Source organism: Hevea brasiliensis, chromosome 4, assembly GCF_030052815.1.
Source record: "Hevea brasiliensis isolate MT/VB/25A 57/8 chromosome 4, ASM3005281v1, whole genome shotgun sequence".
In the NCBI taxonomy this organism is placed as follows: Eukaryota; Viridiplantae; Streptophyta; class Magnoliopsida; order Malpighiales; family Euphorbiaceae; genus Hevea; species Hevea brasiliensis.
Window position 1 is genome coordinate 29204551 of NC_079496.1, and position 144179 is coordinate 29348729.

Here is a 144179-nt window from a genome sequence, read left to right on the forward strand (position 1 = left end):
CATAAAATAATTTTTGGGACTCCAGAGAAGAGTCATTGAGGTTTCTATGGCATTAGAATGCCAAGAAAATGCTTAGAAAAATTTTTTAATCGGTACAGACAATTTTAGTCTGTTAAGCCAAACGGAGGGCATTTTGGTCATTTTGCCTTCAGAGGTGATTTTTGGCCGACTTGTCTAGTTAAGTAAATCATTATTATGATCTAAAATATGAATAAATATTACTAAAAATTAAATTGAAAATGAGTAGAAAAGAAAAGAAAAAGAAAATTAAAGAAAATACCTAAAAATGAAATCATATAATGCCATTAAAAACCTATCCACCAATCACAATTAAGCACCACTTAATTAACTAATAAAAGAGTATAAATGAGACCAAAAATTGAAAAAAATATTATGCTCCTTTCATCCTCAAAGTTGCCGCACCACCATGGAAGAGTTCCTCTTCCATTTTTCAAGCTTTCAAGATTGAATTCTCACCCTTCCTCACCCTAAAAGCCCTCACCACCTTTACTAAAAATTACACCCACACCAAGGAGAAGTGTTTGGCTACCAAAAAATTTGAAGAAAGTGAAAAGAATTATAAGGTTTTAACAAACCGACAGAGTGGTTAAAGAGGTTAGTACACTAACTATAACCTTTATCTTTCCTAAGCATGAAAAGCATGCTTGATTAAGTTGAAATGGCATGAAAGGAAAGAAAACTTGGAATATATTGAAGTTTCAATTTGTGGCAGCCCTAGGAAGTAAATGAATTTGATGGTTTTGATGATTTTGTTTTAGTTAGTAAAGTTGATTAATGAAGTTTAAGGCATTAGAAATCAAATTGCATGGATGTATGATTGAGATTGAAATTATAAGTTAGGGTTTTGACCTAAGTTAGTTTTTGTATTATTGCTTGGAATTTGATGGGTTGAGATGATTTAATGACCATTAGAAGTGCCAAATATGTCAAATGAAGTTTGTGGAGTTGGGAGAATTGAATTTGGGAGTATTGATTCTTATGCAGGAAATTCAGACCTTTGAGTCCAATGTATTTTTTGAGCTATAACTGGAGTTGTATAGGTTCAATTGGTGCAAGGCCAATTGGACATAAAACTAGACATATAGTGGTATAACTTTGGTGAGGAAACCCTACCCAGAAAACCAAACTAAGTTGACCTAAAAATTACCCTAATCTGGGTGACCAACATGTTGTCCCTGGAAAATAACCAAATGAACAATATTTATTAAAATAGTCATAACTCAGTGTAGAAAAGTTCAATTGATCTGAGATTTTACCAGTTGAAAGCTGAGACATAGCCTTACAACGTTCATGAAGAATACAAACTCAAATTCTGAACCTAACCAATTCAAATTGCTAGTCCAAATTAGGATACCAAATCTAGCAGAACCAAATTGCCCAGAAATTCTGGGTACAGGTCAATCTGGCCAGTTATGGTAAAATGACCATAATTTGAGTTACAAAACTCCAAATGGAGTAATTCAAAAAAAGAAATGTAACTAGACACAATAAGGAATAACTTTCATGAAGACAATTTTGTCAAATTTATACTGTACAAATGACTAATGGAATAGTAAACCTAGGGTAGGAAATCTAAAAATTTTGAATAACATAAGATGAGATTTGAAATGGTATTGGAAATCAATACCAACAAAAATAAAATGCAAAATGTGGTATCTTGGATAACTTAGATTCAATAAATTATTATGTATTAAAAAGTCAATAATTTGAGTGAATAGTAGTACAAAGACATAAAATGTAAGAACTAAATTGGTAGAGGAAATTAAGGTATGAAATTTGGAATCCATGAAATATTCATGGATTACTTGGAATAGAAATAGTAATTTACCTAAATGACTTAATGAACATTTAAGTTATGTGAATATTTAATTAAGGTTTGTATTCCTATTACTAGTAGGTCTAATAAAACATGAGTGATACCTCTTGAATATGAAATGAAATTAACCTAGATGGATTGTTGAGACTTAATACTTCCAACACCAATGGAGTTTATAATATATTAGCAATACAACTTGAAGTATGAAATGTACTTTACATGAATAGATTGTTGAATGAATAAATGTGATAAAAGTGTCATTTGGGATTTAGGTTCCCATAAAGAGAGAAAGGAAAGATGTTTTGAATATGAATGGTACATGAGATTAAATGAATGTGAATTGTAATTAGTATGAATATTACGATGATTGCATAAATTACCTAGAAATGTGAATTTGGAAATTATGTTTCCATTATAAACAGAATTAGAATGCTATAAAAATAAAAACAAAAAATATGAAGAAATAATGAAACATATAAACTCTTAATGGTATTATGTGCCCATGTATTGCCGAGACACATGTATCAGATAAGATAGATTGGCATGCCAATAGGGTATTATTTTAGCAGTACTGCGAAAGACTTTATGCCTGTATTCATGGCTTTATGCCTGCATTCATGGCTTTATGCTAATATTCATGACTTTATGCCCGCATTCATGGCTTTATGCTCAATGGTATGACGGCTCAAGGCACCATGGTGTCCAGTGCCAACGACCTGTTATCCAGTTTAGTCAGCCTGTCATAGGTTACCTGGGCAGAGAAAAATATTTATTGAAATAAATTAAGAATATTAACAATTAAAAATATTAGAAATTAAATAAAATAAATGAGTAAGATGACATAAAATAAATTAAAATAGTTATTTAGTAGAAAGAATCGAAATGAACTGGACCGATATTAAAATTTACTTATTATGAGATATTCTAAGACAACCTAGCAAGTATTGAGAAATTACTAAAAGAGATCCTAGAGAGCAACATAAATGACGAAAAATATACGGTATGGCAAATTTCATATGAACCCAGTAAAATTCTTGAGTATAGAAAGTATGCTCCAATTATTTTTATTTATATACATTATTTCTTGTTATATTATTGCACCCCTAAGCGGTAATACTTAACGTGATGGATTTGTTTCCTCATGCAGGTACTGAAGTTAAAATCTAGCGAATACTAAATAGAGATTTTGGAGTTTGATCTGCAGAGTGTTTAAGGTTATCACCTCCTCAACAATGCATGTAGATAGGGCCCATATAGATCATATTATATATTTTGTACATTATAATTTGTTATTATTTGTAATGTAAACTATGAATCACATGTTGAAATATAGATTATGGAACTGCAATTAATTTGTAAATCATTTAAATTATGAAATTATGTAATTATTTTGCAAATTAAGGAAATTTGAAAATTTTACTTATGCAATTTGAGAATGTTTACATATGAATTGAGTATGAATAGATTTGTACAAATGAGTATGTGAATTACAAGAATTGAATGTGAGATGAATATGATGAGCATGAATGATATTTTTATTGTAAAATATTATTGAAAATTTCAAGCAGGTGAATAGTGAAATACGTCAACTGATGATAAAATAGGGAAAAATCTGCTGGTTTCTCCATAGAAAAATAATTGATATTAAATTAAACGAATTCAAAATTACCAAAATAATAAAGTAAGATAGGATAGGGTACTCTGGCACCGAATGTAGCACACTTTGTTCGGCTACACTATAGTCGGGTGAGGAGTGTTACATCTAGTCTATCATTTTCTCCAGTATGTCAAGCAAAACCTTATTGGATGCTTCTGTTTTCCCACTAGCTTGGGCACAGTATGGAGTTGAGGTAAGCAGCTTTATCCCATTAACTTGTATAATGTCCCTTATATCTTGACCAATAACATTGTTCCTTGGTCAATTACAATGGTTTGGATTCCAAATCTATGGATGATGTGTTTTTTAATGAACTCAATCACATCACCTTATTTTACCTTTTTTGTTGGTACTGCCTCCACCCACTTAGTGAAGTAATCTGGAGCAATAATAATGAAAGTGTGGCCCAATGAAGATGGTGGATGAATTTTACCTATGAGTTTGATAGCCTAACCTTTGAATGGCCATGGCTTCAGGATAGGGTGCATCTCCTCTGCTGGTATTCTCTTTACTGCATCATGTCTTTAACATTACTGATAGCTCTTGGCGTAAGTTATGTAATCCTTAAGGATCTTCGGCCAGTAATAGCCATGTCTCCTAATGAGCCATCTCATCTTGATACCTGCCTGGTGTGCTCTACAGATCCCTTCATGCACTTACTGCATAACTCTCATGGCCTCAGGAGAACCAAGGCACCTGACCAGCATGCCATCAAAGCTCTTCCAGAAAAGCTCACCTTCAAGCTGCAAGTAGTTTATGGCTTAGACTTCGATGTGATTAGGTACTTTAATTGATGGAGATTCCAGGTACCTCTTTAGCAAGTTTCTCCAGTCATCTATAACAACCAAGTTAGTATTAAATAAATCAATGGGTATACCTCATGGTTATTCTTTCTCACCAAAATAATCCTATGCGTAAACTCCTGGGACATCCTCAAACCAGAAGCCAGTTAAGCCAACTCATCATGCGTGGAAGAAACTTTCTTAAAGCAGTATAGAATTTGTAAAATAGTAACAAAATACAGAGCAAGGGCGAAGCTACCATAACTATATTCTCCAATAAGCTGTTTAATGACTAGCTGTGAGTCACCCATGATGTGTACTTCTTCTGTTCCTAATTCTTTAAGAATCTCTAAGTCAATGATCAATGCTTTATACTTGGCCTAGTTATTGGTATAGTAAAAATCCAGACTAAAGGAAAGAGTGGTCCTGGTACCAACAGGTGAAATAATAATGATCGTCGCTCCTGTTGAGGTCTCTGTATTGGAACTATCAAACCATAGGGACTAGGGTTCCTTCTCAGTATTATAGATATTTAGTCCTTGCTCCACTAGGTCAGTTATCTACAGGCACAAGTGATTGATCAAGAATCTTCATGTACCTATCCTTTCACAGCTTTCTAAGGAAAATAAATCAAGGTAAATTCTAATAAAGCTAATAACCACTTTCCAATTGTTCTAGTAATCAGTGGTCTAAATAACAAGTATTTCATTAAATATGTCTGAGGGACTACATATACCCTAGAACCTATCAAGTAATGTCTTAACTTCATATAGAAAAAATATAAAGCTAAGCAAAGTTTCTCAACTAGAGAATACCTAGTCTCTGTATCTATTAAGTTTTGGCTCAGGTAATATACTGCCTGCTCATATCCCATTTAGTTATCTTATGCTAGTAGATAGCCAACTAAATCAAAGGTGGCAGATATATAAAGCATTAGACCTTAGAGGAATAAGTATCGACTACCTAGTGAGATACTCCTTGATTCTGTCAAAGGCTTGCTAGTGCTTGTCTTCCCATCTAAACTCATTCTCTTGCCTAAGTCTCAGTAAGTTACAAAATTCTTTTGCTTTACCTGCAAGATGAGATATAAATCTTCTTAAGTAATTTACCTACCTCAGGAACCTCAGTAGCTATTTCTTAGTCTAGGGCAGCTTTGCTTCCTGTATGTCTTTGATTTTGTTTTGATCCATTTCTATTCCTCTTTAATGTACTAGGAAACCTAAGAAGTTTTCGACTTTGACACCAAAGGCACATTTGAGAGGATTAACCTTCAGTTGATGTTGCTTCATTCTCTGGAAGCTCTTCCTCATGCTCCACATGTTCATCAAACTTGTTGGACTTCACCACTATATCATCAATATAGACCTCCATGATATGCCCCAATATGTCATGAAATATTGCATTCATGGCCTTATAGTAAGTTGCACCTGTGTTCCTCAAGCTAAAAGGTCTGACCAGCCATTCAAATGTCCCAATGAAACCTAAACACCTAAAGGCAATCTTTAATAGATCTTCTAGAGCAATGAATATTTAATTGTAACCTAAGAAGCTATTAAGAAAGGACAGTAGTTCATTCTTAGCTACAGCATTGATGAGCATATCTGCAATCGACATCACATATATGCCATTTGGCATTGCAACATTCAGGTTCCTAAATTTGATACAAACTCGTAACTTCCCATTTTTCTTAACCATAGGTACAATGCTAGATAGCCATTAATTGTATCTAATTGGTTTGATGAATCCTACTTTTAAAAGCTTTTCTATCTCTTCTTTAACCTTCAGGATTACCTCCCTTAACATTCTCTTAGGTTCTTGGCAGTGAGCTTTATATTCAGGTTTGATTGGTGACCTATGCTCCACCAAGCTCCTCTAAAGACCTAGTGCCTCATGGAAATCACAAGCAAAACAATCTTTGTATTCAGGAAGCAAAGAGATTATTTTTTTTATCTTAAGTCTTTCTTTAATAAAGAACTAATATAAGTTACCCATGGTTCCTTAGGTGAGCTGAGGTTTACTTCCTCCAGTAGATCCTGCACACCAGTTTATATGTTATCAAGCTTTGTGGGTGCTGGGTCCAAGTTCTAATGTAACGCCCTCATTTTAGGTAGTCCATACATTATACTGTTCTGGTGACTAATATCTGTCTGGACAGCAAATTATCTGGAACTGTATTTAAACTAGAGTGAGCAGTCATAAATAACTCAAATAATGACAAGAAAAATTAAGAAAAAATTTAAGTAATGAAATGCACTAAGGTTAAATGAGTCATAGCTCCGGCGATGGGTAACCCTAATGGGAAGTGGCTATGAAGATAGTTGCTGACCCTAGACCCCTGAGAAACCCTGTGAAATAATTTTTGGAACTCCAGAAAAGAATTATTGAGGTCTAGATGACAATAGAATGCTAAGAATATACTAAGAAAATTTTTAATATCGGTACAGACAATTTTAACTCGATAAGTTAAACGAAGGGCATTTTGGTCATTTCACCTTTAGAGATGATTTTTAAACAACTTGTCCATTTAAGTAAGTGAGGTTTATGTCATAAAATATGAATAAATATTAATATAAATTTAAATGGAAACAGGAATAAGAAAAGAAAGAAAGAGAAAATAAAAATCAAATAATGACATAAGCATGATGTCATTAAAAACTTTCCCACCAATCACAATTAGACAAACCCATTATAAGAGATAAAATAGAGATAAAAAAAACTAAAAATCAGCTTCTTCTTCTTCCTTCCCTTTGTTGGATGAAAATCCCTCTCTCTCCTCCATGGTTTCTCCTTCATCAAACCTTGCATAACCTTGGTTTCTCACCATAAAACCCCTTGCTTCTTTCACTAAAATTTATCCTTGCACATTGAGCAAACTAGAGGCAGCAAAAAGAAGTGGAAATAAAGAGGTTTTTCTAGCTTGGGATTGGCTCACATAAAGGTTAGTGCTAAATCCTTTCCCTCTCTCTCTATATTCTTGGTTAGGATTAAGAATTGAGTTAGAAATTGAAGGAATTGAACAAAAATATGCATGTTAGGACAGTCTTTAATTTTTTACAGCCATGAATGTGCTAGGGATTTGATGATTTTAATTGAATTAAAGCGGTTTATTGGTTACCCTTGATGAGAATACAAGGATGAGAACTTTGTTTTTTCATGTATGGTGCAAAATGGAAAAATTGGGAATTAAGGTTTGAGCAAAAATTAGGGTTTTGCCAATTTGATGGTGAATTGATGTTCTAATGGACAATTAGTGACCATTTGGCATGGTTTGACCATAAAATGAAGTTTTTTGTGGCATTGAATTATGAATTGGGGTGCTGCCCTTTTATGCCAGAAATTATGGACTTGAGTCCAGTGGGTTTGGGCAGCCATAACATGTCTTGTGTAGCTTCAATTGGTGTAAGGAAAATTGGAGGTGAAATTAGGGACATAATGCCACATTTTTTATGAAGAGACCTTGCCCAAAAAACTAAGTTAATGTGACCTAAAATTTGCCTAAATCCAGGTATCATAATTATGGACCTGGAAAATGACCAAATGAATAGTGCTTGTTCAAATGGCCATAACTTTGTGTAGAGAGGTTCAAATAACTTGATTCTTAAACCCATAGAAAGCTTAGATAATGTAAAATAACTTTCATGAAGAATAGAAATAAAAATTCTGACCATAACCTATTTGAATTACTAGCCAAAGTTAGGACACCAAAACTGCCAGAACCAAATATGCCCAGAAAATTTGGGAATAAATCAATCCGACCAGTTATGGTAAAAATGCCATAACTTAAGCTAAAAGACTCCAAATGGAGTGATTCGAAAAGAGAATTAAAGAATACACATTAAGGAATAACTTTGTTGAAGAAAGTTTAGCCAAAATTTTCACTGTAGATTGGTCCAATGGAACAATAAACCTAAGTGACTAAATCTGAATTTTGGAATTACTTCCAATGAACTTTGAATTGAAATTGGCAACTAATGCCAACAAATGTAAAATCCAAAATGTGGTATTTTGGTGGAATTAGAACTTGCATACCTATTAATTATGAAAAAGTCAACTTTTTTGCATTAATAGTAAGATGAATAGTAACCACCAAACTTCAAATGCAAAGAATTAACCAATTAACTTTGTTAACATGCCCTAGTATGCCTAGCATGATTGGTTTGGATAGGTTGTCATGCCACTGGGGTTCCGATAGCAGTACTGCATATGGCTTCATGCCATTTTGTGGTTTATGGCATATAGTACCATTTTGTGATATTATGGCTTTTGGCCATTTTGATACTTTTGATACACTTGGCCTTGTGCCTGATGATTATCATGGCTTGTTATCCGTTCTATTGTACACCTGGCAGACACTATGTGACCAATGGTGTAACAGCCTGAGGTACTTGGTACCTAGTGCCAGTTTACCTGTTTATCTAGTTCAGTCAATTGGTATAGGTTACTTGGGCAACCAAAATAAGTCTTAATATCTTATAACCAAGTAATGAACCTAAAAAAAATACTAAATTAATAATATTATGAATATTTACCCAAAAATTTAGTTTGCATAAAATAGTATCATAATTTTCACATATTTAATTATTTTGTTTATTTTTATTTTATATTGGCACCTCTAAGCTATATTACTTAGCGCATTGGTTTTGCCACGCGTAGGTACTGGAGATACAGATAGAGAGCTAAACAGACCTCAGACTGGGTGAGAGTCCAGATCTGCATTGAGTCTAGTGTCACCTTCACTACAGTGCACTTTGGTAGGACCACTAGGCTTCATCAAATATTTTGCATTTTGTATTTTGTAGCTAGACTATCATTTTGTCTTGTAATTTATGAATCTATGTAATTATTGTAATCTATGTAAATTAATGAAATTGAATATTTTGTTATGAATGAGAACATTATTTTTATTTGTTATGTATGAATGAAAATTGTGAATTTAAGATAAATGATATGAAATATTGGGATTATGAAAAATTTTTGCCTTTGAGATTATATTATTGAAAATTTTAACAGGTGGAAAATCGTCAAAATTACTAATAAATTAGGGAAAATTCTATCAGTTTCTCTGATAAAATAATTAGATTTAAATTAGATAAAATAAAATGTGATAATTAGGAATGTAATAAGATAAGTTAAGGCATTTCGGCACTGAGTGTAATACACTTTGCTTGGCTACACTGTAGACGGGTAAGGGGTGTCACATTTAGTGGTATCAGAGCACGGTTTAGGTGTTTCTGGGTTTAGATAGAGTTTATACTATGCATTGCATTTGTAAGTGTTGAAGTGACACTAATGCAGATATGTTTGTTTTTTATTATTTTGGATAGGATATGGACCCGATATCGTAGAGAGCCATTGAAGAAGAGGTGGAAAGTCATGCTCCACCCATGGCTGAAATTGGAGGCAAGGGAGAACCCGCTCCACCAGCACAAGTGGCACCTGCACAGCCTCAGCAGGCTCTATTTCAGTAAATGACCGAATTAAAGCAGATGACTGGGGCTATACCACAACCATCGCCATAACCTCCACCACCACCACAGAAATCCCATATAGAGAAGTTAAGAAAATATGGGGCTGTGGACTTTTTGGGAAAGAAGGAAGATGATCCTCCAACAGCCGAAAACTGGCTAGACAGAATAGAATGGGTACTGAGACAATTTCACTGCACCCCAGAGCAAAACCTAGAGGGTGTTGTGTCCCTACTTCAGGATAATGCTTATCAGTAGTGGGACACAGTATCTAGCGAGGTGCAACTAGATCAGATCATATGGGAATTCTTCCTCACAGATTTTAGAAAAAAGTATGTTAGTAATGTGTATTTGGAAGAGAAGAAAAGAATTCATCAATCTAAGGCAAACACAACTATCAGTGGAAGAGTATGAAAGAGAATTTGTGAGACTAAGCAGGTATGGAAGCAAAATAGTACCCACAGAGGCTGAGAGGTGCAGAAGATTCAAAGAAGGGTTAAATGATAACATCAAATTGCTTATTATTGCATTGAGGATCACTGACTTTGCTCAGTTGGTTGAAGCGGCATTGAAAGTTGAAAGGGTCAGAATAAATGAGCAGAGCAGAAGAGATGGACAATAGAAGAGAGGTCCGGGTTAGACTAGTTCATCCTCTACACTTAGTAAGAAGTTCATAGGTCCTCCTGCTCAGGGTTTTAGTCTGACACTAGGTCAGGGCCAGTCCCATAGGCCCAAATCTCAGTTCACACAAAAGAGAGGCCAGTCAACACCATCAATGGGCAGCTCTCCAGGGACGATGTATAGGGAACCAGCCCCAGCAGTCCCTTCGGCCTGTCCACACTACCATAAGTGGCACGAGGGTGAATGTTAGCGAGTGATTGGGGGTTGTTTCCAGTATGGGTCTACTGAACACCAGATCAGAGATTGCCCAAGGAGGACTGCTACAGCTGCTCTAGTACAAGCAGACAGACCTACCCCTGCAGCTCAAAGGGGTAGAAGGCCGATTAAATCTGAGGCAGTTGGAACTTTACAGAGGCCAACATTAGAGTCAGCTAAGAGGCCAGAGGCCAAGGCACCAGCAAGGGTGTATGCTATGAGGGCTCAGGAGGAGCAATATGCTCCAGATGTCATCAAGGGTATGTTCTCTATATATGACATACCTGTGCATGCATTGGTGGATCCAGGATCTACACATTCATACATTTGTATTGAGTTACCCGTGGATAGGGGAATTCAAGTAGAGGAAAATGACCAAGATATTTTAGTCACTAACCCACTAGGCCACAGTGTCATGGTAAATAGAGTGTGTAAAGGTTACCCGTTGAGGATTCAGGGGTATGAGTTCTCGGTAGACCTAATTAAATTTCCCTTCCACGAGTTTGATGTTATCCTTGGAATGGATTGGCTATCACATCATCAAGCAATTGTTAATTCTAGATTGAAGAGGATTACATTGAAAACTCTTGAGAATGATGAGATAACAGTTGTGGGGGAAAGGACAGATTTTTTTTCTAATGTCATCTCAGCCACTGCTGCAAGGAAATTGATGATAAAAGGCTGTGAAGCCTATTTGTAACACGTGGTTGATACTAGGAAGGCTAAGCTTGACTTGTGTGACATACCTACTATAAGTGATTTCCCCGATGTCTTCCCTAAAGAATTACCTGATTTTCCACCAGAAAGGGAAGTAGAATTTTCTATTGAGGTTATGCTAAATATAGCACCAATATCAATTGCTCCTTATAGGATGGCACCCACTGAATTGAAGGAGCTGAAAATCTAGTTGCAGGAGTTACTGGATAAGGGGTTCATACGCCCCAATGTGTCTCCGTGGGGAGCTCCGGTACTGTTTATGAAAAAGAAGGATGAGACTTTGAGATTATGCATTGGCTATCGGCAGCTAAATAAAGTAACTGTGAAAAACAAGTATCCATTGCCGAGAATTGATGTTCTGTTTGATCAATTGAAGGGAGCAGGCATATTTTCTAAAATTGATATCAGATTAGGGTATCATCAGCTGAGCGTAAGGGATGCAGATGTGCCTAAGACTGCATTCAGGACCCGGTATGGGCACTATAAATTTCTGGTGATGCCGTTTGGTTTGACAAATGCATCAGCAGTGTTCATGGACCTTATGAACCGTATCTTCCATCCATACCTAGATTGATTTGTAGTGGTCTTCATTGATGATATACTGGTATATTCCAAGAACAAAGAGGAGCATGATGAGCATTTGAGAATTGTTTTGCAGACATTGAGAGAAAAGAAACTGTATGCTAAGCTGTCCAAGTGTGACTTCTGGTTGAATGAGATTGCCTTTCTTGGACACATAGTATCAGTTGATGGGATTAGAGTGGATCCAAAGAAGATTGAAACAGTGATGGAGTGGAAGCCTCTTAGAAATGCAACTGAAGTCAGAAGTTTCTTGGGGCTAGCTGGGTATTACAGAAGGTTTGTGAAGGGATTTTTCTAATAGTTGCTCCACTGACTAAGTTGCTACACAAGAATGTAAAATTTGATTGGAATGACAAGTGTCAAGCCAGTTTTGAGAGGTTGAAGGCTATGTTGATAGAATCACCAGTGTTAAGACAGCCAGTGTCTAGGAAGGACTTCGTGATCTACAGTGATGCCTCCCATAATAGGTTAGGGTGTGTTCTGATGTAAGAGGAGAAAGTGGTCGCCTATGCTTCCAGGCAGCTAAGGTCACATGTGAAGAACTACCTTACCCATGATCTGGAGTTAGCAGCAATCATCTTCACACTGAAGATATGGAGGCACTACTTGTATAGTGAAAAGTGCTACATATACACATACCACAAAAGTCTAAAATACTTACCAACCCAGAAGGAGCTCAACCTTAGACAGAGTGTAACACCCTCCCTGTAGAAATTTCATATATTCTACTGTTTCGGTGGTCGGTGTCGGTCTGGACAGTTAGAACATCCGGAAAAATATTTAAACTAAAGTGAGGAACCATAATTAACTCAAATATTAATAAGAAAAATTTAGGAAAAATTTTAGAAATAAAATACAATCAACTTAAATGAGCCGGTGCCCTAGCGATGGGTAACCTAGTGGGAAGTTGCGGTTCTCGCAACTAGGAGCCCTAGACCCAGGGAAAAATTCATAAAATAATTTTTAAGACTCCAGAGAAGGGTTATTGAGGTTTCTATGGCATTAGAATGCCAAGGAAATGCTTAGAAAAATTTTTCAATTGGTACAGACAATTTTGGCTCAATAAGCCAAATGGAGGGCATTTTGGTCATTTCGTCTTCAGAGATGATTTTTGGCCGACTTGTCCAGTTAAGTAAATAATTATTATGACATAAAATATGAATAAATATTGCTAAAAATTAAATTGAAAATGAGTAGAGAAGAAAGGAAAAGAAAATGAAAGAATATGCCAATTTTGACATCATATGATGTCATTAAACCCTTCTCCACCAATCACATTTAACCAAGCCACTTAAAACAAATAAAAAGAGGTAAAAGGAGGTAAAAAATAAACAAAAGCCATATGCTTTCTTCCTCAAGAAAAACCAGGCATCACCCTTCCCACCCCAACCACCATGAAAGCTTAAGGTGAGCTTGAAATCACCCTCCAAACCACCTCAAAAACCTAGCCTCCCTTCACAAAAACTCATCCTTACACCTAGAACAAGCCTTGGATAGCAAAAAGAAAGGAAGAAAGTGAAGTTGTGAAGCTTTGGAAACTGCCTAAGTCAAGGTTAGTGTTAAATTCTTCTAAAAATTTTGTGTATGGCTGCCATTGAACATGATTTTGGTGTTGTAAACCATGGATTGTATGTGTATGAAAATTTTAGTTGTTGGAGTTAGGGTTTGAGCATGAAATTGAGACTTTGATCATATAATGATGAAAGTAAGTTTTAATGGTCAATTAGTGACCATTTGGTTATTGGTAAACAAGAAATGAAGTGTGTTTAGTGATGGGATTTAGGTTTAGTGTGGCTGCCCTAGGTGACCTGCAGAATTGGACATGAGTCCAGCAGGTTTGGGCAGCCATAACTTGAATTGTAAAGATTCAATTGGTGTTTGGCCAATTGGACATGAAACTAGACACAAAATGGCACAACGTTGGTGAAGAAACCATGCCTATAAGACCAAACCAAGTGGACCAAAAGCTTGCTTCAATCCGGGTGACCTGTAGTCTGTTTCTGCAGAATGACCAAATGAACAGTATTTGGTCATTTGGCCATAACTCAGTGTAGAAAGGTCCAATTGACCTGAAATTTTACCCACAACAAGCTGAGATATAGACCAAAAACTTTCATGAAGAAACCTAACCCAAATTATGACCAAAACCTATCCAACAAGTGAGTTGAAGTCACTATTCACGACACTATAGATATGGTCAGTCCAGAAAAATTTTAGTCCGGCCAGTTGTGGTTTTTGGACCATAACTTGATCTAAAAAACTCCAAATGGAGTGATTCAAAGAAGGAAATTCAACTAGACAAAATAAGGAACAACTTTCATGTTGATCATTTTGCCAAATTCCCACTACAAAATTGGCCAATGGAATAGTAAAAACAAAGCATAAAAAACTGAAAATTCTGCCCAACTAACATTAAGCTTAGAAATTGTATTGGCAACCAATACCAACAAATTTTGAATGCAAAATGTGGTATGTTGATGAGATTAAAACCATTGTACCTATTGCCTATGCAAAAGTCAACATTTTTGTTGACTAATGAATGGAATAGTAACACTAAAACTTAAATTTCAAAAATTGTGAAACTTAAAAGTGTGAAATGCCCTACTATACCTAACAAGATTGGTTTGGATAGCTTGGCGTGCCAATAGGGTTCAGTTAGCAGTACTACACATGGCATTATTCCATTCTATGATTTCATGGCTTTTAGCCATTCTGACATTGTGTTGAGACTTGGACCTGTGCCTAATGTTATTACAGCTTATTAGCTGTTCTGTTGCACACCGGGAGATACATATATGACCGATGGTGTGACGGCCTGAGGTACTTGATACCCAAAGGCCGCTTACTCGCTTATCCATCCGATTGTCAAAGATAGGTTACTTGGGTAACCAAAAATGAAAGTGGATAAATTTAATGAAATAATGAATATAATAAGTACAAAATAAATAAGTTTACAAATACTCAACGAAAATTTATTTGCAATGAGACATCAATACATTCACTGCATATTTACTTTCTGTTATTTCTTTTTATTTTATTATTGGCACCACTAAGCATTATTGCTTAACGCGTTGCTTTTGCCATGCGTAGGTTCTGGAGATACTAACCGAGAGCCCAGTTGTCACACCCTACCCCTCTGTAAGGCATAACATGATCCCGTAGTATACCTAATGAATTACCAACTCCGTCTACTGATAACCCATTAAATACACTACAAGGGATTTTAAAAACTTTTCTTACTTCTTTTACAGTGGTGAGCACTATTTACAGGTGTTAAAGACTTTGGTGAACTGAAGTGAAATAACTAACTCATTTGATTTATTTGGAATTTCTGTAAAAATTTTGGCAGAGTGCCATCTGTATTTTGGACAAAACAGTTCTTCAGAAAGCCTGTAAAAAGCACTTCAATAATTTTCCAAATCTCAACTTCAATACATTTCTCAACACAACAATTTATCAACTCAATTCCATAGAAATTTTTCAAAGTCTGAGATAAGGAAATATAATACAGCTTTTACAATCCAAAACAACTCATAATTATTTTACAACTTCAAGGTACCATTTAATTTACAACTGCTCAAAACCAAAAACAATATGTACATACAGTGTCATACATTACAGTATAAAATGCAAAATACTGGTATACTCATAATACTGTAATCCTCATTGGATGTATATGCAGCCTAGTCTGCCGCTCTGTCTCTCTACCGCGATAAAGAATAAAGCTATCACGAGACAATGTCTCAGTGGTGCACAACATTACCCAAATACAATTTCAAATCACAATTCATAAGTCATGTAAATAGTGGATACTTAAAATCATAGTTAAATTCAAGACAATAAATGTCAACAAGAATTTAAACTCCATTTGTCAATATCACAATAATTTTCAATAAGTCAGATCATGGTTGAATTCAATAGATGATATGTCAACAAGAGTTTAAATCAATTTCACAATCTCACAATACATAATAACGCAATTTAGTCGAATAATTTAAGAATACAGTGTTGCCAATTCATTCACAACTTAAGCCATGACACAAATTTCCGCTCAATGCCGTGTTGTACACCACGACAAAGCAATCACAACCTCACTAATCGAAATCAATGAGGAAGGGGAGCTAGCTATATAATGAGTACTCATCCGATCACCTCAACTGGTAAACCAGAGAGGGAAAAATAAACGATCACGACTCCATAAATGGAGAAGGAAATAAACGATCACAACTCCATAAATGGAGAAGGAATGATACGATACTGTCATGCTAAGTGTGAACACAAAATCAATTCCAAACATTTTATTCAAATGATTCGTGAGAATCCAATAAATTTCCAAACTCATAGTTTCATTCATAAAATGGCAACCCAATTCATAATTAACTTCAATTTCCACAAAAACCATTTACAGTGCTTTTCAATCAATAAGTTTCCATCAATATCATTCAAACAATTTTTCACAGTTTCAAACCATTCACAATGTTTTTCAATCAATAAGTGTCCACCAAACACATTTCCACAATTTAAAACAATGATATGCAAATAGTCAATATTTATTTCCAATGAAAATAATTCAAAAGAAACAGTTGTTGTGCACAAACACAATTTAAAACAATAATATACAAATATTCAATATTTATTTCAATTGAAAAATTCAAAAGCAATAGCCGTTGTGCACAAACACAATTTAAAACAATAATGTACAATAGTCGTAATTTATTTCAATTGAAAAATTCAAAAGAAATAGCCGTTGTGCACAAACACAATTTAAAACAATAATATACAAATATTTAATATTTATTTCAATTGAAAAATTCAAAAGCAATAGCCATTGTGCACAAACCTCTGATATTTGTCTCCTGGTCTTGACTCAGTATTTCTTTCCCTTTTGCTGAGTCCTTGCTAACTGAGAAACACAATTTGAAGTGTTTCAGTGCTAAATTAAACTGTCTCTATCGATGGTGTTTGGTAAATAATGCACTGAACTCAATTATTCACTTAATCACCTAATATACCAACCCTCATTGCGTTTTAGGTAAATTAGGTCTTAGTGTCGTTAATATGTCACATTCGATAGGGTTTTAGGTTTGGTGCGTTTTACCAAAGTCATTTCCTTGCTTAGTGCATTTTAATGTAAATTGCTGGATTCCGGGACACTGGTTTGACCTAGCCGGACGGTCTAGTTCTCTCGGTTTTCAGGCTTCGGTCAAAACTACAAACTTGTAGATCTAGGTCTTATTGCACGCGGTGCAAAATTTCAGGTCAATCCGAGTTAAGTAGACCAAGTTATGGTCATTACACTATTGCTGGTCAAATGGTATCAATTTAGGTCAGTTTTTTGGTCAATTTAGTCAACTCTGGTTCGGCCAGTTTTTGGACCCGAACTTGTGCAAGCTTTTTGACTTGCTTATGGTCATTTATGGGCTTTGGTGTCTTCATAAGACTTGTAGGTATGGGTCTTAACTATTCTTGGTTAAAATTTCAGGTCAATTGGACCTGTTTTGAGTGAGTTATGGCCTAAACACTCACTGCTGCCCAAATGGTCAGTTTTTAGGTCTCAAGTGTACCTAATCCGAATTGGTCATGTTCTTAGGTCACCTTGCAAGCAGAATTTTGGTATGGTTTCTCAATGAAAGTTGGCACATTTTGTGCCTAGTTTCACCTCAAATTGGTCTCATACCAATTGAGGTTACACATTTAAGGTTATAGGCTAAAATGTACACTGCCCTCACTATGCCTTTCACACCCCACTTCAAACACACATTTAACTTGCAAAGTTTACTTCCATACCCTACCAATCTGTTTTGGTACATTACCAAAAGCATTATCTACTTTACATTAACATTATTTTGGGCAGATTACCATTACCCTCAACACACCAAATATCATTCACAATTACAATTTCTAATTACCATTACAAACACACCTAACCATTACAAATTTTACATACACTTTACAATATCAATCTACATACATCTCATCAACCTTCTAGGTCAATATTCTGCCCACACTTCCTTCAATATATACCATTACTCAAGTGTCCCCAAGCTGCCGCAAACCATTCTTCAACATCAAAGTGCCATCCAATTTACCAATTCCCATCCAAGTGCAAAAATTACCATATAAACATGAAATAATTCACTAGGTTACTAATTCATCATGATCAACACCATTTCTCATCAATTATATGCACAAATATCTCATCAAAAACGTGACTCATGGCTGTCCAAAATGAAAACAACAATAACCTTTCAAACTCAAAATTTTCCTTCACCAAACCAACACCCATAACATGAACATAAACTTTAACAAAGAAATTCTCAAAAATGCAAACTTACCTTTAATTGTAACTTGCTAAACCTTCACCAAACTTCTCAAAATTGGTATCAATGTCTTCCTTGTGATGTGTAGACCATTTTTCATAAAGCTACTTAAGGGATTGGAGTTGAAATGGAGGGTGTTAAGTGAGCTTGAAGAAAATGGCCATGGAGTTTTCCTTTTCCTTCAATTCACGGCAATGTTGAATTCATGTGGAGAAGATGGAGTTTCAGCTGCATATTAAGTGTACACATGTCCCACTATGTGTTTAATTAATTCCCTTAGTGGTCCACTAAAAAATTAAATCATATTATAAGTTAAACTTTCACTTAATCCCACATTAACCCATAATTTTAGCTATTTACTTTAGGTACCACCAAATTAATTTTTCATTTCATTTTCTAAGTGTAATATTATTTATTTTTAATGGACATTTAGGTCAAAAGATACTTCAGGATGTCAAATGACCATAATGACCCTGTTCGATTCGTTCGATTTTTCTGAATATCTGGGTTTTGTCTGTTTTTCGATTTCTCACTTTTCTTTGTACTAATTATTTAATTTTTCTTTGATCTTTCTAATGATATTTATTCTTCAATAAGGTTCTATTTAAGTCCTAAAAATATTTTCCAGGGTTCCCCGCAGTTCAGGGCTAGTCAACGGTCCACGCCGTGACTTCCTGTCTGATCACCCATCGCTAGGTTTCCGGCTTAACTTGATCACATTTCTTTGCTATTGTTTTTCCTTTGTTTTTCTCGTATTTTCTTTTCTTGTATTTCATTATTTATGTCTCCTCTCTCATATTGAAGTGTAGTTCTAAGCATCCTAGCTGTACGGACAACACTGGTCACCGGTACAGCAGAACGCACTACCGAACTTAGGGGTGTTACAATTCTCCCCCCCCTTAAATAAATTTCGTCTCGAAATTTTACCCAATAGCCATCTTACAATAGTCATACGTTTATTTTCTCCTTTCTATGTGGTCGTAAGACTTTTAACAATCTAATACAATGTTTAATTTGCTTGGATAACCCCAATCTCCTCTTACTATTATGTTGTCTAATATTTCAGCTCACGTTCCTTCTTGAATGGCCCTTGAGGTCATGTTAGAATCATTCATCAGGCATTGGTCCTCTGACCATTCTAGTCCATAGTCTTCCTCACATTCGGAATATTTCTTTGTTATATATGAATCAACTGTTCAAATCTCTACTTCCATAACTCTTTTTATCTGTCAATATTCTATAACTTACTTCCTTTTGTACTGAACTATAACCTTTCGACATTCTAATTTTTGAGTTTTTAGATCCCTAAGTAGGATTTTCAACTTATTTCTAAAATTAAATTCTGTCCTGGCATAACTATACAAAAGCAGATCTGGTTGGCAACTATTCTCATCTAGGTGTACTATCGGGTAGTACATAGCTCTACACAATAATCTAAAGTTAGTACTGTAATCTACAGCTTATTCAATAGATCAAACTTTCCTATCTTTCATCCTTTTCAAATTCACTGATATCCGAACTTCTTCTGATTACAATATCTATTAACAATTACTACAGTAACATCTCTGCCTTCATCTAGAGCAATTCTATTTCTGTAACTTACTTTTACGTTCTCTTGCCTTACATTAAGTAGGCTCGCCGATTAGCTTTATAATTTTATGGTGTGTCAGCAAATACTTTTCGCCGATAAACTCTTCCAAAACTAATTTCACTTGTTATCACAATCCTTATCCTAAAGGACTAGTCACTAATGCATCAAAATTTATTTCCCTGACCTCCTGTCCTAGCGGACTTGTTACTAGCACCTTAAAGTCCATTTTTGTACATGGAGCAGCAATGCAATCAATGATGCTAGCACACACATAAGAATGGGTAGAACCCAGATCAAATAGCACAAACACATCCTGGTTAAAAGTTGAGAAGGTACCAGCCACGACATCAGATGTCTCGGCCACCTCTCTCTGTCTCATGGCATAGACTCTGACTGGAGCACTATCTTGCTCTGAATGTTTCATTGTGCCTTGGCTGCCTGCTGGGCTACCTCTACCCCTGCCTCTACCTCTGCTAGGTGGTTGTGAACTGCAATGTGGCTCAATCGACCCTTCTGCAGTAGTAGGAGGTGGTCCAACTCTGCGACTACTGGTGCAGTCCTTGGCAAAGTGTCCCATGCCTCCACAGTTATAACAGGCTCCAATAGCCTTATAGCATATCCCACCATGATATCTTCCACAATTTCCACATTGGCGGGAATGGTAGGAACCTCCGGTACTATGCTGACCAGATAAGGGAGGTTTATGTCCTGAATGTCCTCCCCTACCAGACTTCTTGCCACCTCTGTTGTGTCCCTCATAGTTCTTCCTCTTTCCAGTAGGACCACTAGAACTCTGTTCTACTGACTTTCCCTCTTCATCTGTCTTCTCTGATCTCTTTTCTCAGAGCGATCTCAAACTCAACTCTTTCCAACTCTAGGGCTTGAGAAACAAGTTCAGAGAAGTTAGTATGTTTGAAGCCGAGCACTTGTACTCTGATACTGGGCTTCAAGCCAGTTTCAAACCTCTTGCATCTTTCCCTGCTGGTAGAGAGTAGACTCACTGCATAATGGCTAAGGCGAGAAAATTCTCTTTCATACTCAGCCACCGACCGCCCTGCTTCGGACTTAGGAACTCTTGCACTTCCGGTCTACATAAGCATCGTGATATATTTGTCTGAATTCCCGAGGAAGTCATTCCATGTTAGCACCGCAGTGCTCTACTGCATCGTGGGGAATGGTTTTCCACCAGTCATAAGCATCCCCCTGTAGTAAAGACACTGAGTATTCAAATCTGAGCTCTTCGGTGCAATGCAATTTCTTGAATACCCTATCCATCCTCTCTAACCATTGTTCAGCTTCTAGAGGATCTACTGTCCCCTTAAACTCTGTAGCCCCATACTTCATCAATTTGTCATACTGCCTCGTAGGAGACTGTGGTTGTACCACTGGTGTCTGTATTGGGACTTGAGTAGGCACATTACCAGCCATTTGTTGGAACATTGCAGCCATCTCACGAGCAACCGAAAGCAGAAATCGCAGATCACAGGGCCGTGTCACAACCACTAACATTTTGTAGGCCTGGGGCATCCCCTTACACCTCAGCCTTAATAGACTGATCGACTGAACGATCACCCTCTTCCATATTCAATGCGAGGATCTTAGCTTTCCTGAACAATAACATAAGGATATTTACTCTCGTTAGTGCATATTTATACTGTAAGGTACTGTATGTATCAACAATGATATTGAGCAGTTGTACTATGAAGAAAGAACATTCAAATAACAAGTGAAAACAGAATTTAAAAACTATGCTCTGATACCACTAAAACATGTCACACCCTACCCCTCTGTAAGGCATAACATGATCCCGTAGTATACCTAATGAATTACCAACTCGTTCATCGATAACCCATTAAATACACTACAAGGGATTTTAAAAACTTTTCTTACTTCTTTTACAAGGTGAGCACTATTTACAGTGTTAAAGACTTTGGTGAATCAAGTGAAATAACTAACTCATTTGATTTATTTGGAATTTCAGAAAATTTTGGCAGAGTGCCATCCGTATTTTGGACAAAACAGCTTCTTGAAAAACGTAAAAAGCACTTCAATAATTTTCCAAATCTCAACTTCAATATACTTCTCAACACAACAATTTATCAACTCAATTTCATAGAAATTTTTTTCAAAGTCTGAGATAAGGAAATATAATACAGCTTTTACAATCCAAAACAACTCATAATTATTCTACAACTTCAAGGTACCATTTAATTTACAACTGCTCAAAACCAAAACAATATGTACATAAAGGTCATACATTACAAGATAAAATGCAAAATACCGTATACTCATAATACCTGTAATCCTCATTGGATGTATATGCACCTAGTCTCACGCCTGTCTGCTCTCTACCGCGACAAAGAATAAAGCTATCACGAGACAATGTCTCGATGGTGCACAACATTACCCAAATACAATTTCAAATCACAATTCATAAGTCATGTAAATAGTGGATACTTAAAATCATAGTTAAATTCAAGACAATAAATGTCAACAAGAATTTAAACTCCATTTGTCAATATCACAATAATTTTCAATAAGTCGATCATGGTTGAATTCAATAGACAAGATATGTCAACAAGAGTTTAAATCAATTTCACAATCTCACAATACATAATAACGCAATTTAGTCGAATAATTTAAGAATACAAGGTTGCCAATTCATTCACAACTTAAGCCATGACACAAATTTCGATCAATGCCGTGTTGTACACCACGACAAAGCAATCACAACCTCACTAATCGAAATCAATGAGGAAGGGGAGCTAGCTATATAATGAGTACTCATCCGATCACCTCAACTGGTAAACCAGAGAGGGAAAAATAAACGATCACGACTCCATAAATGGAGAAGGAAATAAACGATCACAACCCCATAAATGGAGAAGGAATGATACGATACTGTCATGCTAAGTGTGAACACAAAATCAATTCCAAACATTTTATTCAAATGATTCGTGAGAATCCAATAAATTTCCAAACTCATAGTTTCATTCATAAAATGGCAACCCAATTCATAATTAACTTCAATTTCCACAAAAACCATTTACAGTGCTTTTCAATCAATAAGTTTCCATCAATATCATTCAAACAATTTTTCACAGTTTCAAACCATTCACAATGTTTTTCAATCAATAAGTGTCCACCAAACATATTTCCACAATTTAAAACAATGATATTCAAATAGTCAATATTTTATTTCCATTGAAAATAATTCAAAAGAAACAGTTGTTGTGCACAAACACAATTTAAAACAATAATATACAAATATTCAATATTTATTTCAATTGAAAAATTCAAAAGCAATAGCCGTTGTGCACAAACACAATTTAAAACAATAATGTACAATAGTCGTAATTTATTTCAATTGAAAAATTCAAAAGAAATAGCCGTTGTGCACAAACACAATTTAAAACAATAATATACAAATATTCAATATTTATTTCAATTGAAAAATTCAAAAGCAATAGCCGTTGTGCACAAACCTCTGATATTTGTCTCCTGGTCTTGACTCAGTATTTCTTTCCCTTTTGCTGAGTCCTTGCTAACTGAGAAACACAATTTGAAGTGTTTCAGTGCTAAATTAAACTGTCTCTATCGATGGTGTTTGGTAAATAATGCACTGAACTCAATTATTCACTTAATCACCTAATATACCAACCCTCATTGCGTTTTAGGTAAATTAGGTCTTAGTGTCGTTAATATGTCACATTCGATAGGGTTTTAGGTTTGGTACGTTTTACCAAAGTCATTTCCTTGCTTAGTGCATTTTAATGTAAATTGCTGGATTCCGGGACACTGGTTTGACCTAGCCGGACGGTCTAGTTCTCTCGGTTTTCGGGCTTCGGTCAAAACTACAAACTTGTAGATCTAGGTCTTATTGCACGCGGTGCAAAATTTCAGGTCAATCCGAGTTAAGTAGACCAAGTTATGGTCATTACACTATTGCTGGTCAAATGGTATCAATTTAGGTCAGTTTTTTGGTCAATTTAGTCAACTCTGGTTCGGCCAGTTTTTGGACCCGAACTTGTGCAAGCTTTTTGACTTGCTTATGGTCATTTCTGGGCTTTGGTGTCTTCATAAGACTTGTAGGTATGGGTCTTAACTATTCTTGGTTAAAATTTCAGGTCAATTGGACCTGTTTTGAGTGAGTTATGGCCTAAACACTCACTGCTGCCCAAATGGTCAGTTTTTAGGTCTCAAGTGTACCTAATCCGAATTGGTCATTTTCTTAGGTCACCTTGCAAGCAGAATTTTGGTATGGTTTCTCAATGAAAGTTGGCACATTTTGTGCCTAGTTTCACCTCAAATTGGTCTCATACCAATTGAGGTTACACATTTAAGGTTATAGGCTAAAATGTACACTGCCCTCACTATGCCTTTCACACCCCACTTCAAACACACATTTAACTTGCAAAGTTTACTTCCATACCCTACCAATCTGTTTTGGTACATTACCAAAAGCATTATCTACTTTACATTAACATTATTTTGGGCAGATTACCATTACCCTCAACACACCAAATATCATTCACAATTACAATTTCTAATTACCATTACAAACACACCTAACCATTACAAATTTTACATACACTTTACAATATCAATCTACATACATCTCATCAACCTTCTAGGTCAATATTCTGCCCACACTTCCTTCAATATATACCATTACTCAAGTGTCCCCAAGCTGCCGCAAACCATTCTTCAACATCAAAGTGCCATCCAATTTACCAATTCCCATCCAAGTGCATAAATCACCATATAAACATGAAATAATTCACTAGGTTACTAATTCATCATGATCAACACCATTTCTCATCAATTATATGCACAAATATCTCATCAAAAACGTGACTCATGGCTGTCCAAAATGAAAACAACAATAACCTTTCAAACTCAAAATTTTCCTTCACCAAACCAACACCCATAACATGAACATAAACTTTAACAAAGAAATTCTCAAAAATGCAAACTTACCTTTAATTGTAACTTGCTAAACTTTCACCAAACTTCTCAAAATTGGTATCAATGTCTTCCTTGTGATGTGTAGACCATTTTTCATAAAGCTACTTAAGGGATTGGAGTTGAAATGGAGGGTGTTAAGTGAGCTTGAAGAAAATGGCCATGGAGTTTTCCTTTTCCTTCAATTCACGGCAATGTTGAATTCATGTGGAGAAGATGGAGTTTCAGCTGCATATTAAGTGTACACATGTCCCACTATGTGTTTAATTAATTCCCTTAGTGGTCCACTAAAAAATTAAATCATATTATAAGTTAAACTTTCACTTAATCCCACATTAACCCATGATTTTAGCTATTTACTTTAGGTACCACCAAATTAATTTTTCATTTCATTTTCTAAGTGTAATATTATTTATTTTTAATGGACATTTAGGTCAAAAGATACTTCAGGATGTCAAATGACCATAATGCCCCTGTTCGGGTTACGTTCCCGATTTTTCGGTAATACCGGGTTTTGTCTGTTTTTCGATTTCTCACTTTTCTTTGTACTAATTATTTAATTTTTCTTTGATCTTTCTAATGATATTTATTCTTCAATAAGGTTCTATTTAAGTCCTAAAAATATTTTCCAGGGTTCCCCGCAGTTCAGGGCTAGTCAACGGTCCACGCCGTGACTTCCCGGTGCGGTCACCCATCGCTAGGTTTCCCGGCTCGCTTAACTTGATCACATTTCTTTGCTATTGTTTTTCCTTTGTTTTTCTTGTATTTTCTTTTCTTGTATTTCATTATTTATGTCTCCTCTCTCATATTGAAGTGTAGTTCTAAGCATCCTAGCTGTACGGACAACACTGGTCACCGGTACAGCAGAACGCACTACCGAACTTAGGGGTGTTACACCAGTAGACCACAGACTGGGTGAGACCTCTTGCAGCTCTGCATAGTGTCCGTGTCACCTCACCATCTTCAGTGCATTGGTAGGACACTAGGTTTCATTTTGGTATTTTGTAACTAACTTTTATTTTCTCTTGTGTAATTCAAACTTATGTAATGTATTTTGATGTTAATGTAAATAAATGGAAATTGTGTTTATGAATAGAAAATTGAGTATTTATTTATTGCTTATGTATGAATACCATGAGAAATGAATGATTGAGAAATGGAAATGTTGTTGAAAAATATTGAGATTTTGATGATTATTGGAGTTTGAGAATGATTGGAAATGATTAGTGCAAGTGTTTTTCACAGGTTCCGAAGAACTGTTTTCTTCATTTTTAGCCGGTACTCTGCCGGATTTTCTATAAAATTTTCGGAACCTCAAATAAATTATAATTTCAATAAATGACTTGAATTGTATTTCACAAATTATATTCAAAACTATGATAAAAATAAATTAAGGAAGAATAAAAATGGTTGAGATAAAATAGATTGTTCCGGTACACTGTGTGACATATTTTACTCGGATATACTGTAGACAGGTAAAGGGTGTCACACAGAGGCAGTGGATTGAGTTCCTGAAGGACTATGATTGTGTGATAGACTACCATCCTATGAAGGCAAATGTAGTTGCTAATGCCTTGAGCAGAAAGTCCATTGCAGCATTGAGATCATTGCATGCCTGTTTGTCCTTAGCTCATGATGGAGCTATTTTTGCTGAGTTGCAAGTAAAGCCAAACCTGCTATAGTAGATACAAGATGGGCAGAAGGTATATGAGAAGCTAATGATTATTATGGGCAGAATCACAGAGGGGAAGGAAACTTAGTATGAGGTGAAAGAAGATGGGTGTTTGTACTACAAAGGAAGAGTGTGTGTATTAGATAATGGGGAATTGAAGATAAGCATTTTGAAAGAAGCACACCACAGTGTTTATGCTATGCACCCAAGAAGTACTAAAATGTATCATGATTTGAAGCCTCATTACTGGTGGCCTGGTATGAAGAAGGACATAGCTGACTATGTAACTAGATGCTTAACATATCAGTAAGTCAAGGCAGAACACCAAGTTCCATCTGGTTTGTTACAGCCCATAAGCATACCTGAATGGAAATAGGACCGGGTTACCATGGATTTTGTTAGTGGTCTACCACTCACCCAAAAGAAACATAATGCAGTATGGGTGATAGTAGATAGATTAACCAAGCCAGCCCATTTTCTGCTAGTTAGAACTGACTATCCACTGGAGAAGCTAGCAGAATTGTATGTTAGTGAGATAGTTAGACTGCATGGAATCCCACTTTCCATCATATCTGGTAGAAACCCAAGGTTCACATCCAGATTTTGGAAAAAGCTACAAGAAGCCTTGGGCACACAACTCCATTTTAGCACGGTTTTTCATCCTCAAATGGATGGACAGTCAGAATGAGTGATTCAAGTAAAACTTAAAAACTCATTGAATTATTATAAACATTAAATTGAAATTATAGTAATAACATGAACTATGTGGTAGGTGCTTAAGGATATGCTAAGGAGTTATGTTATTAAGTTTGAGGGAAGTTGGGACAGATACCTCTTACTGGCAGAATTTGCTTACAATAATAACTACTAGAGTAGCATTCATATGGCTCCATATGAGGCATTGTATGGGAGGAAGTCCAGAACACCATTATGCTAGACTGAATTAGATGAAGATAAACATGTGGAACCAGACTTGGTGAAACAAACTGAAGAAAAGGTGAAGTTGATAAAAGCTAACTTGAAAGTTGCCTTAGATAAACAAAAGTCTTATGCTGACTTGAAAAGAAAAGATATAGAATATGAAGTTGGCGACAAGGTGTTTCTCAAAGTATTATCATGGAAGAAGGTATTGAGGTTTAGAAGAAAGGGTAAGTGAAGCCCTAGGTTCATTGGCCCATATGAAATCATTGAATGTGTAGGTCCAGTGGCCTACAGGCTAGTTTTACCACCAGAACTGGATAAGATCCACAATGTGTTTCATGTGTCTATACTGAGAAGGTACAGATTAGACCCTTCACATGTCATCTCCATGGAAGAGATTGAAATATAACTAGATTTGACATATGAAGAGGAACCAATAAGGATCCTGGCTCAGGAATTGAAGGAATTGAGGAACAAGCAGATTCCACTGGTGAAAGTGCTTTGGAGGCACCACAATACCAAAGAGGCGACTTGGGAAAGTGAAGAGAAGATGAGGCAATAGTTCCCTCAACTGTTTGCATCAGGTAAATTTCGAGAATGAAATTTTTATTAGAGGGTAAAAGCTATAACGCCCCCACTTTAAGTAGTCTGTACATTCTACTGTTCTAGTGACTAATGTCTGTCTGGACAACAGAATGTCTAGAACTATATTTAAACTAAAGGGAGGAGTCATAAATAACTCAAATAATGATAAGAAAAATTAAGGAAAAATTTAAGTAATGAAATGCACTAACGTTAAATGAGTTGTACCTCCCGCGATGGGTAACTCTAACGGAAAGTGGTTATGAAGACAGTTGCCTACCCTAGACCCATGGAAAACCCTGTGAAATAAAATTTGGGACTCTAGTGAAGAATTATTGAGGTCTAGATGACAATAGAATGTCAAGAAAATGCTAAGAAAACTTTTAATATCGGTACAGAAAATTTTAACCCGATAAGTCAAACGAAAGGTATCTTGGTCATTTTACCTTCAGAGATGATTTTTGACCAAGTCCATTTAAGTAAGTGAGGTTCATATCATAAAATATGAATAAATATTAATATAAATTTAAATGGAAATAGAAATAAGAAAAGAAAAAAAAAAAGACAAAAATCAAATAATGACATAAGCATGATGTCATTAAAAACTTTCCCACCAATCACAGTTAGACAAACCCATTATAAGAGATAAAATAGAGATAACTAAAACCAAAAATCAGCTTCTTCTTCTTCCTTCCCTTTATTGGCCGAAAATCCCTCCCTCTTTCTCCTTCATCAAACCTTGCCTAACCTTGGTTTCTCACCATAAAACCCCTTGCTTCTTTCGCTAAAATTTATCCTTGCACCTTGAGCAAACTAGAGGCAGCAAAACGAAGTGGAAATAAAGAGGTTTTTCTAGCTTGGGATTGGGTCACATAAAGGTTAGTGCTAAATCCTTTCCCTCTCTCTCTATATTCTTAGTTAGGATTAAGAATTGAGTTAGAAATTGAAGGAATTGAACAAAAATATGCATATTAGGGCACTCTTTAATTTTCAGCAGCCATGAATGTGCTAGGAATTTGATGATTTTAATTGAATTAAAGTGGTGTATTGGTTACCCTTGATGAGAATATAAGGATGAGAACTTTGATTTTTTTATGTATGATGTAAAATGGAAAAATTAGAAATTAGGGTTTGAGCAAAAATTAGGGTTTTGCCAATTTGATGGTGAATTGATATTCTAATGGACAATTAGTGACCATTTGGCATGGTTTGACCACAAATTGAAGTTTATTGTGGTATTGAATTATGAATTGGGGTGCTTCCCTTTTATGCCAAAAATTCTGGACTTGAGTCCAGTGGGTTTGGGCAGCCATAACTTGGCTTGTGCAGCTTCAATTGGTGTAAGAACAATTGGAGGTAAAATTAAGGACATAATTCCACATTTTTTATGAAGACCTTACCTAGAAAACCAACTTAAGGTGACCTAAAATTTTCTTAAATCTGGGTATCACAATTCTAGACCTGAAAAATGACTAAATGAACAATGTTTGTTTAAATTGCCATAACTTTGTGTGGAGAGGTCCAAATGACCTGATTCTTGAACCAATGGAAAGTTTAGATAATGTAGAACAACTTTCATGAAGAATATAAACCAAAATTCTGACTATAACGTATTAGAATTGCTAGCCAAACTTAGGACACCAAAACTACTAGAACCAAATCTTCCCATAAAATCTGGGAGTAGACCAATCTAGCCAGTTATGGTAAAAATGCTATAACTTGAGCTAAAAAACTCCAAATGGAGTGATTCAAAAAAGGAATTAAAGAAGACACATTGAGGAACAACTTGGATGAAGAAAGTTTAGCCAAATTTCTACTGTAGATTGGTCCAATGGAACAGTAAACCTAAGTGACCAAATCTAAATTTTTGGAATTACTTCCAATGAACTTTGAATTGAAATTGGCAACTAATGCCAACAAATGTAAAATCCAAAATGTGGTATTTTGATGGAATTAGAACTTGCATACCTATTAATTATGAAAAAGTCAATATTTTTGCATGAATGTAAGGTGAATAGTAACTACCAAACTTCAAAAGCAAAGAATTGACCAATTAACCTTGTTAACATGCCCTAGTATGCCTAGTATGATTGGTTTGGATAGGTTGGCATGCCAATAAGGTTTCGATAGCAGTACTGCATATGGCTTCATGCCATTTCGTGATTTATGGCATATAGTGCCATTTTGTGATATTATAGCTTTTGGCCATTTTGATACTTTTGATATACTTAGCCTTGTGCCCAATGATTATCATGGCTTGTTAGCCGTTTTGTTGCACACCTGGCAGACACTATGTGACTGATGGTGTGACGGCCCGAGGTACTTAGTACTCAGTGCCAATTTACCCATTTATCCACTCCAGTCAACTGGTATAGGTTACTTAGGCAACCAAAATAAGTCTTAATATCTTATAACCAAATAATGAACCTGAAAAAAAAATACTAAATTAATAATATTATAAATATTTACTAAAAAATTTAGTCTGCATAAAATTGTACCATAATTTTTACATATTTATTTATTTTGTTTATTTTTATTTTATATTGGCACCACTAAGCTATATTGCTTAGTGCGTCGCTTTTGCCACGCGTAGATACTGGAGATACAAATAGAGAGCCCAGCAGACCTCAAACTGGGTGGGAGTCCAGATCTGCATTGAGTCCGGTGTTACCTTCACTGCAGTGCACTTTGGTAGGACCACTAGGCTTCATCAAATATTTTGCATTTTGTATTTTGTAGCTAGACTATCATTTGGTCTTGTAATTTATGAATCTATGTAATTAATGTAATCTATGTAAATTAATGAAATTGAATATTTTGTTATGAATGAGAACATTATTTTTATTTGTTATGCATGAATGAAAATTGTGAATTTGAGATAAATGATCTAAAATATTGGGATTATGAAAAATTTATGCCTTTGAGATTATATTGTTGAAAATTTTAATAGGTGGAAAATCGTCAAAATTACTAATAAATTAGAGAAAACTCCGTCAGTTTCTTCTGTAAAATAATTAGATTTAAATTAGATAAAATAAAATGTGATAATTAGGAATGTAATAAGATAAGTTAAGGCGCTCCGGCACTAAGTGTGATATACTTTGCTCGGCTACACTGTAAACAGGTAAGGGGTGCCACACCTAAAGTTATAATTCTCCATGTCCCTCCTCCTCTAGTTCTTCTTCATATATGACTTTGACTCTTTCAACCTTTAAGGTCTTTTCCATCTCTATTATATTAAAGAGCTATTGCATCTGTATTCTAGATATGGTAGGTGCAACTATTGCCAACTACTTCTGAGTATGTCTACTACTTATCATGGAGCTTTTCAACTAAGGGCTCCTTTATTAGCCACTGGTAAAGCACAATTGCATAACTTTTCATTTTTCTTTGTTAACTCTTTTTGACTCCTTACCCTACTTCTCTTCTTTAAGAGAGGAAGTTATTGTGGCCTTAGCATACACCGCATTACTCTAGGGGAGTTATGAGCTAATGCCTGGGCCTTAGCATACAGCACATGACTCTAGGGGAGTTATGAGTTGATGCCCCCTGAGCTTTTTTTCTAGGCAACTAGATAGGTTTTATATCTACATCATAGTACTTGGCCATTACTACTTATGAATTAGCCATAAATGGCTTTGCATCTGCCCATACTACCTTCACATCGTTTCCTTTCCAAAATAATAAAAGTTGGTGAAGAGAGGGAGGGATGCACTAGTTTGTATGTATTCAAGCCCTTCCTAAAAGAGCCTGATAAGTTGCAGTAGAGCGTATAATAAAAAATGAAGTAGTAGATGACTTACTCCATACAGTTACCTCCACTATTAAAACACTAAGTGTTTTAGACACAGCTTCAGTGAAAGTTGATACTGAGAATTCTATTATGATCAAGTCCTCTTATATTTTCCCAAAGGCTAGCAACATCATGAGTAGTATTATAACTTATCTTATAGGTAAAGCAAAAAAATTTTCTAACTTGTTGAGACTTAGGTAGGAGAATGAATTCAGATGGGAAGTCAAGCACCAGCAAGCCTTTGACAGAATCAAGGAGTACCTCACTACGCCACCAACGCTTGCTCCTCAAAGGTATGGTGATCCTATCACACCTTATCCCTTGTAAGGCATGGCATGTTCCCATAGCATACCTAATGAATTACTGAACTACACCTACTGATAACCCATTAAATATACTACAAGGGATTTTAAACAAAATATAACATTTTATTTTACTTTTATATTGCGGAAAACTGTATTGTGGTGGTTGAAACTTTAACAAACCCAAAACTCATTTTCATTTCAAGTAAACATTCATTGGAAATAATAATAAACTAAATATTACAAAAGTTACATTTCCATAAGTCTCAAAATAAAATTTCAAATATTTACAATCCCAAAATGCTTTAGTAATGTAATGCTTTTTAATACAAACTACTCAATATTCATACATCCATACATATAGCTACAAAATACATCAAAAGGAAATTACAGGGGTATACCTACTATATATACCCACACTCAATACAAAATGCTGCTTTCAAGTCTCTCACTCGATAGCCTTCTCCTTTCCCTTACCTACGATAGCATAAATAAGATATCGCTGAGTATATGTCACACCTTACCCCTCTAAGTATAACATGATCCCGTAGTATACCTAATGAATTACCGAACTTCACCTACCGATAACCCATTAAATATACTACAAGGGATTTTAAACCAAATTCAATTAATTTTAAGGCGAAAAGTGATATTAAATCATTACTAAAAAGTGTTTAAGTTTAATTTATATCATAAGTTAACATTTTGGTTAATTTGACATTTCGGAAATTTTATAAAATTTTCAGCAGAGTGCCAGTTGTAATTTGAGAAAATAGTTCTTCAAAACTTGAAAAGAAAACACTTCTAATGTATTTTTCTCAACTACAACTCCATAAATGCTCAATTCAACACAAACTCAATAAACATCAATTTTATTTAATATGTTCAATATACATACAAAAGTCTTAATTTTACAGAAAAGAAAACAAAAATAATATCATTACAAACTTAACTGTACAATTGCTCGACTAGTTCAATAGATACATATGAATAAAAATATTTATATCAAACTAAATTACAAGGGTATAAATAATATACCCATACAAGATCCTTAAAATGTGCGCCCCTGTCACTATAGCAGCTCACTCTGCTGCTTTGTCCTTTTTCTTGTCTGCGACAGCAAATAAAAGCTATCGCTGAGTAATTATACTCATTGGTACACAACTAAGAAAATTCAAACTCATTATAAAGCATAGTATATTAAAGCATAACAAATCAAATTTTTCATAACAAATAAAGTTTTTCCAATATCTCAAGTTAATATGAATCATTTATTTCAAACCACATTTCACAAATCACAAAGTAAAGGTGTTGCCAAGAACCCAAAGTTTAGACCATGACACAAAATTTCGTGATCAACGCCATATTGTACACCACGACAAAGCAAATGACCTCACTAACCATTATTAATGAGGGAAAGGCTAGCTAGCTAATGAGTATTCATATAGTTTTACCCCACTAACCATTATTTATGGGAGATATAAGTAATTTTAATTGCCAAACCCTTAATAGCCGTTACGACTGAGGGGTTCCGAACGGGACTGCCATGCTAACTATGGTTTAAAAACAATTTCATAAAATTTCCATTCAACTAATTGTATTTCAATTCACATAACACAGATTATTCAAAAATTTACCCTTATAGGGGTGGCAACACATAATTCATAAAATTCAAGGAGAAAATCATAATTGCAACCAAAACATTTATAATTCCAATTCATTCAAAATAATTTACAAAATTAAAATCAATTGAATAAAATTAGTTATGTATAAACCTCTAATGAGTCACCTCTCTGCCTTGACTCACTATTTCCTTATTCTTTCTGGTCTCTTTTTCTACTGAAACACACAATTTAAAATGTTTTAGTAATCATTCAAATCACTTCTAATAATAATTCCAGCAATTAAACTTTGCATTTTCACTTTACTTATATAGTCCTCTAAGTTGAGTTCTTTGTATTCGGTATATTTATGGTTACTATTCATTTAACTAATTGGATAAAATGTTGACTTTCTCATACTTAATAGGTATGCTAATTCTAATTACCCTCACATACCACATTTTGGGTTACAATTGTATTGACATTGATTGCCAATTAAAATTTCAAACTCCCTAAGAGAATTTCCAAAATTTCAGTTTTGGTTACTTGGATTTACTGTTCCATTGGACCTATCTACAGTGAAAATTTTGCTAACATTTCTTCATCAAAGTTGTTTCTTAATGTCTTAGCTTCAATTCATTTTTTAATCACTCCATTTGAAGTTTTGTAGCTCAAGTTATGCCATTTTTACTAAAGCTAGCCGGATTGGTGAAAACCTAGAAATTCTGGGCAAATTTAGGTCTGGCAAATTTGGTGACCTAAGTTTGGTTGGCAATTTGACTCTATTATGGTCAGAATTTGGATTTGTATTCTTCATAAAAGTTGTTCTACTATGTCTAAGATTTCCAATGGTATAATAATCAGATTATTTGGACCTTTCTACACCAAGTTATGACCATTTGAACATGTACTATTCATATGGTCAATTTTTTCAAGTGGCAAGGTACGTAATCCAGATTTAACCTAATTTTACACTAACTTGTGGTCAGTTTTAGGGAAAGGTTTCTACATGAAAATTGTTGCTTTGGGTCTTAATTTTCATCTCCAATTAACCTCATACCAATTAGAGCAACAAAATTTCAGTTATGGCCATTTGAGTGGACCAAGTTCAAGCTGTATAGAATTGGACATTACCACATTCACACTTCAATTCATTCCATGCATTCAATCACACTCCTAAACATACCAATTGACCAATTTAAGCATCAATTATGTCAATTGGTCATCAATTTACCAAAATCCCCATTTTTCAACTAAAACCCTAATTGCCAAGAACCCTAATTCCCAATTGCTTAACTCATGTCAATTTCACTACACTAATTATATCCAACACTTCATAAGCTATCATAAAACATGTTTAATTCCATCAATTCCCATCAAGCCCTAATACCCTCATGTTGGCCGAATTCCCTACCCCTCCATTCCCATAAAATTTTCTTCATTTTCTTCACCATTTCCATATATCTAAACTAAATTTCAAGTAATCTTTCAAGAAGTTAAACTAATTCATGCATACCTTAATTTGTGAATTTTCTAAGTCTTCAAACTTTCTTTCTTTCTTCTTCTTTTTGTTGCCAATCACTTTACCAAGGTCCAAAAGCAATGGGTAGAGAAGAAGATCTTTTTTTTTTCCTTTTAATTTTTGTCTCTTTTTAATTGGTAATTATCCCAAAATAATTAAATTAAATTATAAATCTTTATTGTGTCATCCATGATATAATAGTTACTTTATATATGTATTCTTTTCTTTTCCTTTTTAAATTCTATTTGGTCCCTTTATGTAACCATTATCCCATATTTTCAATAGTTAAAAATTATAATTTATATTAGATCATGCTTGCATAATGATGATGTCATTAAAGTAATTAAATTTTTTTGAATTTCTCTATTTATTTCATTTTCTTTCTCCACACCTCTTCATTTCCAATATATTTTTCATAATTTTAATTTCCTACATTTTAATGGACATTTAGGCCAAAAGTCACCTCTAAGGGTGAATTAACCATTTTGCCCCTTAGCAGTCTAATCCATTTTTGTAATAGCATTGAATTGCTTCTTGAACTATGATTCAATTATTTAAGTTGGTTCTCTCTTCTTTTATGTGAATTCCACATTACCCTTAGCTTCGCAATAATCCTTAGGCCTGGGGTGCCATAAGGTCCCACTCGAAAATAAGGCAGCAACTGACATCGCAGTCACTTTTCAGTTTGGTCACCCATCGCTGTGGCCTTGGCTCATTTAACCCATTATGCCTTATTTTCTTGATTTCTATTTTACCTTCATGTAACTGTTATTAATTTTTGTCTGTGGCTTTTCTAAGTGACTTAAATATATTTTTAAACCCCTTGACTATCTAGACCAACACTCGTCACCGGAACAGTGAAATGTATGGAACTAATGAATATAGAGGTGTTACAATTCTCCCCCCCTGAAAATAAATTTCGTCTCAAAATTTTTACCTGATCTCAGTCTCTAAATAGCTGTGGATGCTGTCTCCTCATGTCCTCCTCGCCCTCCTAAGTTGCTTCTTAGCCTGAATGATGGTTCCACTGCACCTTAACTAATGGTATCTGCTTGTTCCTTAGCTACTTCACCTCATATGCCAGAATCTCTATGGGTTCTTCCTCACAAGTGAGATCTGAATTCACCTCAATCTCTTCTATTGGTAGCACATGAGAGGGGTCTAATCTATACCACCTCAACATAGATACATGGAAGACATTATGTATCATTTCCAACTTTGGAGGTAGTGCTAATTTATACGCTAAAAGACCCACTCTCTTTAGAACCTCATACGATCCGATGAAATGAGGACTCAGTTTTCCCTTTTTACCAAATCTCATAATCCTCTTCCAAGGAGAAACCTTAAGGAATACCTTATCATCCACTGTATAATCAATGTCTCTTCTTTTTAAACCAACATAGGACTTTTGGTGATCTGATGCAGCCTTGAGTCGATCTCCTATAAGCTTAATCTTCTCCTCTGTCTGCTTAACAATATGTGGGCCAATTAGTTTCCTTTCACCCACTTCATCCCAACACAAAGGAGTTCTGCACTTCCTACCATATAGAGCTTCATAAGGAGGCATTTCTATGCTTGATTGATAGCTATTGTTGTAAGCAAACTCAATCAGAGGCAAGTGTGTATCCCAACTACCTTCAAACTCAATTACACAAGCCCGTAGCATATCCTCCAATATTTGAATCACCCTCTTAGACTGGCCTTCTGTCTGTGGATGGAATGCCATACTGAAGTTCAATCTAGTTCCTAGGGCTCTTTGCAAACAATCCCAGAACCTAAAAGTGAACCTTGGATCTCTGTCTGACACAATCGATACTGGCACTCCATGAAGTCTCACTATCTCATCTAGGTACAGTTTAGCCAATCTGTCTAAGCTATAATCCATCCTCACAAGTAGAAAGTGAGCAGATTTGGTCAATTTATCCACAATGACCCATACTACATCATGATTCTTTGGTGTTCTTGGAAGTCCCATCACAAAATCCATCGTAATTTTTTCCCACTTTCACTTGGGTATTAGCAGTGGATGTAGCAAACCAGCTGGCACGTGATGCTCTGCCTTCACTTACTGACAAGTTAGGCATTTTGCTACATACTCTTCTATGTTTTTCTTCATCCCATTCTACCAATAATGTTCTTTCATTGTTTTGTACATTTGGATGCCACCAGGGTGCATACTAAAAGGAGAGTCATGTGTTTCATTCATAATGATTTGTCTCAGTTCTACATCATTAGGAATGCACATTCGACCCTGGTATAGCAGTAACCCATCATCATTCACTGTAAAGCCTGGTTTCTTGCTTTCCTGAGTCTCTTCCATCAATTTTTTATACTTTTCATCATTCTATGTAGCTATTTTTATCTGATCAATCAATGTTGGCTTCACTTGCCAAACAACTATCATCTGCCCCTCATCATTGACCTCTAAACTAGCATGTAATGCCTTTAATTCATGCACCATAGATAAAGGAGAAACTCTTAAGCTCGCTATAATTTTATGGCTCAAGACATCAGCTACCACATTTGCTTTCCCAAGCTGGTAGTCTATTAGCAGTCATAATCTTTTATCAACTCTAACCACCTCCTCTGCCTCAAATTCAACTCTTTCTAGATATCCAAATACTTTAAGCTCTTATAATCTGTGTAAATATGACACTTTTCCCCATATAGATAGTCTCTCCAGATCTTCAGAGCAAATATTATGGCAGCAAGCTCCAAATCATGTGTAGGGTAATTTTTCTCATGTAGTTTTAGCTGACGTGATGCACATACAATGACATTTCGGTCTTGCATTACTACACAGCCTAGCCCATTGTGAGAGGCATCACTATATATAGTGTATTCTTTTCCCAGAGTAGGTAAAGTCAGAACTGGAGCTTCAGTTAAACATCTCTTCAACTCATCAAAACTCTGCTGGCATTTATCAGTCCACTGAAATTTTACATCTTTCTGAAGCAGCTTGGTCAGTGGAGATGCCAACATAGAAAATCCCTTAACAAAACAGCGGTAATATCCAGCTAAACCTAGAAAATCATGAACTTCTATAACATTCCTTGGTGGCTTCCAATTCAAAATGGCTTCTACCTTGCTGGGATCTACCTTAATGCCTTCAGCTGACACAATGTGCCCCAAGAAAGAAATTTCTTCTAGGAAAATTCACACTTTGATAACTTGGCATACAACTGTTTTTCCTTTAAAGTCTGTAGCACAATCCGCAGATATTTATCGTGCTCCTCTGCACTCTTTGAATACACTAATATATCATCAATAAATACTACAACAAATTGATCTAAGTATGGCCTGAAGATAATGTTCATTAAGTCCATAAAAGCAGTTGGAGCATTAGTCAACTCGAATGGCATGACCAGAAACTCACAGTGACCATATCGAGTTCTAAAAGTAGTTTTTGGAATACTCTACTCTTGTACCCTCAACTGATAATACCCTGATCTCAAGTCAATTTTAGAGAAATAGTTGCACCCTTCAACTGATCAAACAAATCATATATGCAGGGCAATGGATATCTGTTCTTTATTGTCACCTTATTCAACTACCTATAGTCGATACACAGATGGAAAGTACCATCTTTTTTCTTAACAAACAACACTGGTGCCCCCTAAGGTGACACACTAGGGTGGATGAAGCACTTATCAAGCAATTCTTGCAACTGCACCTTTAACTCCTTCAACTCTGCAAGTGCCATTCTATAAGGTGTAATGGAGAATAGGTCCACACCAGGCATAACCTCTATTTCAAACTGCACTTCCCTTTCTGGAGGTAACCCTGGCAATTCTTCAGGAAACACATTTAGAAAGTCACATACTGTAGGAATATCTCTCACTGTTGGACTCCCTACCTGGGTGTCTATTACATGAGCTAGGTAAGCTTCACACCCTTTTTGATCATTTTTCTAACAAGTGCAACCGAAATGAGATTTGATGGCAATAATTGCCTCTCCCCATGTATTACCATATCACCATACTGAGGGAGACCAAAAGTGGCTATTTTCAGTCTACAGTCAATCATGGTGTGATGCCTAGCTATCCAATCCATGCCCAAGATAATGTCTTAATCTCTAAAAGGTATTTCAATCAAGTTGGATAGAAAAGTATGTCCTTGGATCACCAAAGGACAATCCTTGTACATTCTATTCACCCTAACCTCCTGTCCCAAAGGACTAGTTACTAGTACCTCTAAATCCATTTTCACGTAGGAAATAGCAGTTAAAAAAGCAATGCTGGCACTAACATATGAATGTGTAGACCCTGAGTTAAACAAGACATATACATCTTGGTTAAAGATTGAGAAAGTACCAGCAATGATGTTAGAAGTTTCAACTTCTTCTCGCTGTCGCATGGTGTATACCCTAACTGGTACACCACTCTATTCAGGCTAATTGACTGTGGTCTGATTGCCAGAGGTACTACCCCTGCCTCTGCCTCGGCTTTTGCTAACTGTCTGTGAACCTCTAGAGGCAGAACTCTGAATTGGCCCTTCAGCTGGAGTAGATGGCGTAGGTTTACGAGCACTCACACAATCTATTGCTGTAACACCCCTATGTTCGGTAGTGCGTTCTATTATTCCGATGACCAGTGTCTGTCCAGACAGCTAGAATGCCTGGAACTATACTTAAATGTTAGTGAGAAGACATGAAATGATGAAATACAATAGAGGAAAATACAAGAAAAACAATGTAAAAATAAGAGCAATGAAATGTGACTAAGTTAAACGAGCTAAACCCGTAGCGATGGGTGACCGTGCTGGGAAGTTATGGCGAGGACCGTTGACTAGCCTTGGACCACGGGGAACCCTAAAAAATATTTTTAAGACTTAAATAAACATCTATTGAAGTATAAATGATATTAGAAATGTCAAAAAAAAAAATTAATTAGTACAAAGAAAAACGAGAAATCGAGAAACCAACAAAAATCGATGTTACCGAAAAATCAGGAGTATAACCCGAAGAGGGGCATTTTGGTCAATTGACACCTAGAGTTGACTTTTGACCTAAATGTTAATGAAAATAAGTGGTATTACATTTTGAAAATTTAATGGAAATGAAATTAAAGATAAAATGTAATTTAAGGGAATTTAAGGCCATAATTGCAATTAATGGAAACCTTAGTTATTATAATGTTTAATTAGGATGAGTGGAGCACTAAGTGGGATTATATAAACTACATAAAGATAGATTTTTCCACTAACAGTTCATGAATCTTCTTCTTCCTCAAAATAACTTCATTTGGTCGAATGAAATTTCTTCCCAAAATCCACCATTAACATCCACCTTTGAGCTCTCTCTCACCATGATCCAAGCTTCCATTTGTTAAAGTTCCTTCATTAGAGTTTGAGTACACATCTTGGGCAGCATTTTGGGAGCAAAAAGGGAGAGATTTGAAGAGGTTTGGCAAGTTCCATTTGAGGTACATGTCCCATTTTTCTTTATTTCTTTGTTAAAGTTTATGCTGGTGTTGTGGCGAGTTGATTTATGGAAGAAATTTAAAGAAATGCTTGAGTTTTGGGACTGTCCATTTTTGGCAGCCATGAGAGTCAAAGATTTTGAGCTTTTCTTATACTAGATTGATGGGTAATGAAGTTAATTAGGCCAGTTACATGTATTGGTAATTTAATGTTATGTGTATGCTTGAATTAGGTATTTGAAGTGAGGTTGTGAATTGAACATGGCAATTTAAAACATATGTATAATTGGGCAATTTTGATGTATGTAAGAGAGCTTTAATTTCATGTATATTAATGTTGATTATGAGTTAATGGAATGTACATTAGTGGTTTTGATCAATGGATTAGGGTTTGAAGTTTTGTATAAGAGTTGGATATTGATTTCATTGAATTGAGTGTAATGGATGTTTACTTAAATAGAATATCTGCTGGATGTTTAAGTGAATTGAGTATTATTGGACATTTCATTTCATTAAACTGAGTTGTTGCTAGAAAAATTGAGAAATTGAGTTGTGGTTGGACAATTGACCAAAATGAAATGTGAATGATGTTCATTAGAAGTGCCAATTTTCAATGCAAAGTATGGTTAGTAAAAATAGTATACATTTTAGCATATAAATGGAATTGTGTGACTCCAATTGGTATGAGGCCAACTAAAGGTGAAACTAGGCACAAAATGTGCCAACTTTCATGAAGGAAGCTTACCTAAATTCTGCCTAGAAGGTGACTTGAAAAATGACCAAATCCGGATTAGTGACTTAAAAGCCTGAGAATTGACCATTTGGGCAGTAATTAGTGTTTTGACCATAACTTACTCAAAACAGGTCCAAATGACATGAAATTTTTACCATGAATAGTTTAGACATAGATCTACAATTCTTATGAAGACACCAAACCTAGAAATGGCCAGAACCAAGCCAAATAGCTTGCACAAGTTCGGGTACCAAAACTGGCCAAAGTGAAAATGACCTAAAAATGACCTAAGCCTATCATTTTAGTGCATTCTGTCCAGCATTGGTAAATTGACCATATCTTGTTCTACACAACTCAGAATGACCTAAAATTTTTCCCCACATGCAATAAGACATAGACCTACAAATTTATAGTTTGGACCAAAACCCGAAAACAGAGGAAACTAGGTCGTCCGGCTAGGTCAAAATAGTACACCGAATCCGATAAATTGCAATAAAATGCAATACACTTGAAAATGAATTTGGTAACATATACCAACACCAAAGGGCTATCAAATGTGACATATTGACAACATTAGAATTGACTCACTTAGAGTACATCAAGGGTCAACATTATAGGTTGACCAATGAAATGAATTGAAGAGAATAGTACCAAGAAAATTTAGATATTGGATTTTATTGTTAGAAACAATTTAACTGAGTACTGAAACACTTTAAATTGTGTGTTTCAGTTGATAAGGATATTGAGAAGCATAAAGAGCTTAAGTCAAGGCCTAGGAGCGACTCAAATCAGGTTTGTGCACAACTAGTTTTTAACTGATTTTGTTCTGAATATTTCATATTTTTAAATGACATATTTTTCTTATGTATTATGTTTAACAAGCATTGGATTTAATTCAATGATTATTGAAATTGTTATAATATGTATGAATTTAGCTTTGTGAAATGGTATTTTCACAAGTATTAAGCATTGTTGTGCATTGAATAAATTATGTTTTAGAAAATTGTGATAGAACATGTTTTGAATTGTGATGGACAATTTGCATGGAAAAATGCAAATTTATGATTTGAATTGTGATGAGCATAAAAATTATTGGATATTGGAATTGACTTTAAATTTAATTGTATTGTGATTTATGCTCGCTAAAAGGATTGTGATATTGTTTTATATCTCACTATAGATGCTTGACTAGGTTATTACTCGTCTCTCTCATTTGTTGAGAAGACAATGGAGTTAGTTGTTTTTTGATTACCATGGTATATGCACAGGCTTAGATTCTCCTCTTATTAGAGGGTTAGATCTAAGCTTTTTTATGTTATGGCCCTTTTGGAAGATTCATTATTGTGGTGTGTACTGTGCACGATGATTCGACCTCCCCGACCATAGGGAGTTAGAATCCGATTCGACCTCCCCAACCATAGGGAGTTAGAATCACTCTGAAGATGACCCTTTCGGATTAGTCTTGCATAGTTAGTGAGATAAAGAATGGTTTTCGAGATAAAGAATGTTTTTGAATAGTAAAGAATTATGATTTCAATTATGATTTATGTATAATTAGTTTTGTTAGAATTACCTTAAATGGTTAGTTATGATTTGATAAATTGAATTTTGTGATCAAAGTCATTTCATACAAATGATTTATGTTACTGGCAATGAATAATTTAATTTTTGGAATTTGATGAGTATTCAGATTTCTAAATTATTTGTTGTAAATTTTGTCAATGTATATTGTACTATGTTTTAAATTATAGTTGTGCACCACTGAGTTCACCACTCAGCGATAGCTTTGTATGCTATCGCAGGTGAAAAGAGCATAGACCAATTGAGTAAGCTTCTTTGAAGAGACATTGTAACACCCTCCCGGTAGCAACTCCGTACATTCTACTGTTCTGGTGACCGGTGTCGGTCCGGACAGCTAGAACATTCGGAAAAATATTTAAACTAAAGTGAGGAACCATAATTAACTCAAATATTAATAAGAAAAATTTAGGAAAAATTTTAGAAATAAAATACAACCAAGTTAAATGAGCCGTGCCTGCGATGGGTAACCAGAGGGAAGTTATGCTTTCGCAACTAGGAGCCCTAGACCCGGGGAAAAATTCATAAAATAATTTTTGGGACTCCAGAGAAGGGTCATTGAGGTTCCTATGGCATTAGAATGCCAAGAAAATATTTAGAAAAAATTTTCAATCGCTATAGATAATTTTGACCCGTTGAGCCAAACGGAGGGCATTTTGGTCATTTCGCCTTCAGAGGTGATTTTTGGCCGACTTGTCCAGTTGAGTAAATAATTATTATGACATAAAATATGAATTAATGTTGATGAAAAATTAATTTGAAGTTAGTAGAAAAGAAAAGAAAAGAAAATACAATATAATGCAAATTATGACATCATTATGATGTCATTTAAAAGTTTCCACCAATTACATTTAAACAACCACTTAATTAACTAATAAAAAGAGATAATTGAGACAAAAGAAATCAAAATACCTTCTGCTCTTCCTCACCCAAAAACGTTACACTCTCTCCCAAACCCATTCCTCCATGGAAGCTTAATGGAAGCTTGAGACAACCCACCAAATCACCATAAAACCTTTAGTCTTCTTCACAAAAACTTGATTTTACCTCTTGGGAAAGTGTTTGGCTGCCAAGAAAATTAAAGAAAGTGAAGGAAATTGAAGGGAAAATTCTGCCCTCCTAAGGTTAGTGCCCAATTTATTCTCTCTCACTCAATTCATGTTTAAGAACATGATTTAAGTTGAAATTGTAAGTTTAATGTATAAATTGAACTTTGAGAACTTGGAGACTTGAGCAAAAATTAGGGTTTGCTCATGAAATGGTATATGAACATTCTAATGGTCAATTAGTGACCATTTTAGGTAAGTTAATCATAATTTGAAGTGAACTAAAGTGTTACAAACCCAATTGGTAGGCTGCCTAGGGACAGCAGCAAGGAGGCTGTGAATCCAGCCTGTTTGGACTGCCATATCTTTGGATGTGTAGGTCCAATTGGTGTTTGGCCAATTGGACATGAAACTAGACTTATAATGGCACATTTTTGCTGAAGAAACCATGCCCAAAAGACCAAAGCAAGAGGACCAAAAGTTGGCCCCAATCCGGGTACCCTGCAAGCCAATTCTGCAGAATGACCAAATAAATAGTAACTGTTCATTTGGCCATAACTCACTGTAGAAATGTTCAATTGACCTGAAATTTTTACAGAAACAAGATAAGACATAGAAAAACAACTTTCATGAAGAAACCTATCCCAAATTATGGCCAAAACCCATCCAACAAGGCAGTGGCAGTCACTGTTCATGGTACTGTAGATTTGGTAATTCTGCAGTTTTTCCAATCCGGCCAGCTGTGGTTTTTGGACCATATCTGGAGCTACAAAACTCCAAATGGAGTGATTCAAAAAACGAAATTCAACTAGACAAAATACGGAACAACTTTCATGTTTACCGTTTCCTCAAATTTCCAATGTAACAGTCCCTAATGGAATAGTAAACTTATGGTACAAAAACTGAAAATTCTGCCCTTTAGTGCTAAGCTTGGAAATGGATTTGGTGATTAATTCCAACAAGTTTTAAATGCAAAATGTGGTACATTGGGAGTGTTAAAACCAATGCACCTATTTTCTATCCAAAAGTCAACATTTTTGTTGACTAATGAAGTGAATAGTGACACCAAAACTTGAAATTCACAAATTGAAGAATTTAAAAGTATCAAATGCCCTAGTATACCTAACAAGATTGGTTTGGATAGTTTGGCATGCCAATAGGGTTTAGTTAGCAGTACTGCACATGGCAATATGCCATTCTGTGATTTCATGGCTTCTAGCCATTCTGACCTTGTATTGATATTTGGCCTTGTGCCTATTGTTATTACAGCTTGTTAGCTGTTCTGTTGCACACCGGGAGATACATATGTGACCGATGGTGTGACGGCCCGAGGTACTTGATACCCAGTGCCAGTTTACCCATTTATCTAGTCCAGTCATCCAGTATAGGTTACTTGGGAAACCAAATGAATGAAAGTGGACAAAGTAATGATGTACAAATTCAAAACAAATAAAACATATACATTCACTACATATTTGTTTTCTTGCTATTTCTTTTATTTCATTATTGCACCACTAAGCATTATTGCTTAGCGCGTTGCTTTTGCCACGCGTAGGTACTGGAGATACTAATCGTGAGCCCAGTAGACCGCAGACTGGGTGAGTCCATCCTGCAGTTCTGCACAGTGTCCGTGTCACCTCACCACCTGCAGTGCATTGGTAGGGCTCTAGGTGTCATTTTGTCATTTTGTAACTAAATTTTTATTTTCTCATATGTATTTAGAATTATGTAATGTATTTTGATGTTCATGTAAATTATGAAAATTGTATTTGTGAATGGAAAAGTAAATATCTAATTGTGATTTATACTTGATTATCACATGTGATGGATGATTGAGAACTGAAATTGAGAAATGTTGTTGAGATTTTGATATTGGAGTTTGAGATGATGAGACATGAATATTGGAAGTGTTTTTCATAGGTTCCGAAGAACTGTTTTCTCCATTTTTAGCCGGTACTCTGCCGAATTTTCTACAAAATTTTCGGGACCTCAAATAAATTATAATTTCGATAAATGGCTCAAATATATTATATTTCACAAGTTATATTCAAAAGCATGATAAAAATTAATTAAGGTATATTAGAGTGTGCCGGTACACCGTGTGACATTGCTTACTCGGGTATACTGTACACGGGTAAGAGGTGTCACATTTAGTGGTATCAGAGCACGGTTTAGGCGTTTCTGGACCTAGATTGAGTTCATACCATGCATTGCATTTGTAAGAGTCGAGGTGACACTAATGCAGATCTGTTTATCTTTCTTATTTTGAATAGGATATGGACCCTTCATCACAGAGAGCAGTCGAGGAGGAAGTGGAGAGTCATGCTCCACCTGCAGCAGCTGAGACTGGGGGTAGGGGAGAACCTACTCCACCAGCTCAAGCAGAGCCTGCTCAGCCTCCACAGGCCATGTTCCAACAAATGGCCGACTTCTTTAGACAAATGGCCGGAGTAATGCCAGCACCACCACCACCACCACCAGCTCCACAGCAGAAATCACACCTGGAAAGGCTAAGAAAGTTTGGAGCAGTGGACTTTTTCGGTAAGAGAGAAGATGACTCTGTTGCAGCCGAGAATTGGTTGAACAGAACGGGCAGAGTCTTAAAACAACTCCACTGCACCCCGGAGCAAAACTTAGAGGCTGCCATATCTTTGTTGCAAGATGATGCCTACGAATGGTGGGACACGGTATCCAGTGAAGTGCAGCCAGAAGCTATAACTTGGGATTTCTTTCTCTCAGAATTCAAGAAGAAATATGTGGGTACTGTATACCTGGAAGAGAGAAGAAGAGAGTTTATTAACCTGAGGCAGAGACAGCTGTCAGTGGCCGAGTATGAAAAGGAATTTGTCCGATTAAGCCGCTATGGAAGGGAGATAGTCCCTAATGAAGCTGAAAGGTGCAAGAGATTCGAAGAGGGACTAAATGACAACATAAAGATTCAGCTCACTGCCTTGGGAATCACAGAATTTAGCAAGTTAGTGGAAGCTGCAATAAGGGTTGAAAAAGTAAGAATAAGTGAGCAGACCAGAAGGGAGAGACAGCAGAAGAGGGGACCGGGTCAGTCTAGCTCATCTCCTGCACCTGGGAAGAAGTTCAGAGGTCCATCTGCACAGAGTTCGGGTCAGCCACAAGGTCAGGGTCACTGGGGCCTGTGCCACGCTTACTCCCTAGGAGAGGTCACCCACACCATCGGGCGCCTCTCGAGGATGGGGTTCAGGGGACCAACCATAGCATCTTCTGCATGTCCACATTGTCTGAAATGGCATAAGGGGGAGTGTTGGAGAGTGACTGGTGCCTGCTTAAGGTGTGGGTTAACAGAGCATCAGTTGAAGAACTGTCCACGCAGAACCACTACAGCTACTCCAACACAAGCAGACAGACCTACTCCTGCACCACAGAGGGGTAGAAAATTTGGTAAATCAGAGGCTGTTGGACCATCACAGAGGCCTGCATCTGAGCCAGCAGAGAGGCCTGACAGCAGACCATAAATCATAAATATGAAGTAATGGAGAGAAATCTCCTTGTGTTGGTTGTACAGGAATAGAAAATCCTGTGAAAATATATGGAAGAGAAGAATGAGACAATAGAATAGTCTGTGATGGCAGAAGTACAAGTTGAGGCCCCAGCTCCATAAAGTGTCGAAGACCCGACTGTACCAGTTTTACCGGTACAAATTACTACACAAATGGCGTAGCAAATGACCACTTTCTTTCAACAAATGGCTGATACTCTGTCAGCTCAAGCTCAAGCACAATCCCAACCCATAAGGGTAGTGTGAAATAGAGAAGAGGGAGAAACCTATGGGTCAGAGCTCAAACAGTAATTTGGGGAAGAGAAAAGAATTTGAGGAACCCCGAGCTCAGGGATATGACAGAGGCGGATCATCAGGGCAGAGAACACCAAGATCTAATCGTTGAACAACTAGAAGTTCCTATTCTACCCATTTTTGCCATGTTTGTGGTAAGCTACATGGAGGTATTTGTCGTAAGGCCTCTGGAGCCTGCTACAATTGTGGAAAGCTTGGACACTTTGTTAGAAATTATACTAGAGCACCTCGATCTACTCTCCAAAGTTCACAGACATTCAGTAAAGGTCAAGATAGAAATAGAGTTAGTACTCCTCACAAGCATAACACAGTGAATCAACCCAAACATAGTAGCACATCAGTTAGAGCGTCCACTATGCGCCAAGGGAAAAGAACATAAACTTTGGATGTCACTGCTGGTAAGTTCTTAATTTTTGAAAGAAATAATTAATTATTTTTATTTGATCCCAGCGCTACTTAGTTGTATGTTAGTGTTAGAACTATATGTTTTGTTGTTATTCCTTTACGTGGGAATAAATTTTGATGCATTAGTGATTAGTCCTTTAGGATAAGGATTGTGATAATAAGTGAAATTAGTTTTGGAAGAGTTTATCGGCGAAAGGTAATTTCTAACACACCATAAATTATAAAGCTAAATGGCAAGCCTACTTAATATGAAGCAAGAGGACGTAAAAGTAAGTTACAGTAATAGAATTGCTCTAGATGAGGGCAAACATGTTACTGTTAGTAATTGTTAATGGATATTACAAAAAAAATAAGATTCAAATATCAGTAAATTCGAAAAGGATAAAATATAGGAAAGTTTGATCTATTGGGATGTATCGTAGTAACTATGCAATGTTCTTGATATTTATACTGTAAGCTGCAAATTACAGTACTGACTTGAGATTATTGTGTAGAGTTACGTACTACTCGAAAGTACACTAAGATGAGAACAGTTGCCAACGGCATCTGTATTGGTATAATTATGCCAAGACAAATTTTATTGTTGGAAAATGAGTTTGGAAATCCTACTTAGGGATTTATAACTCAAAAGTTAGAATATCGAAAGGTTATAGTTTAGTACAAAAGGAAGTAAGTTATAGAATATTAATAGATAAAAAGAGTTGTGGAAGTAAAAATTTAAACAGTTGGTTCAGATATAACAAAGAAATGTTACGAATTTGAGTAAGATTGTTGACTAGAATGGTCAGAGGACCAATGATTAGGTAAATAATTTTAATATGACCTCAATGGTCATTCAATAAGGAAACATAATTCGAAATATTAGACAGAATGATAGTAAAAAAAGATTAGTGTTATACAAATAAATTAAATGTTACATTAGATTGTTAAAAGTCTTACACAAATTCAAAGGAAAGAAGATTATACGATCATATAGAAAGGAGAAAATAAATGCATGACTATTGTAAGACAGCTATTAGGTAAAATTTCAAGACGAAATTTATTTTAAGGGTGGGAGAATTGTAACACCCTATGTTCTAGTAGTGCTCATCGTTCAGAACTGTCCTGTCCGGACAGCTAGAATGCCTGGAACTATACTTAAATGTTAGTGAGAAGACATAAAATGATGAAATACAATAGAGGAAAATACAAGAAAAACAAAGGAAAAATAAGAGCAATGAAATGTGACTAAGTTAAACAAGCTAAACCCGCAGCGATGGGTGACTGCGCCGGGAAGTTGCGACGAGGACTGTTGACTAGCCCTGGACCGCGGGGAACCCTAGGAAATATTTTTAAGACTTAAATAAACATCTATTGAAGTATAAATGAAATTAGAAATTGTAACACCTCTATTTGTATAGCCTGGTATATTTCACTGTTCCGGTGACCGGTGTCGGTCCGGACAATTAAGGAGATTAGAACCACACTTAAGAAAATTAGAGAAGCCATAAACACAAATAATTAGTAATGTTTAATTAGTTAAGTATAAACAAGAAAAACAAAACATAAGAAGTTAAATGAGCCGAGAGTCACAAATGATGGGTGACTTCCTGAACGCATCACAAGTCGTTTTAAACTCAAATTTTGAACCGTAAAAAGTGACGCTGCGGTCCTTAGGACCCTTATGGACACAGTGGCAAAGAGAAAATCACGAAAAAGAACTGTTAAGTCAGTCAAATAATTAGGTCAGGAAACCGAAAGAAATAGGGAATTATTTGCAAACCGGGATGAACCGGCGAGGGGCAATTTGGTCAATTAACCCCGAGAGCTGACTCCTGACCTAACTGTCAAATAAAATTGGAGAAAAGAAAATTTTGGAATCGAGAATTAAATTAAAAAACTAATAGAAAAATAGAAAAAAAAGGAAAAAATCAAAAAGTAAAAAGGTGATGACATCATGCATGACCTCATGCATGATGCCATAACTAGACTAATTAATTTAATAAATTAATTGGAAAATTTGTGGTCTTCCATAACTAAAATAAATAAATAAAAGAAAAGAAAAAAAAAAACAAAAAAATCACTTCTTCTTCCCTTTTGCCGCCTCCCTTCCCTCTCCCAAATCTCTCTCACTTAAACCACCATTAAAGCTCATTTTGAGCTTGAAGAACCCTAAATCCCAACCTAGAAAATTTATTTACCAACCTTAAACCTTGTTGATTTCAATTGAAAGGAAGTTTGAGCAAGATTAGGAAAGGAAAAAAAAGAAGAAAATTGAGGAAGAGGAATTTCAAGTGAGGTAAGCAATCTAAATTGCAAATTTTAGTTTATTGGTTATCTTTATGGTTTGAGTAATCTAGAAATTTAATTAAAATCAAAAGAAAACAATTGTAGAGGACCAAAGGGCATTTCAGCCAGCCATGGATGTGGGAGAGTTTGATGTATTTTGAATGAATTAAATGTGTTAGTAAGCTTGCATGAGAATGGTAGTAAGTTGGAAATGCATAAATGGGAATAAATGCAACATTTTAGTGTAATTAGGGTTTGGAGACCTAGGGTTTTGAGGCAAATTTTTTGGAGAAATGCATAAATAATGACTTTGACCAATTGTGAAGAGAAAAATGGTCAATAATGACCAAAGGAGATGTGTGGGAATTGTTAGAATGGAAGTTAAATTCGTAGGGTAAATGATCATGCTGCTGGCAGCATGCCCAAGCCAACTTCGAAGGACCAAAACAGAAATTTTACAAGTCCAATTGATATGCCACCAATCAGGGATGAAAATAGACATAAAATAGCACAATTTTCATTAAGGAACCATGGCCAAAAACCGACCAAAACTTAGTGAACCAATTGACCAAAGTGAAATGAGAGCAGGCTGCCACTGCACAAACTAACTAAATGAACAGTAATTGTTCATTTGGTCATAACTCGAGCTAGGAAGGTCAAAATGACATAAAATTTTACCAGTTATTAGATAAGATATAGATCTAAAACTTTCATGAAGAACACCAACCCAAATTATGCCATTAACCTAATCAAATGATTGAGCAAAGTTGAGTTACTGAACCTGCAAAACTGCAGATTTCCATTTGAGCAGTAAAGTTCCAATGGCTATAACTCTCTCTAGAAAACTCCGATTTAGGCGATTCTTGAACCGATGAAAACCTAAGACGTAGTAGAACATTTCGTATGAAGGAAATTAGACCAAATTATGGATTTAACTTGATCAAATTATTGAATGAAGTTGGATCAAAAATCTGCCAGAACCTAAATTGCAGTATGAACAGTGCACGTGAACAGTAATTGTATTTTGGCTATAACTTGAGCTACAAAACTCCAATTGGGGTGATCCAAAAATGAGAATACACTTAAGACAATAAGGAACATTTTCCATGCAGGAAGTTTTGCTAAATTCCAACAGTAAAAGGGCCAATGAAACAGTGCAACTTAGGAGTCTAAAACTGAAAATTGGCAATTTTTCCTAAAAGACCTAAGTTTTGAGAAAATAACCAAAACCAACAAGTTTAGTGATCAAAATGTGGTAAGTGGGTGAATTTGGAATTCCCATACCTATTAAGCTTTAGAAAGTCAACAATTTGACTTGAGTACTGCAGTGAATAGTAACCCGAAACACAAAAATTTCGAGAACGTCGAATTTAACACGTTAGAACTAGGTGAATATGAAGCTAAATTTATTTTAGATTTATGTTAAGTTCTAGTACTGAAATATTGTAAAATTGTGTGTTTCAGTTGAAAAGAATATCGGGAAGGAACCCGAGGAACCCAGTCGAGGCTAAGGGACGACTCGCTTGAGGTTTGTGCACAACACTACTATGCCTTAAAATTTATTGATAAAGTGAATGAAATATGCATTTTTACTCTTGCTTTGAATTGTTGAATGTTTTTTGTGATCTTATTCAGGATGTTTGATTTAAATTGTGAAAGTTATTGTGTATATTTAAAATGGCAATGTTTAGCAAATTGTTAAGATAAGTTTTGAAACCACAGTGTCATGACCATATATTTGAACACCTCACTAACACGACTAGTGGGGGTAATTAGTTTCGAATTTTGATTCCTTCTCTGGAGAAGTGTTGAGGTGTGCCAGTAGAAGAGGATGTGAATGGATATCCATATATTTGAGCTAGCTAGCCTTGTGATGTGATTTCTCTTTAGCCTCTGGCTATTGAGATTCTATTTGTTTCGAATGGCATGATTTAACTGTGAGTTTTATGAAACGTGTTTTGATACTTCGAAATGAACATGGTTTGCATTAAAATCTCATAATTCAAGTTTTGTGTTTAATGCTCATGTTTAGTCAAATTTTTGAATAAATGTGATTTTATTTTTGCATAAAGATTATTTTAGTATGTTGTGCACCACTGAGTCCTAGTACTCAGCGATAGCTTTTATTCATCGCAGATACAGAGACTAGAGCAGCAGCAGACTGAGCTGCTAAAGATTGAGGATCATTCAGCCTAAAGTCTTCGGGTATAATTTATACCCTAATTGTAAATATTTCTTTTGATATATATATTACACATAAATGTATGGACATGTAAAAATGGGTCTTAAGCAGTTGTATAAAATTTGTATAAAGTTGTAATATATATATTGTAGTTTGAAATTCTCTTAATGTAAATTTTGTAATGATCTATTTAAATTGTTTTGTTTCTAATAAAATATGAATGAAATGGGTTGCTAGTATTTTGATGATCATTGGACAGTGAATTTGAAATTTGAAAGTTGATAAATGTGTTGAGAATTGATTGAGATTGAGTATGAAACTGAAGCAGTTATTGAGGAAAATTTTTAAAAGTGCTTTTTATAGGTATTTGAAGAATTGTTTTCTCAAAATACAGAGGGAACTCTGTCAAAATTTTTATAAAATTTGCGGAAAAATAAAATGGGCTAAAATTTCCAACTAGCTTTCAACTTAATTACATGTTTAAAAGACTTATTAGAAATGCTCACCACTTATCAAAAATAAGAAAATTGTTTTAAAATCCCTTGTAGGGTACTTAATGAGTTATCGGTAGGTGAAGTTTGGTAGTTCATTAGGTATTCTACGGGATCATGTTATGCCTTACAGAGGGGTAAGGTGTGACAGAAATGTAAAAAAAAAAATTAATTAGTACAAAGAAAAATGAGAAATCGAGAAACCAATAAAAATTGGTGTTACCGAAAAATTGGGAGTACATCCCGAGGAGGGGCATTTTGGTCAATTGACACCTAGAGTTGACTTTTGACCTAAATGTCAATGAAAATAAGTGGTATTACATTTTGAAAATTTAATTAAAATGAAATTAAAGATAAAATGTAATTTAAGGGAATTTAAGGCCATAATTGCAATTAATGGAAACCTTATTTATTATAATATTTAATTAGGATGAGTGGAGCACTAAGTGGAATTATATAAACTGTATAAAGACAAAATTTTCAACTAACACTTCATGAATCTTCTTCTTCCTCAAAATAACTTCATTTGGCCGAATGAAATTTCTTCCCAAAATCCACCATTAACATCCACCTTTGAGCTCTCTCTCATCATGATCCAAGCTTCCATTTGTTAAAGTTCCTTCATTAAAGTTGGAGTACACATCTTGGGCAGCATTTTGGGAGCAAAAAGGGAGAGATTTGAAGAGATTTGACAAGTTCCATTTGAGGTACATGTGCCATTTTTCTTTATTTCTTTGTTAATGTTTATGTTGGTGTTGTGGTGAGTTGATTTATGGAAGAAATTTGAAGAAATGGTTGAGTTATGGGACTGTCCATTTTTGGCAGCCATGAGAGTCAAAGATTTTGAGCTTTTCTTATACTAGATTGATGGGTAATGAAGTTAATTAGGCCAATTACATGTATTGGTAATTTAATGTTATGTGTATGCTTGAATTAGGTATTTGAAGTGAGGTTGTGAATTGAATATGGCAATTTGAAACATATGTACAATTGTGTACTTTTGATGTATGTAAGAGAGCTTTAATTTCATGTATATTAATATTGATTATGAGTTAATGGAATGTACATTAGTGGTTTTGATCAATGGATTAGGGTTCGAAGGTTTGTTTAAGAGTTGGATATTGATTTCATTGAATTGAGTGTAATGGAGGTTTACCTAAATAGAATAACTGCTGGATGTTTAAGTGAATTGAGTATTGTTGGACATTTCATTTCATTAAACTGAGTTGTTGCTGGAAAAATTGACAAATTGAGTTGTAGTTAGACAATTGACCAAAATGAAATGTGAATGGTGTTCATTAGAAGTGCCAATTTTCAATGCAAAGTATGGTTAGTAAAAACAGTATACATTTTAGGTTATAAAAGGAATTGTGTGACTCCAATTGGTATGAGACCAACTGGAGGTGAAACTAGGAACAAAATGTGCCAACTTTCATGAAGGAAGCTTACCTAAATTGTAACATCCTCATTTTAGCTAGTTCGTATAGTCTACTGTCCCGGTGACCAGTATCGGTCCGGACAGTTAGATTTCGGAAAAATATTTAAACTAAAGTGAGGAACCAAAAATTTACTCAAATAATTAATAAAAAAAAATTAGGAAAAATTATAAAATAATTCTTGGGACCCCAGAGAAGGGTCATTGAGGTTCTTATGGCATTAGAATGCCAAGAAAATACTTAGATAAACTTTTCAATCGATAAAGACAATTTTGGCCCGTTAAGCCAAACGGAGGGCATTTTGGTCATTTCGTCTTCAGAGATGATTTTCGGGCCAACTTGTCCAGTTAAATAAATAATTTATATAATATAAAATATGATTAAATGTTGTTAAAAATTTAATTGCAATTAAATAGACAAGAAATGGAGTAAAAAAGAAAGAAAATAGATTTATGACATCACCATGAGGTCATTTAAAATTCTCCCAACCAACCCAATGTTGACACATGGCATAAGCTCACTTAAAAGAGACAAATGGGCTGGAAATGGAACAAAAAAAATAAGACTTCTTCAACCTTTGGGGCAGCCAAAAACGTGGAGAGAGAGAGAGAGGAAGGAAAAACTCCATTAAAGCTCACCCAAGCTCCCAACCTCACAAAATCTCACTCCAAAACCCTAGCCTTCTTCACAAAAAAATTAACCTAGCACCTTGAGGACACTTTGGGCAGCAAAAAGAAAGAAAAATCAAGAAGTTTTCAAAGCTAGGGAAACTCTCCAACAAAGGTTAGTGACCTAACCTTAAATTTTTACTTTGAATACATATTTAGGGACTTGAATAAGTGTGAATTGCAAAGAAAAATTATTGAATACCATTTGGATGGAAACCCTAGATTTTGGGCAGCCATTGTTAGGGTTTGATTGGTTTGAGTTTAATGAAATTAAAAGACTATTATGGCTGCCCAAAACATGTATTTACTAAGTGGATTGATGAAATGCAAGTTAAATGCATGATTTGAGAAGTTAGGATTAGGGTTTGGGTATAAAAATGGGATTTTGACCATGTGATGATGAAAATAGATTTTAACGGTCAATTAGTGACCATTTAGTTCTGTTTAAATTAAAAATGAAGTGTGTTGAGTGATGGGAATGGGTTTGGTGTGGCTGCCATGAAAGGGACCTGCAGAATGGAGTGACCTGCAGAATTTGGACTTGAGTCCAGCAGGTTTGGACAGCCATAACATGAATTGTAGAGGTTCAATTGGTGCAAGGCCAATTGAAGATGAAACTAGATACATAATGACACAACTTTGGTGAAGAAACCATGCCCATAAAACCAAACCAAGTGGACCAAAAGCTTGCTTAAATCCGGGTGACCTGCAGGCTGTTTCTGTAGAATGACCAAATAAACAGTGATTGTTCATTTGGCCATAACTCATTGTAGAAAGGTCCAATTGACCTGAAATTTTACCAGCAACAAGATAAGATATATACCAACAACTTTTATGAAGAAACCTACCCAAAATCATTACCAGAACCTATCCAACAAGTGAGTTGCAATCGGTGACCTGCAGTCTGATTCTGCAAAATGACAAAATGAACAGTAATTGTTCATTTGGCCATAACTCAATGTAGAAAAGTCCAATTGACCTGAAATTTTACCAGCAACAAGATAAGATATAGACCAACAACTTTCATGAAGAACCCTATCCCAAATTATGACCAGAACCTATCCAACAAGGGAGTTACAGTCACTGTTCACTGCACTATAGATATGGTCAGTCCAAAAAAATTCCAATCTGGCCAGTTATGGTTTTTGGACCATAACTTGAGCTACAAAACTCCAAATGGAGTGATTCAAAAGAAGAAATTCAACGAGACAAAATAAGGAACAACTTTCATGTTGATCATTTTGCCAAATTCCTGCTGCAAAAATGACTAATGAAACAGTAAAGATGAGGCATGAAAACTGAAAATTCTACTTACTTAACATTAAGCTTAGAAATGGTATTGGCAACCAATACCAACAAAATTTGAATGCAAAATATGGTATGTTGGGAGTATTAAAACCAATGTACCTATTGTCTATGCAAAAGTCAACATTTTGGTTGACTAATGAAGTGAATAGTAACACCAAAACTTGAAATTCAAAAATTGTAAAACTTAAAAATGTAATATGCCCTAGTATACCTAGCAAGATTAGTTTGGATAGCTTGGCATGCCAATAGGGTTCTGTTAGCAGTACTGCATATGGCTTCATGCCATTCTGTGTTTCATGGCTTTCCCATGCCATTCTGTGAAATAATAGCCTTTGGCTATGTTATTTGAGTTGATATACTTGGGTTTTAACCCTAATAATTATTACAGCTTATTAGCTGTTCTATTACACACCGGGAGACACAATGTGACCGATGGTGTAATGGTCCGAGGTACTTAGTACCCAATGCCAGTTTACCCGTTTATCCAGTCTAGTCAATTAGTATGGGTTACTCAGGCAATGATAATAAACCTTGCCAGAGTTTAATCAAATAATAATGAAATTAATATCAGAAGTTAAGTCTACCAAAAATGTAAACACACATTCTGCATATTTGTTTCATTTTATGTTATTTTATATTGTCACCACTAAGCAGAATTGCTTAGCGCGTTGCTTTTGCCACGCGCAGGTACTGGAGACCTAGCTGGGGAGCCCAGCAGACATCAGACGGGGTGAGTCTTCAGAGCTGCATCAGGAGTCCAGAGTCTCCTCACATCTGCACTGCATATGGTAGGACATTAGGACTATAGGTGGCCCTTTTGTATTTTGTATTTTGTATTAGTTTGAATTGTAACTATAAACTCCTGTAATTATGCATTAATGTAAATATATGAAATTTCATATTATTGAGATTTTCTACATTACGTATGTTGATAAATGAAATGTTGAGAATTATTTGTGAATATGCTTCAAGTGATGAAGTGAACAGAAAAGTTTTGAAAATAGTATCGTGATTGAGATTGAGATTTTGAGATTGACTTGAATGTATATAATGGAGTTTGGATTTTGAAATTATTTTGGAAGTGTTTTTAAACAGGTTCAGAAGAACTGTTTTTCCAATTTACAGCCGGCACTCTGCCGGATTTTCTATAAAATTTGCGGATAAATTCAGATTTATCAAAATTGAAAGTAAACGAATTATAAAGGGATAAATTTTAATAGAAATATAAATTGGTGCTCCGGCACACTGAGTGGCATAACTTGCTCGGCTACACTGTAGACGGGTAAGGGGTGTCACATTTAGTGGTATCAGAGCATCGGTTTAGGCATTTCTGGGCCTAGATAGAGTACATACCATTGGATTGCATTTGTAAGTGTTGAGGTGACACTGATGCAGATTAGTTTGTTTTCTTATTTTGAATGGGATATGGATCCTGCCTCGCAAAGAGCAGTTGATGAAGAGGTGGAGAGTCATGCTCCACCAAGGGCTGAGTCTGGGGACAAGGGAGAACCTGCTCCACCAGCAGCTTAGGCACCTGCCCAACCTCAGTTTGCACTATTTCAACAAATGACTGAATTCTACCGGCAAATGATGGGCGCAATTCCACCACCACAACCACAGCCACAACCTCCACCAGCACCACAGAAATCTCATCTGGAGAAATTGAGGAAGCATGGGGCTGTGGACTTCTTTGGGAAGAGGGAAGATGATCCCATGGCTGCAGAAAATTGGTTGGATAGAACCATCAGAGTGCTGAAACAGCTAAATTGCACCCCCGAGCAGAACCTGGTGGGTGCTGTGTCCCTACTTCAGGATGATGCATATCAGTGGTGGGACACAGTAACCAGTGAGGTACAACCTGAATGGATCACCTGGGAATTTTTCCTCACAGAGTTCAGGAAGAAATATATTAGCAAAGTGTATTTAGAAGAGCGAAGAAGGGAATTTATCAGTCTGAGACAGAGACAGTTGTCAGTGGCTGAGTATGAGCGTGAATTTGTCAGACTGAGTAGATATGGGAGGGAGATAGTCCCTACAGAGGCAGAGAGGTGCAGACGGTTTGAAGAAGGGCTCAATGACAACATTAAAGTCATGATCATAGCATTGGAGATTACAGATTTTGCTAAGCTAGTGGATGCTGCATCAAAAGTGGAAAAGGTCAGAATCAATGAACAAAACAGAAGGGAAAGACAGCAGAAGAGGGGTCCAGGTCAGTCCAGTGCATTTTCTGCTCCTAGCAAGAAGAGTAAGGGTCCTCTTGCTCAGAGTTCAAGACCACCACAGGGTCAGGGTCAGTCTCAGGGGCCCAGACCACAGTTCACACCTAGGAGAGGCCAGTCCACACCATCAATGGGCAGCTCTCCAGGGACGGTGTTTAGGGGACCAGCCCCTGCATCTTTTGCTTGTCAGTACTGTCAGAAGTGGCACAAGGGGGAATGTTGGCGAGTGACCGATGCATGCTTGCGGTGTGGATCTACAGAACACCAGATCAAGAATTGTCCGAAGAGGACTACTACTGTTGCTCCAACACAAACTGACAGACCTGCTCCTGCATCACAAAGGGGTAGGAAACCTGATAAACCTGAGGCAGCTGGTCCATCACTAAGGCCTGCATCCAAGTCAGCTGAGAGGCCAGACACTAGAATACTAGCTAGGGCCTATGCCAGTAGAGCTCAGGAGGAGCAAGATGCCCCGGATGTCATTAGGGGTACGTTTTCCCTCTACAACACTTCTGTACATGCATTGGTGGATCCAGGATCCACTCATTCCTACATTTGCATCAAACTACCCATAGAGAGGGGAGTTCCAGTAGAGGAGTGTGATCAAGACATTTTGGTCACAAATCCACTAGGCCACAGTGTGGTAGTGAATAAGGTGTATAAAGGTTGCCCATTGAGGATTCAGGGGTATTAATTCTCGGCAGACCTAATTGAGTTGCCCTTCCACGAGTTTGACGTGATTTTGGGAATGGATTGGTTGTCACGTCATCAGGCAATAGTTGATTGCAAATTGAAGAGGATTTCTCTAAAAACTTCTAAGGGTAATGAGATCACTATTGTGGGGGAAAGGACAGATTTCCTGTCCAATGTTATCTCAGCCATGGTTGCAAGAAGATTGATGAGAAAAGGCTGTGAAGCTTACCTAGCACACGTGGTTGATACTAGGCAGGCTAAGCCAAACTTGGGTGACATACCCACAGTAAGAGACTTCCCAGATGTGTTTCCTGAAGAGTTGCCTGGTTTACCACCAGAAAGGAAAGTCGAGTTCGCTATTGAGGTAATGCCGGGTACAGCACCCATTTCTATTGCTCCTTATAGGATGGCACCCACTGAATTGAGGGAGTTGAAAACTCAGTTGCAAGAGTTGCTGGATAAGGGGTTCATACGCCCCAGTGTGTCACCATGGGGAGCTCCGGTGCTGTTTGTGAAGAAGAAAGATGGAACTTTGAGATTGTGTATTGATTACCGGCAGTTGAACAAAGTAACTGTGAAGAATAAATATCCGTTGCCTAGAATTGACGATCTGTTTGATCAGTTGAAAGGAGCCGGTGTATTTTCAAAAATTGATCTCAGATCAAGGTATCATCAGTTGAGGGTAAAGGATGTAGATGTGTCAAAAACTGCATTCAGAACTCGGTATGGACATTATGAATTTTTAGTGATGCCATTTGGTTTGACAAATGCACCAGCAGCATTTATGGACCTTATGAAGATTGGTTTGTAGTGGTCTTTATAGATGATATTCTGGTGTATTCCAAGACCAGGGAAGAACATGATGAACATTTGAGGATTGTTCTACAAACCCTGCGAGAAAAGAAGTTGTATGCTAAGTTGTCCAAGTGTGACTTTTGGATGAGTGAGATCTCTTTTCTTGAACACATAGTATCAGCTAAGGGGATTAGAGTGGATCCCAAAAAGATAGAAGCAGTGATGGAATGGAAGCCTCCCAGAAATACAACTGATGTCAGAAGTTTCTTGGGGCTAGCTGGGTATTACAGAAGATTTGTGAAGGGGTTCTCTCTTATAGCTGCTCCAATGACTAAGTTGTTACACAAGAATGTGAAATTTGGCTGGAACGACAAGTGCCAAGCCAGTTTTGAGAGGCTAAAGGCTATGTTGACAGAAGCACCAATGTTAACACAGCCAGTGTCGGGAAAAGACTTTGTGGTCTATAGTGATGCCTCACATAATGGGCTAGGGTGTGTATTGATGCAAGAGGGGAAAGTGGTTGCCTATGCTTCCAGGCAGTTAAGGCCACATGAACAGAACTACCCTACTCATGACTTGGAGTTAGCGGCAATTATTTTCGCACTGAAGATATGGAGGCATTATTTATATGGTGAAAAATGCTACATCTATACAGACCACAAGAGCCTAAAATACTTGCCAACCCAGAAGGAGCTCAACCTCAGGCAGAGGCGATGGATTGAGTTCCTGAAGGACTATGATTGTGTGATTGATTATCATCCTGGGAAGGCAAATGTAGTTGCTGATGCTTTAAGCAGGAAGTCCATCACAGCTTTAAGATCACTCAATGCCTATCTGTCCTTAGCTCAAGATGGAGCTATTTTGGCTGAGTTGCAAGTGAGGCCAACCTCGCTACAAAGAGATACAAGATGGGCAGAGGCGATGAAAACTAATGGCCATTATGGGTAAAATTCTGAGGAAGGAAATCAATATGAGGTGAAAGCAGATGGGCGTCTGTACTACAGAGGAAGAGTATGTGTACCAGATGATGGGGAACTGAAGACTAGCATTCTGAAAGAAGCACACACTAGTCTTTATGCTATGCACCCGGGGAGCACAAAAATGTATAATGATTTGAAGCCTCATTATTGGTGGCTTGATATGAAGAGGGATATAGCTGACTATGTGACTAAGTGTCTGACATGTCAGCAAGTTAAAGCAGAACATCAAGTTCCATCAGGATTGCTACAGCCCATAAGCATACCTGAATGGAAATGGGACCGGGTCACTATGGATTTTGTTAGTGGTCTACCTCTCACCCAAAGGAAGCACGATGCAGTGTGGGTGGTAGTGGATAGATTGACAAAGTCAACACATTTTTTACCAGTTAGGACTGACTACTCACTGGAGAAGCTAGCAGATTTGTATATCAATGAGATAGTTAGACTGCATGGAATCCCACTTTCCATTATATCTGACCGAGACCCAAGGTTTACATCGAGATTCTGGAAAAAGTTGCAAGAAGCCTTGGGCACACAACTCCGTTTTAGCACGGCTTTTCATCCTCAGACGGATGGACAGTCAGAATGAGTAATTCAGGTAAACCTAAGAACTAATTGAATTTTTGCAATTAATAAATTGAAATGATAGTAATAATGTGAATTATGTGATAGATCCTGGAGGATATGCTAAGGAGTTGTGTCATTGAGTTTGAGGGGAGTTGGGATAGATACCTCCCACTGGCAGAATTTGCATACAACAATAACTACCAAGCTAGCATTCAAATGGCTCCGTATGAAGCACTGTATGGGAGGAAATGTAGAACCCCAGTGTGTTGGACTGAATTGGGCGAAGATAAGCTGGTAGGACCAGACCTGGTGAAACAAACTGAGGAGAAAGTAAAGATAATCAAAGCTAACCTGAAGGTTGCCTCAGATAGACAGAAATCTTATGCCGACTTGAAGAGAAAAGAGATAGAATATGCAGTTGGCAATAAAGTGTTTCTCAAAGTCTCACCATGGAAGAAAGTACTGAGGTTTGGGAGAAAGGGTAAGTTAAGCCCTAGGTTCATTGGCCCATATGAAGTCATTGAACGTGTGGGACCAGTGGCCTATCGGCTAGCTTTACCACCAGAACTGGATAAAATACACAATGTATTCCATGTTTCTATGCTGAGAAGATATCGCTCAGATCCTTCACATGTCATTTCCATGGAAGAGATTGAAATCCAACCGGACTTGACATATACAGAAGAACCTATACAAATCCTAGCTCAGGAAGTGAAGGAACTGAGAAATAAACAAATTCCACTGGTGAAAGTGCTTTGGAGGCACCACAACACTGAAGAGGCAACTTGGGAAAGTGAAGAGATAATGAGGCAACAGTTCCCTCAACTGTTTGCATCAGATAAATTTCGAGGACGAAATTTTTATTAGAGGGGAAGAGTTGTAACATCCTCATTTTAGCTAGTCCATACAGTCTACTGTCCCGGTGACTAGTGTGGGTCCGGACAGTTAGAATTCGGAAAAATATTTAAACTAAAGTGAGGAACCAAAAATTTACTCAAATAATTAATAAAAAAAAATTTAGGAAAAATTATAAAATAATTCTTGGGACCCCAGAGAAGGGTCATTGAGGTTCTTATGGCATTAGAATGCCAAGAAAATACTTAGAAAAAATTTTCAATCGATAAAGACAATTTTGGCCCGTTAAGCCAAACGGAGGGCATTTTGGTCATTTCGTCTTCAGAGATGATTTTTGGGCCAACTTGTCCAGTTAAATAAATAATTTATATAACATAAAATATGATTAAATGTTGTTAAAAATTTAATTGCAATTAAATAGACAAGAAATGGAGTAAAAATGAAAGAAAATAGATATATGACATCACCATGAGGTCATTTAAAATTCTCCCAACCAACCCAATGTTGACACATGGCATAAGCTCACTTAAAAGAGACAAATGGGCTGGAAATGGAACAAAAAAAATAAGACTCCTTCAACCTTTGGGGCAGCCAAAAACGTGGGGAGAGAGAGAGAGGAAGGAAAAACTCCATTAAAGCTCACCCAAGCTCCCAACCTCACCAAATCTCACTCTAAAACCCTAGCCTTCTTCACAAAAAAATTAACCTAGCACCTTGAGGACACTTTGGGAAGCAAAAAGATAGAAAAATCAAGAAGTTTTCTAATCTAGGGAAACTCTCCAATAAAGGTTAGTGACCTAACCCTAAATTTTTACTTTGAACACATGTTTAGGGACTTGAATAAGTGTGAATTGCAAAGAAAAATTATTGAATACCATTTGGATGGAAACCCTAGATTTTGGGCAGCCATTGTTAGGGTTTGATTGGGTTGAGTTTAATGAAATTAAAAGACTATTATGGCTGCCCACAACATGTATTTACTAAGTGGATTGATGAAATGCAAGTTAAATGCATGATTTGAGAAGTTAGGGTTAGGGTTTGGGTATAAAAATGGGATTTTGGCCATGTGATGGTGAAAATAGATTTTAATGGTCAATTAGTGACCATTTAGTTCTGTTTAAATTAAAAATAAAGTGTGTTGAGTGATGGGATTGGGTTTGGTGTGGCTGCCATGAAAGGGACCTGCAGAATGGAGTGACCTGCAGAATTTGAACATGAGTCTAGCAGGTTTGGACAGCCATAACTTGAATTGTAGAGGTTCAATTGGTGCAAGGTCAATTGGACATGAAACTAGACACATAATGGCACAACTTTGGTGAAGAAACCATGCCCATAAAACCAAACCAAGTGGACCAAAAGCTTGCTCAAATCCGGGTGACCTGCAGGCTGTTTCTGCAGAATGACACTGTTCATTTGGCCATAACTCAATGTAGAAAGGTCCAATTGACCTGAAAGTTTACCAGAAACAAGATAAGATATAGACCAACAACTTTTATGAAGAAATCTACCCCAAATTATGACCAGAACCTATCCAATAAGTGAGTTGCAGTCGGTGACCTGCAGTCTGATTCTGCAAAATGACCAAATGAACATTTGGCCATAACTCAATGTAGAAAGGTCCAATTGACCTGAAAGTTTACCAGCAACAAGATAAGATATAGACCAACAACTTTTATGAAGAAACCTACCCCAAATTATGACCAGAACCTATCCAACAAGGGAGTTGCAGTCTCTATTCACTGCACTGTAGATATGGTCAGTCCAGAAAAATTTCAATCCGGCCAGTTGTGGTTTTTGGACCATAACTTGAGCTACAAAACTCCAAATGGAGTGATTCAAAAGAAGAAATTCAACTAGACAAAATAAGGAACAACTTTCATGTTGATCATTTTGCCAAATTCCCGTTGTAAAAAAGACTAATGAAACAGTAAAAATGAGGCATGAAAACTAAAAATTCTACTTGCTTAACATTGAGCTTAGAAATGGTATTGGCAACCAATACCAACAAAATTTGAATGAAAAATATGGTATGTACCTATTGTCTATGCAAAAGTCAACATTTTGGTTGACTAATGAAGTGAATAGTAACACCAAAACTTGCAATTCAAAAATTGTAAAACTTAAAAATGTAATATGCCCTAGTATACCTAGCAAGATTGGTTTGGATAGCTTGGCATGCCAATAGGGTTCTGTTAGCAGTACTGCATATGGCTTCATGCCATTCTGTGTTTCATGGCTTTCCCATGCCATTCTATGAAATAATAGCCTTTGGCTATATTATTTGAGTTGATATACTTGGGTTTTAACCCTAATAATTATTACAGCTTATTAGCTGTTCTGTTGTACACCGGGAGACACAATGTGACCGATGGTGTGATGGTCCGAGGTACTTAGTACCCAGTGTCAGTTTACCCGTTTATCCAGTCCAGTCAATTAGTATGGGTTACTCGGGCAATGATAATAAACCTTACCAGAGTTTAATCAAATAATAATGAAATTAATATCAGAAGTTAAGTCTAACAAAAATGTAAACACACATTCTGCATATTTGTTTCATTTTATGTTATTTTATATTATTTTATATTGTCACCACTAAGCAGAATTGCTTAGCGCGTCGCTTTTGCCACGCGCAGGTACTAGAGACCTAGCTGGGGAGCCCAGCAGACATCAGACGGGGTGAGTCTTCAGAGCTGCATCAGGAGTCCAGAGTCACCTCACATCTGCACTGCATATGGTAGGACATTAGGACTATAGGTGGCCCTTTTGTATTTTGCATTTTGTATTAGTTTGGATTGTAACTATAAACTCCTGTAATTATGCATTAATGTAAATATATGAAATTTCATATCATTGAGATTTTCTGCATTACGTATGTTGATAAATGAAATGTTGAGAATTATTTGTGAATATGCTTCAAGTGATGAAGTGAACAGAAAAGTTTTGAAAATAGTATCGTGATTGAGATTGAGATTTTGAGATTGACTTGAATATATATAATGGAGTTTGGATTTTGAAATTATTTTGGAAGTGTTTTCAAACAGGTTCAAAAGAACTTTTTTTCCAATTTACAGCCGGCACTCTGCTGGATTTTCTATAAAATTTGCGGATAAATTCATATTTATCAAAATTGAAAATAAACGAATTATAAAGGGATAAATTTTAATAGAAATATAAATTGGTGCTTCGGCACACTGAGTGGCATAACTTGGTCGGCTACACTGTAGACGGGTAAGGGGTGTCACATAAATTCTGCTTAGAAGGTGACTTGAAAAATGACCAAATCCGGATTAGTGACTTGAAAGCCTGAAAATTGACCATTTGGGCAACAATTAGTCTTTTGACCATAACTTACTCAAAATAGGTCCAAATGACCTGATATTTTTACCATGAATAGTTTAGACATAGATCTACAATTCTTTTGAAGACACCAAAGCCCAGAAATGGCCATAACCAAGCCAAATAGCTTGCACAAGTTCGGGTACCAAAACTGGCCAAAGTGAAAATGACTTAATAATGGCCTAAGCCTATCATTTTAGTGTATTCTATCCAGCATTGGTAAATTGACCGTATCTTGGTCTACACAACTTAGAATGACCTGAAATTTTGCCCCGCGTGCAATAAGACATAGAGCTACAAGTTTGTAGTTTAGACCGAAACCCGAAAACCGAGGGAACTAGGTCGTCCGGCTAGGTCAAAATTGTACACTGAAATTCGGTAAATTGCAATAAAATGCAATACACTTGAAAATGAATTTGGTAACATATACCAACACTAAAGGGCTATAAAATGTGACATATTGGCAACATTAGAATTGACTAATGTGTTGACTAATGTTGACTAATGTTAACATTCTAATGTGTTGACTAATGTTGACTTAGGGTACATCAAGGGTCAACATTATGTGTTGACTAATGTCACTTAGAGTACATCAAGGGTCAACATTATGTGTTGACTAATGAAATGAATTGAAGAGAACAGCACCAAGAAAATTTAGATATTAGATTTTATTGTTAGAAACAATTTAACTAAGTATAGAAACACTTTAAATTGTGTGTTTCAGTTGATAAGGATATTGAAAAGTATATAGAACATTGAGTCAAGGCCTAGGAGCGACTCAAATCAAGTTTGTGCACAACTAGTTTTTAACTGATTTTGTTCTGAATATTTCATATATTTAAATGACATATTTTTCTTATGTATTATGTTTAACAAGCATTGGATTTAATTCATGATTATTAAAATTGTTATAGTATGTATGAATTTAGCTTTGTGAAATGGTATTTCCACAAGTATTAAGCATTGTTGTGCATTGAATAAATTATGTTTTAGAAAATTGTGATAGAACATGTTTTGAATTGTGATGGACAATTTGCATGGAAAAATGCAAATTTATGATTTAAATTGTGATGAGCATAAAAATTATTGGATATGGGAATTGACTTTGAATCGAATTGTATTGTGATTTATGCTCACTAAAAAGATTGTGATATTATTTTATATCTCACTATAGATGCTTGACTAGGTTATTACCCGTTTCTCTCATTTGTTGAGAAGACAATGGAGTTAGTTGTGTTTTGATTACCATGGTACGTGCAGAGGCTTAGATTCTCCTCTTATTAGAGGTTAGATCTAAGTTTTTTTATGTTATGGCCCTTTCAGAAGATTCATTATTGTGGTGTGTACTGTGCACGATGATTCGACCTCCTCAACCATAGGGTGTTAGAATCCGATTCGACCTCCCTAACCATAGGGAGTTAGAATCAACCCGAAGATAGCCCTTTCGGATTAGTCTTGCATAGTTAGTGAGATAAAGAATGGTTTTTGAGATAAAGAATGTTTTTGAATAGTAAAGAATTGTGATTTCAATTATGATTTATGTATAATTGATTTTGTTGGAATTACCTTAAATGGTTAGTTATGATTTGATAAATTGAATTTTGTAATCAAAGTCATTTCATACAAATGATTTATGTTATTAGCAATGAATAATTTGATTTTTGGAATTTGATGAGTATTCAGATTTCCAAATTATTTACTGTAAATTTTATCAATGTATATTATACTATGTTTTAAATTATTGTTGTGCACCACTGAGTTCACCACTCAGCGATAGCTTTGTATGCTGTCGCAGGTGAAAAGAGCATAGAGCAATTGAGTAAGCTTCTTTGAAGAGACATTCAGATAAGCTCCAGGTATACCCATGTACACAAGTTGTGATGTATGCATGTAATAATATGTATGTAAATTATTTGAGCAGCTGTATAAAAACTCTTGTAAAATATTTTGGTATGTAATTAAATGCAAATCATTGTAATATAAATTTGAGATTTCATTTACCTGTATAGTTTTGTAATATTAATTTTTGAGTTTTGTAATTAATGAAATGTTTCTTTTATGATTTGATTATTGAGATTTGAATTAGAGGTGAAATGAAGTTGATTGGAGTTGTATTTGAGAAAACATATTAGGAGTGTTTTCCTTTTCAGGTTTGAAGATCTGTTTTCTTAAAACACAGCCGGCACTTTGTCGAAATTTTGAAAAAAATTTTATAACACAAGATTTTAATCAATGATTTAAATTTTACGAAAATTATTTTAAAATTCCTTGTAGTATATCTAATGGGTTATCAATAGGCGAAGTACGGTAATTCATTCGGTGTACTACGGGATCATGTTACATCTTACAGAGGAGTAGGGTGTGACAGTGGCAAAATGGCTAGTTCCCCTACAATTATAACATGCTCCAATAGCTTTATAATAAACCCCTCCATGTACTCTTCTATAGGTTTCATAAGTATGGACTGGAGTTGTTCCTCTAGATGTCTGCTAGCTAGGTCGAGGTGGCCTCTGTCTTGAGGATCCACCTTTACCAGACTTGCGGGTACTGGATTTCCCAAAATGTTTCCTCTTTCATGATCCATTATCAGGAGCTTGACCAGTAGTCTTTCCACCTTTCTCTTTCTCTTCTAATACCTTCTTAACTATCCCTTCCACTTTAATTCTTTCTAGCTCCAGGGCTTATGAAATTAATTCAGAGAAGTTTTCATGTCTGAATCCCACTACTTGCATCCTCAAACTGGGCTTCAGACTAGCCTCAAACTACTTACATCAATCTCTGCTGGTGGTAAGCGGGTTCCCCACATAATAACTTAGTCTGGAGAAGTCTCTTTCATACTCTGCTACTGTTCTATTCCTTTATTTCAAGCTCAAAAGCTCTTGCAATTTCATGTCAACATATGTGTCGGGGATCCATTTCTGCCAAAACTCCCTTAGAAAATCAGACCATGTGAGGATTGGGGGCTCCATTAAACTATGGGGGATAGTCTTCCACCACTCATATGCATCCCTTTATAGCAAAGAAATAGAGTATTCAAACTTAAGCTCTTCTATACAATGCAGCTTCTTAAATACTCTTTCCATCCTTTCAATCCATTACTCTACCTTTAGTGGATCCACAGTACCCTTGAATTTAGTAGCCCCAAATTTCATCAATTTACCATATTGCTAGCTGGAGGCTGCGGTTGCACAGTTGGTGCTTGGGTTTAGGCTTGTGTTGGCAAGTTTCTAGCCATTTTTTGAAATAACGCAGCCATCTGCTAAGTGAATTGAGCAGGAAATTGTGGCATGGGTGGAGCTGGCGTAGCTGACCCACTGACATTTTAGAGAGCTGGGGCTTCCCCCTGTGCCTCAGCCTCAACTGACTACTCTATTGAGCGATCACCTTCTTCCATTTCAGTTTAAAGATATTATCTACTGCCTGACAACAAACATAAGGAGGATTATCTCCATTAGTTCATATTTATGATGTAAATGCATCATATGTATCAATAAACGACATTGAGCAGTTACACTAATCAAAGAAAATATTCAAATGCATAGTTCAAAACTCATTCAAAACATAGCTCTGATACCACTTAAACATGTCACACCTTACCCCTTAATAAGGCATAATATGATCCCGTAGTATACGTAATGAATTATTGAACTTCGCTTACCGATAACCCATTAAATGTACTACAAAGGATTTTAAACAAAATTCAATTCATTTTAAGGTGAAAATTGATATTAAATCATTACTAAAAAGTCTTTAAGTTTAATTTATGTCATAAGTTAACATTTTGGTTAATTCGACTTTTCGCAAATTTTATAAAAATTTCGGCAGAGTGCCAGCTGTAGTTTGAGAAAACAATTCTTCAAAACCTGAAAAGAAAACGCTTCCAATGTATTTTTCTCAACCACAACTCCATAAATGCTCAATTCAACACAAACACAATAAACATCAATTTTATTCAATATATTCAATATACATACAAAAGTCTTAATTTTACAGAAAAGAAAATAAAAATAATATCATTACAAACTTAACTGTACAACTGCTTGACTAGTTTAATAGATACATATGAACAAAAATATTTATATCAAACTAAATTACAAGGTTATAAATAATATACCCATACAAGATCCTCAAAATGTGCTCCCCTATCACTATAGCAGCTCACTCTACTGCTTTGTCCTTTTCCCTATTTGCGACAGCAAATAAAAGCTATCGCTGAGTAATTATACTCAGTGGTACACAACTAAGAAAATTCAAACTCATTATAAAGCATAGTATATCAAAGCATAACAAATCAAAATTTTTTATAACAAACAAAGTGTTTCCAACATCTCAAGTTAATATGAATCATTTATTTCAAACCACATTTCACAAATCACAAAGTAAAGGTGTTGCTAAGAACCCACAATTTAGACCATGGCACAAAATTTCACGATCAATGCCGTGTTGTACACCACGACAAAGCAAATCACCTCACTAACCGTTATTAATGAGGGAAAGGCTAGCTAGCTAATGAGTACTCATATAGTCTTACCCCACTAACCGTTATTAATGGAAGATATGAGCAACTTTAATTGCCAAACCCCTAATAGCCATTACTACTGGGAAGCTCCGAATGGGACTGTCATGCTAACTGTGATTTAAAAACAATTTCATAAAATTTCCATTCATCTAATTACATTTCAATTCACATAACACAGATCATTCCAAAATTTACCCTTATAGGGTTGGCAACACATAATTCATAAAATTCAAGGAGAAAATCATAATTGTAACCAAAACATTTATAATTCTAATTCATTCAAAACAATTTACAAAATTAAAATCAATTGAATAAAATTAGTTGTGTATAAACCTCTAATGAGTCGCCTCTCTATCTTGACTCACTTTTTTCTTATCATTTCTGGTCTCTTTTTCTCCTGAAACACACAATTTAAAATTTTTGAGTAATCATTCAAATCACTTGTAATAATAATTCCAACAATTAAACTTTGAATTTTCAATTTACTTATATAGTCCTCTAACTTGAGTTCTTTGTGGTCGGTATATTTATGATTACTATTCATTTGACTAATTGGGTAAAATGTTGACTTTTTCATACTTAATAGGTATGCTAATTCTAATTACCCCCATATACCACATTTTGGGTTACAATTGTATTGGCATTGATTGCCAATTGAAGTTTCAAACTCCTTAAGAGAATTTCCAAAATTTTAGTTTTGGTCACTTAGATTTATTGTTCCATTGGACCTATCTATAGTGAAAATTTGGCTAAATTTTGTCATCAAAGCTGCTCCTTAATGTCTTAGCTTTAATTCTATTTTTGAATCACTCCATTTGGAGTTTTGTAGCTCAAGTTATACCATTTTTACTAAGGCTGGCCAGATTGGTCAAAACCTAAAAATTCTAAGCAAATTTAGGTTTGGCAGATTTGGTGAACTAAGTTTGGTTGGCAATTTGACTAGGTTATGGTCAGAATTTGGGTTGTATTCTTTATGAAAGTTGTTCTACTATGTTTAATCATTCCAATGGTATAAAAATCAGGTCGTTTAGACCTTTCTATACCAAGTTATGACCATTTGAACATATACTGTTCATATGGTCAGTTTTGTCTAGTGGCAGGGTATGTAATCCGGATTTAACTAACTTTTACACCAACTTGTAGTCAGTTTTAAGTAAGGTTTCTGCATGAAAATTGTTGCTTTGGGTCTTAATTTCATCTCCAATTAACCTCACACCAATTGGAGGAACAGAATTTCAGTTATGGCCATTTGAGTGGACCAAGGTCAAGCTGTCCAGAATTGGACATTACCACATTCACACTTCAATTCATTCCATGCATTCAATCACACTTCTAAACACACCAATGGACCAATTAAAGCATCAATTATGTTAATTGGTCATCAATTTACCAAAATCCTCAATTTTCAACCAAAACCATAATTGCCAAGAACCCTAATTCCCAATTGCTTAACTCATGTCAATTTCACTACAATAATTATATCCAACACTTCATAAGCTACAATAAAACATGTTTACTTCCATTAATTCCCATTAAGCCCTAATACTCTCATGTTGGCCGAATTCCCTACCCCTCCATTCCCATAAAATGTTCTTCATTTTCTTCACCATTTCCATGTATCTAAACCAAATTTCAAGTAATCTTTCAAGAAGTTAAACTAATTCATGCATACCTTAATTTGTGAATTTTCTAAGTCTTCAAACCTCCTTTTTTCTCTTCTTCTTTTTATTGCTAATCACTTTACCAAGGTCCAAAAATAAGGTTTACTTAAGGGAGTTAGGGAATTTATGGCTAAAATTAGGGTTTATAAGAGCTTGAGGTGAGTTTTCATGGTGAAAGTGTGAGAGAAATGAGAAAGGGATGAGAGAGAGTGGACGACAATGGGTACAGAAGAAGACCTTTTTTTTCTTTTAATTTTTGTCTCTTTTTAATTGGTAATAATCCCAAAATAATTAAATTAAATTATAAATCTTTATTGTGTCATCCATGATATCATAATTACTTTATATATATATTTTTTCTTTTCCTTTTTAATTTCTAATTTTTCCCTTTATGTAACCATTATCCCATATTTTCAATAATTAAAAATTATAATTTATATCAAATCATGCTTGCATAATGATGATGTCATTAAAATAATTAAATTTTTTTGAATTTCTCTATTTCTTTCATTTTTTTTTCTCCACACCTCTTTATTTCTAATATATTTTTCATAATTTTAATTTCCTACATTTTAATAGACATTTAGGCCGAAAGTCACCTCTAAGGGTGAATTGACCATTTTTTCTCTTAGCAGTCTAATCCATTTTTGTAATAGCATTGAATTGCTTCTTGAACCCTGTTTCAATTATTTAGGTTGGTTCTCTATTCTTTTCTATGATTTTCACATTACCCTTAGCTTCGCAATTAGGCTTGGGGTGCCATAAGGTCCCACTTGAAAATAGGGCAGCAACTGACCTCGCAGTCACTTCCTGGTTCGGTCATTCATCACTGTGGCCTTGGCTCATTTAACCCATTATGCCTTGTTTTCTTAATTTCTATTTTACATTCATGTAACTGTTATTAATTTTTATCTGTGGCTTTTCTAGGTGACTTAAATATAGTTTTAAACCCCTTGGTTTTCTAGACCAACACTCATCACTGGAACAGTGGAATGTATGGAACTAATGAATATAGGGGTGTTACAGTATATTACTTAGTGGTGCACAACTAATAACTTTAAAAGTTAAAATAAAGCACAACTTATCAAAACATAATAAATCATATTTTCCATAAGTAAGAAAACATCACAATAGTTCAACGTCCATAAGAACCATTTATTCAAATCACCTTTCAAATGAGAAATCATACTTCACAAATAATAATTCAAAAAGCATAAGTGTTGCCAACATCTACACAGTTTAGACCATGACACAAAATTTCACGATCAATGTCGTGTTGTACACCACGATAAGGCAAATCAACCTTACTAACTGTTATTGATGAGGGAAAGGCTAGCTAGCTAATGAGTACTCAAATAGTCTCACCCCACTAATCATTGTTAATGAGGAACATAATCATAATTAAATATTAAACTATAAGTAGCCGTTACTACTGGGGAGTTCCGAAAGAGACTGCCATGCTAACTGTGATTTTAAAATAAATTTCAAAAGTTTCTTAATCAACAATCATATTTGCAAATCAATAAACACATTCAAATCATCATAAGACCCTTATGGAGGTGACAACATACAAATTTCTCAAATGTAAGAGAAAAACCATATCTCATTCAAAATAAACTCATTCAAATTAATTTATAAGTTTAAAACAAAGAAAAAGGTTAGTTGCGCACAAACCTTCAATAATTCTCCTTTCTCGTTACTTACTTCTCCTTGTTCATCCTTACAGGAGCAAAAGCATGTTGATTAGTTCATTAGAGCATTGAATTTCAAAATTTTTCTTCTAGGGTTACATGCATCATGCCACATCTCTTATGTGTCTAATTAATTTCAATGCTCAATTGCATATTAAAACACTTTTAATATGTATTAGGATCTATGTTTTCCATTCAAGATTGTGAATTAACAAATTAATTCATTTAAACCCTAGTTTAAAAGAGAAGTTAGAGCACTAACCTCTTTGATGCACTATAGATGTAATTGGCACCTTTAGGAAACACCTAGGACCCCAAGTGTTATCCCTCTAGCTTGTCCATACCAAGATCACCAATGGGCAGCCACTAATTTGCTTCTCAAGCCTTTTCCAACCAATTATAAATTAGGTTTTTACCTTTAGAGAGGTAGTATGTATGTATAGGACACTAGAAACAATTTCTAGCAATTTTAGTTCAAAGGATTTTGGGCAATTCTCTTTGAATTGATGAGACAAGATGAAGAGGAGAGGGAGAGAGGTGCGACGCCACACTTGAGATAAAAATAAGAGTGTTATGTTTCTTTTTTTCTTTTCCCTTTTATATAATTAGGACATTAAGTCACTTAAACCCTATGCCACATGTCACCACCTCATTACATCTTACTTTTAATTGACTCAATCACATTAAGCTAAGTGTCAAAGCTAGACTTAATCTTGACTTTGATCATCTTATATGATAGGAAGACAAATGGCAAGCTTATATGATACCATGTGTTAACATCTCATGATACCATATGTCACCATGTGAAATGACAAAATTACCCTTATGTTGTAATTTTGAGTTCTTAACCCAAAATCATTATTTCTCCTCTTTAAATCAATTTATATCAAATATAAATTAATTAATTAATCTCTATTAATTTATTTTTCATAATTAAATTCATATTTAAATACTTTAAATATAAATTTAACTTATACTATATATCCAATAACCCAGATTTGGTTTCAAGTCATGTTAGAGACTTTGCAATCTTATTGCAAACCAAACCTATTTAATTAATCAATTAAACTCTTTAATTAATCAATTAAATCATATTTTACTTGGTGATTATCTTAAATATGTGTGTGACTCACTAGGCTCATCACTAATTGGCAATGAGATATGATATTAACTCTTAATATCATCAAAACTCTTTCTTACCATAAATAATTTCTCTAAATCATTTTAAGCATCTCATAGACCATGGTTGACACCTAGCATAGCGTGCCATGGCCACTCAATCAGTAACAAGGAATGCCTTAAATGAATCTTTAATTATATGTTACCATGTACTAGAATCTCTCTGTTACAAAATCCCAATTCGAGCTGGAGTCATGGTTTATGTGAAACCCCATTTGCTATGAATATTATGTTCTCTTTTAATTCCAGTTCTTGATTAATTAGATTTTCTTATCATAAACTCTTTTCTGACTAAATCTATCTCTCCTAGCCAGAAACTTAAAACATCACTGGCTTTTTTTTGTGCAACCATCTCCGACGCCTTTGACATCAGCCTACCGGGCACATAGTGCTTGGAGGTCTTGTCACCACCATTGCCCTCCGCTTTGGCTTTGTTCCAGGACATCACAGACTACGCTTTGTTACTAAAACATTGAGAATTGATCAAACTATCTACATATCCATAGGTATATGTAAGAAGGTGGGCAACAAATGCTACTTGGTGGATGCCGAAGGAAACACCATCCCTCAGAGAGACGAGGCAAAGGAGGGACTCGGTGAGACTTCACAGCCTTAAGAAGAAGGGCAAGGGCGGATGTTCGAAGAGTCCCCTGTCCAAGTGCCTCTATACACACCACCACCGACGACCCGGTCGTTGCATACCTGCAGCGCATGGAGACCACAATATACGGCAAGATGCGAGCTATCAAGGATAGCCTCTAGGAAGCACACAACAAGTTGGACATTCTAATGGACAAACTAGATGAGGAGGATGAGGAGGAAGAGGAGCAAGGATCACCAGCATCACCATCATCATTATCAGAGACCTTTAAGAGATAGGACTATAGGATAGGATCTTTATTGTAATAGCTTACATGCCCTAGTCCTAACTTGCAACCATAGGTCTCTTTTATTTGCTTTATGTTCAAAAATTTTCCATGCTTAATAAATATTATGCTTCCTTAAAATTTTTATATGCTTGATCTGATCTTGCACATTATATTGACATTGAGGACAATGTCTGGTTGAGTTTGGGGGGGGGGGGGGGGGAGGGGGGGATACATTTGCACTTGCATATCATTACATGAATATCATTGCATTATTTAAATTCAGCTGCATTATTCTTGTGTATTAAAATTTTTGAGAATTTTTGAAAATTTTTGGATTGTAAATTGTGAAACTTAGCACTATAACCAATTTTTTTTTTGTAAGCTAATAATTGGACTCCACAGGATAGAGGAATGAACATATCTAGATAGGCAAAAAGGGATTTTAACATGTTGTTTGTAAAGAAGCTAATCTCTTTTATGGACCTAGACTAGCTAAACCTCTTTATAACTATTAATTTATCACATTGAACTTGTAAAATTAGGAGAAAAAATTTTAAACACAAGCAAACTCAAAAATTGCCTCAATAGCTCTAGAACATATCTCTTGGACCTATCGAGGCAAAATCCTAGCATATGTTTGATAAAGAGATGATTAAGGCATTCTTTGATACAACCTTACTAAGCCTTAGCCACCCCTAAATTAAAATGTATATCCCTTGTAGCCAACTTGAAGCCTATGTTCATCCCTTAAAATTTATTGCTTACCATGTTATTCACCTAGCCCCTAATCTAAACAACTACCATACCCTTTTGAGGAAGCAAAATGCATAAAGAAAATAAAGAGAGGATGTGGAACTCAGGAAAGAATGCGAGTGTGCAATTGAAGCCAAAGAAAAATTTGCCTTTCCAACCCAGCAAAAGCAATGAGTTTGGGGGAGAGGACAAAAAGGAAAAAGAAAAGAAGTCCCAAGATAAGTGTCATGGAAGTATGCTTGACAATATAAAAAGCCAAAAGCCTTTCCTCTCCACACAAAATATGTAAAAACGAACTCAGTATACTTGGATTTTATACATACATGCTATCCTCATATTTGCATTCCCTAAAAACCTTTCATTGGCAACCAAGTTTATCCCTCTAGCCCCATTACAACCTTTTTAAAGACCTTTTGATCTTTTGAAAAAGCACATGCTACATTAGTGGAGATAGAAAATTGAGATGTGCCTATGGAGTTAGAATTGAAATACTTCATCTCAATTACTTACAAAAGAGGTAGATTTGGGGAAGTTAGTGTTTTTTAATTCTATCACGATAAAACAGGTTATTTGTGGCTTATTAATGGTCTTGTATAGAGGAATAATTAGTCAAAACACCATAAAATGAGGTGAAGTTCTAAACAGACTGCTGTTAGAACCCTTATGCCTTGAAAGAAGGGAGTTGGTATGAAGGTTGAAGGAGTTCAATTCTATGCTTATTAAATTGATGGTGGTATTCCTAAGTATCTCCTGAAATATGCTTTAAAACAGAGTTTTGTTTTGCTTGAGGACAAGCAAAAGTTTGAGTTTGGGGGTATTTGATACACTTGAATTGTATAGATATTTTTAAGCACATTTGTATTCTAAATCATAGCATTTAGGCAAGTATTTTCATGCATAGTAGTTGATTTCATTAGTTTTCATAAATTATGTTGCCAAGCCCTTAATTCCATGTTTTCTGCTATATTTCAGGTGTTTGGGTGAAGCCCCAAAGGATGGGAGTGCAAAGAAAAGCTTAGAGAGGTAAAAAAACAAAGAATTGCTGCTCATACAAAGTACACGGGTCGTGTAAACCAAGCCCTAGACCCGTGTAACTCTCTACTAGAAGAAAGCCAAGAGAATCAATGAGAAACACAAGTACATGGGTCGTGTAAGTAAACCCGTGTAATCTGCAGGGACCCGTGTAAGTCTCTGCCAGGCGCAAGCTTGAAGAACCTTATGGGAACAACAGTGCACGGCCCATGTAATCAGGTCCGTGTAGTTGGCACAGACCCGTGTAACTTTCTACGGCAAAACAAGACCACGCGATTCTCCTCCAGCAAGTTACACGGCCCTACTTTGCGGGACTCGTGTAGTGACACACGGGCCGTGTACTATGCTACAACTTGTTTTCTTAATCGAATTCCCCTCCTGTTTTCTAATTCGAACGAGACTCCTAAAGCCTTTTGGACTTAAAATGACCTAACCTTAGAGCAATCAATATAAATAGAAAAGAAAACATCAAGAAGCGAGGTCGGTCACTGTCATCGGGACTGCTGCTGAAGGTTGCTATTGTCAGACTCTACATCAGTACCAAAAGAAGTTTTCCAGTTGAAGCTCCACAAGATCAAAGCTGCAAAATCTCTTTGGTTTCTTCATTTCATCTCCTTAGACATATTTTTATTATTTTATTTCTTTTGCATAACTCTCTTTTTATTGTTTTTTACTTTTTATCATGACATTTGCTGAACTCACCATGAGTGAGTAGTTTTCTTATTCTGGATTTGGGAGAGTAGCTCTTGTAATTTTTATTATGGATGAACACTGAGTTTTATTTATTGGATTTGAGATTCGTTTCTTGATTTAATTTCTTGCGATCTTAATGCATGCTATGTGACACCCCTTACCCGTCTACAGTATAGTCGGGTAAGATATGCCACACTATGTACCGAAACACCCTATTTTATTTCAATCATTTTTTTTTATTTCTTTTCATAGTTATGTGAAGTATAATCCATTTGAATCATTTATTGAAATCATAAATTTATTTGAGGTTCCGCAAATTTTATAGAAAATCTGGCAGAGTACCGGCTAAAAATAGAGAAAACAGTTCTTCGGAACCTGTGAAAAACACTTTCATTATGTTTTCAATTATTCCCAAACTCCATTTTATCAATAAAATCTCAATATTTTTCAACAACATTTCCATTTCTCATTCATTCATTTCACATGATATTCATATACAAGTCATAAATAAATGTTCAATTTTTCATTCATAAACACAATTTCCACTATTTACATTAATACCAAAATATATTACATAAGTCTCAATTACACATGAGAAAATAAAAGTTGATTACAAAATATCAAAATGAAACCTAGTGTCCTACCAATGCACTGAAGACGGTGAGGTGACACGAACACTATGCAGAGCTATAGATGGTCTCACCCAGTCTGTGGTCTACTGGGCTCTCTATCGGTCTCTCCAGAACCTACGCATGGCAAAAAGCAACACGCTAAGCAATAATGCTTAGTGGTGCCAATAATAGAATAAAAAGAAATAACAAAAAATAAATATGCAGCGAATATATTAATGTCTCATTATAAATAAATTTTCGATGAGTATTTGTAGTCTTACTTATTTTGTACTTATTATATTCATTATTTCATTAAATTTATCCACTTTCATTTTTTTGGTTGCCTAAGTAACCTATACTGGATGACTGGACTATATAAATGGATAAACTGGCACTGGGCATCAAGTACCTCAGACCATCACACCATTGGTCACATATGTATCTCCCGGTGTGCAACAGAACAGCTAATAAGCTATAATAACATTAGGCACAAGGCCAAGTATCAACACAATGTCAGAATGGCTAAAAGCCATAAAATCACATAATAGAATAATGCCATGTGCAGTACTGCTAACAGAACCCTATTGGTATGCCAACCTATCCAAACCAATCTTACTAGGTGTACTAGGGCATGTTACATTTTTAAATTTCACAATTCTTGAAATTAAAGTTTAAGTGTTACTATTTATTTCATTAGTCAACTAAAATGTTGAATTTTGCATAGACAATAGGTACATTGGTTCTAATATTCCCAACATACCACATTTTGCATTCTAAAGTTGTTGGTATTGGTTGCCAATACCATTTCTAAGGTTAATGTTAGTTATTCACAATTTTTAGATTTTAAGCATTATGTTTACTATTCCATTGGTCATTTGTACAGTAGGAATTTGGCAAAGTTGTCTTCATGAAAGTTGTTCTTTATTGTGTCTAGTTACATTTCTTTTTTTGAATCACTCCATTTGAAGCTCTGTAACTCAAGTTATGGCCTGAACACCATAACTGGCCGGATTACAATTTTCCAGATTTTTCTGGGTAGAACCAATTCTGGAGGTTTTGTACACTAATTGCAGGTCAGTTTTTGAACATGTTATGATCAAAATTTGGGTTTGGTTTCTTCTTGAAAGTTGTAGGTTTATGTCTCAAATTTCTGCAGGTAAAATTTCAGGTCAATTGGACCTTTCTACACTGAGTTATGACTAAATGAATAAATACTATTCATTTGGTCATTTTGCCCAGGCAGAATGCAAGTCACCTGAATTAGGGCAATTTTTTGGTCAACTTGGTTTGGTTTTCTGGGTAGGATTTCTTCACCAAAGTTTTTCCATTATGTGTCTATTTTCATGTCCAATTAGCTTTGCAACAATTGAACCTCTATAACTCCATTTATAGATGCCCAAACCTGCTGGACTCACACCCAATCCTGCAGTTCACGAACTGCAGCACACCTCATTTCAATTCCAACACCCTTACTCACTTCAATTCCTTCTCACACACATTCAAATGGTCACTAATTCACCATTACAAGGTTAACATACCATTGCATGAGCAAACCCTAATGGTGTTCAAATGTCCAATTTTTCATGTTCATACATGCATAATCTTTGCATTTCAGTTACACAACAATGTTCAATCACTCATTTAATACCAAGGGCTGCTCATCACCACTTTGCTATCAAGCAAAATCACCAAACCCTAACCAACCCTAGCTGTTGAAATTTGTAGGGCTACACACACGCATATGTTTATTTTATTTTCTTACATTTCCTACACATTTCATGCCATTAAGCATGAACTAAACCAAAAGGAGTAAGAGTTGGACACTAACCTTGTTGGAGCTGAATTTCAAGTTAACCCAACTTCCTTTTTCCTTCCTCTATTGGCTACCTAGTAGTGATTTTGTGTGTGAGGATCAAGTTTAGTGTAGGGCTTGAGTGATTTTATGGTGAGGTTTGGTGTGGAGTGGAGCTTTAGTGAGCTTTCATGGAGGAAATGGCTATGGAGGAGAGGGAGACAGCCGGTTGGTTGTGGAGAGAAAAACATATTGGTTTTAGTTATTTCTATCATTTAATCAACTTTTAAGTGGTCTTTAATAATTTGTTGAAACTTGATTGGTTAGAAGCATTTTAATTGCATCATGCTTACTTAAGCATGATGTAATTATTATGTTTTCTTTCATTTTTCTTTTTCCTTTCTTTCTACTCATTTTCAATTTAATTTATAGCAATATTTATTCACATTTATGTCATAATAATTATTTACTTAACTAGACGAGTCGGCCAAAAATCATCTCTAAAGACGAAATGACTAAAATGTCCTCCGTTTGGCTTAACAGACCAAAATTGTTTGTACCGATTGAAAAATTTTTCTAAGCATTTTCTTGGTATTCTAATGGCATAGAAACCTCAATGACTCTTTTCTGGAGTCCCAAAAATTATTTTATGAATTTTCCCCTGGGTCTAGGGCTCCTAGTTGCGAGTACCGCAACTTCCCACTGGGTTACCCATCGCTAGGGCACCGGCTCATTTAACTTGGTTGTATTTTATTTCTAAAATTTTTCCTAAATTTTTCTTATTGATATTTGAGTTAATTTTGGTTCCTCACTTTAATTTAAATATTTTTCTATATGTTCTAGCTGTCCGGACTGACACCGGTCACCGAAACAGTAGAATGTATGGAATTGCTACAGTGAGGGTGTTACATGCTATGTGTTGATACCCACTTAGTTATGATTGTAGATGTTAATTGAAGGACTGAAAGGTGAATATTAACATTAGAAAATCAAGATCTTGAACCTAAGAATTCTGACCTAGACATAGGCTGATACCTTTGTGGAACCTAAAAATTGGTCAAACGTCTTAAAGGATTTTAATTAATTTGATCACTATGAAAGTAGGGTTCGAGTTAATTAGAATACACCCTAAATGCCTTGAGAGAGGATTTAGGATAACTTAGGACTGATTTCCATCAAGGAAAACGATCCTCAATTCAGTAAATAAACGAGATAATATCCCTAGAAAGATTCAAGTGTGAAATCTTAATTCCAGAATTGCTTCAAATAAATCATTTCGTTTTAAGTTTACCATTTTAGTGTTTAAAGTTAACAAACTTCACTCCCTAAGTATTCAATAGCCTAGACAGTCAAGATTTCTGTGTAGATTAGTACTTGCTAAACAAAATTCCTCATGGGAATGATACTCTACTTATCACTTTATTACTTGTTAGCAATATGTGCACTTGCGGTGATTGCAAAATAGTGAAACACCCATACACAGTATAAGTATGAAAGCAGTATCAAACTCAAACCACCTATATACAAGATAATTGTGTTATCTCAGGTCTAAAGATTATATGCACTGATATGATATATGACAATACATTGACAAGAGTAAATTCCATGTGCTTATCATATGCATCACTGGTTTAGCTTACTTATCATGTATAAGCGCCTATCATGTTTGTCATATGGCATGAGACTCACCATTGCATCTTATTTATATCTCATATAAATACCTTGGGAACTGTCACACCCTACCCCTCTGTAAGGCATAATATGATCCCGTAGTATTCCTAATAAATTACCAACTTCGTCTACCAATAACCCATTAAATACACTACAAGGGATTTTAAACCTTTTCTTATTTCTTTTTACAGTGGTGAGCACTATTTACAGGTGTTAAAAATTTTTTTAACTGAAGTGAAATTAGATAACACATTTGAAGTATTAATAATTTCTGTAAAAATTTTGGCAGAGTGCCATCTGTATTTTGAATAAAAAAGTTCTTCAAAAACCTGTAAAAAAGCACTTCAATTATTTTGTTCAATCCCCAAACTCCAATATTCAATCAACACAATAAGTTTCTCAACAATTGTCAACTCAAACCCACAATAATTTTCCAGTGTTTTCAAAAGCTGAGGCAAAAGAATATATCACAATATTTACAAACCAAAATAATTTACAAATTTAGTTTACAACTTTAATGCACAATTTTAATGTACAATTTTAATTTACAACTGCTCAAAACCAAGAACAATATATACATAAAGTGAACATACATTACAATATAAAATGTAAAATATGGTATACTCAATATACTCGATGAACTCTCAATGAAGCACTAGCGACCAGTCCATTGCCTGTCTCACAACACTACCACGATAAAGAATGAAAAGCTATCTCTGAGCCAATGTCTCAGTGGTGCACAACATTAACAAAATACAACTTTAAACATAAATCATAAGTTATATGAATAGTGGATACTTAAAACCATAGTTAAATTCAAAGACAGTGAATGTCATAAAGAATTTAAACTCCATTTCACAATATCACAATGAATATCAATAAATCACACACACAGCTTAATCATGTTCCAAAGTCCAATTCATACCAAGAGCCGATGGCTAATGAGGAATAACATAGCTAGCTAGCAATAATATGAGTACTCATCTTATTCGTCCTCAATAGGCACACAGCTCAACACTTCAGTGAGAGAGGGAATTCAAAGTCAATTCATCCCACTAGACAAGCTAGCGAGGAATTCAGTCAATATACATGATAGCTGTGGTTTCAAACCAATTACAATATTTTTCAATCAATAAGTATCCATCAAATATCATTAAGACAATTTTTCACAATTTAAACAATAATAGACAATTTGTCTTAATTCATTTCAATTGAAAATTCAAAAGAAGTAATTGTTGTGCACAAACCTCTGATAAATGTCTCTTGGCTCTGACTCAGTATTTCCTTCCCTTTCCCTGAGTCTTTGCTAGCTGAAACACACAATTTGAAGTGTTTCAGTACTCATTTAAACTGTCTCTAAGAATAAAGCTTAATAATTAATTTATTGAATTCTTTTATTTTCCTTAGTCAACCTAAAATGTTGACCCTCGATGCACTCTAGGTGAATTAGGTTTAATGTTACCAATATGTCATATTTCATAGCCTTTTAGTGTTAGTGCATGTTACCCAATTCATTTTTATGTATATTGCATTTTATTGCAATTTGCTGGATTTCGGTATACTAATTTGACTTAGCTGGATGACCTAGTTTCCTAGGTTTTCAGGTTTCGGTCCAAACTACAAACTTGTAGGTCTATGTCTTATTGCACGCGGAGTAAAATTTCAGGTCATTCTGAGCTATGTAAACCAAGTTATGGTCAATTTACCAATGCTGGACAGAATGCACCAAAATGGTAACTTTAGGTCACTTTTTAGGTCACTTTTGGTTCGGCCAATTTTTGGACCTGAAATTGTACAAGCTATTTGGCTTGGTTCTGGCCATTTCTGGGCTTTTGTGTCTTCATAAGAATTGTAGATATATGTCTACGCTATTCATGGTAAAAATTTCAGGTGAATTGGACCTGCTTTGAGTAAGTTATGGTCAAAAAACTAACTACTGCCCAAATGGTCAATTTTCAGGCTTTTAAAGCATTAATATGGATTTGGTCATTTTTCAAGTTACCTTCTAGGCAGAATTTTGGTAAGCTTCCTTCATGAAAGTTGGCACATTTTGTGCCTAGTTTCACCTCCAATTGGTCTCATACTAATTGGAGCCACACACTTAAGGTTCTAAGCCAAAACACACACTGCCCTGCTACACACTCTTCATCACATACCAAAGGACATATTCAACACTTACCAAATTAACTCTTCCATGCCAATTCTGGTTTGTACCATAACACTAACACACTTTACTTCGCATTTTTTGTCATTTTGGCAGCTTGTAACCACTCTCAACATACACACTATAGTACAGAATTTTTCAAAGTCCCATTTACAACAATTAAAGTCCCATTTATAATAATTCAACCACATGAACATACCTCATTTCCATGTCCGAATTCAAACAATTATTTATATACACATGCTGCCATCAATGACAACATAATTCAACAATATTTCATGAACTCAAACACTTCAATCTTCTTCATGAGGCTGCCACAAATTTACACATACCCATCAATTTCTATTTTCACTTTTCAAGCTTCCAAATCAAACCTTACACATGGAATTCAACTACAATACAATCAAATATTTAAATCATCATTCAAACCAATATTTACATGCAAGAACAAGTTGCTCATGGTGAAGTTCCATGGCTGCCAATATGTACATCTCCATTAAAACATCAAACTTCAAAAATTCTTCCACAAATCAACTACTCACAACCTTGGTTACACTTTTAATGAACAAAAATTAAAAACACTCACTTACTACTTTTGAAGTTCTTCAAAACTCCACCAAAACTTTCCTTTCTTGCTCCCAAAATGTTGCCCAAGGTATGGAGGTCAAGTTTAGTGAAGGAAAATGCAAGGATCATTGCTTAAAGATGGAAGAGTGGAGCTTGCATGGTTGGCCAACCATGGAGGTTTCTTTCACCAAGGTTTTGGTTGGTTTTGCAAAGTGAGGAAGATGAAGGCATATTCTGCCACAATGATGCTTAATGGTCCACTTTAGTGGTGTTAGTGGAGCACTAGTTGAATTAAAAGTATTTTTTAATGTTAAACTTTCCAATTTTCCACATTTTCCTCCTATCTTTTGCTATTTAGATTATGTACCACTATTTTAATTTTTCATGATATTTTACAAGTGTAATATCATTTATTTTTAATGGAAATTTAGGTCAAAAGATAACTCAGGGTGTCAAATAACCACAATGCCCCTGTTCGGGTTGCATTCCCGATTTTTCGGTAACACCGAGTTTTGTCGTTTTCTCGATTTCTCTTTTTTCTTTGTACTAATTATTTAATTTTCCTTTGATATTTCTAATGATATTTATACTTCAATAGATGTTCATTTAAGTCCTAAAAATATTTTTCAGGGTTCCCCGAGGTCCAGGGCTAGTCAATGGTCTGCGCCGCAACTTCCCGGTGTGGTCACCCATCGCTAGGGTTCTCGGCTCGTTTAACTTAGTTACATTTTATTGCTATTATTTTTCCTTTATTTTTCTTGTATTTCATTATTTTATGTCTTCTCATCAATATTTAAGTGTAGTTCTAGGCATCCTAGTTGTCCGGACAACACTGGTCACTGGAACAGTAAAACGCACTACCGAACATGGGGGTGTTACAATTCTCCCCCCCTTAAAATAAATTTCGTCTCGAAATTTTACCTGGCATCAGTCTCTGAACAGCTGTGGGTGCTGTCTCTTCATGTCCTCTTCACGTTCCCAAGTAGCTTCCTGGCCTGAATGATGGTTCTACAGCACTTTAACTAGGTGTATCTGTTTATTCCTCAGCTGCTTCACCTCATATGCCAGAATTTCTATGGGTTCTTCATCATATGAGAGGTCTGGATTTACCTAAATCTCTTCAACTGATAGTACATGAGATGGGTCAGATCTGTACCTCCTTAACATGGACACATGGAAGACACTGTGTATCCTTTTTAGCTCTGGAGGTAATGCTAGCCAATATGCCAAAGAACCCACTCTCTCTAGAACCTCATATGGTCTGATAAAGCGAGGACTCAGTTTCCCCTTTCTGCCAAATCTCATAATCCTATTCCAAGGAGAAACTTTAAGGAATATGTTATCACCCACTGCATATTCAATATCACTTCTCTTCAGATCAACATAGGACTTCTGACGGTCTGATGCAGCCTTGAGTCGATCTCTGATCAATCTGATCTTTTCCTCTATCTACTGAACAATTTCTGGCCCAATCATCTTTCTTTCACCTACTTCATCCCAACATAGGGGAGTTTTGCACTTCCTACCATACAAAGCTTCATATGGAGGCATCCCAATGCTTGATTGGTAGCTGTTGTTATAAGCAAACTCAATCAAAGGCAAGTGTGTATCCCAACTACCTTCAAACTCAATCACACAAGCCCGTAGCATATCCTCTAATATCTGAATTACTCTCTCAGACTGGCCATCTGTCTGTGGGTGGAATGCTGTGCTGAAGTTCAATCTAGTTCCTAGGGCTCTCTGAAGACTACCCCAGAATCTAGAAGTGAACCTAGAATCTCTGTCAGATACAATCGAGACTGGCACACCATACAGTTTTACAATCTCATTTATGTATAATCTGGCCAATCTCTCCAGGCTATAGTCCATCCGGACTGGCAAAAAATGAGCAAACTTGGTTAGTCTATCAACTATAACCCATACTGCATCATGACTATTCTGTGTCCTTGGAAGTCCCATCACAAAATCCATAGTTATCCGTTCCCATTTCCACTCTGGTACTGGCAATGGATGTAACAAACCAGCTGGAACTTGATGTTCTGCCTTTACTTGTTGACAAGTTAGGCATTTGGAAACAAATTCAGCTATATTTTTCTTCATACCCATCCACCAGTAATGTTCTTTCAGCCCTCTATACATTTTAGTTCCATCAGGTTGCATAACAAAAGGAGACTCATGTACTTCCTTCATAATGATTTGTCTCAAGTCAGCATCATTAGGAATGCACATTCTGCCCTGATGTAGTAGTAAACCGTCATCTCTCATAGAGAATTCAGGTTTCTTGCCCTGCTAGACTTCTTTCAGTAGCTTCTGATATTTATCATCACTTTGAGCAGTCATTCTGATATGATCAATCAACACTGGCTGTACATGCCATGCAACTACTGTCATCCCTCATCATCAATCTCCAAACTGGCATGCTGTGCTTTCAACTCATGTACCATGGACAAAGGAGAAACTCTAAGACTTACCATAGTCTTATGACTTAAGGCGTTAGCCACCACATTTGCTTTCTCTGGCTGATATTCTTTTAAGCAATCATAGTCTTTAATCAGTTCTAACCATCTCCTCTGCCTCAAGTTCAATTCCTTCTGGGTGCCCAAATACTTCAAGCTCTTGTGATATGTGTAAATGTAATATTTCTCCCCATACAAATAGTGTCTCCAGATCTTCAGAGCAAAAACAATAGCTGCTAGCTCCAAATCATGTGTTGGGTAGTTCCTCTCATGCGGTTTCAGCTAGCATGATGCATAAGCAATGACATTCCGATCTTGCATCAGCACACAGCCTAACCCATTGTGAGAAGCATCAATATAAACTGTGTATTCTTTACCCGGTATAGGTAAAGTGAGGACTAGAGCTTTAGTCAAACTCCTCTTCAACTTATTAAAACTCTACTGGCATTTATATGTCCACTGAAATTTTACATCTTTCTAAAGCAGCTTGGTCAGTGGAGAAGCTAACATAGAAAACCCTTTCACAAACTGGCAGTAATATCCAGTTAAACCTAGAAAACTGCAAATTTTTGTGATATTCCTGGGTGGCTTCCAATTAAGGATAGCTTCTACCTTGTTGGATCTACCTTGATCCCTTCAGCTGACACAACATGTCCCAAGAAAGAGATTTCTTTTAGCCAAAATTCACATTTTGACAACTTGGCGTATAGTTATTTCTCCTTTAAAGTCTGCAATACAATCCACAGATGTCTGTCAAGCTCCTCTGCATTCCTCAAATATATCAAAATATCATTAATAAACACCACCACAAATTGGTCAAGATATGGTCTGAAGATAGTGTTCATCAGATCCATAAAAGCAGCTGGAGCATTAGTTAACCCGAATGGCATTACTAAAAACTCATAGTGGCCATATCGAGTTCTGAAAGCAGTTTTTGGAATACTCTACTCTTGCACTTTCAATTGATAATAACCAGATCGCAAATCAATTTTGGAGAATACAGCTGCACCCTTCAACTGATCAAACAGATCATCAATGCGAGGCAATGGATATCTGTTCTTTATTGTCACCTTATTCAAGTGTCGGTAGTCAATACATAAGTGAACAGTGCCATGCTTCTTCTTAATAAACAATACTGGTGCTCCCCAATGTGACACACTAGGGTGGATGAAGCCCTTTTCAAGTAGTTCTTGCAACTGTACCTTTAACTCCTTCAACTCTGCTGGTGCCATTCTGTATGGTGTTATGGAGATTGGATCCACACCAAGCAGAACATTAATCTCAAACTGCACTTCTCTTTTCAGAGGTAATCCTAGCAATTCATCAAGAAATACATCTGGAAAGTCATATACTATAGGGATGTTCCTCAATGCTGGACTCCCCTCTTGGGTGTAACAACCCTATGTTCGGTAGTGCATTCTACTGTTCCGGTGACCAGTGTTGTTCAGACAGCTAGGATGCCTAGAACTATATTTAAATATTGATGAGGAGACATATAATAACGAAATACAAGAAAAGAAAATATAAGAAAAACAAAGGAAAAATAATAGCAATGAAATATAACCAAGTTAAACGAGCTGAGAACTCTAGCGATGGCTGACCGCACCGGGAAGTTGTGGTGTGGACCGTTGACTAGCCCTGGACCATAGAGAACCCTGGAAAATATTTTTAGGACTTAAATAAATTTCTATTGAAGTATAAATAACATTAGAAATGTCAAAGAAAAATTAATTAATTGGTACAAAGAAAAGTGAGAAATCGAGAAAACAACAAAACCCGGTGTTACCGAAAATTCGGGAATGCAACCCAAACAGGGGCATTGTGGTCATTTGACACCCCAAGTTGTCTTTTGACCTAAATTTTCATTAAAAATACATGATATTACACTTGGAAAATGTCATGAAAAATTAAATTGGTGGTACCTAATGTAAATAGCAAAAATGTGGAGTTAAATGTGGGAAAATGAAACTTTTGAATAAATAAACAATTAACCTTCACATAGTGCTCCACTAACTCACCAAAGTGGACTACTACATCTTCATTTTTGGCAGAAATAACTCACCTTCTTCAACCTTGGATATCTAGCCAAAAATGGAAGAATGAAAACCTCCATGGCCGAATTTGGAGAAGCTTTATCCAAGCATGATCCAAGCCTCTTTCCTTGCACTTTCCTTCATTAAAAGTTGTCCATACACCTTGGGCAGTAGATAGGCAGCAAGAAGATCAAGTTTAGTCAAGATTTTGAAGAGTTTCCAAAGTGGTAAGTGGGTATTTTTTATGCTTGCTTCATTAAAGTTTGTGCGGATGTTATGGGTAGTTGAATTGTGGAAAGATTTTGAGGTTTGATGCTTAAGGGAGATGTATATTTTTGGCAGCCATGGAAACTACTTAAGAACAGTTTATTCTTGTATATAAATGGTAGATTAAAGTGTTGATGAAGTGTTTATATGTGTATGAATAAATTGGGTGATGTATACTAAGTATATGTGAATGTACACTTGATTTTGGAAGCTTGGAAATTAATTCAAAGAGAGGTACAATTCGGCAATGTGAAGTGTGGACCTAAATGTTTTATTTCATGGTTTGATTTATGGAATATTATTGTTGAATTGTGATACTTATTATGGCAGCTTGTGTATGTGTATGAGGGTTTGAGTTTGGACATGTAAATGAGCTAGGTTATGTAGTCAAATTGTGTAATTTAGACTTGGTAAATTCTGGACTATAAGGTGCATATTGAGTGTGGTTATAAGCTGCCAAAATGACCAAAAATGTTTTGTGAAATGTGTTTAAGTTATGGTACAAAACGAAAATGGCATGAATGTGTAACTTGGTAAGTATTAAATGTGTATTTGATGAGAAATGAATAATAAATTGCAGGGTAGTGTGTATTTTGGCTTAGAAACTTAAGTGTGTGGCTCCAGTTGGTCTGAGACCAATTGGAGCTGAAACTAGGCACAAAAAGTGCCAACTTTCATGAAGGAAGCTTACCAAAATTCTGCTTGGAAGATAACTTAAAAAATGACCAAATCCGGATTGGTGCATTTAAGGCCTGAAAATTGACTATTTGGGCAGCAGTTGATTTTTTAGCCATAACTCACTCAAAATAGGTCTAATTGATCTGAAAGTTTTACCATCAATAGTTAAGACATATATCTACAACTCTTATGAAGACACCAATACCCAAAAATGACCATAAGCAAGTCAAATAGCTTGCACAAGTTTATGTCCAAAAGCTGGCCGAACTTAAAATGACCTAAAATGACCTAAAGTGATAAATTTTGGTGCATTCTGATCAGCAATAGTAAAATGACCATAACTTGGTCTACATAACTCAGAATAACCTGAAATTTTGCCCCGGGTACAATAAGACATAGATCTACAAGTTTGTAGTTTTGACCAAAACTCGAAAACTGAGGGAACTTGGTCATCTGACTAGGTCAAATTAGTATACCGGAATCTGGCAAATTGCAATAAAATGCAACATACATGAGAATGAATTGGGTAACATGTACCAACACTAAAAGGCTATCAAATGTGACATATTGGTAACATTAAAACATAATTCACCTAGAATGCATCGAGGGTCAACATCTTAGGTTGACTACGAAAATAATAGAATTCAATAAGTTAATTATTAAGCATTATCGTTAGAGATAGTTTAAATGAGTACTGAAACACTTCAAACTGTGTGTTTCAGTTAGCAAAGACTCAGGGAAGGGGAAGGAAATACTGAGTCAGAGCCAAGAGACAATTATCAGAGGTTTGTGCACAACTAGTTTTTAACTAATTTTATTCTGAATATTTCATATGATTAAATGGCATATTTTCTTATATATTATGTTTAACAAGCATTGGATTTAATTCAATGATTATTGAAATTGTTATAGTATGTATGAATTTAGCTTTGTGAAATGGCATTTCCACAAGTATTAAGCATTGTTGTGGATTGAATAAATTATGTTTTGGAAAATTGTGATAGAACATGTTTTGAATTGTGATGGGCAATTTGCATGGAAAAATGCAAATTTATGATTTGAATTATGATAAGCATAAAAATTATTGGATATTGGAATTGACTTTGAATCGAATTGTATTGTGATTTATGCTCACTAAAAGGATTGTGATATTGTTTTATATCTCACTATAGATGCTTGACTAGGTTATTACCCGTCTCTCTCATTTATTGAGAAGACAATGGAGTTAGTTGTGTTTTGATTACCATGGTATGTGCACAGGCTTAGATTCTCCTCTTATTAGAGGTTAGATCTAAGTTTTTTATGTTATGGCCCTTACGGAAGATTCATTACTATGATGTGTACTGTGCACGATGATTCGACCTCCCCGACCATAAGGAGTTAGAATCACCCCGAAGATAGCCCTTTCGGATTAGTCTTGCATAGTTAGTGAGATACAGAATGGTTTTTGAGATACATAATGGTTTTTGAGATACAGAATGGTTTTTGAGGTACAGAATGGTTTTTGAATAGTAAAGAATTATGATTTCAATTATGAATTATGTATAATTGATTTTGTTGGAATTACCTAAATGGTTAGTTATGATTTGATAAATTGAACTTCATGATCAAAGTCATTTTATACAAATGATTCATATTATTGGCAATGACTATTTTGAGTTTTGGAATTTGTTGAGTATTCAGATTTCCAAATTATTTGCTGTAAATATTGTCAATGTATATTGTACTATGTTTTAAATTATAGTTGTGCACCACTGAGTTCACCACTCAGCGATAGCTTTGTATGCTGTCGCAGGTGAAAAGAGCATAGAGCAATTGAGTAAACTTCTTTGAAGAGACATTCAGATCAGCTCCAGGTATAACCATGTACACAGGTTTTAATGTATGCATATAATAATATGCATGTAAATTATTTGAGCAGTTGTATAAAAACTCTTGTAAAATATTTTGGTATGTAATTAAATGTAAATTATTGTAAATTTAAATTTGAGATTTCATTTACTTGAATAGTTTTGTAATATAAATTTTGAGTTTTGTAATCAATGAAATGTTTCTTTATGATGAGATTGGTTTGAAAATGAATTGAATGTTTATTGAGATTTGAATTGTGAATTGAAATAAAGTTATTGTATTTGTATTTGAGAAAACATATTGAGAGTATTTTCTTTTGTAGGATTGAAGAACTATTTTATTCAAAATACAGATGGCACTCCAGCAAAATTTTTACAAAAATTTTTAATTCTTCAAATGTGTTAGCTGTTTCACTTCAGTTCAAAAATATTTTTTTTAACACCTGTAAATAGTGCTCACAACTGTAAAAAAAGGAAGTAAGAAAAGTTTTAAAATCTCTTGTAGTATATCTAATGGGTTATCGGTAGGCGAAGTACGGTAATTCATTAGGTGTACTACGGGATCATGTTACATCTTATGGGGGAGTAGGGTGTGACATTGGGTGTCTACCACATGTGCCAAGTATGCTTTACACCCCTTTCTGATCATTTTTCTGGCTAGTGTAGCCGAAATGATGTTTGATGGCAATAGCTACCTCTCCCCATGTATTACCACATCACTGTACTGAGGGAGACCAAAAGTGACTGTCTTCAGCCTACAGTCAATAATGGCGTGATGCCTGGCTAGCCAATCCATGCCCAAGATGATATCATAATCTCTGAAGGGCATTTCAATGAGATCAGATAGAAAAGTATGTCCTTGGATCACCAAAGGACAATCCCTATACATTCTATTAACCCTGACCTCTTGTCCTAGTGGACTTGTTACTAGCACCTCAAAATCCATTTTTGTACATGGAACAGTAATGCAATCAATGATGCTAGCACTCACATAAGAATGGGTAAAACCCGGATTAAATAACACAAACACATCTTGATTAAAAGTTGAGAAGGTACTAGCCACAACATCAGATGTCTTAGCCTCTTTTCTCTGTCTCATTGCATAGACTCTGACTGGAGCACTGCCTTGCTCTGATTGATTCACAGTGCCTTGGCGGCCTACTGGACTGCTTCTACCCCTGCCTCTACCTCTGCTAGGTGGTTGTGAACCTCTAGTGACAGGGCTCTGAACTGACCCTTCTGCAGTAGTAGGAGGTGGTCCAACTCTGCGAGTACTGGTGCAGTCTTTAGCAAAGTGCCCTGTGCCTCCATAGTTATAACAGGCTCCTACGGCCTTGTAGCACACCCCACCATGATTTCTACCACAAGTTTCACATTGGCGGGGAGGGTAGGAACTTCTGGTACTCTGCTGACCATATAGAGGAGGTTTCTGTCCTGAATATCTTCCCCTACCAGACTTCTTATCACCCCTGCTGTGTCCCCCATGGTTCTTCCTCTTCCTAGTAGGACCACTGGAACTCTGTTCTACTGACTTTCCCTCTTTTTCTGTCTTCTCTGATTTCTTTTTCTCAGGGGCCGCTTCAGATTCAATTCTTTCTAATTCTAGTGCTTGAGAAATAAGCTCAGAGAAGTTGTTATGTTTGAATCCGACCACTTGTAATCTGATACTGGGCTTCAAGCTGGTTTCAAACCTCTTACATCTCTCCCTGCTGGTAGAAAGTAGACTTACTGCATAATGACTAAGGCGAGAAAATTCTCTTTCATATTCAGCCACCGATCTACTTCCCTGTTTCAAACTTAGGAACTCTTGCAGCTTCTGATCTATATAAGCATCAAGGACATATTTTTGTCTGAACTCCCGTAGAAAATCATTCCATGTTAGCACTGAAGGTTCCATCAGACTGTGGGGAATGGTTTTCCACCAGTCATATGCATCCCCAGAGCAGAGACTGAATATTCAAATCGAGCTCCTGCATACAATGTAGCTTCTTGAACACCCTATCCATTCTCTCTAACCACTGTTCTGCCTCTAGAGGATCTACTGTCCCTTTGAACTCAGTAGCCCCATATTTCATCAATTTGTCATACTGCCTAGATGAAGGCTGTGGTTGTACCACTAGTGTCTGTAGTGGGACTTGAGTAGGCATGTTACCAGCCATCTGTTGGAACATTGCAGCCATCTGCTGAACTGCGGTACTGAGGGGCCTGGCGTGGCTAATCCACTGACATTGTGTAGGGCTGGGGAATCCCCTTGCACCTCAGCCTTTATAGATTGATCAACTGAATGATTACCCTCTTCCATAGTCAATTCGAGGATCCTAGACCTCCTGAACAAATAACACAAGGAGATTTCCTCCCGTTAGTGCATATTTATAATGTAATGTACTGTATGTATCAAACAATGACATTGAGCAGTTGTACTATGAAGAAAGAATATTTAAATTACAGGTGAAAATAGAATTTAAAAACCTGGCTCTGATACCACTAAAACATTTCACACCCTACCCCTTCGTAAGGCATAATATGATCCCGTAGTATACCTAATGAATTACCAACTTCGTCTACTGATAACCCATTAAATACACTACAAGGGATCTTAAACCTTTTCTTACTTCTTTTTACAGTGGTGAGCACTATTTACAGGTGTTAAAATTTTTTTTAACTGAAGTGAAATTAGATAACACATTTGAAGTATTAATAATTTTTGTAAAAATTTTGGCAGAGTGCTATCTGTATTTTGAATAAAACAGTTCTTCAAAAACCTGTAAAAAAGCACTTCAATTATTTTGTTCAATCCCCAAACTCCAATATTCAATCAACACAATAAGTTTCTCAACAATTGTCAACTCAAATCCACAATAATTTTCCAGTGTTTTCAAAAGCTGAGACAAAAGAATATATCACAATATTTACAAACTAAAATAATTTACAAATTTAGTTTACAACTTTAATGTACAATTTTAATGTACAATTTTAATTTACAACTACTCAAAACCAAGAATAATATATACATACAGTGAACATACATTACAATACAAAATGCAAAATATGGTATACTCAATATACCCGATGAACTCTCAATGAAGTACTAACAGCATAGTCTGCTGCCCTGTCAGTCGGTCTACCTGCGACAGCAATGAAAAGCTATTGCTAAGACAATGTCTCAGTGGTGCACAACATTAACAAAATACAACTTTAAAACATAAATCATATGTCATATGAATAGTGGATACTTAAAACCATAGTTAAATTCAAAGACAGTGAATGTCATAAAGAATTTAAACTCCATTTCACAATTTCACAATGAATATCAATAAATCACACACACAGCTTAATCATGTTCCAAAGTCCAATTCATCCCAAAAGCCGATGGCTAATGAGGAATAACATAGCTAGCTAGCAATAATATGAGTGCTCATCATATTCGTCCTCAACAGGCACACACCTCAATACTTCAGCCAGAGAGGGAATTCAAAGTCAATTCATCCCACTAGACAAGCTAGCGAGGAATTCAATCAATATATATGATAGCTGTAGTTTCAAACCATTTAAAATGTTTTTCAATCAATAAGTATCCATCAAATATCATTAAGACAATTTTTCACAATTTAAACAATAATAGACAAATTTTCATAATTCATTTCAATTGAAAATTCAAAAGAAGTAACTGTTGTGCACAAACCTCTGACAAATGTCTCTTATCTCTGACTCAGTATTTCCTTCCCTTTCTCTGAGTCTTTGCTAACTGAAACACACAATTTGAAGTGTTTCAGTACTCATTTAAACTGTCTCTAAGAATAAAGCTTAATAATTAATTTATTGAACTCTATTATTTTCCTTAGTTAACCTAAAATGTTGACTCTCAATACACTCTAGGTGAATTAGGTTTAATACTACTAATATGTCATATTTAATGTCCTTTTAGTGTTGGTACATGTTACCCAATTCATTTTTATGTATATTGCATTTTATTGCAATTTGCCGGATTTCGCTATACTAATTTGACTTAGTCGGATGACCTAGTTCCCTCAGTTTTCGGGTTTTGGTCTAAACTACAAACTTGTAGGTTTATGTCTTATTGCACGCGGAGCAAAATTTCAGGTCATTCTGAGTTATGTAAACCAAGTTATGGTCAATTTACCAATGCTGGACAGAATGCACCAAAATGGTAACTTTAGGTCACTTTTTAGGTCACTTTTGGTTCTGCCAATTTTTGGATCTGAACTTGTGCAAGCTATTTAGCTTGATTCTGGCAATTTCTGGGCTTTGGTGTCCTCACAAGAATTGTAGATATATGTCTAAACTATTCATGATAAAAATTTTAGGTCAATTGGACCTGTTTTGAGTAAGTTATGGTCAAAACACTAACTACTGTCCAAATGGTTAATTTTCAGGCTTTCAAAGCACTAATCCGGATTTAGTTATTTTTCAAGTTACCTTCTAGGAAGAATTTTGGTAAGCTTCCTTCATGAAAGTTGGCACATTTTGTGTCTAGTTTCACCTCCAATTAGTCTCATACCAATTGGAGCCACACACTTAAGGTTATAAGCCAAAACACACACTACCCTGCTACACACTCTTCATCACATACCAAAGGACACATTCAACACTTACCAAATTAACTCTTCTATGCCAATTCTGGTTTGTACCATAACACTAACATACCTTACTACACATTTTTGGTCATTTTGGCAGCTTGTAACCACTTTGAACATACACACTATAGTACAGAATTTTCCAAAGTCCCATTTACAACAATTTAACCACATGAACATACCTCATTTCTATGTCCCAATTCAAACAATTATTTATATACACATGCTGCCATCAATGACAACATAATTCAACAATATTTCATGAACTCAAACACTTCAATGTTCTTCATGAGGCTGTTACAAATTTACACATACACATCAATTTCCATTTTCACTTTTCAAGCTTCCAAATCAAACCTTACACATGGAATTCAACTACAATACAATCAAACATTTAAATCATCATTCAAACCACTATTTACATGTAAGAACAAGCTGTTCATAGTGAATTTCCATGACTGCCAAAATATACATCTCCATTAAAACATCAAACTTCAAAAATTCTTCCACAAATCAACTACCCACAACCTTGGTTACACTTTTAATGAAACAAGAATTGAAAACACTCGCTTACCACTTTTGGAATTCTTCAAAACTCCACCAAAACTTTCCTTTCTTGCTCCCAAAATGTTGCCCAAGGTATGGAGGTCAAGTTTAGTAAAGGAAAATGCAAGGATCATGGCTTGAAGATAGAAGAGTGGAGCTTGCATGGTTGGCCGTCCATGGAGGTTTCTTTCACCAAGGTTTTCTGCTGGTTTTGCAAAGTGAGGAAGATGAAGGCATATTTTGCCACAATGATGCTTAATGGTCCACTTTAGTGGTGTTAGTGGAGCACTAGTTGAATTAAAAGTATTTTTTAATGTTAAACTTTTCAATTTTCCATATTTTCCTTCTATCTTTTGCTATTTAGATTATGTACCACTATTTTAATTTTTCATGACATTTTCCAAGTGTAATATCATTTATTTTTAATGGACATTTAGGTCAAAAGACAACTCGGGGTGTTAAATAGCCACAATGCCGCTGTTCGGATTGCATTCCCGATTTTTCGGTAACACCAAGTTTTGTCGTTTTCTCGATTTATCGTTTTTCTTTGTACTAATTATTTAATTTTCCTTTTATATTTCTAATGATATTGATACTTTAATAGATGTTCATTTAAGTCCTAAAAATATTTTCCAGGGTTCCCTGAGGTCCAGGGCTAGTCAATGGTCCACGCCGCAACTTCCCGGTGTGGTCACCCATCGCTAGGGTTCTCGGCTCATTTAACTTGGTTATATTTTGTTGCTATTATTTTTTCTTCATTTTTTTATATTTTCTTTTCTTGTATTTCATTATTTTATGTCTCCTCATCAATATTTAAGTATAGTTCCAGGCATCCTAGCTGTCTGGACAACACTAGTTACCGAAACAGTAGAACGCACTACCGAACATAAGGGTGTTACAAGAACAAACATGATTATAATCTTTCTAGATAAGTCATGTCCTGTGTGAAGTATCCTCGATTGTAAACCAATTTATGATACTTTGTGCTAGAAATACTATCACTCATGTTCTTAACTACTTAAGAATAGAATTTCTAACAAAATATCAATAGACCTTTTCTATTACATATAAATACATTATGTAAATGAAAAAGTGAAATTCATTTTTATTAATAAAATATGTACAAGATGCATACTAAATGATATGCTCTAGGGCAAACTACTAACAATCTCTCACTAGCACTAGAGTCATTCATTACAATATTTAGACCCATCTTCTCAAGATGTCAGTTTAACTGAGCTTGTGACATAGGCTTCGTGAATGGATCAGCTGGATTTTCAGCCGATGCTATTTTCTATATGGCTACATCACCTCGCCCAACTATTTCTTTGATAATTTAATAACACCTTTCTATGTGTTTAGATTTTTGGTGAGACCGGGGTTCCTTAGCCTGTATGACTGCTCCATTATTGTCATAGTAGAGTGGAACTACTGACTCAATGGAAGGAACTACCGCAAGTTCTGTCACAAACTTTTTTATTCAAATACCTTCTTTTGAAGTATCTGATGTAGCAATATACTCAGCCTCTGTAGTGGAATCAGTAGTCATACTCTGTTTGGAACTCTTCCAACTGACTGCACCTCCATTACAAATGAACACAAACCCAGAGGTAGACTTTCTATCATCGATATTTGATTGGAAATCAGAATCAATATAACCATCCAATTGCAAGTCACCACCTCCATAAATCAAGAATAAATCCTTAGTTCTTCTCAAGTACTTAAGGATGTTCTTGATAGCCATCCAATGTTTCAAAACTGGATTGGATTGAAACTTGCTAGTCAAACTAATAGCATGTGCGATATCCGGCCTAGTACACATCATTGCATACATCAAACTTCCAATAGCCGAAGCATATGGAATCCTGGCCATTTTATCTCTTTCTTCAGGTGTCTTTGGAGACATCTCTTTAAAAGGTGGATACCATGTCTTACTGGTAACAATCCTCTCCTGGAATCAAGCATGTTGAACCTCTTTAATACCTTTTCCAAGTATAGACTTTGGGATAAACCAATTTTTCTTTTTGCTCTATCTCTAAAGATGCGAATTCCAAGAATATAGGTTGCCTCCCCTAAGTCTTTCATGGAGAATGTATTTGACAACCATACCTTTACAGCTGTCAACATACCTATGTCATTACCTACCAACAGAATATCATCCACATATAAGACAAAGAAAGTGATAACACTATCACTAACCTTCTTCTATACACATGGTTCATCCATATATTTTATAAAACCAAATGACTTAATGGCTTCATCAAAATGGATGTTCCAACTCCTCGAAGCTTGTTTCAACCCATAAATGGATCACTTTAGCTTGCATACCTTGGAACCATCTTGGGATTCAAAACCCCTAGGTTGTTCCATGAAAATATTTTCATCAATGTATCCATTGAGAAAAGCTGTTTTGACATCCATTTGTCAAATCTCATAATCATAGTATGCAGCTATTGCTAATAAAATCCTTATTGATTTAAGCATGGCAACAGGCGAGAAAGTCTCCTCATAGTCGATTCCTTGCCTTTGGTGAAGCCCTTTCGCTACTAGCCTTGCTTTATAGGTCTCTACCTTTCCATCTTAACCAATTTTCTTCTTTAAAACCCATTTATTCCCTATAGGTACAATACCTTAGGTGGGTCAACAAGATCCCAAACTTGATTCTTATACATTGAATTAATTTCGAATTTCATAGCTTCAATCCATTTTAAAGAGTCTATACCTGATATAGCTTCTTCATAGGTAAGTAGAGCATCTCCATGATCTACTTCTTCATGAGGAAACAGCTCTTATTCAGGAATTACTGTTGATGTTTCATCAATACGTGTAGGTTGACTAGATGGATCTATATCCATTTGATCTGTTGGTTGGTCAGAATTCTCCAATTCTAACTCTATTTGCCTTCCTTTGCCTCCTTCTTGAATAAACTGTTGTTTAAGAAATATGGCATCTCTGCTTACCACAACCTTTTGTGATGTAGGTAAATAAAAATAATATCCAAAACTTTCTTTTGGATATCTAACAAATCGACCTTTTTCTGATCTAGTTTCTAATTTATCAGTGTTCAGCTTTTTGATATAGGCTGGACAACCCCAAATCTTAACATGCTTAAGACTTAGTTTTTTTCCATGCAATATCTCATAAGGTGTGGAAGAAACTGATTTTGATGGAATCCTATTCAGAATATGCAAAGCTGATTCTAATTCAAATCCCCAAAAGGAGATTGACATATAAATATAACTCATCATACTATGTACCATATCTAATAGGGTACGATTTCTCCTTTCAGATACACCATTCAACTGTGGCGTTCCTGGACGAGTCATTTGGAAAACAATGCCATGCTCTTTCAAGTATTCATCAAATTCAATACTTAAGTATTCACCTCTACGATCTAATCGAAGAGTTTTAATACTTTTTTTTTTGTTTGATTTTCTACTTCAGATTTAAATTCTTTGAACTTTTCGAAGGATTCATGTTTGTATTTCATCAAATACAAATACCCAAACATTGATTTATCATCAGTAAAGGTAATAAAGTAATGAAAACCGCCTCTAGCCATTTCCTTAAATGGACCACATAAATCACTATGTATTAGCTCTAAAATATTTTCAGCTCTTAGTCTCTGTCTAATAAAGGGTGATATAGTCATTTTACCTTGAAGACAGGATTCACAAATTGGAGTAGGTTCAAAACCCAATGAGAACAAAATACCTATTTTCTCTAATTTTGCAATTCTATCTTCTGCAACGTGACCTAATCTTAAGTGTTAAATATATTTTGAACTTGAGTTGATTTTCATCATGGCATTACATTCATTTAGATTGCTTGTATACAATTTGTGTTTATCATTATTATCCAAATAATAAAGACCATCATGCATATAACCCATGTAACATCCTCATTTAGCTAGTCCGTACAGTCTACTATTCCGGGGACCAGTGTCAGTCCGGACAGCTAGAACGTTCAGAAAAATATTTAAACTAAAGTGAAGAACTAAAAATTAACTCAAATAATTAATAAGAAAAAAATTTAGGAAAAATTATAAAATAATTTTTGGGAATCCAGAGAAGGCTCATTGAGGTTCTTATGGCATTAGAATGCCAAGAAAATACTTAGAAAAATTTTTCAATCGGTACAGACAATTTTGGCCCGTTAAGCCAAACGGAGGGCATTTTGGTCATTTCATCTTCAGAGATAATTTTTGGGCCAACTTGTCCGGTTAAATAAATAATTTATATAACATAAAATATGATTAAATTTTGTTAAAAATTTAATTGAAATTAATTGGACAAGAAAAGGATGGAAAAATGAGAGAAATTGAAATTATGAAATTTAAGGATGTCATTAAAAGTCTCCAACCCAATCAAGTGTTGACACATGTCACCAAGGTATTTAAAAAGACTTAAGTGGCAGAAAAAGAAAGAAAAAGAAGTCCAAAAATTCGTGAACCCTCTCTCCTTCTTCTTCATGCCACCCACTTTGCCCTCCATAACCAAAGCTTTACCAAGCTTGATTTCTTGGGTTTCCATTCATTAAAATTTAAACTTTTCAACACAAAAACTTGCTCTTACACCTTGGTAATTCTTTTGGGAACAAAAAAAAGAGGAAAACAAGAGCTTTAGCAAGTGAGAAAATCTCACTTCTTTGAGGTTAGTGACCTAACCCTAAATTTTTACTTTGAATACATGTTTAGGGACTTGAATAAGTGTGAATTGCAAAGAAAAATTATTGAATACAATTTGGATGGAAACCCTAGATTTTGGGCAGCCATGGTTAGAGTTTGATTGGGTTGAGTTTAATGAAGTTAAAAGACTATTATGGCTGCCCACAACATGTATTTACTAAGTGGATTGATGAAATGCAAGTTAAATGCATGATTTGAGATGTTAGGGTTAGGGTTTGGGTATAAAAATGAGATTTTGACCATGTGATGATGAAAATAGGTTTTAATGGTCAATTAGTGACCATTTAGTTCTGTTTAAATAAAAAATGAAGTGTGTTGAGTGATGGGATTGGGTTTGATGTGGCTGCCATGAAAGTGACCTACAGAATGGAGTGACCTGCAAAATTAAACTTGAGTCCAGCAGGTTTGGGCAGCCATAACTTGAATTGTATAGGTTCAATTGGTGCAAGGCCAATTGGACATGAAACTAGACACATAATGGCACAACTTTGGTGAAGAAACCATGCCCATAAAACCAAACCAAGTAGACCAAAAGCTTGCCCCAATCCGGGTGAACTGCAATCTGTTTCTGCAAAATGACCAAATGAACAGTGATTGTTCATTTGGCCATAACTCTGTGTAGAATGGTCCAATTGACTTGAAATTTTACCATCAACAAGTTGAGATATAGACCAACAACTTTCATGAAGAAACCTAACTAAACTATGACCATAACCTATCCAACAAGTGATTTGCTGTTACTGTTCACTGCACTGTAGATATGGTCAGCCCAGAAAAATTCCAATCCGGCCAATTGTGGTTTTTGGACCATAACTTGAGCTACAAAACTCCAAATGGAGTGATTCCAAAAAGGAAATTCAACAAGACAAAATAAGGAACAACTTTCATGTTGATCATTTTGCCAAATTCCCACCGCAAAAATGGCTAATGGAATAGTAAAGATAAGGTATAAAAACTGAAAATTCTGCTCAATTAACTTTAAAATTAGAAATGGTATTGGCAACCAATACCAACAAATTTTGAATGCAAAATGTAGTATGTTGGGAGTATTAAAACTAATGTACCTATTCTCTATGCAAAAGTCAACATTTTGGTTGACTAATGAAGTGAATAGTAATACCAAAACTTGAAATTCAAAAATTGTAAAACTTAAAAATGTAATATGCCCTAGTATACGTAGCAAGATTGGTTTGGATAGCTTGGCATGCCAATAGGGTTCTGTTAGCAATACTGCATATGGCTTCATGTCATTCTGTGTTTCATGGCTTTCCCATGCCATTCTGTGAAATAATAGCCTTTGGCTATGTTATTTGAGTTGATATGCTTGGGTTTTGACCCTGATAATTATTACGACTTATTAGTACATTACATTTGCCGGAGACACAATGTGACCTATGGTGTGATGGTCTGAGGTACTTAGTACCCAGTGCCGGTTTACCCGTTTATCCAGTCCAGTCAACTAGTATGGGTTACTCAGGCAATGATAATAAACCTTACAAAAATTTAAATGGATAATACTGCAATTAATAGTAGAAATTAGGTTTACTCAAAACTGTAAACATATATTCTGCATATTTATTTTTATTTCATTTTATTTTATTTTATATTGTCACCACTAAGCAGAATTGTTTAGCCCGTTGCTTTTCCCACGCGCAAATACTGGAGACCTAGCTGGGGAGCCCAGCAGACATCAGACGGGGTGAGCCTTCAGAACTGCAACCGGGGTTCGGAGTCACCTCACATCTGCACTGCATATGGTAGGACATTAGGGCTATAGGTGGCCCTTTTGTATTTTGCATTTTGTATTAGTTTGTATTGTAACTATCAACTCCGGTAATTATGTATTAATGTAAATATATGAAATTTTCATATTATTGAGACTTTCTGCATTTTGTATGTTGATAAATGAAATGTTGAGAATGATTTGTGAATATGCTTCTAGTGATAAAGTGAACAGAAAAGTTTTGAAAATAGTATTGTGATTTGAGATTGAACGTTTGAGATTGACTTGAATGTGTATAATGGAGTTTGGATTTGAGAATTATTTTGGAAGTGTTTTTAAACAGGTTCAGAAGAACTGTTTTTCCAATTTACAATCGGCACTCTGCCGGATTTTTTATAAAATTTGCAAATAAATTCAGATTTAGCAAAATTTAAAATAAATGAATTTTAAAGGGATAAATTGTAATAGAAACATAAATTTTTGCTCCGGCATACTGAATGACATAACTTGCTCGGCTACACTGTAGACGGATAAGGGGTGTCACAACCCAAGCCAACATATTTATTTCCAAAATAAATATTGCAAACATCACTTGTGAACTGAAATTCATAATCATTTCTAGTCAAACTAGATATAGAAATGATGTTCTTAAAAGCATAAGGTACATACAAAATATTATTCAAACGCAAAATATGTCCAGACATGTAAAAAAATTTAGATCCTATGGCTAAAGCTTCAACAATTGAGCCATCACCAATCAGGAGTCTAACATCTCTAGCATGCAAGGTGATACTGTTTGCTAGTTCCTGCATATCATAAGAAATGTGAGAACTGGCACCAGTATCTAAAACCCAAGCTGTAGATGAACTATGAGCATCATCAGCATCTAAATAACAAGATATAGACATACATTCTGAAGGTGTATCCTTCTTGTCCTTCAAAGCAGCAAGATACTCTGGGTAGTTCCTTTTCTAGTACCCATCCTTCAGGCAGTGGAAACACTTTCCTTTGCCTCCATCAGCTTTGGTCTTCCCTTTCTGTTTGGCTATCTTCTTAGAAGGTCCTGGAACTTGAGGTTTCTTATTCTTATTGCCCTTTTTCTTTTTGAACTTTCCAACATAAGAAAAAGATGCAATCAAAACTACCTATTTTCCTTTATTGCAAGACATATTCTTTTGGGCAATAACCAGCACGTTAAGTAAACAAGCCAAGGTGTATTTCTACTTAGTCATATGGAAATTTGTCACAAAATTCCCAAATGACTTAGGTAGGGACTGAAGGATCAAATCCATCTGCAGTTGGAAATCCATGTTAAAGTCAAGATGTTCTAGCTGCTCTAGAAGCCGAATCATCTTATGGACCTAATCTCCAACATTCTGTCCCTCAGACATCCTCATTCGAAATAGCTGCCTAGATATCTCATACCTAGCATTCCTGCTATGCTCACCATACAACTCTTGCAGGTGAAGGAGGATCTCACTTGCACTTTACATATTTTCATGCTGCTTCTGTAACTCATTACTCATAGAAGCAAGCATGTAACACTTGGCTCTCATATCATGCTCCTTCCACTTGTCCAAAGTGTCATGTTCCTCTTGAGTGGCCTTTAGAGGTAAGGGACTAGGAACATTTGAGTCTAGAATATATCCAATACGTTCTAGGTTCAGGACAAGTTTTAAATTTCTGAGCCAATCAGAAAGATTAGCTCCTGTCAACTTATTGTGATTAAGTATGCTTGCAAGGATATTGGATGGTGATGGTTATTGTGTGCTCATTATTATCAAAAGAATAATTACAGAAAATAACTAGATTAATTACTAAATGTATCAAGTAATTAACCAAAATGATTATGGTCTTTTAATCAAATTGGTCCTCCCACTAACTTGGCAAATCTTACACTTCCAAAGTAGGAAACGAAAATCCTAGTTGGATGGATTTCTAGTGGGTGATTGAATTCTTATAGTCTTATTGATCATCCTCAGGCACATCAATTATTGGAATTACAATAAACTATAAGTGAGCAACTCCTTGCCCATCACATCTCATGTGAAATTCAATCATTTATCTAGCCCCTAATGCTCAAAATCTCAAGCACATCTATTATTGATTCATCTTGCATTAGTTAAGTTGATCCTATTAAGCTAGTAAACATCCAAATAATTTTAATGTCCTCAGGCACATCTATTATTGGCTATCAACTATTTACATATTTACAACATCTCATGCTTAACAATTATTCTTAAGAAAATCTCTTAAATTAAATGCATCACATGCAAATATTTAAAATTTCTTAAAATAATTGCCTCAATGGGGGCCCATGATATAATTACTTTAATTATACCATTTCCAACTTAATCATTTGTTTAGAAGATTTAGTGGTTGGCTTAATTACTATTATGGTCTCACTTTGCACATTATCCATTTGACATACATATATCATATACTTGCATACATTCCCATACATCTCATGCATATATGGATAAACAATAAATATAATATGTTCATAGACTTTCTAAGGGATTCAATTATGAGAAACCAAGAATTGAATCAGAGCATTCTTAGGTGCATTTCATTCATTCATTTTACGAGAGTTGCTAAAGGAGTACATAATCAACACTCGATCTTGAATTCCTCCCACTGGTTCCACCAATGCTCTTGACCTCCTTGATATTCTTGCAATCCAATTACATTGTAATCCTTGGCATACCAAGGTGAATTTATAAGAATATGGACTTTAAAGTCCTCAAATAAATGAAATTACAACCCAAATTATTACAACACTTATAATACATGCTACCAAAATAAAATTAATTATTTTACAACCCAAAGAAAAATAAAAGAAATAAATCCAATCACATTGGCCTTTTATTGTTCATGATCATCCATCATGCATATTACCATTTAATAATTAAATAAAACATACTTACTAAAATTAAATTGAATATCTCATATTCAACTAAAAAATTCATATTTGAATCTTATTCAAAAAAATGTAAAAATTCAGATTTGAATCTCTTTCAAACAAATTTAAAAATTCAGATTTGAATCTCATTTAAACAAATTAAATTTAGAAACTCTTTCCAAATTTAATACCTTGAAAACAATTTTTAAAAATTTAATTGTGTGATCAAAATTCTTAATTAAACAATTTAATCAAGCATGGGCCTAAAGACACAACAATTATATATTGAAGCCCAACAACCATGCGCACTAAGAGGGAAGCCAAACAACCATGCGCACCATGAGGTACACAACCATGCCGCTACCTCTTGGTGAATCTAAACAGCTTTAGATCAATCATAATTTGATCAAAATCACACAATTAAATCTCAATATTCAATCTAAATGGCAAATATAATGGCTCTGATACCAATTGCAAGAGCGGAAGCATGTTGATTAGTCCATTAGAGCATTGAATTTCAAAATTTTTCTTCTAAGGTTACATGTATCATGCCACATCTGGTGCGTGCCTAATTAATTTCAATGCTCAATTGCATATTAAAACACTTTTAATATATATTAGGATCTATGTTTGCCATTCAAGATTGTGAATTAACAAATTAATTCATTTAAACCCTAGTTTAAAAAAAAAAGTTAGAGCACTAACCTCTTTGATGCACTATGGATGTAATTGGCAACTTTAGGAAGCACCTAGGACCCTAAGTGTTGTCCCTCTAGATTGTCCACACTAAGATCATCAATGGGCAGGCCCCAATTTGCTTCTCAAGCCATTGCCAACCAATTATAAATTGGGGTTTTGCCTTTAGAGAGGTAGTATGTATGTATAGGACACTAGAAACAATTTTTAGCAATTTTAATTCAAAGGATTTTAGGCAATTCTCTTTTAATTGATGAGACAGGATGAAAAGGAGAGGGAGAGAGGTGTGCTGCCACACTTGAGAGAAAAATAAGAGTGTTATGTTTCTTCTTCTCTTTTCCCTTTTATATAATTAGGTCATAAAGTCACTTAAACTCTATGCCACATGTCACCACCTCATTGCATCTTATTTTTAATTGACTCAATCACATTAAGCCAAGTATCAAACCTAGACTTAATCTTGACTTTGATCATCTTACATGATAGGAAGACAAATGACAAGCTTATATGATGCCATGTGTCACCATCTCATGGTACCACATGTCACAATGTGAAATGACCAAATTACCCTTATATTGTAATTTTGAGTTCTCAACTCAAAATCATTATTTCTCCTCTTCAAATCAATTTATATCAAATATAAATTAATTAATTAATCTCTATTAATTAATTTCTCATAATTAAATTCATATTTAAACACTTTAAATATAAATTTAACTTATGCTATAGATCAAATAACCCAAATTTGGTTTCAAGTCATGCTAGGGACTTTGCAATCTTATTGCAAACCAAACCTATTTAATTAATCAATTAAACTCTTTAATTAATAAATTAAATCACATTTTACTTGGTGATTATCATGTGTATGTGTGTGACTCACTAAGCTCATCACTAATTGGCAATGAGATATGATATTAACTCTTAATATCATCAAAACTCTTTCTGACCATAAATGAATTCTCTAAATCATTTTAGGCATCTCATAGCTCATGGTTGATGCCTAGCATAGCGTGCCATGGCCACCCAATCAGTAACAAGAAATACCTTAAATGAACCTTTAATCATATGTTACCATGCACTAGAATATCTCTGTTACAAAATCCCAATTCGAGTTGGAGTCATGGTTTATGTTAAACCCCATTTGCTATATATATTATGTTCTCTTTTAATTCCAGTTGTTGATTAATTAGATTTTCTTGTCAAAAACTCTTTTCTGACTAAATCTGTCTGTCCTGGCTAGGAACTTGAAACATCAAGAACAATTAAATGAGCATAGGATTTTAACCCTATTTACTACTTTCATACTTGTACTGTATATGGGTATATGGGCAGTATCAAACTCAAACCACCTATATACAAGATAACTGTGTTATCTCAAGTCTAAAGCTTATATGCACTAATATGATATATGACAATGCATTGATAAGAGTAAACTCCATGTGCTTGTCATATGCGTCACTGATTCAGCCTACTTATCATGTATAAGTGCCTATCATGTTTATTATATGGCATGAGAGTCACCATTCCATCTTTTTTATATCTCATATAAATACCTTGGGAATAAACATGATTACAATCTTTCTGGATAAGTCATGTCCTGTATGAAGTATCCTCAATTGTGAACCAATTTATGATACTTTGTGCTAGAAATATTGTCACTCATACTCTTAATAACTTAAGAATAGAATTTCTAATAAAATATCAATGGACCTTTTTTATTACACATAAATACATTATATGATCAGAAAAGTAAAATTGCCTTTTATTAATAAAATATGTACAAGATACATACTAAATAATATGCTCTAGGGTATACTACTAACAGTCCCAACTTCTATTTCTACTAAAAATAAACAAATAGAATACCTCAATGCTCATCTCAATTGCTGCCAAATACTCATTACATGAATGTCTAATGCATTCCAAGTTAGCTTAATAAGTTTTAAAGAGTTTTGGATTTTGGACAACTTGGTGCCCCAGTTTTTGAACCAAATTTTTACCTAGTTCCCATCATAATTTTATGAGGTATTCTTCATGAAAACTATTCCTCTAGGTCTCAAATTTGCTTTACTTTTTGAATCACCTAATTTGGAGTTCTGTAGCTCAAGTTATGATTAAATCAATAGTTATTATTCAAGTGGGTAAATTCTGGCAGATTTATTAACCCAACTTTGCTCAGTAATTTGATTGAGTTAACTTCATAATTTAGCCTTAAGTTCTTCATATAAAATGTTCTACTATGGTTTCCATCGGTTTAAGAATAACCTAAATTGGAGTTTTCTAGAGTGAGTTATAAAAGTTTACTGTTCACATGTACCAATTCTATAGCTTTTAGGTTCTGGCAGATTGCTTGACCTAACTTTGCTTAGCAATTTGGTTGGGTTAACTTCATAATTTGGTCTTATATTCTCCATATGAAATTTTTTACTATATTTTAGGTTTCCATCGGTTTAAGAATCACCTAAATTGGAGTTTTCTAGAGAGAGTTATGATAATGCAATATTTACTGTTTACATGGCCATACTACTAGTGTCCAGAATTCCACCTCTAGGTTCAAGGATCATTTAGGGTAGTTTATGGTCATTTTATGGTCAGGGTATCTTCATGAAAATTCTATCCCTGTGTCTTAAGTTTCATTTCTAATTAGTTTTATACTAATTGGAGTTGTGATGCTCAACTTATGGCTGTTTAAACATGCTAGACTAAGAGTCTAGGAATTTCAGCAACTTATCCCTTTTTAATTCCCTTAACTCCTCCCACCAACCAACTTTAATACATAGTCAAACTATCTCAAATAATCACTAATTGACCTTAACTACCTCATTTGAGTATCATATTAGCAAGTTCCCAAATTTTCATGGAAACCCTAACCTCCATAATCACATTTCATGCAACTTATACCAAATCAACATATACACATCTAATACCATTTCTAAGCAATTTTAATATCAATTACTTATCATACTCTCATACATCAAGGCTGCCAAATTTTACCTTCCCTAAATACTTATCATTTTCTTAAATTTTCATGGAAATTCAACTCAATTCCACATGCTTTAAAAGATTAAAGAAGAGAGCTAAGCAGCACTTCACTCACTAACATCAAATCAAATTTAATTCACCCCAAATGACTATAATTTGATATTAATACATCATTAGCACTTCATTTTCCAAAACCCCTAAATGTTCCCAAACCCTAGTTTGCAATTTCCCAATTCCATACCATTTCATTACTTTCGTTCATCTTATAAATGTCAATTCACCCTCAAGGCACCTCAAATGACCATAATTAGGTCTTATAAACCTTAATAGCATAGCACCACATAAAAGCCCTAATTTCTCATGAACCCTAATCTTCCATTTTCTAATTTATGAAATTCTCATGAAATTTCACTACCCCAAACTTGTATACTACTGCAATTAAACTTGAATTCATCATCAATTCAGCTAAAATACATCAAACCCTAAGTTTTCCCAAAGTGGACCAAAATTTCATGGTGTAAATTTCAATAAACAATTCTTTCATTTTTCATGTTATTTTCACTAGTTCAACCTTAATTCCAAGAGCATAAGCTAATTTAGGTTAGAAGGGAATTGAGCTTTTCTAATCTTCAATTTCTCTTCCAAATCTCTTATTATTCTTGCTTAAATCCTTCAATAAAAGAGCACTTTGTTGTTTACTACTAATTAGGCGGAAATCCCATGGATGAAAGGTGGGAAATCAAGGGTTGAGAGGGATTGTTGATGGTGGATTGAAGAAAAGAGAGAGAGAGAGTGTGTAGGAGAGGGTGGCGGCACATGAAGGAAAGAAGAAAGGAAATGGCTTTTTTTTTTTTAATTTTAGTTAATTGTCTTTTCTCTTATATATTTATCCCAAAAAAATAGTTTATTTAAATTAAAATTTTAATTGTCATAAAGGTAATTAAACTTAAGTTTTTTTTTCTTTTCTTTTTTTTTTTTACATTTACTGTAACATCCTCATTCTAGCTAGTCCGTACAGTCTACTGTTCCCGTGACCAGTGTCGGTCCGGACAGCTAGAACGTTCGGAAAAATATTTAAACTAAAGTGAGGAACCAAAAATTTACTCAAATATTAATAAGAAAAAAAATTTAGGAAAAATTATAAAATAACTCTTGGGAATCCAGATAAGGGTCATTGAGGTTCTTATGGCATTAGAATGCCAAGAAAATACTTAGAAAAATTTTTCAATCGGTACAGACAATTTTGACCCGTTAAGCTAAACGGAGGGCATTTTGGTCATTTCGTCTTCAGGGATGATTTTTGGGCCAACTTGTCTAGTTAAATAAATAATTTATATAACATAAAATATAAATAAATATTGTTAAAAATTTAATTGAAATTAAATAGATAAGAAATGGAGAGAAAATTAAAAAAAAATGGATTTATGACATCATCAAGATGTCATTAAAACTCACCCAACCAATCTTGTCTTGACACATGGCATAACTTTCTATAAAAGAGACTAAATGAGCTGAAAATGAAAAAAAAAAATCAGAACCTCTTCCTTCTTCTTCTCCTTGACGTCAACTCTCCTTCCCTAACCCTCCTTGAACAAGCTTTTTCAAACTTGATTTTCCCTAGCTTTCTTCCACCAAAAACCCTAATTGTCAATACAAAAACTTGCTCTTACACCTTGGTGATTCTTTTGGGAGCAAAAAGAAGAGGAAAACAAGAGCTTTAGCAAGTGGGAAAATCTCACTTCTTTGAGGTTAGTGGCCTAACCATGAATTTTACTATAAATTCATGATAAAGACTTTGAATGAGTGTAAATTACAAAGAAAAAAATTATTGAATACCATTTATATGTAAACCCTAGATTTTTGGTAGCCATGGTTAGGGTTTGATTGTGTTGAGTTTAATGAAATTAAAAGACTATCATTGCTGCCCATAATATGTATTTACTAAGTGGATTGATGAAATGAAGTGAAAATGCATGTGTGGTAATGTTTGAGTTATGGTTTGGAGTAAAAAAAATGGGATTTTGACTATGTGATGATGAAAATAGGTTTTATTGGTTAATTAGTGACCATTTAGTTCTGTTTAAATAAAAAATGAAGTGTGTTGAGTGATGGGATTGGGTTTGGTGTGGCTGCCATTAGAGTGACCTGCAGAATTGGACTTGAGTCCAGCAGGTTTGGGCAGCCATAACTTGAATTGTAGAGGGTCAATTGGTGCAGGCCAAGTGGACATGAAACTAGACACATAATGGCACAACTTTAGTGAAGAAACCATGCCCATTAAACGAAACCAAGTGGACCAAAAGCTTGCCTTAATCCCGGTGACCTGTAGTCTATTTCTGCAGAATGACCAAATGAACAGTGATTGTTCATTTAGCCATAACTCAACGTAGAAAGGTCCAATTGACCTGAAATTTTACCAGCAACAAGCTGAGATATATACCAACAACTTTTATGAAGGAACCTAACCCAAATTATGACCAGAACCTATCCAACAAGTGAATTGCAGTCACTATTCACTGCACTATAGATATGGTCCAGAAAAATTTCAATCCGGCCAGTTGTGGTTTTTGGACCATAACTTGACCTACAAAACTCCAAATGGAGTGATTCAAAAAATTAAATTCAACTAGACAAAGTGAGGAACAACTTTCATGTTGATCGTTTGGCCAAATTCCCACTGCAAAAATGACCACTGGAACAGTAATGATGAAGTATGAAAACTGAAAATTCTGCTTAATTAACAATAAGCTTAGAAATGGTATCGGTAACCAATACCAACAAATTTTAAATGCAAAATATGGTATGTTGGGAGTATTAAAACCAATGTACCTATTATCTATGCAAAAGTCAATATTTTGGTTGACTAATGAAGTGAATAGTAACACCAAAACTTGAAATTCAAAAATTATAAAACTCAAAAGTGTAAAATACCCTAGTATACCTAACAAGATTGGTTTGGCATGCCAATAGGGTTCTGTTAGCAGTACTGCATATGGCTTCATGCCATTATGTGTTTCATGGCTCCCATGCCATTCTATGACATAATAGCCTTTGGCTATGTTATTTGAACTATTACACTTGGGTTTTAACCCCGATAATTATTACAGCTTATTAGCTGTTCTGTTGCACACCGGGAGACACAGTGTGACCAATGGTGTGATGGTTCGAGGTTCTTAGTACCCAATGCCAGTTTACCTATTTATCTAGTCCAGTCAACTAGTATGGGTTACTCAGCAATGGTAATAAACCTTATCAAATTTTAAGTGAATAATACTACAAATAATACCAGAAATTAAGTCTACCAAAAAAATGAAATCATACATTCTGCATAATTATTTTATTCTATTTTATTTTATTTTATATTGTCACCACTAAGCAGAATTGCTTAGCGCATCGCTTTTGCCACGCGCAGGTACTGGAGACCTAGCTGGGAAGCCCAGCAGACATCAGACGGGGTGAGTCTTCAGAGCTGCATCCGGGGTCCGAAGTCACCTCACATCTGCACTGCATATGGTAGGACATTAGGACTATAGGTGGCCCTTTTGTATTTTGCATTTTGTATTAGTTTGGATTGTAACTCTTAACTCCTGTAATTATGTATTAATGTAAATATATGAAATTTCATATTATTGAGATCTTTTGCATAATGTATGTTGATAAATGAAATGTTGAGAATTAATTGTGAATATGCTTCAAGTGATGAAGTGAACAGGAAAGTTTTGAAAATAATATTGTGATTTGAGATTGAGATTTCGAGATTGACTTGAATGTGTATAATGGAGTTTGGATTTAAAAATTATTTTGGAAGTGTTTTTAAACAGGTTCAGAAGAACTGTTTTTCCAATTTACAGCCGGCACTCTACCATATTTTCTATAAAATTTGTGGATAAATTCAGATTTATCAAAATTGAAAATAAATGAATTATAAAGGGATAAATTGTAATAGAAACATAAATTAGTGCTCCGGCACACTGAGTGGCATAACTTGCTCGGCTACACTGTAGACGGGTAAGGGGTGTCAGATTTAGTGGTATCAGAGCATCGGTTTAGGGGTTTCTGGGCCTAGATAGAGTACATACCATTACATTGAATTTGTAAGTGTTGAGGTGACATTGATGTAGATCTGTTTGTTTTCTTATTTTGAATAGGATATGGATCCTGCTTCATAAAAAGCAGTTGATGAAGAGGTGGAGAGTCATGTTCCACCAAGGGCTGAGTCTGGGGGCAGGGGAGAACCTGCTCCTCCAGCAGCTGAGGCACCTGCCCAACCTCAGTTTGCACTATTTCAACAAATGACCAAGTTTTACTGACAAATGATGGGGGCAATTCCACCACCACAACCACAGCCATAACCTCCACCAGCACCACAGAAATCTCATATGGAGAAATTGAGAAAGCATGGGGCTGTGGACTTCTTTGGGAAGAGGGAGGATGATCCCATGGCCGCAAAAAACTGGTTGGATAGAACCATCAGAGTGTTGAAACAGCTAAATTGCACCCCCGAGCAGAACCTGGTGTGTGCTGTGTCCCTACTTCAGGATGATGCATACCAGTGGTGGGACGCAGTAACCAGTAAGGTGCAACCTGAATGGATCACCTGGGAATTCTTTCTCACAGAGTTCAGGAAGAAATATATTAGAAAAGTGTATTTAGAAGAGCAAAGAAGGGAATTTATTAGTCTGAGATAGAGATAGTTGTCAGTGGCTGAGTATGAGTGTGAGTTTGTCAGACTGAGCCGATATGGGAGGGAGATAGTCCCTACAGAGGCAGAGAGGTACAGACGGTTTGAAGAAGGGCTCAATAACAACATCAAAGTCATGATCACAACACTGGAGATCGTGAATTTTTCTAAACTAGTAGATGCAGCATCAAAAGTGAAAAGGGTCAGAATCAATGAACAAAATAAAAGGGTAAGACAGAATGTGGGTTCTGGTCACCCAAAGACATTTTCTCGCTCTCAAGAAGAAGAGTAAGGGTCCTCCTACTCGAGTTCAGACCATCAAAAGGTCGTGGCCCTGTGGGCCTGCACCACGCTCACACCTAGGAGAGGCCAGTCCACACCATCAATAGGCAGCTCTCTAGGGACAGTGTTTAAGGGACCAGCCCCTGCATCTTCTGCTTGTCAGTACTGTCAGAAGTGGCACAAATGGGATTGTTGGCGAGTGACCGGTGCATGCTTACGGTGTGGATCGACAGAACACTAGATCAAGAATTGTCCGAAGAGGACTACTACAGTTGCTCCAACACAAACTGACAGACCTGCTCCTGCACCACAAACGGGTAGGAAGCCTAGTAAACCTGAGAGCAGCTGGTCCATCACTGAGGCCTACATCTGAGTTAGCTAAGAGGCTAGACACTAGAATACCAGCTAGGGCCTATGCCATCAGAGCTCAGGAGGAGCAAGATGCCCCGGATGTCATCAGGGGTACGTTTTCCCTCTACAACACTTCTGTGCATGCATTGGTGGATCCAAGATCCACTCATCCCTACATTTGCATAAAACTACCCATAGAGAGGGGAGTTTCAGTAGAGGAGAGTGATTAAGACATTCTGGTCACAAATCCGCTAGGCCACAGTGTGGTAGTGAATAAAGTGTAGAAAGGTTACCCGTTGAGGATTCAAGGGTATGAATTCTCGGCAGATCTAATTGAATTGCCCTTCCACGAGTTTGACGTGATTTTGGGTATGGACTGGTTGTCACGTCATCAGGCAATAGTTGATTGTAAATTGAAGATGATTTCTCAGAAAACTTCTGAGGGTAATGAGATTACTGTTGTGGGTGAAAGGACAGATTTCCTATCAAATGTTATATCAGCCACGGTTGCAAGAAGATTGATGAGAAAAGGCTGTGAAGCTTACCTAGCACACGTGGTTGATACTAGGCAAGCTAAGCCAAACCTGAGTAATATACCCACAGTGAGAGACTTCCCAGATATATTTCCTAAAGAGTTGCCCGGTTTACCACCAGAAAGGGAAGTCGAGTTTGCTATTGAGGTAATGCTGGGTACAGCACTAATTTCTATTGCTCCTTATAGGATGGCACCTACTGAATTAAGGGAGTTGAAAAGTCAATTGCAAGAGTTGCTTGATAAGGGATTCATACGCCCTAGTGTGTCTCTATGGGGAGCTCCGGTGCTGTTTGTGATGAAGAAGGATGGAACTTTGAGATTGTGTATTGATTACCGGTAGTTGAACAAAGTAACTGTGAAGAACAAATATCCATTGCCCAGAATCGATGATCTTTTTGATCAGTTGAAGGGAGCTGGTGTATTTTCAAAAATTAATCTCAGATCAGGGTATCATCAGTTGAGGGTAAAGGATGCAAATGTGTCAAAAACTGCATTCAGAACCCGGTATGGGCACTATGAATTTCTTGTGATGCCGTTTGGGTTAACAAATGCACCAGCAGCATTTATGGACCTTATGAACCGTATCTTCAATCCATACGTAGATCGGTTTGTAGTGGTCTTCATTGATGATATTCTGGTGTATTCCAAGACCAAGGAAGAACATGATGAACATTTGAGGATTGTTCTGCAAACCCTGTGAGAAAAGAAGCTGTATGCTAAGTTGTCCAAGTGTGACTTCTGGATGAGTGAGATCTCTTTTCTTGGACACATAGTATCAGCTGAGGGGATTAGAGTGGAATCCAAAAAGATAGAAGCAGTGATGGAATGGAAGCCTCCCAGAAATACAACTGAGGTCAGATGTTTCTTGGGGTTAGCTGGGTATTACAGAAGATTTGTGAAGGGGTTCTCTTTTATAGCTGCTCCAATGACCAAGTTGTTGCACAAGAATGTGAAATTTGGCTGGAACGACAAGTCCCAAGCCAGTTTTGAAAGGCTGAAGGCTATGTTGACAGAAGCACCAGTGTTAACAAAGCCAGTGTCGGGAAAAGACTTTGTGGTCTGCAGTGATGCCTCACATAATGGGCTAGGGTGTGTATTGATGCAAGAGGGGAAAGTGGTTGCCTATGCTTCCAGGCAGTTAAGGCCACATGAACAGAACTACCCTACTCATGACCTGGAGTTAGCAGCAATTATCTTCGCACTGAAGATATGGGGGCATTATTTATATGGTGAAAAATGCTACATCTATACAGGCCACAAGAGTCTAAAATATTTGCCAACCCAGAAGGAGCTCAATCTTAGACAGAGGCGATGGATTGAGTTCCTAAAGGACTATGATTGTGTGATAGATTATCATCCTGGGAAGGCAAATGTAGTTGCTGATGCTTTGAGCAGGAAGTCCATCACAACTTTAAGATCACTAAATGCCTGTCTATCCATAGCACAAGATGGAGCTATTTTGGCTAAGTTGCAAGTGAGGCCAACCCTGCTGCAGTAGATACAAGATGGGCAGAGGGCAGATGAAAAATTAATGGCCATTGTGGATAAAATTCTTGAGGGAATGGAAACTGAATATGAGGTGAAAGCAGATGGGTGTCTGTATTACAGAGGAAAAGTGTGTGTACCTGATGATGGGGAACTGAAGACTAGTATTTTGAAAGAAGCACACACTAGTGTTTATGCTATGCAGCCAGGAAGCACAAAAATGTATAATGATTTGAAGTCTCATTATTGGTGGTCTGGTATGAAGAGGGATATAGCTGACTATGTGACTAAATGTTTGACATGTCAGTAAGTTAAAGCAGAACATCAAGTTCCATCAGGATTGCTACAGCCTATAAGCATACCTGAATGGAAATGGGACCGAGTCACTATGGATTTTGCTAGTGGTCTGCCTCTCACCCAAAGGAAGCATGATGCAGTGTGGGTGATAGTGGATAGATTAACAAAGTCAGCACATTTTCTGCCAGTTAGGACTGACTACTCACTCGAGAAGCTAGCAGAATTGTATATTAGTGAGATAGTTAGACTGCATGAAATCCCACTTTCCATCAAATCTGACTGAGACTCAAGGTTTACATCGAGATTCAGGAAAAAGTTGCAAGAAGCCTTGGGCACACAACTTCATTTTAGCACGGCTTTTTATCCCTAGACGGATGGACAGTCAGAATGAGTAATCCAGGTAAACCCAAGAACTAATTAAATTTTCGCAATTAATAAATTGAAATGATAGTAACAATGTGAATTATGTGATAGATCCTGGAGGATATGCTAAGGAGTTGTGTCATTGAGTTTGAGGGGAGCTGGGATAAATACCTCCCACTGGCAGAATTCGCATACAATAATAGCTATCAAGCTAGAATTCAAATGGCTCCGTATGAAGCACTTTATGGGAGGAAATGTAGAACCCCAGTGTGTTGGACTGAATTGGGCGAAGATAAACTGGTAGGACCAGACCTGGTGAAACAGACTAAGGAGAAAGAGAAGATAATCAAAGCTAACCTGAAGGTTGCCTTAGATAGACAGAAATCATATGCTAACTTGAAGAGAAAAGAGATAGAGTATGCAGTTGGCGATAAAGTGTTTCTCAAAGTCTCACCGTGGAAGAAAGTACTGAGGTTTGGAAGGAAGGGTAAGTTAGGCCCTAGGTTCATTGGCCCATATGAAGTCATTGAACGTGTGGGACCAGTGGCTTATCGGCTTGCTTGACCACTAGAACTGGATAAAATTCATAATGTATTCCATGTTTCCATGCTGAGAAGGTATCGCTCAGACCCTTCACATGTCATTTCCATGGAACAGATTGAAATCCAACCGAACTTGACATATATAGAAGAACCTATACAAATCTTAGCTCGGAAAGTGAAGGAACTGAGAAATAAAGAAATTCCACTGGTGAAAGTGCTTTGGAGGCACCACAACACTGAAGAGGCAACTTGGGAATGTGAAGAGATAATGAGGCAACAGTTTCCTCAACTGTTTGCATCAGGTAAATTTCGAGGATGAAATTTTTATTAGAGGGGAAGAGTTGTAACATCCTCATTTTAGCTAGTCCGTACAGTCTACTGTTCCGGTGACCAGTGTCGGTCCGGACAGCTAGAACGTTCGGAAAAATATTTAAACTAAAGTGAGGAACCAAAAATTTACTCAAATATTAATAAGAAAAAAAATTTTAGGAAAAATTATAAAATAATTCTTGGGACTCCAGAGAAGGGTCATTGAGGTTCTTATGGCATTAGAATGCCAAGAAAATACTTAGAAAAAATTTTCAATCAGTACAGATAATTTTGACCCGTTAAGCAAAACGGAGGGCATTTTGGTCATTTCGTCTTCAGAGATGATTTTTGGGCCAACTTTTCTAGTTAAATAAATAATTTATATAACATAAATTATAAATAAATATTGTTAAAATTTAATTGAAATTAAATAGACAAGAAATGGAGAGAAAATGAAAAAAAAAAGGATTTATGACATCATTAAGATGTCATTAAAACTCACCCAACCAATCTTGTCTTGACACATGGCATAACTTTCTATAAAAGACACTAAATGAGCTGAAAATGAAAAAAAAAAATTAGAACCTCTTCCTTCTTCTTCTCCTAAACGTCAACTCTCTTTCCCTAACCCTCCATGAACAAGCTTTTTCAAGCTTGATTTTCCCTAGCTTTCTTCTACCAAAAACCCTAATTGTCAATACAAAAACTTGCTCTTACACCTTGGTGATTCTTTTGGGAGCAAAAAGAAGAGGAAAATAAGAGCTTTAGCAAGTGGGAAAATCTCACTTCTTTGAGGTTAGTGACCTAACCATGAATTTTACTTTAAATTCATGATAAGGACTTTGAATGAGTGTAAATTACAAAGAAAAAAATTTGTTGAATACCATTTGTATGTAAACCCTAGATTTTTGGTAGCAATGGTTAGGGTTTGATTGTGTTAAGTTTCATGAAATTAAAAGACTATCATGGCTACCCATAATATGTATTTACTAACTAGATTGATGAAATGAAGTGAGAATGCATGTGTGGTAATGTTTGAGTTAGGGTTTGGAGTGAAAAAATGGGATTTTGACCATGTGATGATGAAAATAGGTTTTAATGGTTAATTAGTGACCATTTAGTTCTATTTAAATTAAAAATGAAGTGTGTTGAGTGATAGAATTGGGTTTGGTGTGGCTGCCATTAGATTGACCTGCAGAATTGGAGTGACCTACAAAATTGGACTTGAGTCCAGAATGTTTGGGCAGCCATAACTTGAATTGTAGAGGTTCAATTGGTACAGGCCAATTGGATATGAAACTAGACACATAATGGCACAACTTTGGTGAAGAAACCATGCCCATAAAACCAAACCAAGTGGACCAAAAGCTTGCCTTAATCTAGGTGACCTGCAGTCTGTTTCTGCAAAATGACCAAATGAACAGTGATTGTTCATTTAGCCATAACTCAACGTAGAAAGGTCCAATTGACCTGAAATTTTACCCGCAACAAGCTGAGATATAGACCAACAGCTTTCATGAAGGAGCCTAACCCAAATTATGACCAGAACCTATCCAACAAGTGAGTTACAGTCACTGTTCACTGCACTGTAGATATGGCCAGTCAAGAAAAATTTCAATCCGGCCAGTTGTGGATTTTGGACCATAACTTGAGCTACAAAACTCCAAATGGAGTGATTCAAAAAAGAAAATTCAACTAGACAAAATAAGAAACAACTTTCATGTTGATTATTTTGCCAAATTCCCATTACAAAAATGACTAATAGAACAATAAAAATGAAGCATAGAAACTGAAAATTCTGCTTAATTAACATTAAGCTTAGAAATGGTATTGGCAACCAATACCAACAAATTTTAAATGCCAAATGTGGTATGTTGGGAGTATTAAAACCAATGTACCTATTATCTATGCAAAAGTCAACATTTTGGTTGACTAATAAAGTGAATAGTAACACCAAAACTTGAAATTCAAAAATTATAAAACTCAAAAGTGTAAAATGCCCTAATATACCTAACAAGATTGGTTTGGATAGCTTGGTATGCCAATAAGGTTCTGTTAGCAGTACCGCATATGGCTTCATGCCATTCTGTGACATAATATTCTTTGGCTATGTTATTTGAACTATTACACTTGGGTTTTAACCTCGATAATTATTACAGCTTATTAGCTTTTCTGTTGCACACCGGGAGACACAATATGACCAATAGTGTGATGGTCCGAGGTACTTAGTACCCAGTGCCAGTTTACCCATTTATCCAGTCCAGTCAACTAGCATGGGTTACTCGGGCAATGATAATAAACCTTATCAAATTTTAAGTGAATAATACTACAAATAATACTAGAAATTAAGTCTACCAAAAAAATGAAATCATACATTCTGCATAATTATTTTATTTTATTTTATATTATCACTACTAAGCAGAATTGCTTAGCGCATTGCTTTTGCCATGCGCAGGTACTGGAGACCTAGCTGGGGAGCCCAGCAGAAATCAGACGGGGTGAGTCTTCGGAGCTGCATCCGGGGTCTGGAGTCACCTCATATCTGCACTGCATATGGTAGGACATTAGGACTATAGGTGGCCCTTTTGTATTTTTCATTTTGTATTAGTTTGGATTGTAACTCTAAACTACTGTAATTATGTATTAATGTAAATATATGAAATTTCATATTATTGAGATCTTTTGCATAATGTATGTTGATAAATGAAATGTTGAAAATTAATTGTGAATATGCTTCAAGTGATGAAGTGAACAGAAAAGTTTTGAAAATAATATTGTGATTTGAGATTGACTTGAATGTGTATAATGGAGTTTGGATTTGGAAATTATTTTGGAAGTGTTTTTAAATAGTTTCAGAAGAACTGTTTTTCCAATTTACAGCTGGCGCTCTGCCAGATTTTCTATAAAATTTGCGAATAAATTCAGATTTTTCAAAATTAAAAATAAATGAATTATAAAGTGATAAACTGTAATAGAAACATAAATTAGTGCTCCGACACACTAAGTGGCATAACTTGCTCTGCTACACTGTAGACGGGTAAGGAGTGTCACATTTACAATTAATTTTTCCTCAAAATTTCTTCATAATTCAATATATTATTTCGTTCAATTTAATTGACATTTTGATCAAAAATAAACTCTTGAAGTGAATTGACCAAAATGCCCCTCATTGGGTCATAATCCTTCTTTTTCATAATACCAGATAAGTCATTTGGTCTTTGGTTCACTTGAATTTTTATTGTGTCTATCTCAATTAATTTCCCTTTTATTTTTGGTCCTCAAAGTGTCTTTGAATAGTACTAGTCACATACCAAAAATGATACTATTCAGAGCTTGAAGGTTCGGGGTGTTACAATTCTTCCCTCCTTAAAAATAAAATTTCATCCTCCAAATTACCTAGTCTCAGTCTCTGAATAGCTATGGGTGCTATCTCCTCATGTCCTCCTCATGCTCCCATGTAGCATCCAGGCTTAAATGATGGTTCCACAACACTTTTACTAGAGGTATCTGCTTATTCCTCAACTGCTTCATCTCATATGCCAAGATCTTTATGGGCTCTTCATCATATGTCAGGTCTGGATTCACTTCAATCTTCTCTACTAGCAAAATGTGAGAGGGGTCTGATCTGTACCTCCTCAACATGGAGAAATGAAAGACATTGTGAATCTTTTTCAACTCTGGAGGCTGTAGGCACCACATTTTAGGCTGACCTCAAGTCACAAGTCACATTTTAGCTGATCTCCTTCGCAGGCATTTTACCCTATCTCTACCATTTACTTGACCTCAAGTCATTTTCTCCGAATCCATAATAACTTATTTTCAAATGAATAGTAAATCCAGAGTCTATCCGATCTCATGAATAAATTAAGTATTTTTCGATCCCTTTGTTTATTCGACCTATTGTCGAACCACCAAAATTTGCATTATATTTTCCGACCCCCTAATCCCAAACTTCAAGTAATTCCAAGTAGTTTCAAGATCAGGTCTCGCTCGCATTATTCAAATTAATATCTTATCCGATCTGTAAGTGATCCTGAACCTAGCAAAATTAGACCGAGACCTAGTCTCAAATAATTTATTTTCAAAAGTTTTCTTATCTATTGTGTTTAATGTTTACCGAGCTCTTTTTGGACTTATCTAATGAATTAGCGCTCGTTTGTTCTTAGTTTGGTATTTTTCCGATCTCATTAAGAACTGATCATTGAAGAAATTAAAATTCATTCCAAAGAAAAATTATACAAATTTTATTCGGCAGGAGGGTCCTCCCTAACCTACTCTTCAGTTACATTTTTGCTCTTAACATTATCTCTCTCCTCTCTCAAGCTCTTCCTTGCTCTCATATTTAGCTCTCGGGATGAGCTCCTCCATCCAGGAGAAGTCTTCTTCAGGATAGCGCTTCACGAGTTCAGCCAAAAGATCGCCATGGGCATTCACATAGGCACCAGTCTCTCTCACTAGGGCCTCTTCCTCCTTCGCTTTGATCTCTTCAGTAAATCGAGCGAGATCAGCAGATCGACAGGCCCGAGCATCTTTAATTTCCTGCTCTCGTTTGACTATCCTTTCTTCATAAGACTTCGCTCGATCTTCTAACTTATTAATGTGATCATTGGCAGTTGAGAGTTGGGCTTTGGCGGCTGCTGCTTCTTGAGCATATTTCATAATCTCCCATCTTAAGAGATGAGCCTTTTTTTTAATTATAAGCTGGTTTGCAATAGTCTCCAAACCCAAGCTCATCGTCTGAGTCAGGAGATTGTCAACGCTATCCTAGGCCATCCTATTCCGATCTTCTTAAAAACAAATAAAAGCGCCCAAGACCTTAGCCAGATTAGAATTGCCTCAAACTGAGCGATTCCTTTCTAGAGATTGAAAAAGGACCTGAGCTCCTCGGGAGAGAATCCTAACGGCTGGTCTAAAAAGCCCCCCTTCTGCACTTGAAGAGACCAGAGGAGGTGGAGTGTAACACCCCTATATTCGGTAGTGCGTTCTACTGTTTTGGTGAATAGTGTCTGTCCGAACAGCTAGGATGCTTAGAGAAAAATACAATAGAGAAAAATAGAAGAAAACAAAGGAAAAATAAGAGCAATGAAATGTGATTAAGTTAAACGAGCCAAAAACCATAGCGATGGGTGACCGCATCGGGAAGTTGCGGCGAGAATTATTGACTGGCCTTAAACCACGGAGAACCCTAGAAAATATTTTTGGGACCTAATTAAACATCTATTGAGGTATAAATGACGTTAGAAATGTCAAGAAAAAATTAATAAATTAGTACAAAGAAAAACGAAAAATCAAGAAACAAACAAAAATCGATGTTACCGAAAAATTGGGAATACAAACCAAATAGGGGCATTTGGGTCAATTGACACCTAGAGTTGCCTTTTGACCTCAATGTCCATTAAAAATGAGTGATAGCACATTTTGAAAATGTCATGAAAATTAAAAATGTTGTACATAAAATAAATAATGGAAGTTTGGGGCATAATTACAATTAAAGGAAAATTTGGATTATTAAACATTTAATCCACCTTAGTGGAGCACTATGGATTTGTATATTGATTAAGTGGACAGCATATCCCACTTTAGCCACTTCTTCTTCTTCATTTTATCTTTAAGCAGAATCCAATCGTCCCAAAAACTCCATGGATGGCCAAAGCTTCAAGCTCTCATCCACCAAGATCAAGCCATGAAATCTTCAAGGTTCTTTCATTAAACTTTATCCTCATACCTTAGGCAGCATATTAGGAGCAAAAAGAAGGAGTTTTCTTAAGGTTTAACCAAGCTCCAAAAAGAGGTAAGGGTCCAATTCACTTCCTTTCTTAAGTAAAGTTTATGTTTAGCTTGAGATGAGTTGATTGGTGATGAAAATAGTCACAACTTTATACTTATAACCTAATTTATATACTGCCAACAATCACAACCTGCATAAGAGAATTTACACTCCTAATTTGGCAATCCTCCTCCTCCCAATACTTCAATATTAATTCTTGGCACTTCTATATTTATTCAACACAATTCCAGCAACATAAATTGGGCAGAATACTCAAATAATATAGGCTCCCATAGCTGCCTAAAATTGGGCAATCCAATAACTCAACAATTCCATCAATTTTCATCACCAATCAACTCATCTCAAGCTAAACATAAACTTTACTTAAGAAAGGAAGTGAATTGGACCCTTACCTCTTTTTGGAGCTTGGTCAAACCTTAAGAAAACTACGAATTGGAGGTGAAACTATACATAAAATAGGCCAACTTTCATGCAGAAGTGTTGCCCAAATTCTGCCTAGAAGTGACCTAAAAGAATGACCAAATCCGGATTAGCATAACATAAGAACCCAGAATTTGACCATATGAATAGTAATTAGTTTTTTAGCCATAACTCACTCAGCACTGGTCCAAATGACCTGAAATTTATACTATGGAAAGCTTAGACATAGAGCTACAACTCTTATGAAGACACCAATGCCCAGAAATGACCAGAACCAAGTCAAAATGCTTGCACAATTTGAGTTACAAAAATTGACCGAATTGACTTTGACCTAAAAATGACCTAAACTTTACAATATAAGTGTAACTTGACCAGCAATAGTAAAATGACCATAACTTGGTCCATATAACTCCAAATGCCCTGAAACCAATGCCAAAGTTTCACTAAGACATAGGCCTACAATAATGGTATTTTGACCAAAACCCAGAAACTTAGGAAACTAGGTCAATTAACTTGATTAAGTTGGCATACCAAATCTGGAAATGGTTCAAATGACCATTAACTCCAGCAAAGTATTTTAAGTATACCTCCCACTAGAAGTCTTCAAACAAAATGAGCCATACCATTCTGGAAAGCTAAGAAATAGACCTTCAACTTTGTTTTAGACCTCTCCCTCACCTTATGAATGTAAGAAGCTCAAATGTTGGGTCAAAGCTACTGCCCTAGTTGAACATCCTGTCGCTACAAGGCCATTGAGTCTAGTCTAATAACTTGACCATAAGTAACTCTAAAAGACTTGAAAAATTACAATAAAAAATTCTTAGGGACCATAAGACATAGGGTAACATATCCTATGAAGAGTAATAGACATAAATATGGCAGCAACCTAATCAAATAAAATTGTCAAAGTGTAATACTAAAACTGCCTAGTAAGAGAACCAAAATTCAGAATTGACCTAGTTATGGTCAATTGACCATAACTTGAGCTATACAACTCCAAATGGAGTGATTCAAAAAGGAAATTAAAGAAGACACAATGAGAAACCATTTAATAAAGACAAATATGTTAAATTTACACTGTAGCTTGTTCCAATAGACAGTAAACATTGGCCATGAAATATGAATAATTATAATAACGCAATAAGCTTTGAAATGAAATTGGCAACACATATATCAACATGTGAGGAATGAAAAATGGAACATATTAGTGACATTAAAACTAATTCACCTAGTGTACATTAAAGGTCAACATTATAGGTTGACTAATGAAAGGAATAGTATTAATAAAATTTAATTATTGAACCTTATTATTAGAAACAATTTAAATGGGTAATGAAACACTTTAAATTGTGTGTTTCAGTTAGAAGAGACACTGAGTCAAGGCCAAGAGGCGACTCATTAAAGGTTTGTGCACAACTAGTTTTTAATTGATTTTGTTCTGAAAATTTCATATGATTAAATGATGTATTTTCCTTATGTATTATGTTTATGAAGTATTGGATTTAATTCAATGATTATTGAAATTGTCATAGTATGTATAAATTTAGCTTTGTGAAATGGTATTTTAACAAGTATTAATCATTGTTGTGGATTTAATGAATTATGTTTTGGAAAATTTTGATAGAATATGTTTTGAATTGTGATGGGCAATTTGCATGAAAAAATACAAATTTATGTTTTGAATTATGATGAGCATAAAAATTATTGGATATTGGAATTGACTTTGAATCGAATTGTGTTGTGATTTATGCTCACAAAAATGACAAAGAGATTCATAATATTGTTTTATATCTCACCATAGATGCTTGACTAGGTTATTACCCGTCTCTCTCATTTGTTGAGGAGACAATGGAGTTAGCTTTGTTTTTATTACCATGCAACTTGCACAGACTTAGATTCTCCTCTTATTAGAGGTTAGATCTAAGTTTTTATTTGTTATGGCCCTTTCGAAAGTTTCATTATTATGGTGTGTATTATGCATGATGATTCGATCTCCCCGACCATAGGGAGTTAGAAACCAATTCGACCTCTCTGACCATAGGGAGTTAGAATCACCCCAAAGATGGCCCTTTCAGATTAGTCTTGCATAGTTAGTGAGATAAAGAATGGCTTTTGAATAGTAAAGAATTTTGATTTCAAATGGGATATATGCATACTTGATTTTATTGAAATTAATATTTATTTTCATAAATTGCTAGAATTACTTTAATTGTTCAATTGTGATTTGACAAAATGAAATTCTTGATCAAGGTTATTTTAACAAATGATTATATTATTGGCAACAATTATTTTGACCTTTGAAATTTTTATGAAGTTCAAGATTTCCAAATTATTTGTTATAATTCTATCAACATATATATGGTATTAGATTTTAAATTATAGTTGTGCACTACTGAGTTTACCACTCAGTGATAGCTTTGTATGCTGTCGCAGGTGAAAAGAGCATAAAGCAATTGAGTAAGCTTCTTTGAAGACACATTAAGATCAGCTCCAGGTATATCATAGGTATACCCATGTACATAGGTTTTGATGTATGCATGTAAATGTATGTATGTAAATTATTTGATCAGCTGTATAAAAACTCTTGTAAAATATTTTGGTATGTAATTAAATATAAATTATTGTAATGTAAATTTGAGATTTCATTTACCTTTATAGTTTTGTAATAGTAATTTTTGAGCCTTGTAATCAATGAAATGTTTCTTTTATGATGAGGTTGGTTTGAAAATAAATTGATTTGATTATTGAAATTGAATTGTGAGATGAAATGAAGTTTATTGGAGTTGTATTTGAGAAATCATATTAGAAGTGTGTTTCTTTGTCGGTTTTGAAGAACTGTTTTCTCAAAATACAGCCAGCACTCTGCCGAAATTTTGAAAAATTTTATAACACCAGATTTTAATCAATGATTTAAATTTCACGAAAGTTGAGTTAAAATTCCTTGTAGTATATTTAATGGGTTGCTAGTAGGCGAAGTACGGTAATTCATTAGGTGTACTACGGGATCATGTTACATCTTATGGAGGAATAGGGTGTAACATATTTAGTGGTATCAGAGCAATGGTTTTAAAGTAAATTTTGAACTGTGAATTTGAAATCTTTTTATCAGAAGTACAACTGCTCAAATGTTTGATACATATAGTACATTTGCATCGTAAATATAAACTAATGGAGAGAAATCTCCTAATGTTGGTTATACAGGAAATAGAAAATCCTATGAAAGGATATGGAAGAGAAGGATGAGATAATAGAACAGTCTGTGATAGCGAAAGTACAAGGTGAGGCCCCAGCCCCTCAGAGAGTCAAAAGCTTGACTTTACCAGCCCCACCTGTACAAATTACTGTACAAATAGCCTAGCAAATGGCCACTTTCTTTCAACAAATTAAAGTGCGAAAAACACAAGTTTATACCATTGAATTCAAAAATTTTCACCTAGGGTTACATGCATCATGCAATATTTATTTTTATCTATTTGATTTCAATGATAACCAACTTATTAAAAAACTTTTAATATGTTTTTGGATCTGTATTTGCCATTTAAGATTTTAAAATTAATCAAATTAAGTTTAGAACCCTAGATTAGATCAAGAATAAATACACTAACCTCTTGATGCACTGCAGTGTATTTGTGCCTTTCGTATGCGTTTTCAGGACACCAGATGTTATCCCTCTAGCTTGTCCACACCAAGAACACCTATGGCAGCCCTTGAAATCTTCTAAAGTTTTTTCTATTAATTAGAAAATCAAGTTTTGCTTTTTAAGAGATTAAAGATGTAAATAGGACGCTAGAAGCAATTTCTAGTATTTTTAATTCAAGAGATTGTTTGCTAATCTCTTGGAATTGATGAGAGATGAAGAAGAAGAGAGAATGGGAGTTTCAAGGTGGTGGCACAAAGGACGATAGCTACTGGTTGTGTTGTTTTCTTTTCATAACAACACTAATATAGCTAGGTCAACACATTAAATCCTTGCCACATGTCACCCTCTGATTGGTTCTAGGTTTAATTGACCCAATCACATTGTGCCAAGTGTCAAACCTATATTTAATCTTAATTTTAATCATCTTACATGATTAAAAACATTTGGCAAGCTTATGTGTAATACCATGTGTCACCATCTCATGGTGCCACATGTTACCCTGTGAAATGACCAAAATGCCCCTGTGTCTTAATTTTGAGTTCTCAACCCAAAATAATTATTTCTCTTCTTTTAATCAATTTATATCAAATATAAATTAATTAATTAATCTCTATTAATTAATTTCTCACTAATTAAATTCATATTTAAACACTTTAAATATAAATTTAACTTATATTGTACATTCAATAAACTAGATTTGGTTTCAAGTCATGCTAGGGTCTTTGCAATCTAATTGCAAACCAAACTTATTTAATTAATTAATTAAACTCTTTAATTAATTAATTAAATCATATTTAATTAGGTGATAACTTGTGCATATGCGTGACTTACTAGGCTCATCACTAACAACATATGCGATATCCGGCCTAGTGCACAACATTGCATACATTAAACTTTCAATAGCCGAAGCATATGGAATCCTGGCCATTTTATCTCTTTCTTCAGGTGTCTTTGGAGACATCTCTTTAGAAATATGGATACCATGTCTCACTGTTAACAATCCTCTATTGGAATCAAGCATGTTAAACTTCTTTACCACCTTTTCCAAGTATAGACTTTGGGATAAACCAATTATTCTATTCGCTCTATCTCTATAGATGCGAATCCCAAGAATATAGGTTGCCTCCCCTAAGTCTTTCATGGAGAATGTATTTGACAACTATACCTTTATAGTTGTCAGAATACCTGTGTCATTACCCATCAACAGTATATCATCCACATATACGACAAGAAAAGTGATAGCACTGTCACTAACCTTCTTATATACATATGGCTCATCCTCATTTTTTATAAAACCAAATGATTTAATGGCTTCATCAAAACGGATGTTCCAACTCCTCGAAGCTTGCTTCAACCCATAAATGGATCGCTTTAGTTTGCATACCTTGGAACCATATTGGGATTTAAAACCCCTAGTTTGTTCCATGAAAATGTTTTCTTCAATGTATCCATTGAGAAAAGCTATTTGGACATCCATTTGCCAAATCTCATAATCATAGTATGCAGCTATTGCTAATAGAATCCTAATTGATTTAAGCATGGCAATAGGCGAGAAAGTCTCCTCATAGTCGATTACTTACCTTTGGCGAAACCCTTTCGCTACTAGCCTTGCCTTATAGGTCTTTACCTTTCCATCAGAATCAATTTTCTTCTTGAAAACCCATTTGTTCCCTATAGGTACAATACCTTCAGGTGGGTTAACAAGATCCCAAACTTGATTCTTATACATAGAATCAATCTCGGATTTCATAGCATCAATCCATTTTGAAGAGTCTATATTTGATATAGCTTCTTCATAGGTAAGTGGATCATCTCCATGATCTACTTCTTCATGAGTAGACAACTCTTGTTCTTCTTCATGAAGGAAACGATATCTCACTGGTGGGTGAGATACTCTGGTTATTCTACGAGGAATAGCTGTAGTTGTTTCATCAATGGGTGTAGGTTGACTAGATGGATCTATATCCATCTGATCTGTTGGATAGTCAGAATTCTCCAATTATAACTCTATTTGCCTTCCTTTGCCTCCTTCTTGAACAAATAATGTCGTACTCTCTCAAGTGTTCATCAAATTCTATACTTAAATATTCACCTCCACGATCTGATCGAAGAGCTTTAATACTCTTTCCTATTTGATTTTCTACTTCAGATTTAAATTCTTTGAACTTTTTAAAGGATTCTTGTTTGTATTTCATCAAATACAAATACCCAAATCTTGATTTATCATTAGTAAAGGTAATAAAGTAATGAAAACCACCTCTAGCCATTTCCTTAAATGGACCACATACATCACTATGTATTAGCTCCAAAATATTTTCAGCCCTTAGCCCTTGTCCAACAAAGGATGATCTAGTCATTTTGCCCTGAGGCAAGATTCACAAGTTGGAGTAGCCTCAGAGCCCAATGAGGATAGAATCCCCATTTTCTCCAATTTTGCAATCCTATCTTCTGCAACATGACATAACCTTAAATGCCAAATATATTTTAAACTTGAGTTGGTTTTCACCATGGCATTGCATTCATTTAGATCACTTGCATTCATTTTGTGTTTGTCATTATTATTCAAATAATAAAGACCATCATTCATATAACCCGAACCAAAATATTTATTTCCAAAATAAATATTGCAAACATCATCTGTGAACTATAATTCATAGCCATTTCTAGTCAAACTAGATATAGAAATGATGTTCTTAAAAGCATCAGGTACATATAAAATATTATCCAAACAAAAAACATGTCCAGACATGTAAAAAGATTTAGATCCTATGGCTAAAGCTTCAACAGTTGAGCCATTGCCAATCCGGAGTCTAATATCTCGAGAATGCAAGCTACTACTATTTGCTAGTTCCTGCATATCATTAGAAATGTGAGAACTGGCACCAGTATCTAAAACCCAAGCTATAGATGAACTATGAGTATCATCAGAATCTAGATAACAAGATATGGACATACCTTTCGAAGGTGTATCCTTCTTGTCCTTCAAAGAAGCAAGATACTCTGGGCAGTTCCTTTTCCAGTGCCCATTCTTCTGGGAGTGGAAACACTTTCCTTTGCCTCCATGTTTAGCTATTTTCTTAGAAAGACCAGGAATCTGAGATTTCTTTTTCTTATTGCCCTTCTTCTTGTTGGAATTTCTAGCAGAAAAAGATGCAATCAAAGCTACCTCTTTTCCTTTATTGCTCAGCATATTCTTTTGAGCAATTACCAGCATGTTGAGTAAACCAGCTAATGTGCATTCCTGTTTAGTCATATGAAAATTTGTCACAAAATTCCCAAAAGACTCAGGAAGGGACTGAAGGATCAAATCCGTCTGTAGTTAGAAATCCATGTTCGACCTACTTATCATTTATAAGTGCCTATCATATTTGTCATATGGCATAACTTGGGAACAATTCCATTTTATTTATATCTCATATAAATAACTTGGGAACAAACATGAATACAATCTTTCTGGATAAGTCATATCCTTATTATGAAGTATCCTCGATTGTGAACCTATTTATGGTACTTTGTACTAGAAATACTGTCACTCATATTCTTAACAACTTAAGAATAGAATTTCTAACAAAATACCAATGGACCTTTTCTATTACACATAAATATATTATGTAAATGGAAAAGTGGAAATGCCTTTTATTAATAAAAACATGTACAAGATACATACTTAATGATATGCTCTAGGGCATACTACTAACAATCTCCCACTAGCACTAGAGCCATTCATTACAATATCTTAGACCCATCTTCTCAAGATGTCGGTCTAGCTGAGTCTGTGACATAGGCTTAGTGAATGGATTAGCTGGATTTTCAGCTGATGCTATTTTCCGCATGGCTACATCGCCTCGTCCAACTATTTCTCTGATAATGTGGTAGTACCTTTCTATGTGTTTAGATTTTTTGTGAGACTGGGGTTCCTTAGCCTGCATGACTGCTCCATTGTTGTCACAGTGTAATGGAACTGCTAACTCAATGGAAGGAACTACTGCAAGTTCTATCACGAACTTCTTTATCCAAACAACTTCCTTTACAAAGATCCGATGCAGAATATGCTCACCTGGCCGTGGAATCTGCGATGCGTGCTCGCTTGGAACTCTTCCAACTGACTACACCTCCATTACAAATGAACACATATCCTGAGGTAGACTTTCTATGATGATATCTGATTGGAAATCAAAATCAGTATAACCATTCAATTGCAAGTCTCCACCTCCATAGATCAGGAATAAATCCTTAGTTCTTCTCAAGTACTTAAGGATATTCTTGACAGCTATCCAGTGTTCCAAACCTGGATTGGATTGATACCTGCTAGTCAAACTAATAGCATATGCGATATCAGGCCTAATACGTAACATTGCATACATTAAACTTCCAATAGCCGAAGCATATGGAATCCTGGCCATTTAATCTCTTTCTTCAGGTGTCTTCGGAGACATCTCTTTAGAAAGGAGGATACCATGTCTCACTGGTAACAATCCTCTCTTGGAATCAAGCATGTTAAACCTCTTTAACACCTTTTCCAAGTATAGACTTTGGGATAAACCAATTATTCTTTTCGCTCTATCTCTATGGATGCGAATCCCAAGAATATAGGTTGCCTCCCCTAAGTCTTTCATGGAGAATGTATTTGACAACCATACCTTTATAGTTGTCAGCATATCTGTGTCATTACCCATCAACAGTATGTCATCCACATATAAGACAAGAAAAGTGATAGCACTGTCACTAACCTTCTTATATACATATGGCTCATCCTCATTTTTGATAAAACCAAATGATTTAATGGCTTCATCAAAACGGATGTTCCAACTCCTCGAAGCTTGCTTCAACCCATAAATGGATCGCTTTAGCTTGCATACCTTGGAACCATCTTGGGATTCAAAACCCCTAGGTTGTTCCATGAAAATGTTTTCTTCAATGTATCCATTGAGAAAAGCTATTTTGACATCCATCTGCCAAATCTCATAATCATATTATGCAGCTATTGCTAATAGAATTCTAATTGATTTAAGCATGGCAACAGGCGAGAAAAGTCTCCTCATAGTCGATTCCTTGCCTTTGGCGAAACCCTTTCGCTACTAGCCCTGCCTTATAGGTCTTTACCTTTCCATCAGAATCAATTTTCTTCTTGAAAACCCATTTGTTCCCTATAGGTACAATACCTTCAGGAAGGTCAACACGATCCCAAACTTGATTCTTATACATGGAATCAATCTCGGATTTCATAGCATCAATCCATTTTGAAGAGTCTATATCTAATATAGCTTCTTCATAGGTAAGTGGATCATCTCCATGATCTACTTCTTCATGAGTAGACAACTCTTGTTCTTCTTCATGAAGGAAACCATATCTCACTGGTGGGTGAGATACCCTAGTTATTATATGAGGAATAGCTGTAGATGTTTCATCAATGGGTGTAGGTTGACTAGATGGATCTATATCCATCTGATCTGTTGGTTGGTTAGAATTCTCCAATTCTAACTCTATTTGCCTTCCTTTGCCTCCTTCTTGAACAAACTGTTATTCAAGAAATGTGGCATCTCTACTCACCACAACCTTTTGTGATGTAGGCAAATAAAAATAATATCCAAAACTATCTTTTGGATATCCAACAAATTGACCCTTTTCTGATCTGGTTTCCAATTTATCAATGTTCAGCTTTTTGATATAAGCTAGACAACCCCAAATCTTAACATGCTTAAGACTTGGTTTTCTTCCATGCCATATCTCATAAGGTGTGGAAGAAACTGATTTTGATGGAATCCTATTCAGAATATACAAAGCTGATTCTAATGCAAATCCCCAAAAGGAGATTAGCATATCAGTATAGCTCATCATAGTACGTACCATATCCAATAGGGTACGATTTCTCCTTTCAGATACAACATTCAGCTGTGGCCATCCTGGAGGAATCAGCTGGGAAATAATGCCATGCTCTCTCAAGTATTCATCAAATTCAGTACTCCAATATTCTCCTCCACGATCTGATCGAAAAGCTTTAATACTCTTTCCTATTTGATTTTCTACTTCAGATTTAAATTCTTTGAACTTTTCAAAAGATTCATGTTTGTATTTCATCAAATACAAATACCCAAACCTTGATTTATCATCAGTAAAGGTAATAAAGTAATGAAAATCGCCTTTAACCATTTCCTTAAATGGATCACATATATCACTATGTATTAGTTCCAAAATATTTTCAGCTCTTAATCCTTATCCGACAAAGGGTGATCTAGTCATTTTACCCTGAAGGCAAGATTCACAAGTTGGAGTAGGCTCAGAGCCCAATGAGGATAAAATCCCCATTTTCTCCAATTTTGCAATCCTATCTTCTACAACATGACCTAATCTTAAGTGCTAAATATACTTTGAACTTGAGTTGATTTTCATCATGGCATTGTATTCTTTTAGATTGCTATACTCTGGACAGTGGAAACACTTTCCTGCTGGCAGTGGAAACACTTTCCTGCTGGTAGTGGAAACACTTTCCTTTACCTTTGTCAACTTTAATCTTTGTTTTTCTATTTGGCTATCTTCTTGGAAGATCTTGGAACTTGAGGTTTCTTTTCTAATTGCCCTTTTTCTTATTGGACTTTCCAGCAGAAAAATATGCAATCAAAGCTACCTCTTCTTTATTGGCCGGCATATTCTTTTGGGCGATAACCAGCATGTTAAGTAAACTAGCCAAGGTGCATTCCTGTTCAGTCATATGGAAATTTGTCACAAAATTCCCAAAAGACTCAGGAAGGGACTGAAGGATCAAATTCGTCTGCTCAATTAGCCGAATCATCTTATGGACATGATCCCCAACATTCTGTCCCTCAGACATTCTCATGCAGAACAGCTGCCTAGATATCTCATACCTAGCATTCCTACTGTGCTCACCATATAACTCTTATAGGTGAATGAGGATCACACTTGTAATCTGCATGTTCTCATGCTGCTTCTGTAGCTCATTACTCATGGAAGCAAACATGTAACACTTAGCTCTCATATCATGCTTCTTCCACTTGTCCAAAGTTTCATGTTCCTCTTGGGTGGCCTTTGGAGGTAAGGGACCAGGAACATTTGACTCTATAACATATCCTATATGTTCAAGATTCAAAACAAGTTTCAAATTTCTTAGCCAATCAGACAAATTAGGTCCTGTCAACCTATTGCGATCAAGTATGCTTGCAAGGATATTTGATGGTGGTGGTTGTTCTGTGCTCATTATTATCAGAAAATTAACTGCAGAAAATAATTAGATTAATTAGTAAATGTATCATGTAATTAACCAAAATGATTATGGTCTTTTAATCAAATTGGTCCTCCCACTAACTTAACGAATCCTACACTTCCAAAGTAGAAAACGGAAATCCTAGTTGGATGGATTTCTAGTGGGTGATTGAATTCTTATAATTCTATTGATCATCCTCAGGTACATCCATTATTGGAATTACAATAAACTATAAGTGAGCAACTCCTTGCTCATCACATCTCATGTGAGGTTCATGTTAGTAGTATGCCCTAGAGCATGTCATTTAATATGTATCTTGTATATATTTTTATTAATAAAAGGCATTTCCACTTTTCCGTTTACATAATATATTTATGTGTAATAGAAAAGGTCCATTGATATTTTGTTAGAAATATTATTCTTAAGTTGTTAAGAATATGAGTGACAATATTTCTAGCACAAAGTATCATAAATAGGTTCACAATCGAGGATACTTCATAATAAGGACATGACTTATCCAGAAAGATTGTATTCATGTTTGTTCCCAAGTTATTTATATGAGATATAAATAAGATGAAATGGTGAGTCTCATGCCATATGACAAACATGATAGGCACTTATAAATGATAAGTAGGCCGAACCAGTGACACTTATGACAAGCACATGGAGTTTACTCTTGTCAATGTTTTGTCATAAATCATATCAGTGCATATAATCTTTAGACCTGAGATAGCACAGTTATCTTGTATATAGGTAGTTTGAGTTTGATACTGCTTTCATACTTATACTGTGTATGGGTATATGGGCATGTGTTGGCTCCTACTAGTTATATATGGAGGTAGGTGTTGATCAAGATGGAATCTGTTTCTCTAAGTAAATAGAGATAAAATCCTATGTTCATTTAATTATTTTTGATGTTTCAAGTTCTTGGCCAGGACAGATAGATTTATTCAGAAAAGAGTTTCTGATGAGAAAATCTTTTTAATCAAGAACTGGAATTAAAAGAGAACATAATATTCATAGCAAATGGAGTTTGACATAAACCATGACTCCAGCTTGAGTTGGGATTTTGTAACAGAGAGATTCTAGTGCATGGTAACATATGATTATAGGTTCATTTAAGGTAAACCTTATTACTCATTGGGTGGCCATGGCATGCTATGCTAGGTGGTAACCATGGTCTATGAGGTTCATAAAATGATTTAGAGAAATCATTTATGATAAGAAAGAGTTCTGATGATATTAAGAGTTGATATCATGTCTCATTGCCATTTAGTGATGAGCCTAGTAAGTCACACACATACACAAATTATCACCTATTTAAATATGATTTAATTAATTAACTTAAGAGTTTAATTGATTAATTAAATAGGTTTGGTTTGCAATTAGATTGCAAAGTCCCTAGCATGACTTGAAACCAAATCTAGATTATTGGATGTATAATATAAGTTAAATTTATATTTAAAGTGTTTAAATATGAATTTAATTAATGATAAATTAATTAATAGAGATTAATTAATTAATTTATATTTGATATAAATTAATTAGAAGAAGAAAATAATTATTTTGGGTTAAGAACTCAAAATTAAGACACAGGGGCATTTTGGTCATTTCACAGTGTGACACGTGGCATCATGAGATGGTGACACGTGGTATTACACATAAGCTTGGCAAATATTTTTTAATCATGTAAGATGATTAAAATCAAGATTAAATATAGGTTTGACACTTGGCACAATGTGATTGGGTCACTTAAACCTAGAGCTAATCAAAGGGTGACATGTGGCAAGGGTTTAATGTGTTAACCTAGCTATTTAAGTGTTGTTATGAGAAAATAAAACACAACCAGCAGCCACACTCCTTTGTCACGCCACTTTGAGGGTTTTCATCTCTTCTTCTTCATCTCTTATCAATTCAAAGAGATTAGCCATCAATCTCTTGAATTAAGAACACTAGAAATTGTTTCTAGTGTCCTGTTTACATCTTTAATCTCTTAAAAGGCAGAACTTGATTTTCTAATTAATAGAAAAAGTTTTAGAAGCTATTCAAGGGCTGCCATAGGTGTTCTTGGTGTGGACAACCTAGAGGGACAACATCTGGTGTCCTGAAGATGAATCTTAAAGGCGCAGACACGCTGTAGTGCATCAAGAGGTTAGTGTAATCGTTCTTGATTTAATCTAGGGTTCTAAAATTAATCTGATTAATTTTAAAATCTTAAATGGAAAATACAGATCCAAAAACATATTAAAAGAGTTTTAATATGTTGTTTATCATTGAAATCAAATAGATAAAAATAAATCTTGCATGATGCATGTGACCCTAGGTGAAAATTTTTGAATTCAATGGTATAAACTTGTGTTTTTCACGCTTCTGTTCCTTCAATTGGTATCAGAGCCACTATATTTGCCATTTAGATTGATGTTTATATGATTTAATTGTGTGTTTGATCATGAGATCAAGAGTTTATTGCTGGTTGCAAAGTCAAAGTGGCGGCACAAATGATGAACACCATGGTGTGCATGGTTGATGCATCACAATGGTGTGCAAAGGTAAATGGATGGTGAATGTGCAATTGTTGTATGATTTAAGATCCATTTTATGTCTAATTAAATTTTTTAATTAGAATTTTTATCACACAATTAAATTATTATTCAAATCAGAATTTTAAAAATTGTTTGAATATGATTCAAATCTGAATTTTAAAAGTTGTTTGAATGTGATTCAAATATGAATTTTTAAAGTTGTTTGAATCATATTTAAATCTGATTTTTTAAAATTGATTGAATAAAATTCAGATCTGATTTTTAAAAAAATATTTGAATGTGACTCAAATCTGATTTTTTAAAATATGTTTGAATGTGATTCAAATCTGAATTTTTAAAGTTGTTTGAATGTGATTCAAATCTGAATTTTTAAATTTGTTTGAATGAGATTCAAATCTGAATTTTTTAAATTTATTTGAATCATATTCAAATCTGGATTTTTAAGTTGAATATGAGATATTCAATTTAATTTAAGTATGTATGTTTTTTTTAATTGTTAAATAGTGATATGCATGATGGATGATCATGGACTATAAAAGACCAATGTGATTGGATTTATTTCTTTTATGTTTCTTTGGTATTGTAAATTAATTAATTTATTTTAATTTATTTTGGGCATGTATTATTAAGTTTTTAATAATTTTTGGGTTGTAATTTTATTTATTTAAGTTCTTGTAAATTCGCCTTGGTATGCCAAGGATTACCATGTAATATTGGATTGCAAGAAGTTCAAGGAGGTCAATAGCATTGGTGGGACCAGTGGGAGGAATTCAAGATCAAGTGTTGATTATGTACTCCTTCAGCAACTCTTGTAAAATGAATGAATGAAATGCACCTAGGAATGCCCTGATTCAATTCTTGGTGGCTCAGAATTGAATCCCTTAGAAAGTCCATGATCATACCATATTTACTGCTTATCCATGAATGCATGAGATGTATGGGAATGTATGCAATTATATGATATATGCATGCTAAATGGATAATGTGCAAAGTGAGACCTTAATAGTAAATAGAATGACCATAAAATCTTCCAAACAAATGATTAAGTTGGAAATGCTATAATTAAAGTAATTATAACATAGGCCCTCCATTGGGGCAATTATTTTAAGAAATTTTAAATAGTTGCATAAGATGCAATTTATTTAAGAGATTTTCTTAAGAATAATTGTTAAGCATGAGATGTTGTAAATATGTAAATGGTTTAGTGGCCAATATTGGATGTACCTGAGGACATTAAAATTATTTGCATAATTACTGGCTCAATGGGATCAACTTAACTAATGCAAGATAAGTCAATAATGGATGTACCTGAGATTTTGAGCATTAGGGGCTAGGTAAAGGATTAAACCTCACATGAGATGTGATGGGCAAAGAGTTGCTCACTTATAGTTTATTGTAATTCCAATAATGGATGTACCTGAGGATGATCAATAGAATTATAAGAATTCAATCACCCACTAGAAATCCATCCAACTAGGATTTCCGTTTTCTACTTTGGAAGTGTAGGATTCGTTAAGTTAGTGGGAGGACCAATTTGATTAAAGACCATAATCATTTTGGTTAATTACATGATACATTTACTAATTAATCTGGTTATTTTCTACAATTAATTTTTTGATAAAAATGAGCACAAAACAACCACCACCATCCAATATCCTTGCAAGCATACTTGATCACAATAGGTTGACAGGACCTAATCTGTCTGATTGGCTAAGAAATTTGAAAATTGTCCTGAACCTTGAACATATAGGATATGTTCTAGATTCAAATGTTCCTGGTCCCTTACCTCCAGAGGCCACACAAGAGGAACATGAAACTTTGGATAAGTGGAAGGAGCATGATATGAGAGCTAAGTGTTACATGCTTCCTTCCATGAGTAATGAGTTACAAAAGCAGCATGAGAACATGTTGAGTGCGAGTGAGATCCTCCTTCACCTACAAGAGTTGTATGGTGAGCACAGCAGGAATGCTAGGTATGAGATATCTAGACATCTATTCCGTATGAGGATGTCTGAGGGACAGAATGTTGGGGATCATGTCCACAAGATGATTCGGCTGATCGAGCAGTTGGAACATCTTGACTTCAACATGGATTTCCAACTACAGATGGATTTGATCCTTCAGTCCCTTCCTGAGTCTTTTTGGGAATTTTGTGACAAATTTCCATATAACTAAACAGGAATGCACCTTAGCTGGTTTACTCAACATGCTGGTTATTGCCCAAAAGAATATGCCAGGCAATAAAGGAAAAGAGGTAGCTTTGATTGCTTCTTCTTCTGCTGGAAAGTCCAACAAGAAGAAGGGCAATAAGAAAAAGAAATCTCAGATTCCTGGTCCTTCTAAGAAAATAGCTAAACAGAAAAGGAAGACTAAAGCTGATGAAGGCAAAGGAAAGTGTTTCCACTGCCAACAGGAAAGTGTTTCCATTGCCAATAAGAAAGTGTTTCCATTACCAGTAAGAAAGTGTTTCCACTAGCCAGAGTATAGCAATCTAAATGAATGCAATGCCATGGTGAAAACCAACTCAAGTTCAAAATATATTTGGCACTTAAGGTTATGTCATGTTGCAGAAGATAGGATTGCAAAACTGGAGAAAATGGGGATTCTATCCTCATTGGGCTCTGAGCCTACTCCAACTTGTGAATCTTGCCTTCAGGGCAAAATGACTAGATCACCCTTTGTTGGACAGGGGCTAGGAGCTAAAAATATTTTGGAGCTAATACGTAGTGATGTATGTGATCCATTTAAAGAAATGGCTAGAGGGGGTTTTCATTATTACCTTTACTGATGATAAATCAAGGTTTGGGTATTTGTATTTGATGAAATACAAACATGAATCCTTTGAAAAGTTCAAAGAATTTAAATCTGAAGTAGAAAATCAAACAGGAAAGAGTATTAAAGCTCTTCGATCAGATCGTGGAGGTGAATATTTGAGTACTGAATTTGATGAATACTTGAGAGAGCATGGCATTGTTTCTCAGCTGACTCCTCCAAGAACGCCACAGCTGAATGGTGTATCTGAAAGGAGAAATCGTACCGTATTGGATATGGTACGTAGTACGATGAGCTATACTGATATGCCAATCTTATTTTGGGGATTTGCATTAGAATCAGCTTTGTATATTCTGAATAGGATTCCATCAAAATCAGTTTCTTCCACACCTTATGAGATATGGCATGGAAGAAAACCAAGTCTTAAGCATGTTAAGATTTGGGGTTGTCCAGCTTATATCAAAAAGCTGAACACTGATAAATTGGAGACCAGATCAGAAAAGGGTTGATTTGTTGGATATCCAAAAGATAGTTTTGGATATTATTTTTATTTGCCTACTTCACAAAAGGTTGTGATAAGTAGAGATGCCACATTTCTTGAACAACAGTTTGTTCAAGAAGGAGGCAAAGGAAGGCAAATAGAGTTAGAATTGGAGAATTCTGACCAACCAATATATCAGATGGATATAGATCCATCTAGTCAACCTATACCCGTTGATGAAACATATACAGCTATTCCTCGTAGAACAACCAGGGTATCTCACCCACCAGTGAGATATGGTTTTCTTCATGAAGAAGAACAAGAGTTATCTACACATGAAGAAGTAGATCATGGAGATGATCCACTTACCTATGAAGAAGCTATATCAGATATAGACTCTTCAAAATGGATTGATGCTATGAAATCCGAGATTGATTCCATGTATAAGAATCAAATTTGGGATCTTGTTGACCCACCTGAAGGTATTGTACCTATAGGGAACAAATGGGTTTTCAAGAAGAAAATTGGTTCTGATGGAAAGGTAGAGACCTATAAGGCAAGGCTAGTAGCGAAAGGGTTTCGCCAAAGGCAAGGAATCGACTATGAGGAGACTTTCTCACCTGTTGCCATGCTTAAATCAATTAGGATTTTATTAGCAATAGCTGCGTACTATGATTATGAGATTTGGCAGATGGATGTCAAAACAGCTTTTCTCAATGGATACATTAAAGAAAACATTTTCATGGAACAACCTAGGGGATTTGAATCCCAAGATGGTTCCAAAGTATGCAAGCTAAAGCGATCCATTTATGGGTTGAAACAAGCTTCGAGGAGTTGGAACATCCGTTTTGATGAAGCCATTAAATCCTTTGGTTTTATCAAAAATGAGGATGAGCCATGTGTATATAAGAAGGTTAGTGACAGTGCTATCACTTTCCTTGTCTTATATGTGGATGACATACTGTTGATGGGTAATGACACAGGTATGTTGACAACTATAAAGGTATGATTGTCAAATACATTCTCCATGAAAGACTTAGGGGAGGCAACCTATATTCTTGGGATTCGCATCTATAGAGATAGAGCGAAAAGAATAATTGGTTTATCCCAAAGTCTATACTTGGAAAAGGTGTTAAAGAGGTTTAACATGCTTGATTCCAAGAGAGGATTGTTACCAGTGAGGCATGGTATCCACCTTTCTAAAGAGATGTCTCCAAAGACACTCAAGAAAGAGATAAGATGGCCAGATTCCATATGCTTTGGCTATTGGAAGTTTAATGTATGCAATGTTGTGTACTAGGCCTGATATCGCATATGTCGTTAGTTTGACTAGCGGTATCAATCCAATCCAGTTTGGAACATCGATAGTCACAAGAATATCCTTAAGTACTTGAGAAGAACTAAGGATTTATTCTTGATTTATGGAGGTGGAGACTTGCAATTGGATGGTTATACCGATTCGATTTCCAATCGATATCGATGATAGAAAGTCTACCTGGATATGTGTTCTTTTGTAATGGAGGTGCGCGGTTGGAAGAGTTCCAAACAGAGCACGATCGCAGATTCCACTACAGAGGTCGAGTATATTGTCGCATCGATGCCGCAAAGGAAGTCGTTTGGATAAAGAAGTTCGTGATGTAACTTACAAGAGTTCCTTCCATTGAGTCAGCAGTTCCACTACACTGTGACAACAATGGAGCAGTCATACAGGCTAAGGAACTAAGGTCTCACCCAAAATCCAAACACATAGAAAGGCGCTACCACATTATCAGAGAAATAGTTGGGCGAGGCGATGTAGCCATGCAGAAAATAACATCAGCTGAAAAAATTTAGCTGATCCATGCACTAAGCCTTTGTCACAAG